The 144,179-nt window shown below is 42.9% G+C and overlaps 2 protein-coding genes and 1 non-coding gene across 4 annotated transcripts; 1 reads left to right on the top strand and 2 right to left on the bottom strand.

Moving 5' to 3' along the window:
- Positions 1–24,483: 24,483 nt before the first annotated feature.
- Positions 24,484–125,090, bottom strand: LOC105684861 (toll-like receptor 6). Of its 2 annotated transcripts, none has more exons than XM_012398548.3 (2): positions 120,643–125,090; positions 24,484–28,668 (listed from the first exon to the last, which is right to left on the bottom strand). In XM_012398548.3, the coding sequence occupies exon 1, from the start codon at positions 124,323–124,325 to the stop codon at positions 120,660–120,662; it is 3,666 nt and encodes a 1,221-aa protein (XP_012253971.2). In that variant the 5' UTR covers positions 124,326–125,090; the 3' UTR covers positions 24,484–28,668; positions 120,643–120,659. The 2 variants fall into 2 exon arrangements, with proteins under 2 accessions (XP_012253971.2, XP_012253970.2); XM_012398547.3 differs by lacking the exon at positions 24,484–28,668 and adding an exon at positions 93,228–93,769.
- A 12,151-nt stretch (positions 125,091–137,241) lies between these two features.
- LOC112695043 lies at positions 137,242–137,392 on the bottom strand. Its single transcript, XR_003150323.2, has one exon. It is a non-coding gene; the product is annotated as a U1 spliceosomal RNA (small nuclear RNA).
- A 2,395-nt stretch (positions 137,393–139,787) lies between these two features.
- On the top strand, positions 139,788–141,619 carry LOC105684758 (cilia- and flagella-associated protein 53-like). Its single transcript, XM_012398381.3, has 2 exons — positions 139,788–140,120; positions 140,225–141,619. The coding sequence occupies exons 1-2, from the start codon at positions 139,832–139,834 to the stop codon at positions 141,595–141,597; spliced, it is 1,662 nt and encodes a 553-aa protein (XP_012253804.3). The 5' UTR covers positions 139,788–139,831; the 3' UTR covers positions 141,598–141,619.
- Positions 141,620–144,179: the final 2,560 nt, after the last annotated feature.

Raw genomic sequence — 144,179 nt, 5'->3', positions numbered from 1 at the left:
GTTCATGATAAAATGTTATTGGACCTCACGTATGTACGCCGTATCACCTATAACGTTCAAACGCGATAGACAACACGTCGCACGTAAGATTTCGTGACGGCAATACATCGAGATGTCGATATTACGTTACGTTCGGCCCATAGCAACGGTGTACCGTAGACTGGAATACTTTATTACAGAGTAAACAATAATATTTATGATTCAATATTTGACGTTGTTTGTCTTTTGAATCAATTCATGGAACCTTCTCGGATGGCAATCATTTCACTCGAATGAAATGCGTGTATTCGGATTTATTGTTCGTCGAAATTGATAAGGAAAACGAAGCATGCTTGGTCATATTCTGAGAAAAATCGAGAAAGGAATGCATAAACGTTACGACTGCAACTAATTCGACATCATCGGGAGAACTTTTTCAAACACATTATAGCCAATGCAATATCAAAACTTGCAAAATCCGCGCGTGGCAGATAGAAAAAGAAATCAGTCAAATTGAAAATCATTCGGTTTGCATAACAGCGGGCATTATCTTATACATGGGGCAGCGTATGGACCACCACGATATCACCGGCTGATTTATGTCTTATAATTAATAACTTCAAAAATTACCTCCTTTTTTTTTTTTTTTTTTTATTTTATATTCAAATGGCAAACGGTTTAATGTAAACAAATTTTGTCGAAAAAGTTATTAAAGCGCAAGGCCAGTCGGACGGTACGATTGCCGCGAAGGGGATACTTAGCAACCAACTTGAGAATACAATGAATATTTCATTAGGTCAAAGTCATACGACCAGGGTGTTATTTTATCTCGAGAAACTTTACGCTTAACAATTTCACCTTTTATGATGCCAATTTAAATTAACAGCTCTCAGCTACGCCCATAAAACATTGCTTTTGAGGCATCCGAGTTTATTTCCTCAGTGAGAAATTCGCAGATGTAACGTTCAATCGTGTTCTCTTGCATTTAATTGAAAAAAAAATAATGTCGTATACTGCACTACTTTCGAGCAAAATCTGAATCTAGTCAAATTTAATAATTTTGGATTATAGGTTCGATCGACGAAATTGAAACTAAATTCACTTCGAAGTCACTCACGATTCCACCAATCTATTCCCGCAACATCTTTCATACACTCACTCATGTAGAGGTGATCGTACTCTTGGATAGGTTATACGACCAACATTGACTTCGCTCGTTCAGATACGAGAACCTTCCATAAATCAACACAATTTGCAAGCGGTAAAGGGGTAAATGCAATCTTCAGTGGTGGCTGCTCGTAAATGTGAATTATACACTCAATACCATCGGATTCGTCGCTATCTGGTACACTACCCCACATATGCGTATAGGTAAAAATAAGAATATCGAACCGATCACGAGCTTCTAAAAGTTCTTTGCGATGGGAAAAATTTATATCATCCCCCAGATTCGATCTACGTAGCTCGCCGATATCCTGTGCACTCAAATTAAGAGTATCAACGACGTTTTTTCTTATCGTAAATACGCAAAACTTGTTCCACTTTTTCCTTTCAATAAAGTTTATGGAATACGAATCCGGTGCCAAAAGCACTAACGAATCGCATAAAAATTCTTCCGACCGAAATTCCTTGAACCTTGAATAAAATATAAAATACCGTTCTTACAGTCCATTCCGAACAGCACGAAAAAGTTCACCAAGTACGAAGAACAGAATCAAAATAACATGAATGAAATCGTGTATTCGTGAAACCTAGAACTGACATTTAAACGGAGCCAAAATTCACCACTTCACTCATTTATATTTTCGTCTTGTGGGCGCCATTTTTCCATAAATTTTCCACGAGATGCCACCCCGCAAGTTTTACTATCGACGATGTCCCTCCGTCCGGTAGTGATACGATGTTCCGGAGCTTTAGTCTTTTTCGCGGGCGCTACCGCACATTGTTGTTCTAAGGATTCAAGGAGCAGATCGTAAAATCGGACGGTGTCAAGCAGTAAGGAGCGCAATCAACCGGTCACCGCCAATCGCCGTAGTAAAAGAAGGACCGTCTTCTTGTTCAGCCCCAACATTGATGGCTTGGTTTTCTTCCACAGGCTCGGTCGATCTCGCATCCGAACTTCGAGAGATCCGGGGCATTGTACTGGGAAAGGCTTCTGCATCGGGCATCAATTTTTTTGCCACACAAGGTTTCGGTTTTTGAGCAACCCCGAAAAATAGATTTAGAGCTGTTTGCCCCGATACCGCCGAGTTCCGAAATTTGAAGAATACGAAAGAAATTTTGTTCGGTGACATTATGATCGAAACACTCACGATTTGATACGAGGAGATTGATTTCTTTGGATTTGATTCCGACTTCATCGAGGCGGTGAGCGAGATAAGGATTTGTAGAAAATTCTCACAGATGAACGGATCGGTAGCTTTAACTTATTGTCGAAATTTCACAGTTGACATTGACAAACTGTTGTAGCAATATCATCTCGTGAGCTAAAATGTATTTAGAAACACGAACGCGGCTCACGTCCCTTCAAAATGACTGCGGATGTAGCATGCATGAATTCTGGAAGTCTACTTCACTCTGCAGCATAGTGAAATACATATTTCATAAAGACAAAAGAAAAGAAAATGGGTAGAAAGAGAAAAACGAAGCAACTAACAATGAGTAAAAAAAGAAAAAACAATATTCTCGCATCAGACGGAGATATCTTTTGCAGCGCCGCTGATTGTTCGCCTCGATTCAAACTCCGCTTCGAAACTTTCACGAATCTGAATGTCGACGTGATAAAAAATATCCGTTCGATCGATTTCGGATACTCCCATCATCTCGCTCAATGGTTGACTGTATGCACAATACCGGCGGTCATTCATAGCCACAATCACATTATCACCCCTCGGAAACCCGGCAGTATAATTAACGCTAAACGTTCACCGAGGATTTTTAATTACCCGTGAATCGATCGTATTCCGAAAGACTAAAGCCCGAGACAATCGCAATATAAGAAGAGGTGCGGGTAGTTCGCCGCAGCCGTTCCGCGATGAACTGCGGGCTTTTATCCCATTGTCGTTAAATGCTTGGAACATTAAGCACGCTTAGCACTTTGCTTACAAGCGGAGCTATTTTTTTTTTATTTCACTTTCATAGTTTCAGCTACCGCGAGACCACGATCTCGCCCAAGTACCTCCAGCATTCGCAGTAACAGCAACAGCAGCCTATATACTTTCTGTACGAACCGAAAGTTCTTTCACCAGGGGGGGCCATGTTTGGGGTTACACGGCGCGCATACGTGAACTTTGAAATGTTAAGAAATTAAAAGTTATCGCCGGCGCCTTTATGGCGCTACACGCTCTCGGAGTATCACGACACCCGTGTGCAGCAGCTACATGGTCGTGGAGACGGTATACGTATACCTACCGTACTTACGTCTTGAAAATGGTATACACACAGATGCCTTGAAACTCCCATCGCCGTACCTTCTTTTTATCCACTCTTATTTTATTTTTTTTCCTTTCCTCCAATGCCTGTTATCGTTTTAACGACACTCACCTCCTTATCTGTCTTACTTTATTACATACATCGCATACAGACCTTTGGACCATCTATAGGATCGTATCTCGCGGAACGCGATGATATGCCGTACGCGGTGCTATACATCCTTAATGCTCGTCGCATCTAAAACTTCTTTATCAAAATTTCCGAGTCCTAAAACTACGAATGCCTTCTGGCATTAGCACATCGAAGCATCAGACATTTAGAGCACGTGGCGCAGCGCAAAAATTGATCAAATCGATTAAGCAACCAATAGAACATCGTCCGAGGGCGAATGAATGATTTTCTCAAATTTGAAACACATTTGTGCGGAAAGTAGGGCTGGCCAATCGATGTCTCAGATAAATTTGACCGCTCGCTCCATTTCGGAAGGTATATGAAAAAGAAAAAGAATCTCTCACGAATTCACAAAGAAGGAATGAATATTTGATCCCGTTAAATGTGACGGTGTATCACTGTGAGGGTATGATGAAAAATTTCAAAGTTGTCGTTTGTGCGCCGGAGGAAAAAAAGTCACCTTACCTTAACCCACTAAAGGTGAGGAAAATTTTTCCCAGCAGAGTATGCGAGCTTACCGAAGTAATATCCTCGAAAAGACAAACACCATCAGCGAGCGAAACTTGAAAAAATGGGACTTGCGCGTCAAGTCGATAAATACTTAAACACCACTTTGAAAGTCTCGCAAGCACCGGGGGTATAATCTCTGAAAATCGCAACTTATCGTTATATCTTCCTTGGGAGTTGAGCTTGCTCTCGTAACCGCGTGTGTGTGTCGGTGCGATACCCACCGAACTTTGGCACTTAATTACGGAACAAAAAAGTTAAATATATATCTACGTATGTATATATATATATATATATATATATATATATATATATATACATCTTTTTTCGATAAAACCGGTAGCGCGGAATTGGTCAATTATTGATAACGCTGCCGTGGCTAAAAGTCAGCTTGCGCAAAGTGTGCGGATAACTTGCGATATGTATAAGTATACCGGGCGTAGAGGTAGAAGGAGAGGAAAGCGAGGGTGAAAAAGGAAGAGGAAGGCACCTACCCACAAGATAAGAGGAGAACAAGTTTGTCCGGTGGAGCGCGATATCTGGACAGACTTGCCGCGTGCGCCGATATATTGCCTCATTGGGACTTCGGCGGTGTAACGTTGGAGATACCCGGAAACCCATGGCCAGCAACCATTTCGACATGGTTTCCACTTCTGGTACCAATTCGCAAATTGCGCCGTCTGTATAAACCCGCGGTTAACTTGTATCGGGTTATTTATGCATTATAGACGCCTCCACGAGCGTGGGACAATGCTATCTGGATGAGATAAAGATTGAAACAATGGTATTAGATATTTCGTGGGTCAAGTGAGATCGACGAATAAAAAGATTTCAGAGTTACTGCGCTCGAGCTGGGCATTATACGGCTATCGTAATTCGAGTTATTTTCGAGAGTTTGCGCCTGCCAATGTCGACGAGTGCAGTCTATGCTTATTTCATTACAAGATGCCGAAATCCATTGTGGTACTTTAAAACGATCAGCCATAGAAGAAGAGGATATGATGCCGGCTACGAGAACATAGTTACATGAAGGGTGCTATATTTTTAGAGAAAACTGTAAAAAGTTTCCGCCTGAAAAGGTTAAAAAAAGCGAAGTGTACGATGACTATACTTATACGTATATAGATGGTTTATTTATTACTAGAGTTTCAGAACTAATTTGCATAACTCCTAGATAAAAGTATCCAAAGACGTTGCTAACGTCATTTTCCGCTGCACCTTGAATCTACTTCCTTTAAAGTGAATCGCTATTTTTCGTCGAGGTGCCATTCGGTAAATTAATAGCATTCTCGTATCCAATGATTATGTCTATATAGTATGGCTACTTTACTAGCTCGGCTCGACGGCACCGTATCTATTCTAAGATCGCTTCATGAGATAAAAGCGATTTTCTCTTTCTTAGAGAAAACCAATAGGCATTTATTGTTACGAAAGTATGGTACAGCGTTAATTGGAAGACACGAGAATGCGAAATAATCGCAGTACAAATGATTACGTGCATCGAGTGAAGGTATGGATCATTCATATTTCACATCGGAGTTGATAGTTTATAAGTACATGCAAGATAGGTGAATTAACATGCGTGTAACATCAGGGAATGACTGCAGATGCGACATGTACATAGTTGGTCACAGATAACGTTGGAAGCTGTTTCGGAGTTCGCTACGCCACGTTTCCCACTACTAGTTTGAAAATACTTTGAGCCACAACGGGAGACGCTAACTTGTTTGGACAGTTGTAATAATTGTACCATGCACGTTGGGGACCACGAATATACGGTTCAGGAGAAATAGAAGCGGAAAATGAATATTGCAGGAAATGGGCCACGACCACGTGAGGCAGGAAATCGGATGGATAAAGAATCGCGTTGGTTTTGGAGCAGTATAATTTTGATGCGGCAGAACTCTCGCGAAGACTGAATGGACCGAGTTTTTCAGATCCGCGAATCGATCAGACTTTCGAGTTTCGTGGGACTGCATTGATTTTTACCATCACGAGTCTAATTTTCCGCCGATTATAAATTGCAACACGAATACTCCTCGCAGGGTGGGTTTAATAACTGGCTAATAGACGAGATAAAAATCATGCAAAATTAGATTTCAACGGGCTGAAAAATTTCAGTCTGTTTAAACGCAGGTATTCATCGCGTCTATCCATCAGCATAATTTCCCTTCTCGCTAAATCATGAGAAACACGAAACTAATGCGGCAAGCAATTAATTGTATATCGCTGATCTGAATTGCAAATGAGCCAAAACCCGTCGGGTGGCTGCTTAAACCACCATCAAGGGTCTAGGCCCATCTGGACCACCGCGGCTTTGGTTCCAGGGAAGACTATGGCCAGGCGACGCATGCATATGCATCTGTGTTTACAGTGCTTACTTTATTTGCCGTTCATACGATACATGCCAGACCAAGCTACACCGCAGCTTCTGGATGGGATGGCAATTTGGTCCCTGAAATACAATCACGAGCGCTACCTTGAATAATATCAAAATATCCGACCAATAATATTTCTCGATATTGATAAATGGAAAACGAAAAAGTTGTTTTCACGCGCGCTGTACAGAATTACTTTTCATTCGTCGCACCAATAACCGGATAAAATTCGGGTACTCTATTTTTTTCCATCACGTTTCCATCTCTGCCAGATAATGTGTATTCGCAACAAAGGTACACCCGCATCAGATGCTTCTGTGGATATACATGATTTCAAATATGGTATGGGTACTTTTTTGGCAACGACGGAGTGAATGCTGGCCTGCATGGGGGCAGGGAAACATCCCCCATAATGTGCTGTTTGCATAGCGAAAGTCACGAGGGGGTGCGCCAAATTTAAGGGGTAATATAGCAAGCGGCACGGGTCTAAAAAATTCGAATATAAATATATTTGAGCAACGTTACCGCTGGAGGTCGTAATTTCACGTGTACCATGGCATACCATAGGTGCGTTTTTACGTTTTGGACAAATACAGAGGCATACTATGAGAATCAAATAAAGCTGGAATGTTCTTCGGGTCGACTCGAGCAAGGTAGGGTCTGCAAAGACCCGAACTTCTCGGAGAATTTGTTCAATCGGGTGGTAATATGACAAATTCCGTAAGAGTATCTCGACAGAGACGACATGTTATTTGTTTGAATTTTTTTTTTTTTTTTTTTTTTTTTTTTGTACGCATGAATTCTTGCTCTGACATTGGAAAATTTTATTTCCAGCCGAATGTTCGTGTCTATTCGTTTTTTGGAGATCGAAACCTGAATATACCTAAAAATTCACGGATTATTAGGGCAAAAGTTTTCATCGGTTTGTAATTACTTTCAATTTGTCCTGTAAATTTCGCAAAACCTCCTTTGTAAAAGATTAAAAAAATTATGAATGTAAAAATTTTATTATAGTAGTAGTACCGGATATTGCGACCAACAGTTGTTAACTTTTTTTACGAGGCAATTTTCCTGTACATTCTTCTTTTCTTTTTCACTGCAAGCTTTCAATTGACAACAGCGCGCCGCAAACCGTACTTACCGCGATCCTTCTTGCAGTAAACACGGATTCATTGAAATGAAATTACCGTAGAAAAGACATTACGCAATTCCCATAAAATCTCTCGGTTACACCGCACACGCTTTATACAACCTCCTCACTTGGCTTGGCCTTCGGTGACAGAGACGTGGCTTTCGTTCGTTGCCAACGGAGGTTGTTGGGCGTACGTACTTACATATAAAGAACCAGTACCTGCTACTAAATTCACTTTTTACGTGACCCAGCGGAAGAAATATAGAATCTCCATGCGCTATGGCGGCACGAAAAATCTCGGATAAATATCAGGAATGAGACAGCGTGGAGCATGTACTACTCGTCGTGAAATCTGCTCCGGGTACTTTTATGGCGGTAAGGATTCCCAAATACGTCACGAGATCTTGGGTCGTTGGTTCTGCGGATCGTTGAATGATTTTTTATCATATGTATTGTGTACGTTAATCTCGTATAAAACGTGCACCTTCCGTCGGTTCTTTAATTGGTGAAGTGATTCCGACGGGAACTAGTAAGGGTGCTTCCAACCCCCGTTATTATCTACACGGTTTGAACATCCAGTATAATAATACGGCAACCCTAGTGGCGTAAACACACGAATTGTTTGTTTTTTTTGTTATTGTATTCGTTTTCTTAGAACCGACGGTTCTCGCAGCGAGATGGAAAGCTCCGCACAGGTTTCTCGCTTTCGAACTCCCTTGGAGAACGATGTACAGCGACTGATATCGTGGATGACTGAATCTCATTCGATCAATCAAATTTGCACACGCAGAGGGTCGTTTAACGTTATCGATAAAGCATCAATTTAAAGTTAACCAGCCCTTTCTAAGTTTGCCACAAGAATTCCATCGCGCATCGTCTTGTGTCAACGACGAGGCAACCTTGGCGCCACCCCGTATTATGAGGACGCGCTTATGCGGGTCGGTTCGCGAAAGCTCGGCGAATATTTGAAATCAGCCGGAAGCCTGCACCGTCCTCTCATCAATCATCACCGTGTTTACATGGCCCATCCTCAGTCATCCTCTGTCACTTTCCATCTACTCTCATCGCTGATTTTTATCCCCTCGAACCTTTCCACACGTGCTCTAAATTTATTTCTCATTCTTTTGCGACGTTTCTTTCCTATTATATCGTACGTAGAGTGCAAGTAGAGTTAATTCGTAGACTGCGATTGAAAACTCTTTACAAAGAGATTGATTACTTACGCTCGTGAAATCACGCGTTTTGAATATCCTGTGAGGCAATTAGAGGAATCTCCGTAATTACTGATGCTGCACCAGACTGAACAGTGAGCGCGTTAACGAGAGCTTTTAGAAAACACCCCGGGGAATTCATTAGACCTCCGGTAAGACTACAGCCGCTTTCAAAAAATTAGGTTAAAGCCGATTAAAACTAGAGTAAAAAAAAAAAAAAAAATCATTCCAGCAACACTCTAGGAATGGCAATCGTTGTGAATGGGATTTAGATAGCGCAGGTATAGTTATACTCACATACATACGTTTCGAAACATTCTGGTGAAATGAAAAACTTTTTGCCATTGATGAAATACCTGTGATTGAATTTTTTTCAAATAAAAAACGGAGAAATATACACCGAAAAACCGGTATGCTTTTTTTCAGTATATTTGCATGATAGTGCGTTCCTCCATGTTTCTCTGGTACAATCACTTGAAATATAATAAATATTAGAGGAAAGAATATTAAACATTAGAGGAGTATACTGTCAGATTTGGAGGAATTTCACCTGAAAGCTAGAGATATACAAGCCTCCTGTTTTAGAGGAAAATATACTAATAATGAGTGTATTATACTGAAGATTAGTATGCCGGTTTTAAAGGCATTACGCTACACCCACGAAGCGCAACTCAAATCTATCCGAGTTCTGTCTGGTTTGATTTGAAAATCACATCGAGCTGAAGATACGTCGAAAGGAATAGAATTGAGCGATAAGATGAGGAACAATCGAAGAAGCAACAGTTGCTCCCGAATGTACATGTCTTCGTTCAAATTCTCGAATATAGTATACGCAGTAATCGTGTTAAATTTTGAGAAAATCCTAGGCGCTGCAGCAGGCGTTGGAACTTCAGCACGTTGGTGTAGGTTGTGCCTATACTTATATATATACTAAAAAAAATATCGCACTGCAATTAACCTGTTAACCTGGCAAAGGTGAAACTTTATAAGTTCCCTTTTTGCAGGGTGTGCCGGTGACTTATTTTTCGTTGACATCGCACGGCGAAGCTACGTAATCATATCGTAACGATATAAAATGGGGCGGGGATGGAAAAGTTGCGACATAAACAACCCATTACATATACGGAGTGCGAGGGGTGTAGGTGGAACACAAAAGATAGCATGGAAAAGTACGATGCATTATCTTAATTAACTGTAATATAACGATAATAATTGCGAGACCCGTGCGAACCATTTATGCCCGCGTAATTCCGTGATTATTGTGCACGGAATTTGAAATAATTATTCCCTGTGATAAGTGCAAGGCGTTGCGCAACTAATGGTCCCACGACCCCCACGACCGGGCTCCGCGGAAATTAATATGGTATTTCTTCTCGTTAGTCGTTCTGTTTGTAGTAGAAAAAAAAAATTAGTGAAACGAAATCGATCGGAGGAAATGAGATAACGACCAGCGAGCGGTTCACTACGTTGGCTTAGTTTTCGATGAATTTAACATGAGGCTCCGACGATTTATCAGCCAGGCCTACAGGTGAAAAGATGAATTAGATGAAAACATAAGAAATTAACCTTCAATCGAGTTTTAGTCGTCTCATTTCCTTGAAAGTTCCAACAAAAGCTCAGTAATTATACATCAAGTATAAAGATAAATTGTGATTTGGGTTCAACTCGGATATAGCCATGGCAAGATTATGTTTGCAGTCTCGAACGACTTTCTAATTAATTAACGTTCATTTTTCGACATCCCAACCAGCTCGTTTATAGGGATTCGAAGTTGTGGTAAAAACTTAAATCTCAGTTCAGATGGTACTAGTGTTCGGAGTTCGTATTCCAAGTTTAGATCTTCATCCAGCTGACTTATACCTGTCTTTCTTTCGGACCTATTTTAACTTCTTCAGATTTCGACAAACTTTTTATCGTTTGGCTAAAAACTGTACAATGTTCGCTTATCGGTCGGTCAATTGATTCTACAGGTCAACATTTTTTTACCGAAATGCTCCGTCACTCTGAAAACGTATTTGCAATTCATGTCACGGCCACCAAATCGGCAAGAAGTGTAATAATCTTTTTTCGAAAGACTGACCAATCTCCTTAAATGCTTTTCCAATAAAATTAAATGAGAAAATCGATCGCATCGGCAAAGAAACTGTGCTTCTGTAAACGCATTTTCAGATTTGGAGCGATCGAGACTAGGAAGTGTTATTTTTGACGAAGGGTCAAAATTGGTTAACAATTAATCTAAGGAACTGAAATTCCACTTATCGTGTTCGGACAGTGAAAAAGGATAACTGCGGATCGTGGGACCACGATCTAGCTTAAGAAGACACCACCGCTAGTATACATTATTCATAAAATAAAGTAATAAGGGCGGTTTATTCGAGTGAGGCTGGAAAAGCTGTATATAGTTTAACGGCGAAAAAAGGCATCGGGAGAGTGGGGTTTCGGATAAAAGGATGGGAGAAGAGCTGAGCATTTGTTCGAGTAATGTATGTAATACTTTCAAAAAAAGCACCATGTGGTGTCTTTCCGAATCGAAGGAGAAAAAAGTCGCTTGTGTTTCATAAAAAAAGATATAAAAAAATGAAACAATAAAGGTGAAGAGAAAAAAAAATAAAATTTGGAATCCGCATAGCTGAATCAAATGGTACGCAATTTTTCTATGAAATTTCCAACGTTACTATTGTACCACGCGAATCAAATGATATGACAGAACTGAACGACTAGTTATGATCCTGCCGTAGAGAATAGCAACTGCAGTTTGTGTCTTTCGTTGATTTTCGGTAGAGAAAGAAAAACTTTTGCAAAACTATTGCAAAACTATTGCACCAGAGGAGAGAAAAGAGTGCAACGAATGTTAGTTCACTCGAAGAAATAGATTTTTATAAAAAACTGATCGAGTGGATGCTCGCTGACAAAACTATCCACAGCTGCGGTGTCAACCGCATGTTTCGTAAAGATCGTCAACCGAAGCATACACATATATAATTTATGTAGCAAAATATCGAGTGCATATCGACGGATTTGAAACTACAGTAGGAAGTCTTGTTGTCGTTCGTTCGTCACAAAATTCCCGGATAGCGGCGGGTGAGTATAATATCATTCGGGCATACATATATTATGATTCGCAAGCTCACAATCTTGGAGGGCGGCGGAACGTAAAGGCGAATGGTGTCTCGGTGGGAACTTAAGCAGGTGAATGTGATGCGGTATGTTGACTGACTGCTTCTCATGTTGCCCCCTCCCTGCGCCGCCCACCCGACGCCCTTCCCGTGCACTGAGCTTCGCCACCCTTTCACATCCCCTTTGCTTCTTAAACCCTCGAGAGCTTCGCTTCGCGAGGGTGTGGCTAATGCACGCCGAAAGGGTTTACCACTCTCAGCTCCTAACCTCGACAACCCCTACCGCATGGCAACACCGGAGCTACCATCTTTTCCATCGTTCTTGCGCTTCGGTATAGAAAGTGCAAAGTGCAATGGATACTCTAGCTGATCGCACGCAGCAAACTCGACAACATCTCGATAGCGCATTTTCAAGGCGTACGTCTACTTCTATCGCTGGAAGCATGATCACTTCCAGGCGACTGATTCGCCACCTCAAATCAATTGAGTTGCAACGATGTCTGAGATTATCGAAAGAGCTGAAGGATACCGCGGAATTTTTTGAAATTATATCGAAACTTATCGTATTTGCTTGGTTTTGGACCTTGGAACACTAATTGGAATGCGATGGAAACTCGGTCAGTTGTCGGAGTACGTACACAGGTGAAAAACGTGCACACAGCACTCAATGTCAAAGGCATGTGATTGTAATTCCGCAACTCTGGTTGCGAACGATGTTAAGCAACTTGAAAAATTAACAAACGTTCACGCGTTTGTTTGGGGAATTTTTTTTTTTTTCTTGTTTCAATCGGTTCAAAGGCTGCGCAGTTTCTGACGGTATCAGAAGTTGAACATAAATGGCGATGGAGGTGAACAAGTTCTATAAATTTTTCGCGCATATGGGTAACAGGTGATAAAAAATAGAAATAAGTACTCGCAACAACTACGGCGTGAAAATTGTGAAACCGACATTGTGTTAATACCGGTAGGAGAGTTTATTGGTTTGACAAAAATCAATACCAAGGTAATAGCCATTTCTCCTTTCTGGAATCCGTTGATCGTTCAATTCCATCATATTGGATCCGTTGAGAACGCTTTAAATGGAAGAAGCAGAGAAATGGAGCGTTGAGTGTTAAGGGCTGTTCACACCAGAGACGGCCTCGAGCCGTGTCAATACGACGAAAATCCAGGTAGTAAAATGCTAATATTATTTCCACTCAAGCTGAACCCCATCTCGCCCTTTCCATCTCTATGATAACCAGCTCGCCAGCTCGGGTATGCCGATAGCGTGTAGCGCAGGTGTCGGAAAATCTAAGCCAGTAGAAATTAGGCTCTGGGAGGGAGGAAGGGGGAGTGATAAGGTGAATGAAAAAGAAAGGATGTACACGGCGAAGCGTGATAAATCGCTAATTTCAATAACAATATTGGAATTCGCTTGAGATAGTTTCCAAGTAACTTCGTACGCGTGCTAATTATAATCTATTCCCACGGTAGGAGTTCAGACGGTATCCGCTTAACTGTACATATAACCATGAACTATCAAGGATTATTGACGGAACGTCTGTTCCTAATCGTACAAAATTTTTATCGCTATAACGTCAGCTGAAGTGTGTCGAAAGATTATTAAAAAAGTGTTCCCATTTTCATTATTATACTCTTTCCCTTCAATTGACTTTGTGCTCAACCGGAAAACTTCACTCTGGAAATTGAGCCGATGATATTGAATATTTCGAAAATGGTTGTAAAGCTGGGTAAAATCATAGAGAAAAAAAAAAACAATAGGTTGAACAGTTGTGAAAGAACAAGGCGTCAAAAAATTCGAAAGACATGCTCCAAGCACGGGGCAATTATTACATCGGTGTACTTACGTACTTTCCACATTATTATTATCTTGGTTGGATTTATTTTTTACGCACCAACCGGCGGTGGTTTTGGAATTTCATATGTTAAAGTTAAAAATATACGCAGTTTGAAAGCATATCTACCACGCCGAGTCTATGGGCTGGAACGTAGAAAAGAGCGGAAAATAATCCTATGAAAAACGGGATCCATACCCATACAACGACGCCGACCATTGACGTAGTTCTATTCAAGCGGTGCTGTCGTTATATCTAGAGTTGCTAGAGTATCGCGTAGTTATTTCAGCTTGGCATAAAATTACGACTGGGGAAAAGAGAGCCGTGTGAGATTCGCGTTATAACATCAGTTCGGATGAGAAGGTAACGGAAGCGCGCGAGGTGGCATTGTATGACCTGGTGGCACCCTAATGACGCACCTTAATGAGATCAGATTCTTTGAGCCAGGTTGAAACTTGGCAGTGAGGCTTTGAACTGTGACATTATCAGTACCTATATACCAGATGCAAGTGAGGCGAAATCGAAAGAGACATTTTCGCGTACTGCTGCTGGGTCGCATGCGTGATTGAAAAAAAAATACAAAAATGGAGACAAAAATAAAAGGTCCGGACATAATAGCCCCAAGTATTTGATTCGGCTGATGTTTTTCGTCACCAAATAAATATTTAAGAAAAAAAGCATGGCGAGGGATCCTGAGTTTAATATTTTAATATGATTTCATCTCGAGTGGTTATGTAATTGTTGTGAGTCAGTGACTCATATCGTAAGACTCTAGAAAGTTCAAGTTCGAATTTAGCTCGAGTGTTGCATCGGAGCTGCGAATTTGAACAGAACTCGAAGGAGCACGGTGAAATAGGCTAATTGGTGGGAAACAAGCGGCATCGCCGAGTTTCGCCTCACATTTAGCAAACTAACTTACTCAGAAAGGAGGGACGCTTGACCAAACCCGAATCACCCCCGTGTACACTCGAAGTCCCTTGCTCTTTGACTCTTAACTGGCACTGTGATCGATAAGACCCCCGATCGTGTCTAACTTGTTATACCTAACGGATCAGTGACGCACCCTTATATAACTATATAACCCAGGATTAAAACTATGAAGATATTTCGAGAACCCTTGAAAGTCGGGGCTTTCACGGTGTCCCCCTGTATGTCGGTTGTTGTAATATCGTGAAATCCTATGGGAATATCACGGGAAATTCTTTGACGTTATTCGCGTTCGGAGGTTGCATAAATACCACGATGACGCAATCGTTTTATCACCAAAGAATCGATACGATTGCGTATCGAACGTATAACAGTTTTCCCCAAATATACTCGGTTCTAACAATAATGAACAACGTTCATCGAATCCCGTATCGACGAGAGTCACGAACTCTTCCTGTGATTTTTTAAAATCGAAAAATTCACTAATCATCGTGACATCGTTATTTTAACGAGAATTTCCACCGAACTCCTTAATGACAAAAAGTGTATATACGGAGCAGTTCGAAGATCTGCTTGACTGCGATATTCGTCGTAGTGCGGGCTGCCCCGTACGGGACTCTACTACTGTGAAATAGATGGCGGACCGTACCGCGCTCTGCACTACTGCGGCGTTCCTCGATCTTAACGCGATGCAAAAACTCTAAGGTTCGGAGGATGTGGAAATATAGAAACGATTCGGGTATCGCGTGTGCGTGTTCTGGAGGACAGACGCCTGAAATGTTCGGCCGCTTCGAGGCACGGTGCACATCGTTACATCAAAGAGAAACTCACTTGTTATTCCGTGTGAAGTTTTTTCGTTTCGAACGACATATATCCATGGTAGAGTGAATCGAGTTACCAACGAATACACTCCTCCTCAGGTCCCCGTATTCTCGTTCGTCCTTGCAGACCCAGGCCACGCGTGGGCGTTGCGCTCCCGAGGCGTCTTTTTAGTTGTCCTTTCTTGACATTTTCATCTTTTTTTTCTTCACTTTACTTTTTTGTTTGCTTTGTTATCCTCACTTTTCTCCTCTTCCTTCTCTCCACCGGGTACGGTGGCTTTGTTCCATACGGAGGAGAAGCAGTCCTCGCACGCCCGATTTTATCATTTAAAAAGGGGACGTCCCCGAGCACAGCTTCCTGAGAATCAGAGAAATTTAATCAAGCCCTGTCTCCTTCGACACTTTTAGTAGCGCCGATTTTGAATGCGAGGAGGACGAGATTAACTTGACGTTGAAAGGAGTGCCAGCTGACACTTTCCAAGTCCAAATAATATCCACCAAGTTATTGGCACGTACCTCCTATACATGTATACGTCTTTCGCTCGCCCCATCTTTATTCACCGTCCTTATGTTTACGTGACTTGTATTATCATTGTCAGCTACCTCGCTATCGTTATTATTATTACCATAATTGTCGGTATTATTATTATTATTATTATTATTATTATTATTATTGTTATTGTGATTATCTTCATTGTCAATATCAGTCCACATCACTCGATGCGAAACAAGCCAACGGACGAAAGCGAAGACCCTTTCGTGCGAGTCGTTCTCTTGTTGAAACTCCATTTGCCGTTGCGTGAGTGAATAAATTGGGAATGAAATGGATTGTTGAATTTACTGTACAAAAAGATTCGATCTCGTTCAATAAACCGCGTAGCTCTTTACACTGCTAGTGTACTCGCACGATAATTAATTTTGCTGCCGAAATCTTTTTCTTATTTATTTTTTCAAGGAACAGAGACGAGTGAGGTTTATCAGAATTCCTCGGAGCGAATTGGTAAAATAGCCAATCAGGCGGTATAAGGTAAGTTCAGACTCGGGAAAGGTCTGACTGGTCAAACCGCTAGGGTATTAATTGATTGATTTCTCCATGCCATGCTCGGCTTCGAGAGAAAAGTTTCATCGTACGGCGAACACCAAACAGTAGCAAAGGCCTAGGAAAAGAAGACGTCTTGAGTGATTCGAATCTTCGAATGGATTACACTGCCCGCCGAACCTGTTTCGATCATTCGTACATTCGACTTTATTCTATTATCGAAACGTATAAAACCGCGTTGCAATAATCGAGAAATTTCAAATCAAATCCACGTGGACGTTGGTTCGAATATCCGATGGTCGAACACATCGCGAATCTCGGGCACAGATGTATTATAAAGGTGCAGGAAGAATTTTTGCTGGTGCTTTTATAAAATTGCCGCGGTGGAAATGCTGACTTAAATGTGATATTGGCGGCGCACGGTGCAATTTGAAAGGTAGGAAGTGCATATGGAAAAGTGCATGGTCTGGGCGATAACTACGCGGCGTGTACTGCCGATATTGTATAAGCGTATCCGCGTGTGCGAACCGTGTAAAGATGCAGTCGCGATGCCTATCGGCGCACTCGTAGTCATGCCGACGTGTTATTGGGGAGACACAGATGTGGGTGAGTAGAGGCACAGCTTGCACAACTCGAATATTATTACCGGTGCACGCTCGATATTCTATGTACATCTATATCCGTATCATCTGTTTAACTTCGAAGCAAAACGACGGGAATTTAGATTCAACGCGAAAATGTGCCGGCGGATTATTATGGTCGTTGCGGGGATAATTTTTCATCAGAGATGTTGAAGTGGTAAGGTTTTCATTTCCAGGGATGAAATAACACCGATACGTGTACGTAATATTGAAAAACAATAAACTCGGTTACCGTAAAGTTTTACGATAGCTAGAGAGCTTTTTTGCGAAAAAATTACCTCGTTCGACTGTAATTACTCGTAACTTTTGTCACTTTAAAATCGTCGTTAAATACGATCATCCATGTGTACGAAAAATATTCGAACGAGCTCGTCATCGTCGGCTATACAAAAATTACACCAGTCTACAAATAAAAAGTGCGAAAATGCAACTGAAATGGCATCGATCGATATCTGTGAGTTTGGTACTACCGTTGCTCGAACGGAGGTTTGCGGTTGCACCTGATTCAACGGAATCTGATTGTGAGTGATTTTGTTTGAACTTGATGCCTTGAGAAAAGGGGCGGCGAAGATTTCTTGATTTCAAAAGTAGGTTAGCGGAACGACGCCGAGATGAAAAGAGACTCTATCCGCGCTCCGAGCACTCAATTCATTTCCAGAAGCCAAATTTCCCGTCACTTGGGCGCTGAGGGGTGACTTAGAAAACGGTCGCGTTCCGAGGATCAATCTACGAGGGAAGGCGTAATGTGCATGATTCACGCATCCGCACGGGGACCCCAATCCGCGCCCCATCCGGCAGAACTGGCAATTCCGAAAAAATCACATCTTCGATTTCTCACCCCGCTCCTAACGGTATTAGACAATTACCGACAACCCATGCCGCGTGAAGAAAATTTCATATTTCTTGGGTATGGTCTAGAGGAGGGGAAAATCCTTCGTGTTATTTCTCAATGCACGAGCTTCCGTGGAAATAATCGATGCGTACTGTTCGTAATTCCGGCGGTGGTGAAATTTAGATATTTTCAGGATCAACTCCATCTGGTCCAATTAGCTCGATCTTGTTAGACTTTGAGCCACCCCCTTCGCACGTGATTCCTCTCAGGTGTCGTCGATTGCCAACGGTTTCGGAACAACATGGATCAGACGTTGATGGGTTTCGTACTCGTTTTCCAAACGTGACCATCATAACGACGATTCCGGACGGGTGATCCGACGTACAAAGGCGACATCATAGTTTGAGCCGAGTAAACACAATCAGGGCTAATTGAATAAGAGACACGCGAGTGAGTCCGCAGACCACGCTCAGCCGGTCTACGACTAGGTGTAACACGCCGTATACGATATACCCACCTACCCTACTCATCCATGACCAAACTCATCACAAACAAACTAGAGAATGGTCTTTCAGCCGTCCGCACCCCCTACTCTGTGATTCCCATAGTTGGCAAGGTCGCTAACTCTTTATCGTTGCTTTGTTTTTTTTTTCGTTCTTTCCGTTTCTATCTCGCGTCAGTTCTGCTTTGATATCGCTCCGGACCCTTGGAGATTTTTACCTCTCAGCTTTCACCTTTGAACACTGGCGTGTTCGTTTGTTTTTTTTTTTTGTACCTCACGCAGCTTCCAATCCTATCCATTCTACTCTCCGTAAGGCTTCATCACAACTCGTAAACTAACCCCAAATAATACTAACAATAACAAGAGAGATGAAGGTATCGGTAATTAAATTTCCGGAGAGAATGAATGTTCAAATCTCAGTTAGTGGATGCTGATCGAGTCTAAATGTTTACGAATCACGGCGGGCCGTTCGACCAGCGAACAAATTAATTATATCTCTTCCAAATGAGATTCCGTTCTTTATTAACTAAACATTTCAGACCTTGGTAGTCTTCTTTCGGCTCCATACCAATTCCTAAAATAATTTTATAGTTTCCACCCTTGATTGTACCAATTGTACCAATATTCAACAAACTCATTGTCTACCTATCTCAAGGACGAAACATACGTTCGCATTCCGATGATGGATCGCGGGACAGTTTGTCCGAAGATAAAACGATTTATAACATTTTCATCAAAATTGACGATATTTCTCCCAGAACAAACATCAGCTGCCGAAGATAACATACTCGTAAAAAAAAATACGATTCGACACAGTCAGCTTTCGCGGGGTTTCAATGTTATTCGTCATTCGGATTCTTACGGTTCACGTTCAACCGTTACATGCGAGAGATAGAGCATTCATTCTGTAACCCCGCGTCAAGGTCAACGGATCTGAGACGATTGTTCTACGGGGATGCTGGGCCAGAAAAATACCTGGTCCAGCATCAATTTGTGGGGTAAATGTACGAATGTCCGGTGGCTAGTCGCAGCCTCGCCGGCAGACATCTCTCTACGTTCGAATACTTCCTGTTTCCGCCTTCAGCTGACCGACCAACCAACTGATGGTTAACGAGCGGGCTGCCCTTCCGAGATTGATGTTTCAAAGAAAGGCCTCATTTGCTGGTAGCTTTCCTTCCGCTGGTGGAGGTTCGCCTGTCCGTAGCTTATCCCGACTTCCTTGCTTCCCAAAAACGTAGTCAATGGGATTCGTTTGCAGTTCACCGTCAATACAAATCTAATCACCATTCCTTCGAATGTACCTCGTGAGATTGATATAAATTCGGAAACTCTGACCTAGCTATATATGTACCTATCTACCGATCACTAGAGGATACGTCTCTTCCTCCGCCCTTTTCGCATCATAGTCGATTCATCGGTTCGTTGGTTGATTTCAAAAAGCGGTGAACGTTCTGTCAAAAATTCCGAATAGCAAAATTGAGAAACTGCCAAAGTATAAAAATCGACGATCCTTGGCTCGTTTAACGTTTCTTCACCACTCTTACGTCGAGGACATATACACTAAACATGGCGCGCGCACACCGTAAATTCAATGAACGTACTATTTCAGTATTATAAGGCGAAGTGAACATTGGAAATAGTAATTAGTGCGTGGCGTGCCCGGATTACCGACCAGGTACGACGATCGAGAATTGCTTCGGAATCGGTTTTCCATCCCTCCCCTTATATTCGACATCCTTCTCCAGGGATTCGGGCGAACCATCGCCGGTACTCGACGGGTTAATTCAATTCCAATTGAATTCAGCTTCACGCGCTATGTACCAAGGTGTCACTTGAACTCAAGAATTACGTATAAAGTTACTGAACTCCCTCGCAGTTCTTCCATTTTTTTCTTTTTTTCTTTTTTTCTTTTTTTTTTTTTTGGCTCGTTTTCTTGCCTCTATTGAGGGTGTGGCGGCAGGGATCAATTCTCGAGGGATTTGCGAGGGGATGGTGTAGGGTACTTCATGGCTAATCAAATCTAAGGCGAATCATTGCGGCTAGACTCGATAGTTTCCAGACAGCGGCTACAACGAACGGAAGTAATAGGGTGATTGTGATGTCGACATGAGCTATAACCGTACGAGCGTAAGTACTAACAACTTTTACCATCGTGCGTGACGTGGTTCGCCGATGTACCGGCTACTTTCCTAAGTTACGACTAATCGATATCGTTGATTTTGACAGGTGAGAGAAAATTTATGCGCCGCACTCTCCTTTTCATGGAGTAAAAGCACTCAACGGATGAACCGAATGCATCGTACCTGCAGGGCGTGGCGCACCCGTGTTGGACATCGAATGATGCGGGGCATGAACATGATAAACTGTTGAAAATAGATTGCGTGTTTTACGCTCTACTGCAGGAGTGAAAGTAAGTCATTTTGTTCAATTACAGTGAACGAGATTGGCGATGGTCCTTCAACCGACCAGATTTGGAAATCGTAGCCCTCATTAGCCAAGAATATGAAAATATGATGATCTTTGAAATATATTATGGTAGCTCCGGAAAAGTTGACGAGGCACATTCCCGTCAGATAATATTTGATGTGGAGACAATAAATACGATGAAACGATTATTCATAAATCTCCCAAAGTTTCAGCGAAGGATGCTTCGAGAAAGACTAAAAGTTCCGTACCTCTGCAACTGTGCCGATGAATATTGATGAAGATCTTATACGAAATCAATTACGTGGGTGCAACTGTAGATAAAGTTTTTTGCGGTATTCCTGCACGCTGAGAAATAGGTTGAAGTCTATCGTCTCGTCTCATTCCCTCTCGAAAGAAGAACTTGATATAATAACGCCTGCCAACTATTTGTCACTTCACTCCAACAAAGCTGGGTGACTTGTTTTCGAGCAAGTACCTCTTTTGTCTTGCCACCACCACCACCACCACCACCACCACCTCTTCCTTTTCTACCTTTCCTCGACAACTTTGGCTCCGTAACCCAGCCCCGCGTTTGCCACAGCCACACTCACCTACCCCGACAATAAAATAGCAACGTCTGCACTAGCCATTTCACAAATTTCATGCGATTACATCGCACTTTTCACTTCTAGGCAAAACTTCTTCACCTAAATCTTGTTGGCTCGTTATTCTTTTATTCCGTCAAATGCAGCGTACCCCGTTCTTTGAGTTATGCGGAAAAATAAAAATTTCCTGTTTCTTGAATATTTTGTGTCTGCACCGATTTCGAATAAATATGTTCGCGTGTGTACACGACGAGAGTGTCGGAACAGTGGCAATCTTTTTTTTCTTCACACCACCCCCACACCGTTTGATTCGCTAGAGACTTCAATTGGAGCGCTTAATTCCGTTTGATCAGTCCCTGAATTATTCAGCATCGAATCAATAATTGAACAGGTTTCCCTCCAAAATCCAAATAATGAAAGGAAGCCGGTAAAGCCGGTATAGAGTCGCGATAAATGACCAGAATACCCATCACTCAAAGCGTCCAGTATTTCTTTTCGACTGGCTCTCTCATTTATTGTTGGACTATGTTGCTTACTCGCGCATAGTGTACTCGTCATATTAATCTGGTGTTAACCAATAATTTCACTCGATTCTGTCCAACGTCAGAGAGGAACTTTGTTCACCGATATTTCGAAAATATCGACAATATGCGTTACGTCGAGTGTCGTATGCTTCTTTTTTCACGAACCTGATCGAATGGCGGATTATGATACTTGACATTGATTCCAAATTGTAAGTTTAGCTGAAAGTCCTCCCTGTTTGTTGAATATATGACTGTCGATCGATTCTTGAAACTGCTGTTTTTCACCGACTTTCGGTAAAATAATGTAATACAATATTCCGAGGGTTTCCCCGTAAAGTGATCTGTCACTTGTGGGAAAAACAAAGGCGGTGAAAACCAGGCAAACTAGAAGAGAGTACGATATCTTCGCGGTTAACTTCATAGTCTATGGAAGAATGAGTGAACCGAAAGGCGATGTATAAGGAGGAGAACATAAGACTAAAAATATGGAAAAATCGAAAATTCGGCCACCGTTTTTCCCGTGGTCTCAATTCTCGAACACAGTAGAAAAAATGGCTAATTTCAAAGGTATCACATTACAGCCGATCCTCGGTTGACGCTCACTTTCATGTTTTTATGGATCAGACGTTCTCGTATCCGAGGCTTTTTACAATCCGCAAGGTTTTTCTGCGTTGCGTATTTACCGAACTTGTATTTTTCGTTGTTCAATTCGATCAACGTCATTTCATAGAGTGAAACGAAATGCACGTGCACGACGTTGTTGGGTCGGACGTAAGCTTCTCACCCGGTGGCGTGGAGCATCAGCCATCGTTATCAGTTATCACGGCTCCCTTAACTAATCGAAAGCTGTCGGAGTGAACGTCAATGCTGCTGACGTGACGTAAGCGAACATCCGGTTCAGATATCTATTTTTGTTTGTGGCTACTCACCCGTTAAACCGATAATACATTCGATACGTGTAACATATATATATACTCCTTCGGGTCGGAAAACTCACCATATAAAGAAGACCGATCGAAAGGACCGGACTTTCGGATATACTCCGGTGTTGGTAACGGGCATGAATAAACAGACACGTAATACCCACATCGATCGCCCGCGACTTTTTCCTCCCTCCCCAACAATTTCAATCGCAAGATCATCCGGTCAAGTCGTTATACCGGCGCATACCGTGTACTCATTGCGGATCAGCTGAATCTTCTCAAATTAAATGCACCAACTCGATGCTCGTCTAAAATTGACGGATCGACTACACGTGATCGGCTTTAAGTTAAGCTGATGATGCTCATTACGATGTACGTACGGGCATGCGTATATCAATAAGTGGGCAGAGCGAACCATATACCTATACGTAACACACAAATCGCCACTCTACGGCTGAGAACGAGATACTTGCGGATGAACCTTGTTATACGGCTTACTGCCGACGCACTGGAACTAACCCTCCCTTGCAAACGAAGGCGCACGTAATGCCCCGCAATTGCAATGGTCATCGGGAGGGCGGACGACGAGGCTATCGACAATCGCTTCAGATACACAATTCATTCGAAAATGTTCTCCAAATTAATGTGCATCTATGTTCAGTACATGTTTCGTCGTCGTAGGCGATGACGAGCAACATGGCGTTGAAAATAGAGTAAAACGTTCTAATCGAGTAACACGAATCTCATAAGGCGTTGAAAAGTTTTTACAGCACATTGTGATTCTCGTTTGTTACACGTAACGATCTGCGAGTAAATATTGCGACGAACAAAAATTTTCTAAATCGAATATCTAGCTGTGATGACCTCATAGAGTAAAAAGTTATCACGGCAACTGAAATCTCGTGGTACACGCGAATAATTTGCTGAATTAGCGCGTTGATACGCTATGAAGAATTTGGATTATGAGGGCAGAGAAAACTGCCTGACCGCAGATGCGGTTCGCGCGCCACTTAATCTATAGACTTTTCGTATCATTCCGCACTTGTCACGTTGCCAAGAAACGCGATGAGACGGTAAATCCATTCTAATCTAAACTCAAATAGTCATCCCACGATACCAGGTTGGGTGCAGTCACACAAAGAAAATGGACGCTGCGGAACTGTGGGTATTCAAATAATGCAAAATACTAATCGTCCACACGTGTATTCGTTAGGAATCAAGTAGTAACTAGAAATTTTTATTATTTGTCATAATGGATCAGTTACATCATTTTACAGTAATCACTAACCAGGCTAAATTCAATACGATTTATGAGTTTCATTATTGATCCAGTTTCGTTTCCTTGTAATTTCGTGCCATGTGCAACGTCTGCAATCGGATGTAGCACCGATATTCATCTTTACGGGTAATATGAATAATCCGTAGTCTATAGTATGAATAAGCACTGTAACAGTTTGGATGAAGGAAAAAGAATTCCATTGAATTTTATTTACTACATTTTCATTTCGTCTCAATTATCTTCTTTCGTTTCTCTTCGCACCATAAATACCTATACACAGATCCATTGAAAAGTATTCAGTCGGTTAATGAGTCCTGATAAACAACGATGATGATGATCTTAGAAGAACGCGCGTTATGTACAGTTTCGATGTTGATAAAAGCCACAAAAATGGTAACAACATTTAAGCGTTTCAGGCAAAGCATGCCATGAAAACGCTGTATATAAGAAATTATGATAAAAAAAAAAAGAAATTCTCACTATATCATTACCGTAATAGTTAATATATATATAATTCGGAAATATTCAGAGCTTCTCTTTTTGGAAATTTTTCAAATATCTGATATTGGATATAATATAATGCATTAATTTCATATAATGTGTATATAAAATTGTTCAGAATAAATTACACAACGACATGACTTTTGATCCAATATATAATATTGTTTCACATAATAATTAATATTTCCATTCCCTTTCATTGATATTATTTATGATATTTTAATGCGATCTAGCGGTAAAATATTCAAAGTAGTGGAGAGATAATAAAAAAATTTTATATCAATAACGCGGCATCATATTTGAATATATTTTATCATATTATATTACGCAGGGTGAGCTAATGTGCCCAGTGAGATGATGATATAGGTGTATAAATTTCGCTCTTATAGTTATCTTCGACGTAAAAAATCGTCGCACATGAATACAACACTCAAAATCGCTTAATATTGATTAAAAGTTTCTTTTTTTAATTCTATCGAATCAACTATTCACATAGAATATGTACCCTGACCGATGCAAGTTTCAAACAAAAATCACCATCCCTGTTATCACGATGTATACTTCATAATCAATATCTACATTATTCACCCTGCGTATTTACTGACGTAATAAGGTGAATAGCGTGACAATCAATATTTACACATACGTATCAATTCCTATCTCATTCAACATTCTCTAATAATTATTATTATTACCTCGCACTGAAAATATAAAAGCTCGATTTTGTTGTTTGTTTATCTATCCATTTTTTTTTTTCTGTTTTCTCACCATGTACTCTTATCATAATTAGGCTATTATATTATACGCATCATAGTCAGCCACGGCTGCAAAAACAGGGAACAGCGCTGTCGTTTCTCATTATCAGCTTCTCGTCAGAATGTATAACGAAAAAAAACGTGCGTGTGTTTAATACGCTATCGTAATAATTTTAAGTGTAAAATTTACGCGAAATAAAAATGACCCTCATTATATATGCTACATTCCATCAACTATCCGTGCACATCATACAATACGCTTCGTATCGCGAATTATCTATATATTTCACAATATTATTATTCTCCGAAGATGCGGCATACAATGGCACAATCGCGTGTCAATTTTCAAATATCAACTCGTACGCGCAAAAGGGAGGTGAATTTCAACGTGGTGCAGCTGTACGTAATAACACTGTTCATTAAAAATTAACGTCGTTGTTCGTCGAGGGAGGAGTGAAAGAAGCGCTAGTTGGTCAAATGAAACGAATGGTCATTTGTCAGCGATAAATAATTAACAGGCACTGAGCATTACGGGTCACTTGTATAAATTTGCATACATTGCGTTCATTTTTATACCTCGATTCCAATTTATTGGAAATATGAAAATAAGAATAATTTCACGATGCGGCGCGATCAACAACTGTTAAATCATTATCGAGTAGCTAGAAAAAAATTCGCAGCTGCATAACGTCAGGTGAATACATATAATGAAATGCCCGCATCATATGAGAAGAAATAAGCAGTGTTCATCTGCCGATGTCCCCGTATATCTGTACAATGTATCATACATATTACATTTTAACAATTCATTTTTCACTCATTGGGTGTATTTTGTCAATGCAAAGAAATGACTAATTCATTTATATTACGTATAATTTGATGAATGTTACAACGTGTCTGCTATGGCTACGATTTATGCTACGATTCACCTCTATTGTAAAAGCTATCAGCCGATCACCTCGCTCGCAAATAGCGAAACTAACATTTTTTACGATCGTTGTACCTATCCGCGAACGTATGAATAATTATACCGAAATCGAACTAATTTTTTTTCTTTTTATTTCGTTATCATACTATTTTATTACTTCATTTAGTTTAATTTTTTTTCACTCCTCTTATTATCATTCGTTTTTTTTATTTCATAATATACGTATTTTCGAGAATTCAACTGACTTCAACGGATTATATATAAAATATTTTATCAAAATATCTCTTCGTGTCGTAACGCTGATATAATTGTATGTAATATGTATATACTAATAGTTAAGGAAATGATAATTTCTACAATTGTACAGGGGAAAAGTAGGAATAAGAATCATTGAGCTTACATTTTCAAGAAAGAATCTGTATAATTTTCTACTAGTCGATGTGGAATCAGTCGACCCTTTTTTACGTATTCGTTTTTTTTCCAAAAATAAAAATTAGAAATTGATCAGCGTGAACTTTCATGCATCTAAATTTCGGTGGGACATAGAGAGAATACATTGAACCAATTTAACAATCAAGATCAACCGTAATTCTGTCAGTAGATTGCAATCGGAATGGGAATCCAGTATTTCTATCTGATAGATGTTTTGTAGACATGATTGGAGCAGTGATCGCGAATATAATTTCAGATTTAGGTTAAATTCAGATAACACCTTTAAATCATGGATAACCAAAAAACGATCAACGTCAGGTATACACATACCGTATTTGCAAAATGTTGTTTCGACTAGCTGTACGAAACTCGCGAGAGCGGGTAAATAGCTCTTTTTGGAACGCTGACCAAAGGATCGAACTATCCTCATAGCGATGGAGCGACCTTTGTGGCGCGACCAAAATTGCTAATCCAATCGACGTTATGGTAATTTTCTGGAAAATAGACTCGCGATCGCTGCCGAAAAATTGGTGTACCTACTTCGCAATAACACCCGATAATTAACGAACGGCGAATGCAAGTCACACAAATCCGGGCAAGACGCACAAAATACACTGAAATTCAACGATTCGGATCTAATTCGTCATAAGACTACTGTCGGCGCGCAAAGTTTAGAGCCCTCAGTTCGGAAGTTTATAACTACGATGAAAAAAATGATAGGGCGGAAAAAAGCTTCAAAAGCTTTGAGTATTCTGCGTCTGATGAATCATTTTAGAATTCCAAGAGAAAGACACTCCGACAGTTATGACCACCGAAGAGTCGAAAAACGTTGTTTTTTCGGAGTTAACCGAAGTCGATTAACTTTGCAGCGTCACTACTTACTAAAAAAGCATTCGAAAAATTCTAAAAAAAATCAGAGATGTTCCTGAAAGATTTTTCAGAAAGGTACCGTTGGAAAATTTCGAAAATATTGTAAAACATGGCACCCAGGTGCACCGAAGTACAGAGAGGCGATCTCGGGAACGGGTTAAGCGGCTACCCAGCCGCTACAGCGTCGCTGCACTCTCACATCTCTCCGCACCGCACGTCGCTACATGTAACAAGCTTCTTTTGTAAAGCTTTTTGTCAAAACTCGAAAATGAGTCATCAGACGCAGAACACTCCAAGCTTTTAAACCATTTTTCTGCTCTATCACTCTTTTCTTCGTAGTTATAAACTTTCAAACTGAGGGCTCTTATAAACTTTATGCGCCGACAGTAGGATCCTTGGTTGTATCCTACGTGTAACAGGAAGCATACTATTTACCCAGTACCTATTCAGCTGTTGTCGTAGTAATAATACAATTCAAGTATAAATGTACATACGTGTATACCTTCGGAGGTAGGTAATATTTACATGTATAGGATATTTAAATTTAAGCGAGAGTTACCGTCTGTTCTCGAAAGAACGGATGATTTACATTTTTCATTCATTCGTTTCTTTGTTTTTTTTTTTTTTTTTTTTTTTCTCTCGATGCGCAAATTCACTTATATTTTCTAATAATCATCGTAATAATTTTACACTGACAACAACGCAATTGCATCGTGTGATTCAAATTTTTTGAATCATTTATGGATGCAAAAAAGTCCGGCACCTTCAGTAGCCACTTTCACAAAATCGCGAGCACGATTGCGATGATTCTTTACGGAGGTCGTCATATTCGTCGGAGGGTATCGCTGGGTGGAGAATATCGTGATTGATCATGTGGTAACTGCAGCTCAACTCCAACCGTTCCAGAGGCCAAAGTTCTCGGCTGAAACATAGAAGTGAACAATCGTTAATCAATTATCGGGAAGTTTGAGGTACGTCGCGTGGTTAAGTATCCAAATGAGACTGGGCTGCATGCTGATAAGCTCGCAATATTTTTATGGATATACCACGTGCACGACGGAAATGAAATTTCACTACATTTTCAAGAATTCCAATATCAGAAAGCTGAGAGTAAACAGGATTCCATGGAAATTACTATCGACGGGCAAGCTTCGCGGGATGTTCGGGACCAAAAGTTATCCCAGCGTCGCACCGGAAGTAATACGCTTAGTATCGGCGGTAAACACTCGCTCCGGGTTATTGCGTTATTCGCATTTATACCCCCGTATACGACAAAAGATCAAGTTGACTCGCCGCACCGTGATTCGGCCCAAAAAACTTGGCCGTTCCTCATGTCGGTAATGAAACTCGCCCGACCGGTACGTACGTCAAAATCCTTAACCGAGCTGACGCGTATCGGTTGAATTGTCCGCGGAAACTAAGGTAAACCCATGCACGGAATTACAAAGACATTCTCCGCTCATTCCCGCGCCATACCTTTGGACGGTCGGTTAGGGCTCGGGGGCAGATAGTACGCCTAACGTAATTACGGGACACCATCCCTCTTCCAACTCCCGTTCGGAGACCCCGACGACTCCCTCATGGATAGTTCCCCTCCCATTCGCATTCACGTCGCGGTTTTTCCTATTCCAATGATAATGTAGTCGATAGCAACCGCGGTAATGTCTCCGCGAGGAATTAAGCCTCCTCGTAGCCGTTTGCCGATTCTTATCTCGCGGTCTCGAAGTCCACGCGGCCCGCGTGAATTTGGAAGAGAGTGAATCTCGCGTGATCGCACTTCTTCAGATTACGCTTGTTTTATTCATTTTTGCTTTGGATGGAGTAGTGGAATGTATCGTAGCGGTTTTTTGAGCGTTATCGAATCCCTAGGTTTCGCTTGATCCTATCGAAGACGACTTTCTTAATACACCCTGGGACTATAGCTGTTCTCCAAAAGGCAGAAAACTCGTGCACGTTACTCGAAGTAATGCGGGATCTTGAAGGTTTATCTCGGGATAGCTTGCCTCCGGGCGATTCGGGCTCGTATCTCTGTGGCTACTTTGGTGCCACTTTGGAGCCTCTTCGATACTTTCACAGTTTATTCTTCTCCCAAGTATTAAAGGTAACGGGATAAAAATACGCGGTATCATAGATATAGTTCAATATATCTATGGCGGTATTATGGGCGGTATCCTCACTCGATCCGCTCATATATATTTTGCCACTTTACTATTCAAAGTCGGTTGCATAACGCGCCACTTGTCTCTCTTTAGAAAATGAGATAATTACCGTTACCATTGTAAAATACCCCTTTTAACTGCGTCGTTCGATTACGCCTTACGTTTGAGAAATACTGCAGCGATGCAGGGGCATTAAACGGGTGATCGATAGGCTTATGAAGAAAGTTTCGGGGTGGTGATTCAGCACGTCATTCCTATTACGCGATAGGTACATATAAATGTATCTGTATACATATAGGTATGGTATATACGGGTACACGGAGTGTGAAATTAATTGTGTCATCTTACGATCGTAGGGAGAATATATGTACCGTTTGATTTCTGTACCGTGAAATCCTGCAATTGATGCGAACGACCGTCGCGCACAACGATGCAAAGGTGATGAGAGGCGGGACAGACACGAGGGTGTGAAAAGAGACCCTACTCAACAAATATTAACGAAATGATTGTGGATTATCACCGAACAGAGACTAGAAAACAAAACGAATAGAAAATTCATGAAGTTGTAATTTATATGTATAACTGCAGTTTGACGCACATATGATTTCGTCGTGAAAAAATTATGCGTCCCATGCAAATTTGGTGTACTTTTTTTTCCCCCCGTTTTTTTTTTTTTTTTGATCTTAAATTCGTTCTCTCCAGAGTTTTGTATTATGAGGAATGTCACATTCGCGGCGGTGACACACAAGCGACGTTCCCATAGTCGGAACGACTGCAAAAGTTTATATGGCATGCAAACCACTTGAACAATTCTTTGCCCAACTTATTCAGTTCCCTTTACAAATTGTAGTTTAGCTGTTCGTGCATAATAACTTTGTACTTTTTTAAATAACATCAAACTCGTATTAAAAGTCCGTTTGAGGACGTGCGGATCGTTATTTCTGATACGCCACGTTGTGTGCAGGTAGCGAAGATGAATATATGTGGTTCGAGTCGTTCAAGTGGAGGGCAACTAGAGGCACCCCTAATATTGATAAAAATCGTGGTGCATGAAATTCCGAAAACGAGATACGATCGGAGGTGGTGGTGTAATATTATGATTGTTACTTGATGGTGTGTAACGCTCGGTTTCTACGGGAGACTGAAGGTTTGGGGATAGCTCTCTATACAGGAGACCCTGTTGAGGGGATGGGGATAGTCGCGTGCTTCCTATATTATTGCTCACCCCATTCTTTTACATTCCACGAAGCAAAAGTACGAGAATTCAACCAATGAAAAGGCAGTCAAAGACATTACCGCGAATCGCTCGGCGAGCTTTCGTTTCACCGGTTTCTTCGGCAAAGTAAATAAACGCTAATTCCGGTCTGGTAATATTATATGACATACATATATACGCGTGCGCGCAGCCTATACAGGTTCGCGACCCAACCCGATGAATATGGATGTCCCCACTGTTAAATATGAATTATTTAGGACTGGCGGATTCGCGAGGTCTAATTCCACCGGGGAGAAGTGCACCGCCTCTATATATATATATATATATATATATATAACTATACCGTACGTACGTACATGTGTCTATTTGTCTACCATGTATTTGTGTTTGTTAAATATTTATTCATCTTCGTACACCACACTTGTGTATTCTGTAATTTTTTTTTTTTTTTTCACCTTCGCTATTACAGCTGGTATACTCCAAGTAACCGTGCCATTATCTCTTTAAGGGACAAACTTTTATCCCGGCCGTCCACGGAAAAAGTCAAGTACTTAAACTGCTTTACAGGTGCTCCATAGATTCCAGCGGGCTATAAGAGGAATATTTTATGTGACGTTCCGGAGCCACGCCAGAATACACTTTGCACACGTATGTGAATGTAAGTGATGTACGTACGTACGTATAGGTAGGTATTCACATACTCGCGTATCCATAGATATACCGCGTATATGCATAGCGTATAATCTGGGGATGTTGCGAGGGGGAGAGAGAGAGGGAGAGAGAGATGGAGTGAGAAGAAAAGAGACGAATCGTTACAGAGGTTATACATGTAGCTACCACGTACACGAGCATCCACATTTCCGTGTCGACCACGAACGGTCTGTGGTCCAAAATGTTCTTCGTAATGTCCGCAGTTATTACACTACGTTGGGTCACGTGCGTTACGTTGGCGAACCTGACTGAGACGATTTATCTATCCAGGCGAATATAACCCGTGTATTTATGTATGTGTTCACCTAGCTACAGCTGGAAGAACACTTTATTGCTCGGTTGGAATTCGCAGTTGAATTTTCAAATACCTTTCGTCACCAATTAGGATTTTAATTTTCCATAAATTTCGCCGGCGTTCCCCTCCCGGCCGGCTGATCCGCGAAATAAATATATAAATCGTAGACGAATAGTTTGGAGTTTGTTTCTCAAATCTCGGAGCGGCTAACTCACTCGATGTATCGATTGGATAGGGCACCCCGCTCTAATTCTATCAATTCATCGGCGCGCAGCCCAGCGGGGTGGGCGTTCTTCTTCCCACCTCTTCGGCGTCCCACAACCCTCCAGCCTTTCGTCCTCGTCCCAAAGTATCTAGTGGTGGAAACAATGCCACCTCACCGGTACCCTCTGCAAATTACTTTGATAGTTCTTGGCGCCCAGCTAATCCACTTTGATTGGGTCCAAAGGCTCACCCTTGTCTTTCTAGGGGTAGCGAATCTTCAACCCGTAACTGACGTCCTTCGCAAACACACCAAATCGGTCTATTGGTGATTTCAATTTCCGCCACACGAAGCGACTATCTTCGTGTATATTGACGGTGTAAAACATGCCACGAATTCGCGGCATGTTTTACACCGGAAGGAAGCTTCGGGGGAAAAAATGGTCAGTGAATAATTCAGAAGATAAAAATTTTCCTCTCATCCATTCAACTTTTTCCAGCTCTTCAATTTTAATTATTCACGACTCGCTTTCGCAGGGACTCTGGATTTGTATAACACATTTGAAAATCTAGGTCAGAGCTCTTATTATCGTCTGTTGCCGTAGTCGGAATGATATGAGATGTTCACCTTTATAAGGACTCTGAAACACCACCTGACCCACAATTTTCTGACCGTGGTCTATTATAAATAGCCGTGGAAGTTAAATTTTGCAAATTACACGTAACAACGATTACAATACATGAGAACGTAGGCTACGATATCTACGGTGTACAACGATATGGTACAGCCGCGTAAACTCGTTGTCAGCGAATTACGTATTATGCCGGTAAAACGCACGATTCATTGGGATATTGTACGGTGTAAACGTGCGATTTATATGTTTAGTTGCACGTATTCCCAATTCTTGATATAATTACACCGGTATACCGTTATGTAAATAACTCGTTCACGTCGTTGATTGAAACGCCCGTTGTAAACCGTACCCGGATCGTAATTTGCTGTCGAATTACCGGAGGAGGTCAACATGAAAGCGGTACTCTACTTTATCGGCTTCTAATCAACCACTTGTGGGACCAATCAGCTTTCGTGATTGCCATTCCGAAACTCAACCCGGAAACCACTATTTTACTTCAATTTCTTTATATTTTTCCCCTTCCAGTTCCACTATTACAAATTCTCAAATTTTTTTTCACCGAGCATCATTTCTCATTTGCAGTCTCTTTCCCCCGATCCCCCTTCCCTCTTTCTTGTTCCCTCGGTATTTATAATATGCGTGTGACACACGGTTTATTTCCAATGTTAGCTACGTACTTGCTCATTACCAAGCAACTGAGGCGCTACGAAGCTGCAACGTTAGGACGAGCGTGGAAACCCTCAAAGAAAATCTCCCTGCACAAGCCCCTGCACGTACTTATTACCTCATACATGACTTGCAAACACTTGGTGTTTGTCGGGAGATTGCAGTTGGCTATACAGCCGTAGACAGCAAAAGCGTTCCTAACATTCTCATTTGAATTGCGCATCGCAAGCACTCCGCTGCAATTCACGTGATTATAGCGATTAATTTGCGATCCAACGATGAAAATTTTCTACCCTTGTAGCTCCCCGTTATTCCAATATAACAGACACAAGCTTCGATGAGGTCATATTCTATTCTACGACTATACAAATCATCCCATTATTTTATCAAGTGGTAAAAATTACCTTGAATAATCTGAAGTGATTTTATCGAACTGGAATCTTGTACGATAATTTGTCTCCAGTTTGTTCAATACGCATATTCCACTGATTCGCAGAGCGATTGAAATCGTGTTGATCACTTCATTTGTTTTTTTCCCAATTTTTTTTCTCGTCGCCATTTGCGAAATGTTCAATTTGGATTGTTGCAACCTCGGTTGGAAACAAACGAGGGATCCTTTGTGACGAAACGATTCTATTAGAGCAGAATACGAGAATGTATCGTGTTCTCCACAACGAGAGCTGCACAGTTATAAGCGTTTAAGTTCGAATGAGAGCAGCCGGGTGTGAAAGGGGTAAAAAGTAGAGTACAAAACGACGAATGTCGAGATCCTCCCCGCACAGCGGAATGGATCCGAGGCGGAGGTAAACGGACGAGAAACGCGAACAGAAGAGGGCGAGGACGGAGGGGGACGAACAGTCTATACCGGACAGGGACAGAGCAAGCGTAATATATGTACGCCTGAGAGAGCTTTGCTTTGGCGGAGGAGGGCGAAAGGAAGACGAGGGGGAACTGCTTCTGGAGGGCAAAACCTTCCTCCGCTCTTCTTCTTTACTTCATTTCGGGGGCACCTTGAAAATACTGGCTGTCTCGGGAAAACCCCATAATCATAAATATTACTCCGTTATAACACACATATACCATTATTATTACACCTCCTGATTCGCGGGGTTCTCTTCCATACCAACCCCAAGGACATTCGCCCCTGCCCGCGGGCTGCTTTTTTTTTTTTATCCTTTTCCTGCCCCACCTGTATGTATAATATTTCACCGGACGTGTTTAACGGCGATGCGTGTTCTAAATTTGGAATAGATCCGAGTCGGAAGCAGGTTAAACGTAATCGCATGATTTCTCGAATCGAACGATAACACGTGATGTGGTTATACCTTCATCCATTCCGATTCAACTAATTTGGTTTGCGGCGATATTATCAACGTCTAGATATTGTGAACGTTAGAATTCGGCCAGAGAATAATAACGACGATGTCGACTGAGCGAAACGGCGACAATATTTTTCAAACTTTGAATTATTTTAGAGAGAGAGAGAGAGAGAGAGAGAGAGAGAGAGGGAGATGCAGGGCTGAAGCTCGTGAAGCGTGAAAGAGATAATTATGACGCGAGACAGTGTTGGTTTGAGGCCACGCTTCCGTTTGTTTAATCCAAAGTTTGAGCTGATATCCGTGCTTTCATTCGCACTATTATCCACGAACAATTAACGCTACATCTGAATATATCCGGAGCAAGTGAAATTCAACGTAGACGCTGATGTTGGAGGGTAAAAATTTTTATTTCATCCGCAGCTAAGACGCTAATCACGTTTCCTCGTTAGCGTATAATGAGACCATACAGAATTACACTGCGTTGATCAGTTTTCGTGGAAACTCCTGATTGCGGTGAAAACATGTTAACGATAAGCTATTATTATGGCTATTGTAATACATAACTGAGCCGCTGACGTCACGGTTGCAAATTCTCCTACAATATTACGTATTACAGTAGTATTCATGCGGTTATAAGTATAACGTGCAGTAGATTTCGGTGCGTTTCAGTCATTTTCTCAGTGCCCATCGCCGGCGAAAATTTCACGAATTGCGCGATTAGACGTAGGGGTGAAGGGCAGCTGTTACGTATCGAAAAGAGTTACGGGGTGCTGCGGCGTCGTCAACTCGAAAAAAGGTCCGCCGACTCTATACGTCTTTTCGATTGGCGTTAAATCACTGCGGAATCGGGTTTAAAGCAGGTGATTTCGAGTCACCGCACCAAGCGCTCTAAATTACCAGAATAAGAAGACATTAGTGGGCGCGGACACGTAGCCAGAGCGAGGATACAGGAAGGGACGAACGAACGAACCAAGAAACTAGCAGGGGCGATCAAACTGACTCGAGACGAAGGCGTACGGTCTAGTACGTGCGATGGGGTAGGATGAAGCTGCCGGATCGTTCGCTCTCGACATATATCCATATAACGCGAGACTCGCCAAAGTCACATGCACATTTTTGATAGAGTGACGCGGTCCGTGTGTGACGTAATTTCGGAATAATTATCGTGCGATAAAAAGGTGGGATAATTTTTCAGATAAAATATGCACAGAGGGAAAACAGGTGAATCGTAAAGTAGAGCTTATGATGTTTTAGGGCGGTTGAGTTGGTGTCGTTGATGTAAAAAGGTTCATAAGTATTGAACGGAGGACAAAAGTGTTGGAAAGTAATTAAATGAGGTACTGAGAAGGAGAAATCAAGGGTAAATGAATGTAAAATAAAATTGTAGACATTGCCTTTCTTCGCCCTTCGAGTGCTGTGATCTTGCGAGAAAATTGGACAAAAAAAAAACCTACACTTCTACTCTAATCAAGAGTAATCTTAATTAAAATCCTTAACTAAGTCTGAAAAAGTACTCAAATTGAAATAATACCGGAGAGTTGATTCTTTTAATCACGAGTTGGAATCCAAGCATTTAAGTCTCAAAGTTTCTATAGTGTTATTTTCTCACGTAATGTTGAACGGAACCAATTCATTGCGTATTTGGGCACCGTGCACCGACTAATGGGTTTGCATTTCCCTCTACAGCGATCGGTTCTCAATCTTTCTTATTTGGATGTTTTTTCATATCTTTATTCAAAGTATGCACGTGGACGTAAAATGCTTTACCTATAGTGCGTATGGAGAGCACGGAATTCCCGGAATGACGTATGATCCGTTAGATCGAGGGGAATCGAAAACTATGTCAAAGTGCAAACTGCAGACGGTAGCGTGTGATTTAGGGTGCTGGAAATAAAAAAGCCTGCCCTACTATCCGGTGAAGCTGGGGGTGCAGGCGTGAGACGCGGGCGCGAAATGGAATTTTTTTTATTGCCTTCCTGTTATCGAAATATCCCTGAATCGACATACCACCGATATGGAATCGGTGCAAGGATCGGTGTTTGCTGATCTGAACAAGTTTTTAGATCGTTTAAAAAGAACACCGCTCCCCGATTATCTTCAACGCTTCGAAAAACTCTCTCCACTCGTGTATAATACAGAATTTGGATGAATTTCACGGAAGAGACATTTGTCGAGAATAAACCGCGAGTCTGAGAAAAACAAAATAAATATCGAAACTTTCCGGTTTTAATAATCAGAGGCATATAAATCTGTAAGCTTCGATCTAAGAAAAAAAAGTCCTGACTCGTCTGGACTCCACAAACAGTTATTCAAGACCTAAAAGCCTACGGTTTTTCCTCAAACTACATAGTTATTACGATTTCCAAACTCGTAGAATGAAGTGAATCAAATGGAAATTAAGACTGTCTCGAAGTTCCGGTTACAGATTCTCAACAAATCAATGAATTCTTTTCCAGAGAAGTATACGTCCCGACAGGGGTCACCGGCTACTTCTTCGTGTATTTTATGAGACGATAAAAAAAGAAAGAAAAAAAAATGTGTATTATATGTATCTCCCGTCAGCAATAACTAATGTTAAACTCGAGACATTTATCTTTCAAAAATTTCGAACATCGTCTATCTATCATAAAGTTTAAATAGAAAGGTGCAGGGTGAAGAATGTAGGTTATTCTAACCAGAGAGAAGGATGGGCATCCAAAAACTCAGCCACTTATCGCATATATATTAATTTTGGCTAGTCTGGATCAAAATCTTTTGCACCTAATCAAGTCTGCGCAACGGGGTATTTCGAAATACCAGTGTGTTTTAATTACTAAACAGAACTCAACCACCTGTGCCGGTCATTTCACAACGATGCATACGTATTACGTACTACGTACGTATAATTATCATCGAGTCAACATTTGGCTTATTTCCGTTAGAGTCGGGTAGATACACGGTGCGACTCTACGGTCAGCTAGGATGGGATTGGCATGCGATAATCCTCTATCCTAGACCAAACACTGCCATACTCATATTGATACGTACATGAGATACATATATGTACGTTGTACGGACATAACATGCACAAGTTCTTCAGCTAACACGCGCGCCACCCCTATAAGTACAGGTTCTCGACACAAGCCGTGAAACGATGTTCCAACCCGACTTGACCGCTAGGAAACTCCAAAGTTTACTATCTCTAACGCCAAAGGGCAGATTCTCTCTAGATTACATTGGACGATGTCGGTGAAATTTCCTAGTAGTAGCTCGCTAAAGGCTTCTCTAGTCAGTGTAGCTAACTTGCGCAAAACTGGGAAGGGCGGGTAACTCAAGCCAAGAGTTGTTTGCTATAATTTTGCACAGACTTGAATTTCCGGGCCTGCCTGTCATTTATGGTAATTGCAGTAATTGTAAACACAACGGTTCGGAATGATTCGCTTTGCTACCTGCCCTGCCGTATGTACGAGCTGCTCGAGATGCTCGAGATGCTCGAGTATTTTTTTCCGGATTTCGTTTCACAGGAATTGTTGGAACTTTTTCTTTCCCCTTAATTTTTTTCAGGATCGAGTTTGCTCATTAGATACCAAAATCGGAAGGTATTACGACTGAACGCGGCTAATTAAACTTCTCCGAACATATCCCGGCAGACCAATCGAATCAATTGATTCCCTATGTGCAGGTAAAATAATAATTTGATCCACACTACACCATATCATCATATTATATCATTGTATCGTTCAATCTGCACAATCGCAGATGATCGGTGATGTCCGCCGGGGGTCGAAGTATCGCGTATTTTCGTCAATCCCAAACCGAATTACCTACTCGAACTATGGGAGACGGTTTAGAGGACAATTGATAATTAAGCAGCTTATTGTTTCCAATGAATTGAAATTACTCGGTCACTTAATATAATGTGCAAATGAGGTTCGTAACGGAATATTCAAAAAAAAAAAATATGAATTTTCAGTGACGCTTATTAAGTAGACCACAATCCTATTCCTCTGATCCGTTTAACTTTTAATCGGTTTTGGTGAAGCTGCCCGTTGATTTTCCATTTTCATTTAAAAATATCCCCCAGATTCACAGGGTGAGCCCCAAATACTGGGTAGGTATAACGAAAAGCAACTCAATTATTCCAATTCTATACATATAAATTCTGAAATTAATTTAGTTGTTGATCCTCCAATCACGCTTGCATACATTACGCGATATCAGGATCAATCGATATAAGTGTCGTTATCAATCTGAAAAATTATCAATTATACTTCGCATGATAATATAATGGAGATTCGTCATCGACAATTTCGGGCTTTTGAGATGAATTTTATAGCCGACTACTGATCGTTTTACACCAGCAACTATCGGCTTTAATCCGAGATTACACGGACGCGAAGGATAGCGTTTGGATTGGCGTCGTCTCTGAATGAAACGTAAGATGAAAATTTTTCCGAAACCGACCGACCTAGAACCTAATTGGACTTCTACTTCTAGATCGAGTCTGAGTCGGGGAAAAGCACGGATAATCATCCGAAGGAGAAGTATAATCGCCGGACCCTCCAGGTTTGGGAGATCGGTTGTTTCGGACACTCGAGTCTGATTCCGAGCGCAGCGTATGATAGGAGAGTAGAAGAATTAGAAGACATAAAAAGCTCGAGCGAAAAACGGAAAGGAAAGAGCGGAATCGGCGCCTTCAAGGGCGGGAGAGAAACGAAACTTGTTTTAACTGATGCGAAGAGAACGCGAGGTAGGGGACGGAGCGGAGAAGAAAGAGAGAAGAGGGGACCGGCAATTAATCTCCCTGGCAAAAACCGCAGTCGGATTATCAGCCCGTAAATCCCCAGATAGAACCTCCGTCGCGGACGTCCAGAGGCACCGAAACAGGAGGCGCCTAGTGCCCCGCGTAAACACGCCATTTGAAATAACAAAACTTCCCAAGATTCCGTTCCGTTCCGGACGTACGTACGTATACCTTATACGTACGGAACAAAAGTAAAGAAAAAAGCTTGAATAGCCTTAAATTTACCAGCGCAACAGTTTCACGATGAAAATCACTCCACGTGCATACCTGCGGGTACATCTTCGCGGTAAAACCGAAATTATAACGTCAAAGGCTAACGTCAGAACCGGAACAGCGTAACCCAAAAAAACCGACAGATGCTGCCAGAAAAACGATGAAAAAAAATATCAAAATTATAATTGTTCAGATGTTGCCTGATGCGAGAAATTTACGTTTGCACACTCTTGTGGCTTGTGTCTGCATGCCGGGAAATCGATTGAAATATATATAATCCGTTTTCGTAATTTGAGGGAAGAGTGGGAAAGGTACAAAATCACGTTCCGCTTGCCACGCACATGATAAGATCTGTTTCTTTATTTTTTCCGCGTGCATTTATGCAAAATAAAGATACCGTGCCATCTCTCTGACTTCCAAAGTTATTCGCGGAGCTGCCAAAGCTCCAGCCAGTGATGGCTATTTACATGCCCCGTTGAGCCTGCTATAACGAAATTGCCCTGGCATAACGCGGTTCTCACTTGTTTAAGTGACGGAAGGAGTTCTCGTGGTATGTTCGTAGCACTAATCACCTCACTTGCATGCATAATTAATATTGCAGGGCGCACAATTTCTGAAATCAGGCGACTGGTGCTCTATCGGATACCGATCGGGATGCAAAAGTTTGCGGGGTTTTCAATGATCTCCAAATTCCTAGGAATTTCAAATTCAAGGAAGTCGGATCGGCAGCAGTTTCCAAATTGTGAGATGTGAGTAACAGTCCGAACGGTAACAACATTGAATGCTGTTTGCCTAAGTAGGCGTTACCCGAAATACAATATTCATTCTATTTTCAACCCAATTCCACTCAAACTATCGCGATTATCATCAGTTGAGTTCACCTTAGAGGATATGCCTTACAGCGGCATAATAACCCGAAATTGGAGAATTTTGGTTGTGCCTTTTCAGTTCTTATTGCCCTCGATGAAGTCGCAACGGCAAGGTTTGGCAACCAAATTTACATGCGGCTTCTTCTTCTGTTTTATCGATTTGATCGATTGTATTACTATACGAGAATCTATGAATCCCTAGGACATCTAGTAAATAAAGCGACCGACAAATTTATGACAAAATCGAGACGTCATCCGCATGCCGGATTTTACTTTGCCGTGAAATTTATTGTCGCTCCGCATATATCGTTCCGAACTCATATCAAGAACCGGAAATACCTTCAACGGAGCCACCGAGGACAATTTACATATCGGATTTATAGGATGGGAGCAAACGGCTATGCCGATAACGAAATTTGTTACGCTTCAAAAACTTTACTCCGAAAGTAGGAAAAGTCAACGGGATCGAGAGGAAAATAAAGTTTATAGCTACACCAGAAAAACGCGCAGACTTTAATTACCGAAGCTCCCGTAAAAGTATTGGGTCCTGTTGGGAGTTTTTGTACCTCGGAGAATAACTGTACCGAAGTAAAGACGGTCTACTGAGTTTCCAACTGTCCAACAGGTCGATATCAATAGTCTTCTTCTAGTATGCTACGGATAGTCACCGTCGCATTTTATTTCTAGAAAAAGCATTCATCTCGTTGTTTATTTCGTCTGTTCCCTTTTTTCCGGATTTTCCTTTTTTCTTTATCGTCGCTCTTACTTTGTTAATGTTTTTTCTTTATCCGAGTTTTTTGCTCTCATTCAGACTAACGATTGGCAGCTTGGTCGGAGAATCTGGATGAAAGTAGCGCCCGTATAGATGATCCAGGATCCGTCTATGAATCAGAGGGGGTATCGCCGCGCGCCACCCGCTCGCCGTAACGTATTTATGGAGTGAGCCCGAAGGAAATATTAGGCTGAGAGCAGCTGACATCAAGGAAATGAGTTTATCGTCAAAGACGCGGTTCCCTACTCTTCTCGTTACATCGCGACGACGACGACTTTTCATAATCTTTATCATTCGTTCCAAACTATTCCCACCGTGCGACGCACCGCGGCGGGAAACGTACACCTATAACTATTATCTCACATCGATTCGTTTATTTTTCATTTTTTATACCAGCGCTTCGGTAGATCGAAGTCCCGATGAATCGCTTCGCCGTCCACGCTGCGAGCGTGCAGTAATTTGGCCTTGGAAAAGCAAAGAAACGAACTCGAGAATACTGCCAAAGAACGCTCCGTAGTCGATTCGATTGTTTGAGACCAACGACGTTCAACAAATCTGAAGAAATAACAAAAGAGTTTTATTGAACATAATGGGGATGAGGATTATTAGCGGAAATCGTAAAATCCATTAGGAAAGCTCTTTAGGTCCTAAATAAAATGGAAATAGACCGGTTTCGTAATCCCTGCATATACAGTCCTCGATCCAAAGATAGCTTTGAAGCCTAGGCTTCGTATGTGTGGATAGAAGGTCTTCTGGCGCGGAGCTATCTCCGCGGGTGTGTAAACCCCCCCGTATACGTATATTTGGGTACACGGATAGACGGCGAGAAGATGGAGAGGCGAAGGGGTAGTTCAAGTGCCACGCCCTCGCTAGGCTGTTCGGCTGAATGACTGGATCGTTGGGAGACTGGATCGTTTGATCGGTGGATCTCTCGATCAGAGAGTCACTGCTCGTAATAGTTTTACCCCCGGCCTCCCCCGGCCTCCCCCGCGCTGCCCCGAAAACCCCCTTCAAACTCCCAATACTATAACTTACCTCCTTCAGGATTCCATTGCTTACAATGGGCAGACATTCTGCTTGCGTGGCATTCGCACATCGACCGCGACTCAATTGTCCCGCGATTCTCGGTAACGTGAAAACGCTCCCCCTAAGTTTTCTCCGGATAACCATGATGCGGCTACAATCGGTCACGGAATGGTTTTCGTCCGTGTCCCGAAATATATCCAGAGATTCGCTGCCGCGCGAACAAGTCACGAGGAAACATATACCAAACATATCAGACGGGCGACAAAAGACGGATTCACTTCTATTTTCCGTTTCCGTCGACACAGTTCTATTTCTCGCGCGACGAATCCAACCCACAAAACTACCCGCGGACTCCTCGAATATTTTCAGACACATACACCAATGTGCGAAGAGTCGAGCGGTGAAACTCACGTCGCGAATCAGCTGTGATCCTTCGAAAGGTAGCGACAGCAAAGAAAATTAATAGCTTCGAGAAGAATGGTGAGGTGAATGAAGCCAACCAATCGAATCGTGAGGAAACAAGTTAGGCTGCCGCTTTTCGTGAAAAAATTTATTCAATGAGCGCAATTAGGGAGGCAAATAAAATATAAAGGGCCAATGTTACAATGAGTATTCTGCTCCTATGGGAACGTATAAAATCTCGTTACCTGTACGCCCTAACTGAAGCGATAAATTGCGATATTGTGATAACACCTGATTCATAAGTTATATTACTCACGTTTGATAAACGGTATTTCCTCACAACTCCGTAATATACGTACAGACGTACGTAACACCGTTACAAATGTGTACGCAGTTGATGTTTACCGTATTTGCAAACGGATTGTAGTCTAGGGTATACATATATATACACGTTAACTACGCGAAGAGCAAATAGGTTTTAGGAGGTAATTTACCATAAAATGACGCTTTCGTACCGCGTGTACACCTAAAACCCTGCCATGCGACACCCAACCGCGTCTGTGTATTGCGGTAGTCCTTGTAAAGGACATTTGTGGATTTTAATCGCTACACCCCTTGAACCTACAAATATACAAAAAAAAAAAAAAAAAATATATAAACCCCCTAACACGTCAGCTTTTGATATATTAATATTAACCCGACGAAAGTTTTGAATGGAAAAACACATCTATTGTTCGGAATCGAAGCTTGAGCTTTTATGACTCATTTGTACGATGTCATGCACCCTCTGGCGGAGTTTTTTTTTTGCATGCATGCATGCATGCATGCATGTATTATTATACGTAGAGCGACGGTATGCACAGTTCGGTGAACGCTGGAAAATCTCTATGCAATTGGCGTTTTCTCAAGAGATTTCCAACTACTATGGGGATCGTGAGCTGCGCGAGGTGAAAAGCTTCCGAAAAGCTTCAGGATTTCTGCGCAGCAACCCGTATAAATAAATTATTCATCGAAGAAAGAATTTCCGTACGAAAAAAAAAATTTTCTCTCCGCTCTGCACATCCGGGTTTCGATTTACTTTGTCCGGTCATTCAACAGTTCAGCAATTGTTGGCGATGCAATTTTTACGCTTCGTATAAGATTAGATTCGTACGCTAATTTCTATAATAATTTGATTCAGTTGAGACGTACGTACATCGGAGGATCCTTTTAGAAGGTTTGCTCAATGTGTTCAACCAGATTAGGTCCGTGTTACCGTAACACAGTTGTCCTTGAATTACTACGCCCTATAGATAGAATTGGGATCTTCGTAGCTTCCGAGGAACATTTCTCCTTGCGTAAACCTTCTCCGAACCGTCGCGGTACTTCAGGGGAATCTATCGAGACCAACCACTGTAACGCATCGCTAGATAAGATATTGGTTAATTAACCGAAAGGGCACTAATCCCGCGTGTACATTAGTTGGGTACAAATTACCACTTAGCCTTGAACTACAGAAGCGAATTCAATGTTACAGTTCCGCACATTCGCAATCGCCGCCATATTATCTACGACGATATTCATGTACACGTTTCACTGAACATATATATGTTATGTATACGCATACAGAATCCGTGTATTTCCGTATAGTACACATCGACCTGAAATCTGCTCCCTGAACAAAAGCTCGTTCCTGGAACAGGGAGAATGGTCCCCATGAGTTAAATACGACAGATCTTTTTCGTTGGACGCGAACACGCAGTATAGACTTTCGACCTATTTCGAATACCGAGAAAACTATGTATACATATAAAGGAAAAACTCATTTCCCTGGACTAAGATGTCTGTATAGTATGTAATATCTTCGCCGGTGAGTTCGGTTGAAAGCTTCAGATATTTCGTGGACAGCTTTATAATATGTACACGTGAAAGTTCTGAATTGAATGGCCGATATAGAGAGAAAAAAAAAAAAAAAAAATGACGAGAAGAAATAAAATAATCATTGCGAAAGAGTCGTGTTTTCTAGGATACTTAGATCCTAACTCGACTAAAGTTTACTTCGACGAGAGAAACTCAGGAAACTTGAGGGTTTGACCAACGGCTAGACATGTCGTACGAGGGCGTCGTCCCGTAATTGCAGACCAAAAAAGAGAAGTAAAACGGGAAAGAAACTAGGGAGTTCGCCCTGTATACTTGTACTTACTCACTGTCCTTCGTTAGCGCAGTTGGTGATCTATGGTAACTCAAGGACAATTCCGGACTTCGATGATAACGATGTAAAGAAGCTTATCTCGATGAGGTATGGAACGAAATTGAAGGAAGACAATCAATAAAATTGAATCATCGGGTTAAAATCTTCAAAGACCTTGTAGCTAGTATTATTATTAGTCTGGGCATTGCTTGGGAGCCGGTGCATCGCCGTAAAAAAACGAAACACGGTACGATATGATTTGAAACATAATTGGCTGATTGTGAGAGCTGTGTACCGGGATTCCTAGAATAGGGAACGTGGCCAGATTTTCCGCGAAGAGCGAACTCGGAAAAATCATATTTTTTGCCCTTTGGCGTCGGCAAAAAGTGAAAGAAGCTCGATAAACTGTAAATCGACATCAACTTCGACATTGCTTGGACTGACGATAAATAAATTCTAAAATATCTTCTGTCACGTTGCGGAAAAAGTGAATTTGAATCAAGCTCAATCATGACGTACGGTTTTCCATCGTCTTTTTCATTTTTTTAAAGAACAAACAATAGGTTTTCATGGTTAGCAGTACAAATGGTATAATGTATGCACAACGTATACATATAGGGTCAGTCGCCGAAAGATGCTACGTAAAATTACAATTCAAAACTATGCAAGAACTCGGGTAATATTAACCCATACCAGCCCGTGTGTTGACGTAGTTGAAATGCGGCAGGTTCTTTCTTCCGAGAGTCTGAGAAACGGACTTTTTTCTGCCCGTTCGTCCAAGCGTTCGTCTGGGACACCCGGCGTCAATGTTCGAATGACGAGAATCATTTTTTTTTGGCGACTTTTTTTGTTCCCAAGAATACCGATCGATAGATGCAGTTTGCAGGCTAAAAATAAGCGAGTATTTGTGTAATCGACGACACACCCTCCCTACGTTATAGAAGTATACAGATTGATCGATTATATCTGTAATTGCGCCACAGGTATATCTAAGGATAATTCGACTCGAAGGCGAAAAACTTCAAGTTCCTGGCTTTGAGCACCCTCAATTTGCTCGTGAATGCCGGAAGACCAGGAGCGAGAGGCGGTACAAAAATTTCGGGGAGATGATGATTGATCCATTCGCCAATATCCGGTTCTCTACCACCAGGGCAAATGTTCCGAGCTTTTAGCCTTATGGATGTCCGCCTGTAATTTCGGATCTAGAGTTTCAGGTTTAAAACAAAGCACTCCTTAGCCTCCAGCTTACTTTTCATCTACCCTGTCTTTCGCAGGTACAGCAATAACGGAAGAGTTATTGCAAGTAAGCTTGAAGATCAAAAAGGGGGCATGTAGTCAAAGTTTAGCTGACTTTAATGGGTGGAAAGCGCTCTCGCTTAAAGTCCTGCAACACGTTTCTCTAATATCAAATTAAATACACCAACTTGAAGCACGCTTCTGTTCATTCCGTGCAGCGTGACGTCTTTACCTTTCACATTTTCATTATTACAACGACATAGTGTACCTGGGTAAACTGAAAATAATGGAAAAGACAACATAACAATTGAAGCCTCTGAACCGTCGGACGATTGTCTCGGACGCGTGAAGAAGATGTGTATAAGTTTGAGAAACGAAGAGCTAGCTGCTATTGAAGGTGTTTTAAAACAATTTTTCACCAATTGTAAAGTACTTACATTGTACGAGACAAACATTTTTAGTATCATTAGAATTTAATGCCCGCCGCGTAGATTAGGAATCCATCTGCGGAGCGGTGAAGAAGTTCAGCTATGTGAATGGCTCCTCGGATAGTCGCCCGGTGTTGCCGCAGGCACGTCGGTGGTTCCCCTGCACTCCTTCCTCTAATTATCAAACTTAGCCACAAACCCTCCTGGGTCGCATTTAACCTACATTTAAATTATATCTCCCAAGTCGTGATCAACTTCCTGATGAATAATCTATCCCCTTCCAACTCACATCTCTGCCAGTCCAACCTTACTCTACCTCACCTCACCTCGTTTCACCTTACCACCGACCACTTCTCGGCCTTCGCAAGGTTGCCTCGTCTCCATCGACTCTCTCTCCCTCACTTTACTCTTATCCGTTATTCTCTCTCTCGCATCTCAACTCTTACCGTCTTACGGCTTAAAGTTTCGATTACGTTTTCCATGCTGAATAAATCCACATTCTCCGAAAGCGATCTAATTAGAATAAAACTTTGCTTAGTGCATATTGGCGGGTGCCAAGTAACGAATGCAAAGCGTTGCCGAGGCCCTAACTTAATTAGGAGGTCGGAGAAATTAAAAGACAATGTCTCGTACCCAACCATCTCGCAATTATTCCGACTCGGACAAAGTGTCTCTGCACCATTTGCTTCGGCAGCGTTGCTCGAAAAACTACTCCGAACGTTCGCGCAACCTGCGATTACAGGGGGTAAGGAATTACGCCGAACGAAAAGAAACCTCTTCATCCCTCTTAAAATTTTCAAAAACTCCGATTAATACCCAGGATTGTATCGACTCCCACCCCCCTCCAGAGCTCAGGAGTAAAAGTATTTTTATGTTACTTAAGAGCTGCTAAAAATTCCATACGAGAATATTTATCGTGCGAATACCACGGAGGAATATTGATGCTCGGAGAAATAAGTGCACCGCTCGATTTCTCGGGTACAAATCGGCTGAAAAAAATTCGACATTTTCAACTCTTGGCTTAATACGATTGAGTCGAGCGCGACCGTATAACGCAATTCATACGGAGAAACATGTGGTAACGATTTATTTATCCGAATGTATCATACGTGTTCTAATCCAACATTAATTGAGTGAGTTCCAGCGTGAGAATAGAGGAGAAACAGGGGGTGGTTCTGATCTGGGAAGCAATATCATAATAGTCTTGTACGATAAATTATATGACGGCGGCTTTTGGGATGTTGAAGGAAGATGGGGCGCAAGGGGTTGTAGTGAATCGATTGCGGCGGAGGCGCAGGTAGGGGTTTTCGATAGCACTTATATCTCCATTGTGTAGGAAAGTGGTCCAACAAAGGGAATTATATGTAAGGACCCAACGAAGACAATGTGCCTTTACGGAAGTAAGATGCCTGAAGGCTTTAAGGAGTAAAATGTTGCGCAATAATGCCTGAGGAGATTAGGCTAATATCACCGCGTACACTGTGTACCGATTAGTACAGTCGGTTCCCTTTATTCGAGTGGGGTGAGAGCGGGATGAGGAAATGCGGGGAAGACTTTTCCGCCCGCCTTCGTGTACCGGGTAAAAGAGCTTCTCGAATCCATGATTTATTAAAGGGGAGACGTACAATACGCAGCCAAATTAAAAACACTTCAATGAACCGAGTTTAACGTTTAAGCGAAGCGAGAGACAGGGCTTATCAAGAGTCGCCCCATTGTTCTTTTCGAAGAGAAATCATGATGAAATGAGCTTGCAAAATATAGAGAATAATAAATACCTATCTAGAGAAACTTAACTCCGAAAACACTCGCTTTTCTTTACTCTTTCGAGCCGTCGACTCGCAATTAGACAGATGATAAACTTTTCACGGTCATAAATCAACCGTAAATCTTATCCGCGGAAAGCCCAACGAGACGCTTCCGTCAAATAGAAGTCGATCGTTTCAAAAGGATATAAATATAAACGACAATGCGTGGACGTGAGAGATTGTCGAAGCTCCAATCGTCGCGCGTCCGTTTTTCGATCGGATGTGTTTCGCGCGGGAGGGGGATCGTTGCAAGCGTGAGGATTCGGCTCAAGCTGATCCAATTCATTCGCGGGACGGAGTTTTCCACCCAAGTCCACATTTTTCGCACAATATTACGGGAGTCGGAGCCAAGGAAGTACGCGAAAGCGAGGGTGGGCAACGGTCTAGGGCATTGAACCGTTGGTCGCTTGGGAATTAAAGCCCCACATTGCGTGAATAACACACGGCTCACGGGTCTTAGAGGCTGCAGCGACGAACCGCCCAAACGGATGCCGAACGGCGGGTGAACGGTCGCCCGGGTGTTGCCGGTACGGCATTGACGGGTACCCCCGACGACTCCGGGAAAAGCGTATCCCGATGACCCCTCCAAGACTACCTATATACTTTCGCGAATAATCCCATCACGGCCACTCGCGATTATTTCTTTGCCGTTGCCACCGGCTCCTATTATTCTCCTTAAGTCCTCCTTCTTTCCTCAAGCTCTTCCCTTCCCTTGTATCCCTCGCTGTAAAAGTATACATTTCTTCGGAACTATCCCACTTTGAACTTTGAGTGGCTAGGATAAGGGGACACCCTTGTCGGGTGGGGAACTTATATACCACATGTACGTACGGAATTGGAAATGTAAATGACATTTCGAGCCCGGAAAAGCAAATAATATATGAAGGGAATATATACTCGGCTGACGTCGAAAATTCGCTCCCGTTTTTTCGACAAGCCACCGAAACGCTGCGGATCACTTCCACACTCATACATGGAGGTCGGCTTTTTGCACCGCGGTGTGCGTGTGTTAGTTCGCAGTACTTCTGATGTGTCCGTAAGATGAGAGAAAAGCTCGAACCCGATTGGAGGGAACAAGCAAACAATCGAAGCGGTTCGTAAATATAGATTCACAAGATACACGATTCTCTGAATAGATTTAGCTCACACACCGCGACAACCCCACGAACCTCGGTAGACTTTTTACAAAGATCAACTTTATACCCGCCTCCGTAACTGACTGAAACTATCGCTCAACTTTTATCACTGAAACGGTCCATCGGCGATACACGTATACCAATGCCGATCATCTTCACTCAAGAGTTATAAAGGGCAATAGATGTTTGCGTATTTACCCTTCTCGTCAATCATCCTTAATTCATCGAACAATTTCAATCAAACTGAAAGCAAGAAGTAATGTACATTGCGCAATCCTAGATTCAAGGGAAATTGTTTTTCCGGCAGCTAAAAAAGTCCGAACAACATCTCATATTTCCAAAGTTCCAATTTGTAAAAATACAGGAACCCTACCTGCTATAATTCCTCACTACTTTGTGATTGGATTCCGTATGAATTTCCATTGAAATCCGAGGCGACACCGAGGGTGGAGCGTATCTCGATTGAAGTGAACGTAACGACAATTGTAACGACAGCTAGTTGTTCCGGGGCTAACTTATTGTTAGTCCCGAGTAATCGCAAGAGAAAAGCGTTGTTACTAGACGTGATCGTCGGAGAGGAAAAAATGTTGATACTGGAGGTCGGTGTCGAAGAGTCGGTGGGGTGGGGATCGGTTGGTTTTCTACAAGAGCGAAGAGATGCCGTAGGTACGTGTCCAGCCTATGATCGAACTCGAGCACGATCCTTTTTCCCTGCCTTCCCGCTCAATCAATGAATTGGAAACGTACATGCCTTGTGTGTGAATGCGATACGGATACCCCTGCTGGAACCTCGTTCAACCCCCTTTGACGAAGAGTGGTGGTTATCTTGTACGAGTCTAGCTTACAGCTCCGGCAATTCGTTGCGCTGCGATCAGGATCCTGGTACCGACATTTTTTATCCCCGTCCTTGCACAGGTTTTATTAGCGGGCCAGACCGAGCCAGGGGAAGCGGTATTGATTGGATTATTGGTGAGCACCCATCGCCGATTCGCCGAATTTAACCTCGGGCAATTTTCAACGACCTCATTAGAATTAACGTCATGAACGTGAACGTGAACGCGAATGCGCCTCCTTTGCGGTATCCCCGATTCCGCCTCCGGAACTTTCTAATACATGCGAATCCTATAATGAAATGCCTTCAAAACTTCTTTTCCACTACGCCCAAATCGCACTTATCCAATACTTGAACTTTTCGCATTTCGACATCCCACCCGTCAAATTTCCAAATAGACTATTCCCAGAAATCCGATTGTTCGAATAATCCGATTTCAAAACCTCCAGCCACACGATGATTTTCACGCTTCCCCGAACTACTTTCGCAAATTAGAAATTGCCACCGTAACCGACGAGTCCGATCGATTTGTCGTCACCTGGATGGAAATGGTCACGACAAAAAAGGTTACGGGGGATGTACGATAACGACCTCGCCAACCTCATCGTTCGCGTATATCCGATTGGGAGGGGTATGCCCTCCTTTAGGATTGCATTTTGAAAATCACCTCTTGATCATTACAGTCATGCCCCGGCCTTACGTCTATGAAATCTTGTTCTACCAAGGACTCTTACCGCCCCCACAGTTTCTTTAATAAATCGGTTTCCTCCAAGCCAGCATTATTCAGATTGACCGAGGATAAATCCGATATGCGTGAACCGAATACATAAAGCCTTGAAGCTTTCGAATACGCGATGGAAAAATATCCTTCGGTCTGTAACGCGCAAATGCTCAGGAGACACGAAAACGATATTCATTCGTACATTTGTGCACACGTGGGCACATACGTCCCTCCGGTTTTGTCCTATTTGGCTGTCAAGTCTCACAGCCAGACCGTCTGCTGCAAAAGCGCAACATTGTGGCTTGAACGTTAACTGCTCGGAGTGAACGGCGTGTTCGCGGATGAAAATAATAATGAAATAATAAGACACCGTGTAGAATCTGCTTTATTTGGTATTCGCATACGAACGATATTTCATCTGGAAACGTACGAGCCTTTATGAAACGGCGAGAACAATGCATAACGATAATGTTTTCGGTTGTATCTTGTTTCCTGCAGAAAAACCCGCGTCCCGTCGAGAAAGGACGTTTTAAAAGAGCATAAAAAAGCTTACCGACAATGAAACGCGAATGTGGGACGAGGTAACTTGTGCAATTTCAACTTTCAACAATACATTAAAGCTCAACCTGTTTATGGTAATCGGGGTAATGACCCGCGTGAAATATTTATTTCTTTCGAATTTATAGCGAAATTGTAAACCCCCTTCCGAAAGTCCGCCGTTATTCCACGGGTTATACAACCATTTTCTGTAGATGATATTACCAACTTTTCTCGTTGAATTTCGGAATTGGACAGACAACGTTTGTTCCGATACCGATGTCTGGCGATTCGAGCCAAGGTATTCGAGTCAGCGAATCGGAGGGCGGACGCGTACACAGCTGTAAGGTATGACGGAGAAAATTGTCTCGAAATCGGTATTCGGTACGCAGACCAGAAGCCAGGCTAACGTGGACAGGCGAACGCCCCCTGGCCATATTACCGCGGGCGGTATCCGTCGAAAACAATGCTCTTTCGTCTTCTCATCATCCCTCCGGCGGCGTTCGTTTTGACCAATCATCTTCGGGGGCTTTGAGAATCTTCTTTCGGATCGCAACTTACGTACACAATTCCGAGTTCAAATAGGAACGCGAGCGTATACCTATCATGTTTTCAAACCATGTACGATTGGACTGGTCAAAAGGTTATCGAATGAAACTCTATTTTTTTCCTCGTACGGGAGCAACGTCTCGCTTTCTCTCCAAACCGGTACAACATTTGCTATTTCCATTTATCTTCCGCGATAGTCGTGCGAGCGAAGGCCTTCCAACGTCAGTATTTTGGGATATGAGACCGCAAAAAATATGGCAGTGGCGCAGGTTACTTCCTCGGGGTAATATTTCACCGGACACATTCCGATATCCGACTGGGCTTCGTACCATCCTGGGCTTCCTGTGTTATTACATCGTGTACGTACGCCCGTGATATACCCGTAAGGAGTTATTCGTTTCAGCGGAGTCGATCGAGCCCTTATCCGAGTAAATCCGCGAATTCATATGCCGCGGAGAAGACGCGTGTAGATTATGAAGCGGAGGATTCCGGTAACCTGTATATTTGGGTATGGCGAGGGGTGAATTTTCGAGTAAACTCAGGTGGCACACAACCGCTGAATTTTATAGGCGGTACGTTCCGATTCGAGATAACCCGTTGATTTACTCAACATTTACTCAACGTCGGCGACGACGTGTTACGCAAACTGTGCGTTTCGAGGGCGAAGATTGGATTTTCGATTCACTGTTTAATTCTTTATGAGTAACCCCCGAGGATTGGAAGCATCGTCTACAATACTGTAGGTTTATATTATAAACAAACAATTGCCGAAGAAGATTACCAGCTGGAAAATGAGTTACTTTCGTAAGAAGATTACGTTGAAAGCGAAAGTGGAAATCTCGAGACTTTGAAGAAAAACAGCACTGTCTCGTCGTTGTCATTGTCCCCCTTATCTTCCTTTCGATATGTCAGATTCCCTTATCGTACACCGATGAAAGTCTCGGGGTTTATGTACTTTTCTCCAATATATACCAGCAAACATTGACCCATTCGAAACTCCGATTTATCCGAAGAGAACAGTCTATAGTATCCATTTTCCGTCGCACTGACACGTACGCTGCGAACACCAGAAAAACACAAGAGCAATATTTATAGAAAAGATTTCACGATCCTGTACTGCACTCTTGAATAAATGATAGGGTAGCTGCACCATCGCGAGTCGCATAAGCCCCCAGGATTTCAGCTGACATCTTTGAAACCTGACGTTGAATTCAAATCTTTTGCCGCTGAATCCGATCGAGAATTTGTCCCAAAAATAAAGGAAAAAGTAACGGAAAAAAATAGCAATGTTGTATGAGTACTTTTTCCGTTGGTCACAGCCGTATCGCAGCTGACCGTTTTCGGGCTAATTATTTTTATGCGTTTCAAAACTTGATAAATTCCGTGATCTTTTTCGTCATATGAATCTGCCGAATGATTGAATATGGGAATCCTACCGTAAATATACGGGAGGGTCAATGTGACGTATAAAATTGATTTAGTGTGGACGATATCTATTATCGAATGCACGTCATCAAACCCAAAATTTATTTCTACCCATTGAACTAGAAAAAAAGTTTCCACGCTGTAGTGTGTTCAAAGCATTTCATCAATCATTCCACGTAGTTTTCAATCGTGGGCACCATTTTCCCGGAATTTGAAAAACGAATTGCTTTGTCCGGCCAGTATTGTTATACTCATGATTGAATATTGACAAAACTTCACGAAGACGAATTCAGGATGATGTTTTCAATTTTATTTTTATCCGGTTCACATCGAACGTCATGATTATAAAATTGTTACTCTCTCTAATGGGATCGAATGAAGATTAATTCAGTGTCTCGCCACTTGCGAGGTTCGTGTGTGAACCGATCGTCGAACGTGTGGAGACATGCCGAGGCTACAATAACTTTTCAAATGGTCATCGACTTGGAATAACGAATGACGGACGTGTTACATAGTAGACTTAACTTGAATGAGAAAAAGCAGTCGATAGAATACGAAGCCCGCGATCCCATATTCTTGGCAAGTCTATATTCACTGTTTGAGGCAAGTCATACGTGTCGTAATACCCCAGATAGTTCATGCAAGGGCCCAAGTTGCGACCACATTCAGCCATCGACGATGACCTCAGCAAATGTTTTATAAAGTTGTATCAGTCTGCGCGAGGTTGCGATAACAAAGATGTGTTTTTTCTGGTATTCGTATTTAGTTTTACATCTTGAACGATCGATTCCTCTACGTAGTAAACAGGGTAAAATTCCTTTGTATTTAATTTAAGGCAGGCATACTCGAGTGAGAGTTAAGGGAGTTCTTTACTCGAACGAATTCGCCAACTTTAAAAATTCGCAAAATTACAAGCAAAAACTTCTGCTGATATTATATCAGACGAAGGTACGAGCTCAACGAAGTCTGAACTTAGTTTTGATTACACAACTGTGACGTTCCCACGGTAGAGATGGCTCGTATAAATTGTGAAAAAAGCTAAACCATAGACGGAGCTATCCGAGAATGTGTGGTTGATTTTTGAACGCTGAGATTTCAGAGATGCTGAAATTAATTTGAGCCAAGAGGAGAGAAACAACAGGTAAATTAGTTGAACTAAATATACCGCGAACAGGGAGATACGAAAGAAAAAAACAAGCGGTTCATTATCATGAGACTAAGTAGATCGTTCGGCTGAAATCATTTGTTGTAAATTAGATCGACGAGTCGAAAAAAAAATGGTTTTCATCGTTCGCTAATATCTTAATAATTTTTTCTCGTCGATCCGACGTTAAAGTAAATCCGGACTAGGTAAGTCCACGTAATTACTTCGGGGAGACGATTCGAGTTTCTTTTTTTTTTTTCAACAGAATTCCCCCTCTGCAGCATCTAAAACTGTGCTTTCTTTATTACCGGAAGATGGTGACTTTGTTCGAAGATAAGGCAGGAGGTATAATATGGTACGGGTGAATTGCTACAGGGAATTGCTACCAGGACCAGAGAACAGCTTTAAATATGAATCCAAGAATCGCAACCGGGCGGCGTTTCTTCGGGATTTTGTTATAGCCTCGGTTATGTGGGAGAGCCGGGAAATCCCCAGGAGAACGAATTGATCGTCTGAACGACGACCGGAGCACCACCACGCCGTTCGCGAATCATAGCCAATACCTCTTTTATTTTAGACCCATTATTGCCCCTGACAAAGAAAGTTGCGGAACGCTACGTCATCTCGACCTCATGCATCTCCCGGTTCCGAAGTCGAAGTTACGCACTTTGCTACTTCACCCCAACCACCGTTTCAAGTTCTGCGCTAATAAATTTCGTCGTCGCGGGGTCGAACCGACGTTACGGGCGCGGCGAGCGGATTGTCATCTCCCACCGACCCGTGAGACCTTAACGCTCGGAAGGGTGAGGCTGGGCGAGGAGAAAGATGGATTTTAGAACGGGTCTTTGATCTGTGGGGATCGACGGACGCTAGAAAGTCCGGGGAATGGGGCCGAAAGTTGACCGGGATAGGCAACTTCTGGCAACGGTAAAAGCTCTCGCGCTTCGACGCAAAGACGATTATCGTCTATTGTTTTCGGGGCGTGAAGTATAATCCTTTAACTCGGTGATATATATTTACAAAAAGGGGCAAGGTTGGGAAGGTTTATGAGTCATAAAAAGAGGAAAGAGAGCCCCGGGAGGAGAAGGAAAGGGGGAATTGAAAAGCCAAGCAGCAGCTGGGAGGACGGCCAGGAACGTTAACAATAAGAAGAGAAGGTATATGAGTGGCCGACAGCGCGAACATAACGAATAACTCGAAAAGTCTGAAAATGTTCTTACAAAACATCGCTACTTGACTGATTATCTACTTTTGACTGTATCCCCTACTCCACCTCATCCCACGACTGTCGCGATCCAGCCCTTTTCAACCACAACGAAGCGCGATTCGTGCATTGTTCCTCACACGGAGGATCATCCCAAACTCACGGCGGCCTCTTTCGCAAAAAAAAAATCATGACTCTCATTACCATGATGAAATGACTGAGTTTTCTATGAATCGGAGACACCGATATTCACGGATATATTTATGCCGACCCGTTAGCATTCCGAATAGTTGGCGCTTAGGAATTATTCTGAGCCCTTTAAAAAGTTTTTCACGATCGCAAAGGATGAGGGAAAAGTTTGGCTTTGGTATTAATATTACAAAGTAAGCGACACTTTTGCAGGCAGTTAACGCGGCGCTCCGTCGCCTACGGGAAAAAGTGGTGTCCTTGTAACATACCTACGGACCGCCAAATGTAAAGCAGGTGGACGAGCGACGCGCAACCTTTACGACCTACAAGACCCCGCTAATTTGTTAGCACCCTGCCAAGAATTTAATTCATATTTTAATTTTGAGGACTTGCTAAGTAAGTTGCTGCAGAGTTGGAATTAACCGTTGCTATAAATTTCAAAAACCCCGCATTCCCACACCCCGCTGACGGACATAAGCTGCTGGCCCTTCCAACCCCCGATAATTAAAGTTAACGACCTTTTCGGCATTTATTCTCGTGGCGCGCTAACCGAATCGGTATTGTGGCTCGCGTGTTCCGCTACGCATATTCGGAACAGAAAATTCAACCTATTCGGAGGCTGCGAAAAACGACCCACCGTCGCATCCTACACCTCGGCCCCGTCATAATGCAAAGTCGTTGCGATGTAGCCTGAAACTGTAATGGGAATATCGTCGCTCGCAACATGGATTTCAGGATCTCCGCACCCCTACGCTAGATGCCGACGTCAGCGTGCGAACCACGACACAGTTCTGGCATCCAACGTATCACGTCCAACCGTGGACCTCCGCCACCGCGTCCATACCGCGCGACGCACCACCGTCCCTCGCCGCGAGCAAATGAACGAGCACACCGAGTTGCAATGTGCCCTCGCATGATATGCTGCTTCGTGTTTTGTTTCGACGCTGAGCGTCGGTTAATCACGCGCCCTCATCCCCGCTAGGTAGGCGAGCGGAGGTATCGCTCGCATCGCGCACGTGTTGCGACCCTCGGGTGGGGTTCGGGGATGGCACCGAGGGGGAGGTCGATGCCGCGGCTATTGCGCGGGGTGTCGCGGGGGTGTCGTCCGATCCGCGACACTATGTCGTTATTTATTGACTCTTTTATTTACGGCCGTAGTGTGTGGCCGGTCACTGATTCATTGACAGATTCGGTGTTTATATGCGCGCAATATAAAGTTTTGCCGGCGCGGCGGGTCCTGCGCCATCGGGTGGCATTAGCGGCTCGGACACCGGCAACGCGCCACCGTAGAGGGATCTCCGGGGTTGGAACGTACGTTGTGATTTTCCGCACGTTATGGCCTCGATATTTTATCCTCGTTCCTGACGATCACTGTTCCGGATGAGCGATTTCCTTTCTGCCGGGTTGCTCGGCGCGCGGCAAAGGGTGACGATGTTTTGGGTTAACAACGATTGAACGAATCACTTTTTTCCTTTCCCCGATATTCCGTATGTATATATACCGTATGTATACCGTATATATACATCTGGTTTCGCTCGGTTTATTCTTTGAATCGAATCTTCGCTACCATTTCGCCGAAAGTCAACGATCCACGCCGTTCAATTCGTATGCGTGTAGAGTGATCGGAATCGAAATCGTCAATGAAATTTGACCAGCGAATTTACGCGCACCGATTTAATTGGACCGATGCGAAATACATACCCATAATAGGTAGGATGGAGAAGTTAGTTGATTTAAAGAAGACCGGCATGCGGCATACCCATGGAACGAACCGCGGAGCGAATGAAACGTGGAGTAAGTACGATCGGGAAGTTTATTTGTGGTAATTGACTTGCCAGCGCCGGTAAAATAATTTCTTGAAAACACGTGCGAATACAATTCGGTAACTCACTGACAGTTTTCTGGGATACTGGTTGGTACTTCAGGAAATGCGGCTGTACGCGAAACTTGCGCCACCGCTTGGTTTATTCGATTTTGTACTCGTATCCTGACGCCGCAGTGGGGCGTTTCTCTGTATATGGATAATATATATATATATATATATATATATATATATATATATATATATACATACATATTTTACACATACAATATATGCTCGCATAGGTGGGTGAGTATATCTATGTTCGGTAGGCGCCGGGACCAAAGCATTCCTATTTACATTATTGCCATGTTTCCATAGATTTACGACACACCAGTTTCCACCATCGAGAGCGGCGGTATATCGATTGTCTCTAAAGAAAACAGGAGGAATAGGTATCCAGGAGGAGAACGAAGAAAAGTGGAAGAACAAAAAAACGTTATAAATATGAAATCGGAAATAGGAAAGCGGAGGTAAGATATCCTTGGTATAATTTCGAGTGAAATCTACATGAAATTTTTTCATCGCCGATCAAATATCATTCCCTCTTTTTCTTTGGATTTTTTCACTCCTCGAATCGTTCAACTATGTACCTACCTAGCAATGTTCCTGCATATCGCTGGTATATCTGATATATTCTACAAGTTGAATCGCAAAAACGCACGCACAAAGTTCTTCGCCCTCGCGGGTTTCCTGGCGAAGTGGCAAAAATAGCGGAAGAGCTTCGGGACAGGGCGCGCGAAGCAGAGGAGATCGAGGAAACGAGGAAACGAGGAAACGAGGAAACGAGGGGCAGGCGGCTGAGTTATAAGTTATACCGTGACCATAAATCTAGGCACTTTTAAATGTCTTGTATTTCGGGGGAGAAGGAAATTCAAACTTGGTCGGGATTATTTTAGCTACAGTTCCTGCACGATTCGGTGGGCAATTGTTACTTCATTAGCCGCGCACGATGGGATAGCTTTTTATAATCCGCGCAAATTCTTTTTACGGCTAGAAGTACCGAAAAGTTTAATGCACGCGATTTATATCTGGGAGATTCATTGATTTCGCGAAAGCTAGAAAATATCGGGAGTTACTCGTATAGTTATACCTATAAATCATGTGTATACGTGTGATTTTCATGAACTTTACGAACATCCTGTTACCTTTGGTAATCGACTGATACTTGAAATATCTCATCGATTATCATCACCTTGATTAATTAGATGGGATGCCATTTAAGCGAGTCGGGTGGATTGGCCAATTTCACAGAATTATAATAGACCAATGGATAACTTCCGCGCGCCTGAGTAAAATTCCTGTGAAAGCTTACATTATATTTATACACTTATACCCATGGATACGTGCCACCCTAGCGTTAAGTCATCTGAGAACAAACGGCGTTGATAGACTCGGCACGAGGTGCCAAGATGCAACGATGGCTCATAATTGGTAGATATTCATCCATGCCGTGCCAGCTCGATGCTCTCGGTGGTAAAAGAAATAAAAAGTCGTTCAAGCTCGTTCCAGTCTCATACTCTGCAGACCGGAATTCAGCGAGTATCGCGTTCAGTTTTTCCAAAAGCTCATGGAAAACTCGATAATTAGATCAAATCTCTACTCATAAGACCAACTTTTTCCTAATCTCATTTTTACCCTCGTGCAACGTAATTTTTCGGGTATCACGTCTCAAGGGTGGGTGTGAGGTATCGCGCTAGCTGGTTGCAGCATTTTCGGAAGTCGGAGAAGGCGACGGTTGTTCCGGTAGCTCTTCTTCTGTACAGGGATTTCTAACCATTAATAAGTCTGTGAACGACCTCACCTAATTTCTACCTTCAACTTCCGACTCAGCCCCTTAGTTCGAGAAACTTTTGTCTTTCGCGGGAACAAAAGTTTTTTCAAAAGTCGAGCTCACCCCCGTACGTTCATGGATTACGATAGTTTCTGTGAAGACAGATTTTGATTTTCACGCGAGAAAAAAAGATAGGAAATGAAAGGTGTTAACTTCCGCATCAACTTCCTTATACTCCGAGTGTTACATCCCGCGAATTCGCCTCGCTACCTCGTTGCAACGATCGATCGTCGATTCGGAATATACCAAAGGGCGGACTGATCACATTTCAAAAGTTGCCTCAATCAGAAGTGCTCCTCGATACACTGATAATTCGCATTTTCAACGAAATGTACTTATGAATTCATCGAATTTTCTCCATTCAATAACAGTTTTCGAACTGTACCCAAAGCTAACTTCAACTCAACCGTAACTATATGATCAGAGCTAAGTATTTACTATTAAAGTTCGTCGGGTCTATTATTTTCGCTGGGGTGTTACTTTGACAGGAAAATATTCGAGGACCGTTAGAGAACTATATTTTACAGTGATTTCATTAGTCAATTGTACTATAAATTTTTTTCGGTGGATTTGAACGGTGCAATGGATGATCGCCGCGATGGTCGTTGCTCTGAAACAGCTTGGTCACATATCAATGACGGTTGCAGACCGTTGACAATCGTCGGGTGGACGGTGACAGCTTATGGGTAATAACAAGGTTCGCATGCATGGAACGAACATCTAGATGTATGTAGATAGATACGGGAGGGTTTAACCGCCACTTCCGAATCACGGATAATTACGATATCGGTGTACCATTCAACAACTGTGAGCAATAGTAGCAGCTACAAAGCGGTATCATAAGCATCGTACGCCTGTGCGTTATCAACTGTTCAAGTATAACCTGAGACAACATTGACTAACTCTCTTACCGAACTTGACCACAATCACTTAAACCAACCGTACAGAGTAATTGCTGAGTAGCGAGCGGTAGCAAAGTTGTCTCAAATATTCCACGCTCGGGTATACCATAGGTATCTCCGGTATAGTTATCTCTGGGATGCCGGCGATATGCACCAACACCAACGACCAGCGACAGCTGGGCTACAAAACTTTTCGGAACTAATCTCCGAGATGGTAGCGGCTAGATTATATTCCTCCCCGCAGACGCTCACACTTATTCCCTGTTTTTTTCTCTCTCTTTTTATTCTCAAACTGGATGTGGCGTTGACATATTGCTGTTATGATCGACTGTAGGAAATCGCTGTAGTCTTTCTTTTTTTATTTTTGCCTCTTTTCGTCCCCTTGTCAATTTGCCGATACCGGAGTAACAAATTTTCCGCCTGGCGGCCAGAAGAGACGCTACACTAAGTTTTCTCCCGAAAATAGTTTCCTCGGTGTTGTGACATTTTTTTTGTCCTCCTTCTCTCTTCCTCGAAGTACCCTCAAATTACCACTAGTGAGTCTCGTTGATACTCCGCGGATACCGTACACGTTGGTATCGTATGCGATCCCGGATTAATTACAGTGGTGGTTTTCAGGAGGGTTTCAATTTTCGCATAATCTATTTGGGTTTGGTCGTGGCTTATGCCGCCACCACTCTCGACTCACATTTGATCACATTAAAATTACGCCGTAAATAAATCGGGAAGTCAGGTAGCAGTGACATTTTAAACCTTTCCAACGAACGTCCGATATCCGCCTCCCGGCAATCGGAATATCATCGATTGCAACTTTGCTTATCGTTTGGTCCTTGACAATTAGGGTGCCCACGGTGAGGGTAAGTGCATTCGTTTGCCCCTTACGACACTAATTGTTACGTTATTTTTGATGAGAATTTTTTTGTCCACCCTGTCGTGATGTAGTTTGTTGAGAATGTAAAGTACGAAGAAATACTCTTTAGACCAGGTTCAGATCCGGTTGGATCCTCGCGTTCGCAGTCCTTTATTTGAAGTATTTGAAAACAGCAGCTCGAGGAAGAAAGTGTTGCATGAAGGCGGAGCCGGCCACGTCGACAAACGAGACAACTCAACGACGTACTTCTTTCATCGCTGTTGTTCCACTTAGTTTTTCAGCAAAGAACCGTAGCTATTCAACAAAACTAGACGTACGATTTCGCCTCTCGACTTTCGGGAAGATGTACGAAACAGACCGGCAAATATAAGCTGAGAAAAGATTTGGAGAAATTTACAATAGACATTTTCCAATTACCGAAAGAATTGCTCTGACAATGAGTTATGTGACAGGTCATCTTATTCTTAAATCTTAGCTTTTCTTTGTGTGATATTCCTACGATGATTTTGCCCTTGAACGAGGTTGAATCATAGAGAGTAAGCAACGTTTGATTGAAGAAGTGTAAATACCGTTCATTCGTTTAAATGGATAAGCTTTGAATTTTCGATCCATTGCTTTTTACGTCCCATATTGAAAACCATTCGGAAAGTACTTTAATTTAATTACTCACTCCCGCAAGGAGCATGAACCGCGGTACGGGGCGTGGGCGGTACAAAATCCTTGAGCAAAGCAAGCTACTCAGCCGGGGCCCACTTAGCATAAACCGCTCCTACAATTTGCACTCCCACCCCTCCTTGGTTTTCCCCTTTCACCGTTCTCCTTGGTCTAACCCAGTTCCTCTTTCGTTCCACCTCCTCCTCCTCTTCTAGCCCTTACTCTTCCTTCCCTACCCACCCCGTAGTTCCTATCAGCCCGTGGAACCCTCCGCAACCCTCAACCCGGGCGGTGCTTCGGTCCCACGATCTCTGAACCAGCGAGACTCCTCAACCCCCTAATTCGAAGCAACTCTTAGCCTTGTTTTGTTTTCTCTTACCTCGACTACAGTATACTTGTTAAGACTATCCAAGACTTAGCCTAGTTCTGAGTCGAGTTTCACCTTGAGCACCTGAGCTTTTCCGTGTTAGCCGTATAAAGTGAATCTTGATTTTATTAATATAAAAGCTTGCAAATTATCATTCGAGAACGGAATGACTTTTCGCATGATCTCGGAGTCCGGTGAAATTAGAATTAGAATTTATAACCCTGAGTCACTGATTTTCATTTGGCGGTGAGTCGGCTAATGCAGCCATTCGGGAGGGCGCGATTCAATTTTTCCCTCACTTTGTAATTTGAAATATCCTATCGGCCAGCTCCGCGGGGAGTAGATAATCCTTCGCGGAGTTAACGTTTATATATATTTACCCAGTCCCAATGCCAATCAGGTGCGCTCTCTCCGGCTGCATTGTGCCCCTCCCCAAATGAGATATCGATATATAGTTACATACATGTATTTAGGAACTTTGTGCAGGTGCACGGGCACTCTACCCACCATAAGCCGCGTCTAGATGAATGGTCGCTTTTCTATATATCTACTCTATTCAACGGAACCACAGAGAAAATCGGATGAGCCGAATATACAAAATATAGGTGAAATATATTCTCCTGTACCATTTAATTCCCAAATGGCTGATGATTCACTCTCACCATTCGACTCGTACGAGCTTTCAAAGGGTCGCTACCGACCCACTAACAGTAAGTATATAATCTCGACGCGTCATAGAAACTTAACATTCGCAGGCCCCTCGACACCTTTGCCAGTCCGCAACCAAAAGCCGCTGCAAAATAGACGTATGACATATTTCACGTTGAAATGTTCATGAATTGAATTTCACTCGCTTGAATTATGAATGGTGAGTCTAATTCGAGATGAGAAAAATCTGCCATCTTTTATAAATACACAGTCGCATGACCACCGGATGAGTAAGTATAACACGTAGGTATATATACAATGTGAGTATAAATTGAGAGGTAGCGAGAGAGATTTTGACATTGTGAAAAGATTAAAGAATGAGGAATGCAGGTGGATAGCGTGACTGGATTATTCATTTGAATTCAACGCGTGCGAGGATTGTGATGAAAAAGCTTATTTTTCCATTTTTGTCGGAGTTGTACGGGTATTTGCAGGTAAGGTACGCCGATACGGAAAATCCGGCGTAGTACCCGAGCTATCTTGTTTCCTGGATCAAACGCAAATGATGGTAGAGCCGGTTGCGTTGTGTATCCGCGGGAAAGATACTCGAGTAAATTGCACGCAGGTACTGTGATATTTTCTTTGATAAAAATGTGGGACGCGCGAAAAGTGAATAAACAAAGAAAGAGAGCGAAATAACAACGAAAAATAAAGAGGAGAAAAAAAAAAGACACGACGTCTCCTCATTTAAAACACGTACACCTGACGCGAGGAGAAAATGAAGGAAAAAATCTTTTTCTCCTATTCGAATTCGCATGATCGCGGAGCAATTTCTTCGAATCGATTTTCCCGTCGTGGATCGCTCCCCGAGAACGAAGGTGGAACGTATAAATTAATTTACGTCTAATTAAGCGCAATAATTCCAACGCCCGGATGATCGTCAATTATCTTTGAAAATTTTCTCAAAGCGAAACTCCGAGAAATTTCATCGGCGTTGTTAGCCCACGCATTTTGCGTTGCTCGTCCAAACCAGAAGGATGGCTCGTTATCGTACTAGTACTGCTTCGTCGACACGTGATTAACGCGACTACGCACCGCCTCTCCATCCCGACGTAATAAATAACCGAAGGCAAAACGATAACTTCCGTCATATAACCGCCATTTCCTCGAACAACTCCGCGGTATAGGTATAACGTCGTTCGAGAGCTGATTGTGAGAGCTCGCGAGTACGAGAGGTGCTCCGAGCCGATACTTCTCTCACCGTTCAAGATATTCCATTCATTTTGAATATCCACCCAAGCTGAAAACCATGCAGTTATTGCCGCTGCACACCGCGCGCCAAACCGCTCTACCCCGCCAACATGCACTTGGAGCGGTGTGTTTTAATTGCCTTCGGCTAATATCTTGACGCCTGATGATAATACGAAGACTGTAGGGCTGCAAGGGGGAAAAGATGGCTTGAGTACCTTTGTTCCTTTGTTCGTACGGGAAATTCCTAACGAACATAGCCCGGCAAAGAAATAGCGCGGGCGAAGATGCGACGGGAGAAGATCTGTATATCTGTACAGCAAGAATAACGCGGTGTATTTCTCGTTGCAAGTGAGAATATACATGTACGTACGTATATGTATACATATATGCATATCAGAGCTTGGGAGAATAGTTTCACGGTTATGAAAAAAGCTACGAAATTATAAAAGATATAAGCTCTGATGAATATTCTGAATATATATTCTATTAATCTACACGTTATTCATGAGCTTGTTGAATTGCCGCGCCACATCAGCGGATGTAAAAAGTTCAACTTCGTATGTATTTACCGGAGAGTAGATACACGCGCGTGTTACATACCGTATAACGTATGAAAATATCAAATATGGATGTAGACTTTCATTCGCATTTCTCTGACGAGAAAAAAAAAAAACATAAATAAAATAAATCCGAACAATGGACGGAATATCAGACGTCTTATCATAGCTGCACACGTTATAATATTCTAATGGATGAGGTGATGAAAGTGGATTGAATATCGGTATGGAGGATATCTAGATCCAAAGATAGTCGAGTAATTACGAGTCACGAATTCCATTAATCGAATTGATTTCACGCGATATAAAAGCGCAACTGTTATACGTAACCCATTTTCCACAACTTTGACATCTCAATTCTAGCGTGGCGTGTAATTGATTAATTTTACAGAAACCGTCATCACCGTCTTATTCGGTATATCGATTGAAAAATTACGCAGCAATTTGAATTGCAAAACTGAAATTGCGAATTGATGAAATGTATTTCGACTGAAAACATAAAAAAAAACGTTACACTTTGAGCGTTACATTTTTTTGGAATCGCAAACTAAACAGACAATCTTCATTAAAAAGAAAAATCATATAATCAAAATAAGGTCTCCATCGGTGATGAGATCCACTGTATTAGCCGGTGTTGAAATAGTCCCATCTCAGAGCTTGGAGATTTGATAGGGATTATGTAAACAGTTTCGGTATTTGGAAATTGTTGACCCGGGTATGATGAGGGTCCGAAGAAGTCAGCGCAGGTCTCGTAGCTGACGTATAGGTATATAATAAGCAGAAGGGAACGTATATAACCCTCGCTCCGGTGGCTTGTGAATTGGCAGATTTTCGAATCAGTTATTAAGGTTGATTTGCAATTATCGTTGAGGTCCCGGTGACAGCTATAATTAACAATGTATCCAGCCAGTATAACATTCTCACGGTGGAAAAATGTCTTTCGTCTATTTCAAGAATCACGGAGCTATTCTATCTCCTCTAATTTCAAGGGGTCTTTGAAACCATCCGTACCGTTCTTTGAGTAAATAAAGTCCGGGTAAAAGATGTGGTTGCAAAGCGGCAGAGACAACGGGTGAACGACGGTCGCTCTTTAGTAGCCAAAGAAGGGTTCCCCAAGGTTGGCCGTCTTAGACGTTTCTGGGGGGGGGGGGGGGGTTGGATCGGGCCGAAGGGGAAAGTCGTAGGGGACAGGGTAGTCGGTCGGGTGGTGGCTGATTCATGGCTCGGGGGCAGCAAGGCAGCAGACCGGATAAAGTTATTTCGGTGGACCGCATGGGTAAATTCTGTTACGAGTTTCGATTCAAGAACATTACAATACACCTAGAAAACGCGAAAAACCGAATGAATAATACCGCGAAATTCGGGGCCACCGGTAGCGAGTTTTTCGCTATTTTACGAACGGAGCAAACTCGGGTTTGCGCGGTCACCGATTCTATACAATTGAATGTCGTCCTGTAACTGCGCTAAACTTATACATATAGCTGCGCGGTAGAGATGTGCGAGTTTTCAACCGTTTCTGTTAAACTGGATTAATCAAAGCTTCGGCATTAGTGACGGGATCGAAGATTTTTATCAACCTGCTTGTGTTCGGTATCGAATTGAACTCCGTTCAAACGACAGACGCAGGAGTTTGCCGAACGGGGGTCTTCGATCGAGATAAGCTTATATGGGCGAATATTATCTCTGCAGGAATATGAGGAGCTCGAAGATCTTTGCGCTCGAAAAACTTCTCTACCTTCGATTTCTCGTTGTCATTCCGTGTGTCGATTGTCGGTGTAATCGAAAAGGAACCGATGATATCCTGGCCTTTATCGTGGCCAATTACATATTTTATTGTTATGTAAAGTTCTTGAAAAATACTCTATTCAAATCGTACACCCTGACAAAAGCCTCCTGAAACCGTTTACAACCTTTAACATGCTTTATTTCTGCTTTATATATGCTAACTTCTCACCTTATAAAAATTTAGTGACGCATTAAAATATATTATTTAGATTTTATTCCGTTGCAAATCCTTTAACTGCGCCACCGAGGGCTCTATTAGAATAATGGAGTTAATAAAGCCCCAACACATATAAAGATTACACTTTCACCTGTTAGAGTATGTCATTCAACTGAATACATAACACCGTACACATATAAAATGGATATCTTATGAATATGATCTCGTGCGACGGGCGTGTTCTGACCCGTGCAACAGCCCTCTACTCCCGTCAAACGTTTCCACCGTCGCTATTTCTGCGTTACGACGGTGATGATTGTTACGTGTATTAATTGATTGCTGAGAATCGCATCGACATACGACAGATGTCCGGTTGAAAGTGCTGTCGAGAGGTTTTCGTAAATTGGATTGTTATAACTTTTGATCCGCACTCTGTGTCAAGAAATCGTAAGTAATGCGTGTACATCGGAGGATACAACTCCTATCGACTCACCAATTTTCGATGGTAAAAAATATTTCATGAATAAATTCAAGCGAAAACGATTCACCCAGACATCGAACAATTGAATTATGCACGTAATCGTGTGACGAACGAACCACCGTTGCGGGAACGCACAGTGGGTGTCTCAGAATCGAGTGAATTTCAGATGAAAAGTCTCAAAACAAGATAACCCTCAACGTATACTTGTATACATCCATATATGTAACCGTGCAGACGCGCGGCAGTTATTTTAACGGGGCTTATCCCAGCTGTACCCCTTGGTCACGAAATACATTGCTTCATCGGAAACGTCGAGAATGCGTGCGATAAATTGCTGCGCGAAGGTGCCGGGTCAAAGGCAATTCTGCGCCGCTGAACCGTGACGACATTCTCTGAGAATACTGAGCCTAAAATTGAAACTGTTTCACGAAATCGCTGATCCCATTTGGCGCTACCACTGGCCACTTACCCGCCTGCCAGCGACGCGACGCCCCGTCCCTACGGTTCGCTGCCCTCCGCCCGCACCTCTAAATACGTAGACCTCGCTTGCATATAATCACGCGCGGATCGTAACTGAATTTAGGGGAAATTTTTCCGTCGTGTCGGGAAGTTGAACCTCCGCGGATTCGCCGGGGTGCGTAGTCTCGCTGCGGCGTAACGCGGGTAACGTCTCCCGCGGAGTCGGTCGTCAACGCGCTAATTAATCACGCAAAGCTTTCGCGTTACTTCTAATTCGTGCATCGCCTAACTCCCCATTTTCATATCTGGCACATAACTCGCGAAAGTCGCCAGTAAATCAGCGAGTCGTGGTACAAGCTATTATGTATAAGAATACTTCTCCGCGGGTGGCTCGGGCGGCTTGCGTTGAGCTGATAAGGAGGATTAGGTGGCAGAGGGTCGCGGTGTTTCCCCTCGAACCTCCGACGACCTCCCACTCCCGCTCCAACCTCCGACCCCCCCAACGGGCCCGCGACGGACCCAAGGAATCACCTCCGCGAGGTGATATAACCGTAGGACGTGCCGCCACAAAACGTGGCGGGGTGAGAAAGGGGGACAGTTATAAATGTGGGCTCAGATGAAGAAGTCGGGAGTAATGACAGAGAGAACGCTGCCTAGAGGCGCCCTTACAAACTGCTAGAGCTTAAGTAAGACTCTGTGTCTGGACCCCATTTTCTGCCCAGCATTACCTACCGCGAAAATTCTCCCTCTTTACTCTCCCTCTCTCCCTCTCTCTCCCCCTCTCTCTCTCTCTCTCTCTCCCGCTTTCACGGCGTCGATCCCGTTCCACCTTTCCTTCCTCGTTCCCTCCTTGTACTCGGTTCGTTCGTCCATTTTCGCGATATATTGGCCGCCCAGGCGTATATCAACGTAGCCACAATTCCATGGGGTTTTAGCTATCGTCGTTCGTCGCTAACTTAGTTCGTCACGTTCCTCCAACCCCTCAGCTCGTTATTCAGTTTCGTACGAGCGAGGGGTTCCCTCTCGCTTTTCTCACTCTCCGATAATCCTATATTTTAGTCACCCCTAATATCGCGAAAGTTACACGTCTCGCATCGGATATCGTCGCGATTGAGTCGGCCGAGGTTCGGAAGAATTGAATTTCCATTTATAAAAATAACAAAAACAATAACACCTCCGTCCACACCGTTATTGGCCCTTTCCAGATTTTGTACGTGAACTTTCGCGAGGAACCGCAGTGAGAAGGGATACTTCGGTAAAATTTAGCATTCTCGCGCTCTCCTTATTTTCAAAAAGTGTCGACGTACTCCAATCCCACGGTGAGTGAAAGGAAAATATGAAGAGAAAAGAAAAAAATAAAACAACTGGGAAACTTTTGAACGCAAGGGCAACACGGAAAGCGGGGGCACACGGGAGGAAGGAAGATGATTTGTTTAAATCTGCCTCTCATATTTCTCCTTCCCCGTGTCTCGCGTCCTTTCCCACTCCGATCTTCTTTCTTTCTTTCGCACCTCATCTCCTTATAAGCTTCAACGTCGTTCCAACCTAACTTATTATATCTCATATTTTTAAAATATATGTATATATGTATGTACATATATACATCGCCTCTGCACTCTTGACGGAGCTGGTGAGCCTCCCATTTCGCCAAAGTTATTTTTTCATCCCTCCCCTCCTTCTCCCAGCTATGGCTGCAGCCCATGTAGACAAGTTCCAGTCGTTAATATGCGGGAAGAGTTTGCACTCTTAAACGAGTTTTCGTTTAAGTTGCGTTATTAAGATTAATCGAAAATTCTTGATTATCATCGTCTAACGCTGACTTTTCTGTTCAGTAGTCGCAATCCGTCAATATCTCAACCTGCGGCAACAGCACTCTCGCCATCCGATTCCCCGACTGGAAACGCGCGCGATTGTCGCTCTCCGACCGGAGAACAATATAAATCGGCTATGGATATCTTTGAATCAGAGTGATTGAATTTGTTGTTTTCAATTGGAAAGCCATTCACTCGTTAAAATCATCTCATCGTCGGCTTACGAATCCCAGCGTACGATAAGCGGGACTGCAGTTCACCGAGATTTTATTCCGCAATTTGATTCGCAAAAAGTTACGTCAAGGTGAATGGCTTTTATTGGGATTGAATGATCGAATGGATATATTCGTGTAAGTAACTCTTGAACAGATACATCAGTTTATCTCTGGATGTAATCCGTTTAATGGTTGGTTGCACGGACAATGGGAATCTAGACTTTGAATGCTTCCGTTGGAAGAACCTTCGTAAAGCTTGATCATCTCGATCTTCTACCTTGTTGTTCGATCACTTGAATCGTTGCGTTGTGATACGAGAACACTGCGGTGCAACTATTTATCTACCCGCTCTCCAAACAGAAATAAAACCTTATTAACGATTGGTTGCAGCTGAGTCGATGTACCTAGAAACTATGAAATGGAAAAGATACAACGATACTGCGACTATTGCACTCCACATTGGATGCCCCGTTGTTCCAATTTTGTCCAACAATTACTCCACGCTTCACTGGCGATCGCTGATGATAAATAAAACATCAGCGGTCAACTGGGTGGTACTACAGGGTGATTCCGTCCAATTAATATCTGATCCCGAACCTACGTGAATTTAAGCTTACAACAACTCATCGCAAAATGCGGAATAGAGCCGCAAAAGGGAAGGTATGAAAAAAGATTAAAAAATCCCCGAAGACAGCCGTAGCGACGAACGAGGGTGAACGTAGCTCTGCGGGGTCCACGGGAGCAGAACATCGATCTGGGTAGGTGGTGGAAAGGCGAGTTACGTGACGTCACGACGCTACCACGAGACCGGCTGTCGACGAACTCCGACTCTCCCGATCATTTTGGTCTCCCTCAAGACAAGAACTGAAACATCTGATGGTAACGCAAAATTTACGGAGCTTGAGAAACTGAACCCGGGGCAAAGGATATAAAATGTTGTGATCCGTGTTCTCGATTCGTTTTCAACTCTAAAAGTGTCTGACTAGATTCTTTCCTCGTAGGAAATTCAACGTATAAGAAACGTAGTTGGACACTTCTACGTCACCCCCCGCCCCCGCCCCCGCACAACGCGCGTCGTATCTATTCGATATGAGTGAGATCGCAGTTGATGCGGAATTATGAAATAGGATTGCAGAGTACGATTTTATCAAAAGTAATAATTGTACGTAAACAGTGATGGAATTGTGCAGCCATGAAGAATCTGACTACCGTGTAATTCTGATGAGGATTATAGAGCATTAGTTCAAACTATTAGAGATGTACGATGCACGCTTTGAATAAACAATTGACACAAAGCATGTTCTGCTGATTCCTCGAATGTAAGCAAAATTTCTGTATATGATCTTATTTTTCATAGAATTATGGCAATATGTACGGTTAAAACCACATTTTTGAATGAGATTATCCAAATGGTAATAATTTAATTCGCTGAAATGTTTTGCAAAGAATTCTTTTTTTCTAGTAAATAGTAAATTTCTAGTTTTCAAAACTACTTGAAATCTGTCAAAGTTCCGACTATAATAGCTAGTTCGGGCCAGAGTAACAGACAGAAGGCGATTTTTAGAAAAATTTGTAGTAGAACAAATTACGAGTTTGGAATACCTTTTTCTGCTCTACTTCTAATCGGTAGAAAATTCCCTGAAACAAACCATGAGGTAACGACAATACCCCGCGATGTCAGAATTTCAATATCGCAAAATTTGGAGTCTGAATATGTGGAAGGAAGTCCAAGTTCTTATAAAGAAAAAAACTTGACGCGATCCCTATAGTTTTTTAAGAAATCACCAGAACCGAGAGCACATCGAGACATTCAGGGGAAGGACTGACAACCAGAGACAGAGACATGGATAAAAAAGAATTTCGAACACGCAGGTATCGTGACCCATTTTGTGCGTGGGCGCGTTATCCCTCGTCAAGGTCGTAACTCTGTTCAACACAGAGACATGATCTCTGAATAATTTCCGTCCGTATCCTACACCGGGATTTCGTGAAGAGCGTACCAATCACTCGTACAAAGGTTGAATAATAAGGGGGCGAGAAGCGTTATTTTCGTACCGCGAATGCATTTCAGTGATACAATCACCCGACTCGACGGGAACGGCTGTTTCTAATTCGGAGGTATCTGCTTCCTGTCAGTTACGCTGCACAGTCTTTGCTGCCACGAGCCACAAAGAGAATATATATCTCGGTTGTAATCACACTCGCAGAAATTCTCCATTCTCGGCGTGTATCCGGTAAGAGAGGTCTCTTTGTTCCTTATCGTAAAACCAGTTACTAATGTGGTGCGAAGTTAATTTCATCTAATCTCGAGGAAACTTTGGGACCGGAGCTCTGAAAGCGCAAATCGAGTATAAGGATCCCCAGTTCTTAGTCGTTGCGTTACCCAACCTCCACGTTTCTTCATCAGCCCTAACCCACCTCCCCCTGGCCCTCTCCCTCCTTTCCCTATTTTGGTCCCCTCGAATTTCCTCCAAAAACCATTCTCCGACGTACCGTACGGCTGTGGGCATAGTAAACAATCGACTCTCGGTTGGCGGTCGACTTCCCCGACGTATGTAACAACAAGAACCGAACTGCCCGCCGCCAACTTGCTGATATCGTCACAGTCACCCTCCTCGATATCTATATTCTTTGCGAAATCCGTAATTGCTGAGATTCTCTACTCATCTCGCGCTTCGTCCGTCCACCCGATGTTTCCACGCATCACTCAAAATTGACTTTTCAATTGTTATCATTTTCCGCATCGGTACAATTTCGCAGGCAAATTTACAATGGCATAACCATTGTCATTGTCGTTTTTATCACCTTTTTCGCGTGTCACAGCGAACACCGCGATGAAAACCACCGCGTTGCGGGGTAATCAGTTCGCCGTGTTGTGTGACTTCGCGCGAAGCGGTGGCGCGATGCGTCTTTTTTTTTTTCTCCTCATCTCGGAAAGAAGATAATAAACGAGAGAATTGAAAATGAGCAGGATCGTATAATTTTATCTTCTCATACCGTATTCCTCGGAGCTGTCGCACATTTTGTTATTATTTAAGATAGAAATGACCAGAGAGCCGTAAAAAACTAGAATCACCGGAGGAATGGCCCGACAAAGGTACGAACCATAATTCGTTGTCTTTTCAGAAGCTTTCTACTCCGAAGAAAATTCGCGCTTTTCAATCTCCTGGCTTAAGCTGCAGGCAGCGGAACAGTCAAAGACATCCTGCATGACCGGCCATTGTTCGTTCCGAGATTTAGGACCTCCTCGCTCCCGTTCTTACTAATTTACACGCAATCCGGAGCACCGAACCGCCCCGGCTGTTTGGCCTCTGGGAAATGTTGAATCGGAACAGGTTGCCCCGGTAGGATCCAGAATGACGTATAGATCGAACACCCGGTTCTATCGTTACGTACGTACGCGTCGGTCGGTGCAAGAACGGAGGATGCTGCGCCATGAGCCGTAAGCTGTGTTCCGTGTGCCGAGAAGATTTAGTGAGAGATCTATGGTCCGCGGGCCACCGTACCTAGCTGCTGACACAAGGCAGCTGTAGTGACCGGAATCAAAATTGATATCTGCAGCGCAGATATAGTTCCTTCACCTTGATCCTAAGACTCTGATGAATGAATAGAATGCTATTTGATCGTGATTTATGCTCTCTCACGACGCATCGATATCTCTATAAATTTATAACTCTCGTCCGGTCCGTTGTTTCCAGGAACTACCATCGCCATCGTATAACCATATTTTCGAGAACTCTGGAATACGTTTCATCCGCCTCGGAGAATCGTCGTTGTAATCTAGATTTCCAAACCGAATTCGATTTCGTCACGGGTTCGTTGAATCGTGCGCGCGTCCCTGCGATATTTTCAGTTTTCAAAAGTGATGTCCAATCCTCTCGAACTTTCGTGGGGGGTATGTAATTCACTCCCGGCATAGCTTGAAACGTGAAACCGATCTCGAGAAACCCTGCAATCACGTCCCAGGTAACCGCGCGTAGTTTCTCATTGTCAGTAGAATTTGATCGGAGGGGATAACTTGCGGTTACAAGTTTCGCCTAAACTGCCTAATACACCGCGTCGGGGCACGGTTTTCCGAAGCAAAAACGATAGCGCGTCCACAGTGTACACCGTTTTCATTATAACTCCTGAAAACTTTGGGATAGTAGTGAAAATACATCTATAATTTTCTCATCGACTCGACGTCATTACTGGAAACCGAAGGGATGCGGAGAATGTTTCGCGAATCGTGAGGATTGCTCGTAAAAATTGAATTGTCTCGAAGCGGTGGCGCGATGCCAAATTTCTAATAAAACAATGCGTCTTAATTTACATCGACTGCAGCAGAGTTTTCTCTTCAACTATCAGCCACCTTTCACTTCACGATTTCGACGACGTTCGCGTACATCCGCGTATGCCGAATAAGTCCTGGGATTCGCCATAGAAGTTGAAACTAGCGGTCTACCATCGTCGTGCGCCGTACGCCGATGGAATTCTCCGATACTTTTGCACCAGAGAACATCGCTTCTTTCGAGTTTCGCACAACGGAGTAGATCTCCCTTTACGGGTCGAGTATCCATTGACTCGAGGGAATAGATTCGTTAACTCCAGTTTCCACGTAAATTTGACGAGCTCGTACGCTCCGCTCGCATCGCCTTTTAAAACGTATAATACTTCGTGTACTCTTGGATAGAACGAAAGCTTTTGATGTATCCATTATACTCGCATTAGCACAACTGCAGGGTAGCGCGCGAAATTTCATGCAGAATTCAATCCAGTTTCATTTCTCTTCAATAATTTAGCGCATGAAATGCATCGAGGCGGCTGCAATATTGCCTCCGGCCGTGAAACAAAGGCATTGCGATGGATTCTAATATAAGGTGCGAGGGCGACACTAGATGAGAAACGAAAGACGTCGACGGACGGCAGAAGGAGATATGCTTTCGCCCGGTGCTATACGGCAATGAGGAGCGCTTCTGCGATCTCCTTATTGCTTTAGTGCTACCCCGAGGAACCCGATGAACTCTAAAACCCCCCCCCCCCCCCCAACCCCGATCCCGATCAAGCCAACAGTCGAACCCATAATATATTTACCTATCACCGCCTTTTTCCCCAGATTGATTCGACTAGACGTCCGTCGATTTTGACGACTGCATTATTCACGTTGTACGCACGGTGAATATATTTCATTGTCCAATGGCAGCCCCTCTCCGTCTTCGAGTGTCTCTCAAAAACGCCCCGCGGCATTTGTAACGTAGCAAAAAAGTCAAAGTGGAATACTTTATGGTTGTTCCGTTTTTTTCTCTTTTCTGTTTTTCACGTTTATAAAGATGCCGTACGAGCACACTGAAATCTCCACGTAAAAAGATAGAGAATAAAAAAGATTCAAGTTTTGAAAAGCCGACTTCGAGGTCTCGTATCTGCAAACAAAAAGAAAAAAAAAAAAAAAAGAAAAGAAAAGAAAAGAAAAGACGTAACAGAAACGGAGAGTTTGTTGGCATTTGCAAGGCCTCCTCACTACAGTCTTTGCATTACGCGCCGTTTCCAGAGAAGTTGAAACAGAAAGATTTTTCTCTACATTTTTATTTATTTTATTTTATTTTTTTGGTTTTACTGAGGCTTTCTACATCACGTTCTCGACTTTGTACATTTAGGAAGACGCGTCGCTGCAGTTTGTGCCTTATTTCATTCGTAGTAACGAGTACGTATTCTACGACAGTTGAGAATAAACTAAGCTATTCTTCCTCTTCGGGTTTCAGCATTTTGAAAACAGCATGCAAAAGGTTGAGAATATTTTTAGGAAATTTTATTCATACTTGTACACGTCACACACTATAACTGCGATGGTGGGTTGCGAACCAACTCAAAGATTTAAAAAGTCTCTGAATCTTTAAGAGTTAATAAAAAAAAAATCCAAATATCACGGTGATTTCGCGGAGATGAGAATTTCGACCAGATTCGCTTCGGTATACAACGAGGCTTCAAACCGTACAATTGCAGAATGCAAACTCGCAGCAGCAACTGTTGTAATTAAATTGAGTACAATTTGGTCTACAACCTCCGTTCTACTCCTCGTTCAATTACGTACAGAATCTTGTCGTTACAATAATTGCGAGGCCAACAATTTGGGCGACAAGAAAATCAAGTACGTAATACAATCGTGAAACAGCTGAGAGCGTTCAACGAAATGAATGGTTGCCTCGAATATTACGTAATTATGGGCGATGTGACGTTTTCTGAAACAAGATGTACACCTACCTCTACACGGTGTACCCGGTGCAGGTCAGCTTCGAGTATCAATTACATTAGCGAATGTTATACTTGAGTCGTGTGTAGTCGATGTTCCGCGAAGGCGACATCGAAACGGAAGAGAATTCAAACGGTCGACGTACCTAACTGAGGTGCGTTTTGATCGCAATTCTTCGACCGATATCGGGTGATGTGGGAATTTGTGAAAACGCGCGTTAAGACTCAGGAGAATTTGACGACCCGGTGCCAGGGGATGATAATAAATATTAGGTGAATATCTGAAGATTCGAGGTTGGAAATAATTAGAAAAGTTTGATTGCAATCGAAGCACCGACTCGAAAGTTATGAGTTGCGGGGTAAAAAAATCTCATAAAGTGAAATAGCAGAGTAATTAAAGGGCGCGTGATACTCGACCAAAGTTCATTAGGATACTCATAAAAAGTAACGATCGTGAAAAAATGTTATGTCCTATCGTTGTTGTTGTCACATTCCGTTCTCTGTATTTTATAAGTGGACATTCGTCAGGGGTCGGATACAGCCGACAATTCATTCACGTGAGTTCATCGAATGAATATGCAAAGTTATCGGAGATCGACTGTCGAATATAAAAAACCACTGCAAATGTGGATTTCGTAAGAATGATAGAAGAATGAATGGAATACAGCGGAGCAAGGATCGGCGAGGGGCTAAGGGGGTGGGGGTTATTCGAACCTATAGAGTGTTCGCGAAACTTCTAATAGCCTAGATGTATTGAACATATCTATGCTAATAGGTAATTCTCCATAGTGCAACCGATGGAACTGCGCGGATCGGTATGAGCATAGATATATTCAATATGTGTATGGTATGAGTATATAATATGTAGAGGATGCTAATTCAAAGTAGAAATGGGCCAAGCTCCTCAGATAATAGTAGGATTGCTGACTCGCGAGCGATTCTTCTTTGATACCGATTTTATAACAACAAGCTCCCTTTCCTTCTGAAAGGACTTTATGATATCAACTAGCTAGGTTACCGACTATTATAGCTCACGAGAATGGTGCCCCATTCATTCGAATATCTCCATCTCCGGGATGCTCGGGGCATTTTCTCAACCGATTAAAATCAATGTCTCATCGAATACCGAAGCAAAAAGCAGCGGCAGTTGCCGGGGATTTCACCAGCTATCTGCGTGCGCGAATGATTTGTATGCGGCGAAAATCCTCGTTGAAAAAACAGAGGCGGTTGCGGTTCGTGAATCGGTTGGATTTAGTTTTCACTCCGGTTACCACTCGGCCAGCCACGAGACCGGGATAGAAATGTATTTATTTCTCTGTCCGTCCACTTCATCGATGACCAACACACGCTCGACGATTGTACCGGAAATTAAAGGGGCAACGAAATCAGCGACCTACGGACCTTATACGCGGCAGCTGGCGGTCGGAGATCGGCAACTATTTCCGTGGCATTTGAACACCCTATTAATCTAACACCCGGACAATATCGCGGTCTTCTCAGAGACCTGAGTAATTTCCGTGTAATGGTGTATTTTTATCTCGATCCACTCAGCGAGTCTGTCGTGTACTGTACATGCTCCGCGTGCTTTTTCTAGCTTCGAGAGACTCGTACGATTTTTCAAGTAGATCTCAGGGGTGAAAATCTCACATCAGCCAAAATCACGCAGCATCGCGGTCAAGACGATTTCTAATCATCAGCTGTACCTCGTTTAGCGCGGAATGAGATCTCCCGGTATCCGAAACACGCGTCCTTGGTCTCGGGGATGTCGGTCGGGGGTGTAGAATGAAAAAATTTGAATCGCAACGCGAGACGATATTGTTTGCGAGATAAACAGCGGAGAAAAAAGAATCCACGCGCGATATCACACCCCCTGTGTTAATCGAATCGAACGAAATTTAATAAAATCGAGCGTTGATTCAATTATTTTTAATGTCATAATTTAAGCTCCGTCGGGCCACAGCGTCACGTCACTCGCTCCCTATCGCCATAATAGCTTTTCAATCCGAGGGCTTCATTTAAAACATGTTAATTCTTTCCCCGGCATCGTGTCTGGTCGCATGGTGTGGCTCGACTTGGTTTGGCTTGGCGCACCCAAGCGTAATGAGAGGTGTCACTCACAGCCGGTCCCTCAGCTCTCCGCTCTCCCGGTTTCCTCTCCCTTTATTTATTCCCGCCCTATTTCTCCTCATTCCTCATACAGGGATGCACCGGAGGGTCGTATCGCTGCCTCTTTTTCCCCCCGCTTACACCAGCCGTCTACCTATACTGCGGGCACTTGTACACTTCCGTGTACGAATGAACGATGCACGATTACTTGTTTCTCGAGAGGTTCATCCCCTCGGCAGTAACGTTGCATTTCAAATGCCAAATCTACTTTGGCGCAGTGCCAAAGAGAGGCTTTATTTTTATGAATTTTGAATTTGGCACACCCTGCTAGACCACCGTTCTAGACGGCAACGGGAAATAATCAGGCGAGTGACACTGTATAGTACTTGTACTGACGCGAATGTCGTACACCGAATTGAATGTGGACGCCGACCCGCGGGTCACAGCCGTAGTCATACTTCCAAGTAATCGAACTCTGAAGTCGTTGATACAATTACTCTCTATCACCTGCATATATTACATAAAATCAACCATTAACTGTATATTCTGATGGGGTCTCAGAAATCCACGTGTACACGTGTTTTTACATCGAAGAAAAACGAGGCCACATCAAATATACTGTAATTTTAGAAAGCGGGTCCGAAGGATTTTTTTTTTTTTTTGTTTTCATTCCAAAACGCAGTCGTTGTAAAATAATCAACGATATCGCGTGTCAACGACATACGTAATAACAAAAAATTTATCACGCTCAACCGTCACTTGTAATACGGAAGTGGCAGGTGTTGCCGAACGTCACGGGGGGGACGGGCTGCAGATGCGGAAGAGAGTCTGATGAGATGACGATAGTTAACGTCGCACGTGGTTTTGGGTTTTAACTCGTCAGTCGTCGCGGTAGGTTCGGGCGATATTTGGACAGTTTGTGTGTCTGCTCCATCATACGTAGAGATATCCTTCCGCAGCATCTTGCAATATAAGTGCATCGCATGACCGCGCTTCAACCGTTCCATTTTCATGTACCTATAATGTACATATCTCTGAAATACAATCCTTCAGACTTTGATACGTCAAATTACTTTAAGTTTCGAAGGATGCGAAGTGGCTTCAGCGTTTGTCCCAGTTTTGTCCTGGATGCATACATGTATGTACAGGCAATACATAAATATATATACCTATGTCTCTCCGCGGAACTTATCCTATCCATGAAGAATTTTCTCGCTGCACCGCCGTCACATCTCGGACGCAGCGGATAAAGCGGCAAACTTTTATGTCGCGCAATCAGAATTTTAACGCCAAGCTTACACGAGATATGTATTACCGGGAGTAGAAAATAATCTGTCTGGTGAGAGGTGCAATTTTATCGTAAAAATATTTCGAGGCACAGCTGAAGAACGCCGCGGATGTATTCCTTCCATATTCTGAAATTGTCTGTTTTTTACATGAAGAGAAAAACATGAGAAGCGAAATTTGGGAAAACTAGACGACCGTTGTAGTCCTCTTTCGCATGCGGTCTATGCCGTGTGACGGTTCCGTTATCGCTATTCCTTTAATATTTTCACGAGCAGCTCGCTCCGTTTTGCGGTTTCGGTTCAAAGGAACCGCTACTTTGAATCCGGAGGTACTATACACGTATATTCGTGTTTCGGCGCACCGAAAGGGTAGCCCAAAGTAGCTGGTCCCCTGCCGCCGCGTTCTAGTTAAACAAAACGTGACCGCTGAGCTGTAAGTCCATGTGGTGTAGGCTGCGGCACGGAATCCACGGCCGTTTGACGGTCGGGTCTCCCCCTGCAGCCTGCAGAGTCACGTGGCCCAAGGATTGCGGGGAGGATTAGAGCGTATAAAAAATCATATCATCGTGGCTCGGGCTGCCGAGTTTGCCATTTTCCACACGCGGGACGCGGAGGGGTACCGGGGCCAACCGCCATCCACCTCTCGCTTTCTACGTGTGGGAAACTCTCGGATACGCCCTTAACTCAACGTGTCCACATGTCCCTCAGCCAGCGAGGCGCGCTCGGCACACGTACTTCGGCGTGTCGACGTAAACGTCTCTCGACGACTCGAGAACTCTGGGAAACTGAGCCACCGTAACCCACCCATCTACACGGTACGTACATACGTATCAGACGGGTCTCGCAGCAGCTATACTCGGCTTTTCCGATCTGATCGAATCGCATATTTATTGTTCCAGAAATAATCCAAGCTTTCGGATGAACCGAGGTATACAATACCGGTTTATAACTCCATTTGCATCAACGTTTCAGATGAACCAAAGTAATGAAGCCGCGTTGCCAGCGGATACAGTTCGAACGTTGTCTGTCGAGGTATACGTACGTACGTCATCCTCTTCACCGTGATCCCGGTGTACTATTTTCAGGAGATGTTTACACTCCTGAGAAATTTATCGTATGGTCCTTATTTTCAGCTGTCTTCGTTTCTTCTTTTCTCTTGTTACTTCTCGATATCGCCAAGTCGATCGTAAAAATTGCCACGTCAATATATGCCGTGAACTGAATTTCCTTTTTAAAATGGGACGAAAACGCTCATGTGAGTATACCCCCGTACACAACCACCGCAGGTGGGCCTAACACCGGAATATTCTGTCCACCTCTCGCGCGTGTTGAAATTTCCGAGATTTATCGCGGATCGTCAAGTTCAAAGGCGCTACCAGCACCGAGATTTTCAACGCTTGGAGTAAATATTCGCGAATGTATAGCGCCGTTGCCCGCAGAAATTTCTTGAATGTAAAATTCAGTAAAAGTTAATTGAAACGAATAAACAAAAATTGTAATGAAACGAAAGAAAGTACCCTGAGTTATTCAATTTCTATTTGGTTTGGTGTATGAAACCGTTATTACTGTGTATCGTTATACTTTCCACCCTCATACCCGCGCTATGTATTTTTGGTGAAACCTTAATGTGATTTAACCCAACATTTAAGGCGCACGCTAGACTTATAACGAAGTAATTCTAGGCTCGCTTTCATTTCCAGTGTAAAATTGCGCGGCTAGTGCGTTATTTAAAGTGAAACGGCTGCATAAATCAGGGTTGAAAAGCCAATGGATTTCAATTCTGGATACGCGGAGCGTGCGAATGTTTAATATGCCGCGGTAATAGGCTTCGGTGGATAGGGTGAGGTCGTTGGGCGGTTTAAAGGGCGTTTGGAAGGCGTACGCCAAAAGGGAAAAGGCACCCTTAAAGCCATAAGTCACTGCCGGTTCCATAGTTGCTCCCGATTATATTGCGCCTCGTGTGAAATGGACAAGTTTCACCTAACGCGGTTTACTTCTACCTTCCGAAAAAGCTTTTGACCAGCATCCCAAAACCATGAGATCCTATCGCTCGTACGGCGTGTTACCGAAAGAATGGGACTGCCTGTCTGGGGTAGCAGCTATACGTTCCGCTGCAAGAGAAAAGAGACTCCATTCCGAGAAAGCACTAAATTTGATTAGCTGGGCGGCGCGGGTTATAGCAGCGGCTGCAGCGGAACGAACCAAAGAAAGGCAGAGTCTCTGAATCCGGCGATCTACGAATTTCCGAGCTGAGGAAACTGCGGGTACATTATTGATTCTGAAAAACGAGGAGAGCCGTTCTTCGCGGTTAAGTTCTTCGCTGTGGTAAGGAGAAGAAATCTCAAATCTCTCTGTTTTATCATCGAATTCCTCGACGAACGAGATCACGCGATATTCGAATGTCCGTTCGTACGATTCGATGGATGAAAAAAACTGGAGGAATGATAAACCGAAGCAACTCTACTCGGTCATTTTTAATTTCAGGTTTGATTACCAACTGCGGGATGGGGGCTGAGCTCCGGTAGTCGGATGCGGGAGAGGAGGGTGGTGAATAATTACTCTAAAGCCGGGAAAGCGCGAGCGAGGAAGTTACCATCAATAATATTTTACGTGTCGTGAATCCCGGTGGTATCTACATAGGTATACAAGCGAGCAAACAGAGGTAATCGGTGCGATAAAAGATAGTGGATAGCGTGAACGGGCGAGAGAAGGAAGATACATTGACCGATAAGCCGCGCTCAGAGCTTGCTTGTCAAACTAATCTGTTTGGTGAAAATAACCAACGACGGGATACGCGGTAGAGACGTTTGATTGCCCCTCATGAAATATACAACACTTCTCCACCGCTTTAAACAGAAATCAAATAATTTTCAATAAATCGCCTACGCAAAATTAATAGTTGGCATGGTAAAAAATATTTTCAAATTTCGTAACCACGTTTCCGTACACGGTAATTGGATTGCAATTTTCACGTGTGTTTGAATAATATGTTCGATAAACGATTGGTTTGCCGGTCGACAGTTGCGGCCAAAGGGGGTTGAAATTTGCTCGTCGGACCAGGTCCGGAGGTTCCTACGTTCGGTCGAGGCACGGCTTTGGATTCTCGTCCACGCGACTTGAGTCAATGTTTGGCGTCGCTAATGATTTATTTCATAGGGGTTGCTTGTATGACTAAGTTATTACCGACGGTGGTGCCCTAAATGTGTACCGTTCATAAGCTCGTGCCCACCCCGTGGCGCGCTGAACCCTACACCCCGAAAATGAGTCGAAACTCACGCCGAAGCATTGATTTACGTTCAATCACTTCCTCGACGGACAAATCCGCGGTATCTACACCATTGCATCGCCCGCGTTAAGGACAATTCGTATCGAAACTCAAACTGGACGCGTTAGCTTGTTCGCTCTGCGACTTATCGCGTCAAAAGTATATTGTATACCTTTTTCGCAAAACTGGTTCAACCGGAATTCCGAATATTTACAGGACAAACTGAACTTCCTGGTCAATTAAAACGTGAAATTGTGATCCTTTTCTATTGACATTGGAACGAAAGGGCGAGGGATGAATTTTATGCGGGCGGCAAGTCTTGTTTTACCGAGCGGATATTTACGATATCTCATCGAAATCGTAAGATTGCACGGTCACCGTCCGTTTCTCGCGGAAATTTTCGTAACGTCCCTTTGCGACCGTCGGTGAGCGGAGTCCCCGGAGTATCAAAGCCCTGAGTTACTTGAGATTCGTGTCTCAATATGCCGAAGTTTATTCATCCGATTCCGTGATAACGAGCGATCGATTCGTTTCTCCGCTAAAGCGTTGAATCTCCTCGGTGAAACTAATCACCATGTTCCGCATCCGTCTTACGGTGAAACAGTATATTACACGCTACTCCCCGAACTCGGATGCAAGTGTACCAGCGTAACCCAAGGCGCAATCGCCCGGTTACGCCTGTGCAACGCAACTCGCCGAATAATATTGATCAAATACATATTCCGTACGTAGTGTTTTGGCTGTCTGAAATTGGAAAGATAATATCGAACATGTGCAAATTATGCAACGGTACCGCGAAAGAATTTCGCGATATCGATACTGTGATGGAAATTCTAGCGCGAATTTCCTCAACGGAAGAAAATCAAGAAGAAAATTCTCGTCTGCTAAACCGATTCAATAATTGCGGGGGATCTCTGTGTCTCCGCGGAAAGTAGATCAGAGTAATTCGCGAACAAGATAATCGTTGCGTTCTATTTTACGAGGAGCGATTCCCGTCTCCGGTACGAAAATATGAAAGAAAAGGCGAACGACGGTGGACGAAGTAGTAATCTGGCGAGCGCGACCGCGTAGTAGGGGGAACACGAATACTTCCTAGACAACGTGCGGCGACGAAAGTAGCCGGGGAGGAGACCATCGAGTGCGGAATGTGAGTCACTGTATATATACGAGTATACGGTGGACACTCGAATGTATGACTTTGATTAAATCGTCACCACCGTCCGGCGAGGCGAACAAACGACTGCAGCCGATAATATCGGTGAAGGGATGTTGCGCCGGTTGACCTTTTATGCAAATGGCACTTCGCGAGCGAACCGCCGAACTTGTACTCATTGCCGCCCTCCGATACATAACGAATGAATATTTGACTAATGCCTTTCGATTTATCTTCCTACCAGCCACCCAGCTTATCATCAAGTTTTATTATCTTCAACCCCAGCGGCCGTATGGTATACATATATAGATATTTTACGCGTCTGCGTATTAATTTGGTTCATAATTAGTTTCCAAGTGAAATCTGTGGTTGGAGCCAAGATTCAACCGCGTCTACGCGAATGAATAAAATTCAAAACAATATCGTAACTCGTCTCCGATCCGGCTGGAGAAATTTGATTAAATTTTGATCCCCTCTCTGAACCAGATACATAGATGCATACGACGTTGAACGGATCAAGTATCTGGTCATAAGTTGTAATAAAAGGAAGTGCACAGATATTGAAAAAGGAGGGTCTTACGCCCTAGAAAGTTGATATCGTTATTCTGCTAAAGAACATCGTCTATGAAAACGATTGTAGACATCTGATGTCTTTATCGGAATATTCGATGAGAAATGCGGAGCTGACCCACCGCAACGTAAAAACATTTATGGTATATCTTGGGTCAGGGAGTGAAGTAGACGCATTATCATTACCCTCTAGTTTTCGTTGCCTCCAGCTTTTTTGTCGTCACCTCCGCCTCGGGGAGTTTATTCCTTTTTTATTTTTCATCTTTTATTACTCACGACGATACTCTTACGTCCAAAGTCCGAGCTTCGAATAGATAACTTTGTTGTAATTTACGTAAATAAAAACACGTTACATACCCACCCGTGTATTCGTACATACCTCGACGATACGACCGGCCTACATGTGCGTTATAATCATGAAATGATACACGCCCGTTTGGAAAGCTCGTATTTAATACGTGCGGCTCTGAGTCTCTGCAAGGCGCTCTCTGAAATCCGTACCCACGGGGTTCAAGTGCCCACTTAAACGGTTAATCGAGGCTACACAAGTTTACGTGACGCGTTACAAGTACATACGTATTACCTACCAACTGATGAATAATTCTTGAATTAAACGGTGGAAGCAACCCGCTTCCAAACGAAAGCTAATTAGCCGATACATTAATTAATTCATAAATTACACGTGTGTACGTAAAGATGCTAGAAAATGCCAGAAGCGGGTGCCTCGCGTGTACGGTGCTGGAATTATATCACATTTCATCACGAAATTGGCAGCAGTCGCACATACAATTATAACACCGACAGACATAATCACCCAATCACGATCAGGTTTATCGTGAGATGCGGTGTTTATCGGTGATGATAATGATGATAATAATAATGATACTAATAATGATAATTACCGCTCGCGCTGACGTGCTTTTACTATTTGTTAATTTGTACCTATATCGGGATATTCCAGCATCGAATCAATTATCGAAAATTAATTACGTCGTATATTACGGATGGTTTCAACGAATATAACCTTCGGAAGGCGGAACATGTATGTCATGTATACAAGTTCACGACGTTAGACAGAGCGCACCTGGCCATGAGATAGATGCTCGTGGTCTTAGCGAACGTGTCGGCAGGTTTATAACTGGTAAGGGTTGTCTATACGCGTGTATATTACGTGGACCGAAGTGTCTCTCGATTTCGCTCCGTCATGTAGCTTTGTCGCTTTGTGCTCGCTCGCGGTGGAGACAGAAATAGAGTAACAAGAGAGAGCGGCGGGAACGAGGACGCCGCGCAGCTAGTCGAAGGAGGAACGGGACCAATCTAACAAATTACCCATCCGTTCGCCCCTCTTCCACTGCTCCGGGCTCCAGTCTATTCACCGAAAGTTCCTCGTATTTTTTCACGTACATCCCTATAACCGAGTTCTGTGTTCGTCTATTTTCCCTGGTTCCCGTATCCGACCTCCACCAGAAACGCCACGCCACGCCACGTGATGTTCGTTTGAGTAACGGAAAACGCTAGGAATCGTTGCGTTCGCGTCCTTCCAGCTCCGTTTAACCACACTTGGCACCGAGGCGGTAGGAACTAATGCTTTCAAAATGGAATTATAGAGTCGAAAGCGACGGAGGTATTTTATCCCGAGAATTTCACCTGCTCTGACATTCCCATTTCTATCGTTTCGTCTCACTGTATATTCCGGTGGGAGTTTATCATACTTCCGTTACAAATCAATCAATCGCAAATCGTCTCGCTGTGAAATCTGTGGATTTTCGGATTACGAAGAATCGTCGCGAATTCGTATCGCACGCAACGTCCGTCGACATTTCTATCGCACGTATTTCATATACGTTGCGCTGTTTGTTGCATCTCGAATATGCGAGCTGTAAACAGTTTACTCTTCCGCGGAGGGATATCTTTGTCGGTACGAACCATTTTTATCGTTGAAAAACAGAATGACAAATCTTGCGGAGTTACGGCTCTGGAAAACGAGCAGCAATCTCACCGATACCACATTTAACGAGTTTATACGTACGTACGTACGGTGTACGGACTATCTCCTCGGATAGCTACTTTCACGGTCTTAATTTTTATCACTAGCGATACAGCGAAGTTACGGTTCTGAAATTAGCAACACCGTCGTCACGTGTCTACGCGCACGTATCACACAATGCTTAAATTTTTAATAACAGATAAGCCGCTTTATTGACCGATAAGAAGATCGAAAATAATATTTGTATCCGTGCACATCTATACGTCACGAAGAACGCCGATTGATTTTTTTTTGAATTATAATTGAGCTTTATTCACATCGTGAGTAATTGTAGTTATTTAAAACGCGTGACGTGTACCGCGATGTCGCGGACGTTGTATTCGAGGGCCATTCTCCCGTTATACCGTGACAATCAATTCTACGCAATGACTTCCCACGTCGTCAAATGAAACGACGATCTCCTACGAACGATCTACCACCATCGGTTCGGTTCGCACAGATCGGCGTATGCGCGAATAGATTTATGTTCGACGTCCGGTAAGTTGTTCTCAAGTAAGTGACGTATTTATGTTATAGGCACGTGAAATATTACTTGAGCGGGAGCACCGAATTTCATCCGACTCGGGATTCGCGTATTTTGAAAGGAGGACTATTTTGAGTGAAACTCGAAAAAAGCGTTACACGATAAAAAATGGCCTCAAAAATTGAGTTCTGCATGGTGGAGGCCCCCGTACAGATACCGTTGCAAACATCCGTGTGTTTCCCGAGATAAACCATGGGGGAAAATTATGAGAGGGATGTGTAATATTTCTCACATATTCATATGTACTGCGTACATAAAGTACGTACGTGACTAATTTGTATACCGCAGCTAGTCCGAAAGAATCCGCCAATTTTTAAACGTAAATATTCCTCATCGTTATCGCTCGATGTCGTTCGTTTAAATGGTATCAACTTTTAAAAGCATCTGTTTTCCGGCACTGGAGAGGGTAGAAATTTTTTCAATTTTGAAAAATGAGAGCCAGCTTCATTCGTCCAGTTTTTGTATATCGATCACCCTGTCTCGAAACATTTTTTTCCTCTTCTTTTTCCATTTTATTTTTTCTTCCGTCCACGTCGGCTATTTTTACCCCACGTTTTTACGCTCCATTCTTTTCTGTCGGATCATTGGCTGTGCTCCATTTTCAACCTGTACTGTACTGGACGATGATAACCGTTAAGAACTTCCGGATTTTCGAATACATTCATACGTATAACTGATACGCTACCCCCTCGAATTTGTGTCCAACGAACGGGTAAAGGTACGATTACGATTCGTATAAATTAAGGATTCAAATCCCGTGGAGGACGGCGGTTTATCTCTATCATGTCATCACCGTGGTATACATGTACGTATACCTATGTATATTGTACATATGTACTACACGCACACATATTATAACGGAAAGGGGGCAGGGGCAGTGAAAGGTGTTAAAAATTCAGGGACGTAGTTGCACTGACGATGCAAAGTAAATAGGGAAAAAAACGAGGGCAAAGAAGGGTGAACAAAAAAATTCGAAATGTAAAACATTCACGATGGCATATGTATGTATGTACGTGTGTACATTGTTACACGGGTAATGGAAGCGAACCGAAATGTTTTCGGGCTTCACGCTCGATGTATATTTCTTGAGCATAAAATTAACACACGCATATATTCCTGCGGGTCCAGCGTGCAATATGACTAAAATATGACCTCAGTTTTTTTGTGATCTTTTCTCGCAGCTAATCAGATGAAGCCCTTTGACTCTGCGATAGTTGTTCGAAGCAAAAAAGTATAGTTAACAAAAAAGAGAGGAAAAAATTTAACCGCTGGCTTGTACTTATGTGTGTACAGTTGATGGATCTATTACGTCCCGGGATACCGGGCGAAAAAAGACTGACGCGCCAGTCAAACTGGATGACCCCCTCCCCCAACAGCTGTGTCGCGCGGCCGATATATCGGTAGAAAATCTTAACTTCGATAGTTCGTCAACGATTCAGCTACGGTGACTTTGCCTAAACACAGGAAGTTGGTGTACGAGGCGTTACGACGAGGGGACACGTTAGCAGGAGATTGAGCGCGAGGCAAAATTACGAACCCTCATTGAGGACGTTTACGGGCAGGGGTGAAGTCAGTTAACGTAGCACGTCAACCTCACCTGTTGGTGAACAGTCATTCACGTCTGTATCCGCGTATATCCGTCAATCCTCACGTCCGTACACATGTAGGTGTTACCTTGAGAGTGATTTTCGTTTTATCGTTGTTTAAAAGGTAAAATGCGACATAATCGTATATTCGTGTATATATGTATTCACGTGCACCTATCCCACGGTAATAACACGTGTGCGTTACACATGAATTCGATTTACCCGTCGGGGGTGAAAAACTAAAACTGGGCGGGCGTATCTTCGTCCAGGACGAGTCGCGAGGGGGCGCAGAAATGTTTATACCGCGGAACGACGAGGGTTTGAAGCCGCGGTAAAAAATTGTTTTCGTCACTTACGTATGTGTAAATGTATACGTATACCCATACGAAGAGGAATGTACCAGAAATGATGTGGGGGAGGAGAAGAGAGGAGAAGCAACGGGAGCATGGGAAATTAGGGCAGAATGTTTTTCTCTCATTAATCGGTTTTAATTAAAGCTTGGTGCGACCAACACCAATTACAAGGTTTTCCGAGTAGCTGACATTTTCGAAATACTATGATTTTCCCTCTAACCTCCCTCATTTCATTGATTTCCTGCATAATATATGTGCGAACATTTCGGTTGAGTCTATTTTTCAATGAACGAAAGAGTTATGGTTGCCTCGAGGATCTGCCAACGCTGCGTGCGAATCAAGGGTGGCTCTTGTTCCCTCCGTTTTCGCTCGAAATATATTTTCTCACCTTGAACACAGACCGTGAAATCGAATCATTCGGCACAAAGAATGACGACATCTGAATTTCTGACCTCGAATGTATGTACATACGTACAGGTCCATTTTGTCGGGAGCTGGACCAGCCAGTTATACCATCGATCACACACGAGTCCAATACGTATTCGACTGTTGTGTTTGTAAAATACAAATGATCGATTTTCGATATTTTGATTAAACAGGTGCACCATGCGGTTAATATATCGTTGCAATACCCGTAGCGGCGCACGTTATTGCGGATGAGTAATTTTTAATTAAATTCTACACGTGTGAAATACTCGTTACAGGCTACTATACCTACGTAAATGCGTATAATATGTTACGAAAAGCATAACGGCCCAAACTGGGTAGGGGTAGGTACCAGCTGGTGATAATCGAATCGCCATATATTCAAACATAACTTCTGCGCTGCTAATACTGTCCTTTTGGGATAAACCCCATCGCGTTTATGTTCATCTTTACCTTTATCCATACCATTTCTCTTATCGAACATCACTGTAAAACTCGTGCTGTGATTTTTTTTTTCTTTTTTTTTTTTTTTCTTTCAACAACATTTATTTCATCTCAAGTTTTTTTTATGACGAAAACCAATACCGAACGAACAAACACGTTCTCCTGAATTAGTCATAACATGTGTACGAGTTATGAAAAATTGCCTCTTCGCTATCCCTCTCTAAATTAACCTCGCGGGGCGAGTCTGTGGTGCTTCGCAAAATGCCACCGCGAATGGAGCCCGGGCTCGCGATCCAAGTATATTATACCTTAGATTACACCCATAGCGCTACCACACTGGGACCCGGGGAATTGTGAGCGTGGAACGGGAACAAAAGCAGAACGAAAAGTAAAAATCGAATTTTGATTTGACAGAGGTATGGCATTTGCATTAGCCACCCGCCGTAAAGCTCTGGAAGGTTTTAATTTTGTTCAAACTTTAATCGACCTATCGCATAAATCCAATCCCGAGAAAAGTTAAGGTACGCGATCCGACTATCGCTGTTACACCAACACATTTACGCCGTGTTACTCGATAGCTGGTGCGACCGGAGTCCCGCGATGGTGAAAACGTAGTTCGCTTTTGTGCACAATCCGAATTGGGTCCCCTGAATTTTGCCCCGCGGCCGCTGACCTTGCTGCGACCTTACGAGCCGTCGGTCGCAAAACTAACTTTGCCGCGCTTTCTTTCACGTACGAATGTGACGCCGCAGTACCACCTGAGCATGCTTACACCTAGTCGTCGCGCAAACGGAGGTGAAGTTGCGTCGCGTGCGCTAATTTTATACGTTACATATAGCGAATTACGTTTACAGTTCGATTTGCCCCAAGCTATGGCTCACGTCATGTAGCTAAAGCACACGTTCGCAAATGCGTGCGTACGACGTTACACGTGCGCAACTTGCGTGTATTCTGCCCGCTGTACGTGGCTACGGCGATGATCGAACGAGTCGGCAGCTACTCGAGTATGAGCTTCGAAATAATACATTCAAAATAAGCATCGGCCGTTGAAGTGGACGTAGGAGCAGCAGCAACGGCTAGCTGCATGTGTTACATAATTAATGAACTCCACACACGGGCCGTGGGTTCTACCGGGCATCGAGCAAACCGCGCGCATTCGAATGGACCACCTAGTACTCGAGTTGCCTGTCTGATTACGTAGAGAACCGCACAGACGGGTGAGCCTTTCGTGTATCGTTCCTCGATATAACGTCGGCCCTTTGATTCGGATACGCTACCGAAATAGACTCGTAAAATTGAGGGATATCGTTGAAAAATTCAACTCTGAAAATCCGTCTAGTGTTCGACAGAGTCTAGGCAAATTCTGTGAGCCCGATCTTCTTCCATTTCCTGGTTCTCTATCACTGGCCTAACGTGGGTATGTACTACTCGAGTTGCATCGCACAATCGGCACGAAATGGCGTTGTATCCACTTAAAGTACGACTCAAATCTATTAGGTGATAAATTTTTGTGCTAAGCTAGATGAGCCGACGTAACGTTCATATTTTCATTAAACTGAACCTGGTTCTCCGATCCTCGAAGTTTTTTACCTCAGCCTTTATACCTTCTTTTCCCTCATTTGTCTTCATTTTTTTCCCACTCTCCTGCGAGATATCCGCCGACCTCTGCTCCGCTCGCGCTCGTCTGTATCCAAACCTTGGGATGCTCGCGAACAAATGTAGAACCTGCTGGCTATGGAGAGGAAACTATCGCAAAAAAATATGAAATCTCTACGAACCTATGTCACGTGATATATCTTTTCGTTTCGAGCGAGCATTTACGTTCAAATTCAACACCCCCGGCACCCGCAAATTCTTCCTTCATCTTTAGAATCGGGAAAGAAATTGGAGGCGGACAAAAACGATTTTTTACTGCTTCAACGGGAGGGAGCTAGACGCCTTCAAATTTCAGTGTCTGCGATAAATTGGAAGCGTTTGAAAACAGTCGAAGGCGACACTTTCGGTGGATAAAGTCGCAAGTTCTTTCATGCCGTTAAATAATAGCTCGCGGAGCGGGAGCGGAAGTCCTGAGGATAATTGCAGTCTGGTGCCAAACAGTGAGCACTGCATTGTCCATTGGCCGTGAAGTGCTTATGAACAATTAGAAGTGTGCGCAAGTCGTTCGGTTAGTCAAAGTTGGCGAATAATAAACTTTGCGCACCGCGATTCCCGTGGGCTTGTGAGAAGAGGACAACCTGTTGGCGAACATGTATCAAACGGCAGGACACGTCAAGGACACTCGGGAGTCGGTTGGTACGTAAATCAGCTGAAGTATACTCGAGCGACCGTGGGAGGAGGGCGAAAGAGGGTGAGCGGAGGCGCGAGATCTTCGTTCCTCTTCGCACTGCAACCCGGTCCATTAAGTCATCTTCAAGTAGCGCCCGCGCGCCTGCTTACTCGATCACCTTGCTCGTGCTCCTTCCCTTTTTCCCGTCAGCTCTTTCGCAATTTTTCTTCTCGTTCCCCCCCTCGAATAATACAACGGTAAACTCAAGACACTCTTTACTTGATTCTGTACGCCATTTACACAGCCGGATTATTTTTTGCTCAACTTGTCGCACCCTCTACTGAAAATCGATAAACATCGCTTATTGGCTGCTGTTCCGTTTTAGCGGTTTTCAAAAGAGGGAAAAATTTCGCGAGGCTTCGCTACCGGATAGTTCACGAACAGGTTTTGATTTTTTACTTTTCGTGTAAATAATTAGAATTCAGGGTGTTGGCGTTTGAGTGAGCGTATCTTGGATCGAATCGAACGTATCTCGCGTGGATAATGTTTCCAGTCGAGAATAAATGAGGCACGGTCTTCATCAATTACAACGTGAAACATAATCTCTGCTCCCCGCACTTTGATTTCATCGGTTTTTCCTATGTCCATCCTGATCCATTCATATGAAACGTTCGTGATATTTTATCAAAAAGTTTTGGGTTACGACATCATCAAATGAAATAACAACTGAGCAGATCGTAAAATAAATTTTTTTTTTCCTTATATTTCATAAATTTGTTTTACAACAATCATCGTGAATAAGCGGGAATAGCGCAGTTTAACGAATCAAATACAAACTGACTTTCAATAATTTTTTTCTCTTCATATCATAAATGATGTCAGGGTGAAGGACTATATCAATATTCACATTTCATATTCTATCCTATTACGCAGCACTCGCACAGTGAAAATATATAATTTTTCTATTTTATCAATTATTTTATACAGTTTAGGTAACAATTCAAATTCAATTGCGAAACAGTTAAAATCAATTCCGTTATTACATGAGCCATAAAAGCTTTTCTATGATATTTCAATAATGCGTAATTTATATATAGCTATAATTAATAATATATACAAAATATAGTACATTATGCTTCCAGTCAATGAGTATGTATACTTATATACAGAATATATTTCACAATACAAACCAGGAGAACAGTAATAATAATCAGTCGAGCATTTGGGGGTGTGTGTTGCCTAGATAATCCTATACCAGTCGGGATCGAAATCGAAATCTGGAAGAAAAGAAATAAATAGGGGTGGTTAAATCAAAATTATAAAATAAACGCTGGAGTATAAGTGAGTCAAGGTTGATTGAAAAAATTCAGGAGGAATAAATGATGACGTTGCTTTTGAGAGGAGATAAGCCGGCTCGCTGTGGACCCGACAATAATAACAATAACAATACATATAATGATAAGGATAACGGTAATAACAATAATAATAATAATGGTAATATTCCAGTCACTGAAAAGGGCTGCAAAACGTGATACGCACTAACGAACACCGGTGGTAATTTGAAAAACGAGAATATATTCCGAATATGACGTATTTGGAACGTATGTACGTCAATTTTCTGACGTATTTAGATCAAACGATCGGAAAATTCATCTCGCCAATATTTTCGAGAACCATCCCGTACAGAGGTTTAATTATCCCGATACGTGGCTGGTGTGTGAAAAATTTAAAAAATAAAATGGCGAATGCGAATGTACGCTCACGTATAGCTACTTCGTGTTTATACGACTATAGTTTGCGAAGTGCAAATAATTTGTAACAAAACAGTAAAGGGAGCTCCGGCAACAAGTTTGCGAAGCGAATGATCGTTGAGACGTTATATTTTCCCCACTTTGTCGGCGTCTTTCATTTGACTACCAGGACTTCAGCGGTTCCCCTTTAATCGGGAAAATGTGAATTACGGTGGGCTCCATAAATCACGGTAAATCAATCAATTATTAAAGATTCACAAGTCTCACCGCGGTATTGGTTTTCTCGGTTTTTTCTTATTTGTTCCTTTTTTTTTTTTTTTTTTTTTCTACCTGAGACATCAAACTTGAATACGATAACGACTTTCGGGGGTACTTCTGACACGGTCTCGCAAACTTTTCTTTCTGCAAGGGAGCTTATAGCTGTAATCCCAAGAACACCGATTATTTGTCAGCGCTCGAAATCTTAACGTCGGTCATCATCGCTTCAAAGGTACAATAAACGCGCATATGGCACTTCGATCCGCCCGATGCGTTTCTATGATGCAAATTACTTGCATTACCCATGCGATGACCTTAAATGGTTTTTTGTCGTCGATTGATTTTTTTATTTCGCTGGTGCTCTATCAAAGGGTACCAACACGAGGGGGACAGGGTAAATATTTTGAGCCGCTGTTCGAATAAACTGAGCTCAATGGCTGGTGACGTGTACGTGTGTATCTGTAAATACTTTGTTGTTCGCGCGGGCCGCCACCGAATTTGCAGCGAGTGCGCTATAGATATGTTGGCCAAGCAATGGTACAATACCTATATGTATGTAGGTTAAACCGGTAAAGGACTCGGGGACAGCGGCATACCTGAAGAGGACAGGATTTTTTTTGCTCCTGGGGACAACAATGTGCTCTTATACGCAGGACCTCACTTCACCGAGACCGCTCGTTTCTAGTTTCATTTGTTCGTCGTCACATCTGCAGCGTTGATCGGGCACTTCCTTTCTCCGCCAGTACAATAATGCAATAATCAAACCTTCGGATCTGGACACATATCCGATATAGGTATGTATAAGGTACGCAGATCCGTCCGCCCCGTATACCAGACTCTGCATGCGCGTGTCCCTTTTGCGAAGAATTGAAAGAAAGCAGCGCGACGACAACGAGGGCAGTAAAGAAGGGAAAAAGAAAAAACGAATGAAAAAGAAAAAACAAGTGAATAAAAAACTAAAAAAAACTAAAAAAAAAAAAACTTATAATGTCCCCAACCACAGAATACGTTGCCATTAATTTTCATCTCTCTTCGAACTTGCTGCTCCAGATTACTATGGTCCAGGGGTACTGCACCGCCGTGACCATTGTCAGATAAATAGTCCCGGATGCCTCGGTCTACTTATATTCGCTTCACAATGCTAGACATTATAATTCTACGTAATCCATTCAATTCATTTAACGGAGGACTATAATTTTCCTCACGATTCGATTCCAGTTCTTTTCAATTCCGAAAACGATCGAACCTTCGACTCTCCCCTACACAGATATGCTACGTGATGTCCAACAACCATCCATCGTACGCATGCGTTTGACCGAACGACAAAAATTAAGAGATCGTCTCTGTTGTTGCGTCCGTTGAAATGATCAACACGGATCGCTGCTGCTGTGTTTTTTCATTCAGATTTCAGAATTTTTTCGATTGTATCCGATTCCTTCGGTACGAGCGAAGGGTACAATTTATTGCCTGTGATAGCGTAATGCGGACCTATTTTCATTACTTTCATCCGGAGCTTCGTCAATTAACGGTTATAACAACTATGAAATTCGTAGTCGAACGGAGCTCTTCGATTTATTTTAAATTACACGGATGTTCCGTCAAGTTATCCATTAGCTACCGCGAGACTCCGAGTACATAAGTACGGAAGGTTAATATATATATATATATGTAATGATGTATGTACAATAATCATTGTATAAGATTTAGCCGATCTCTGACATTAAATACATAGCAGCTGTTCAAGCGCCAAATTGAAGTCGGATTCTGGACCCGAACTCCTCGGTTCTCTCGCCAAGTTTTGTGGCCGGACTTCTGAACCCTCGTTTAGCTAGGCGGTGTCCCTTCACTAATTTTAATAGCCGACTTCCGCGACTGACTCTAGGTCGCAGCGTCTCTCAACCTCGATCGCGAACGAGGGATTCGTTGGCGACTCGCTGAATTTCACAGGGTTCAAAATCACGGGGGGCAGGTGGAAACATAGTTTACGGCTATTCACAAATGCAAGTTGGGTGGTCGGAAACAAACTCGGTGTAACAAAATCGCCATTGAACGAGTCAATTTACGTCAGTGCAGCTGTACACGTGGGAATAATCGGGGGCTCCGGTTATGTGGTCATGTGTGTGGCTCGAATTAAAGGACAGAGGCGGCAGAAATAGAGACATTAGCCCGACGGACCGATATGGTCTTTCCGCACGTACGAGCGGAACGATAAACGCTAACAGCGTGAATGGCTGAGCACGGCTCACGTAGCTACCCAAAACCAAAGTCACGCAAACGGTTACGTCCCTTTGTCATTAGGACCGACCGGGGCGTGCATATGTCATGTGGACACGCGCGGCACCGCGCACGCCCGCCAAAGTAAAATGTTATACGGAGGCAAGGTACATACGTCGGTCGCATACGCGCGTCTACATACATCACATCACATACTCTATCTGATCCGGCGGTGTCCGTACGATGCGTCGGTCGAAAACCCTGTATACTTCGTTCAGGGACCGCGGAGAATCCGGATTCTGGATTTTAGAGGCCGGACGAAACTACGTACAGCACCAAAGTTAGTCCGGCAAAGCCACCGCTCCGTGTATACCCATTCAATTTCCAGGCATTCACCGGGGGCTGCAAAAACGGGCTACCGTGTCAGGAGGATATTGAATGGCCTTCTGGCGAACGACTGACCGAACTGACAAAGAAAACTATGAGAAATCACCCGGTCAAATTACTCGCTAGTACCTCGGTCGGGACCTCGGTTCATAGTAGGTAATCTCTTCCGTTATAACCGACTTCGGAATTGATTGAAAATTTTGAATAATTCTCGAAAACACGTCGAACCGAAACTTTCAACTCCCGAGCAGTGTCATTTTCTCGGATGCTTGGAAAAGTGGAGTCTAGAAAATATTGGATGGCGTATTTACTGGAATTTTTTTCTCTTTGGGAACCATCTTTCGGTGGACCAAGAATTAACTTAATTCCTTCAACGGTCGCTCCTGCGATTTCATACCGTAGCGAGAAAGTTTCACGGGTCCTCTCTGCGAGTATTTCTCTCTTAATGCGTCCGAGAAAACGGAAATAGTAGAAATAGTTTTTCGCGAAACGTTCAACTGCACGAAAGGGTAGTATGGTCTGTCAATTTGAGCGCGGACGTTTTCACGACCACACCCATGGGTCACGGGCTAAGAACCGGGCGCGCAGAAATTTTCAGGTCCCTTCCGGTATTTTGTCATTTGTACCCTCCAATTTGCCATTCTCCGCAGCGGTTACACTTTTCAAATTACAGTGCGACCCTGGCCTACCGTGCGATTCCATGTACCGGACCCTCCGCCCCCTCTCCTCCCGACAGTTCCGAACCACGCATAACAATAAGATAACTCGCCCTTTCCTGCGTCGGGGCCGACACCGATATAAACAAGAATTTTTCCTCCGGGCTCATCGCTGGATCTTTTCATTAATTTTTGACATATTTGCGACTACGACAACCATCGTTTTCACCGAGTCGCATTTCCGTCCGACGGTGTGTCGCCAAATTGCAAATTCTTTTCACGTTGTTCCTCTGTAACGAAAAATCGTCGTTTGTAACGAGATACTACGGCAATAACGCTAGAGCGAACCGTTAACACGAGTAGTCGTCTGGTTCATCGAGCATGAAAGTATTTTTCCCGAAAATTCCAGTGACTTGCGGGAGCTTGAAAAGGAAGCAAGAAAATCCGTCGTATCGAGTGACAAAATCTTAGGCGTTCAACACCTGCTGCTCGGGTGCTCGTCTCATGCACGCCCGACCGTGCAGTGCCGCGACCGTAACGGGTCTGCTTGTGAAAATATATCGCAGGGACGCCGACGGTGCCGGGAAATCTGATATTTTTGGCACATGTCCTTAATTACGAAGCCGGAATAGCGTGGGAGCCGCAAGAACTCGGCGTCAACCGATCACGTGCTTCGTTATCTCGTGCCCGCTTACGTGTTACTGCGAAATTTGTGACCGTGAACAGAAAAAAAACTTGAACTCTTGCGAAGATCGCCACAATTTTTCGTTGCTCGACTTTTGATAGGCGAAGCGCTTCCCTTGCTTCGGTAGTTCCCGCGGAGCATGGTCTTCTCGGTCACAGATATCCGAGCATCCCTCGTTCGGCTTTTATTCATTCCCGGTACGAGGACCGTATGTGTGAAAATATCCGTGGAATGGCGTGGTCCGATTCGCGTGCGTGTAAAGGTAAAAAGGAAAGAGGGAGGAATTCAATTTGCGGTTTTTATTGAAAATTGTTACCGGAAATAATAATTGCAAGCGGTGACAGTGACGGAGACCCTATACAGAAGTAATTGTTCGCGGTTACGTCGTTTAAACGTACAATGAGCGCGGGCTGGTTGGTCGACGTTGCTACCTATAGGTATACACCGTTCCTCGTACATCACCTGCACCGCTATTACCGTTCGTAACGTGTGCGTTTAAAGCCTCGCTAATACACGTGCAGGTCACGTGAGAATCTCCGTCGCGCAGGGGGGGGGGGGTGGCTGATGTTGCCGGGTTCGTTGGTGCCGCCGTTGTTGCGTCGCGGACGTATCCGGCCCGCCTTGAAATGCAGATTACCACCGACGGTTTATGAGAGCTAATAACCAGGGAATTGCGTTAGAATCTACGGGACGATCTTGCCAATATTTCACACCGATTCTACCGTTGTGTCAGCGGTCAACGGAGATAACGGTGGATAGGGTGAGAATCGACCTGTACAATGCCCTATTTACACCGTCGGTACGATCGCTCGGACCTACGCGACCGTACCTGGTGTTTAAAGTCAGTTGGTCAGTCGGAAATTTTCAAAGTAAATCGATTCAATAAGTCGAAATACGTCAATGCCACAAAATACGCTTGGAGAATAAATTCTTCGTGGGGCGTTTTTTTTTTTTGATACCCACTTCGTACCGGTATACCATCATCGGAATTTCGTAGATTTTCATTCGGTTCGCCGAGGCAGGGTGGACTTGGGAGCTGCTTTTGGAGAAATAACGCGGTTTCGGTCAACCCGGATTAATCTTAAGCCACTACCGCTAGTAGGTGTGCACCGTGCTCAGCGGCGATTACGCGTGCTTTGAGCGGCTCGTAATTGTCGAGGGTTTACCGCTTTGCATAAGAAGGTATGGAAGATGGGCCTACGAAGGATGATGCGGTGTCTTCGGGTAGCATCCCTTCTCCCCGATTTGCTGGAATTTTCGTTTTCTTATCTTAATTTCTTTTTTTGCCGCTTACCGCTTTAGTTTCGCTTTGCTTTTATTATTTCCATGCCGTTCTCGGATGAAATAAATTCGGCATTTTCGAGCTGAAAAAAGTGACCGAGTGTATTTTATCTCTCAGTTTAGGCTGGGCGTAGACGCGAGGAAAAGGGGGAACCCGTGGGGAACGGGATTCCCGTACGAGCGCTTAGGATAACATATTCGACGCGTGGACCGGGAATTCGAGAATGAGTAGGGAACAAGGAAATACTCTGCAAGCGGAACATCGGGGGAGTCTCTTTTCCGCGATATATAGGTCATATTCTTCTCTTATCTCTCGATAATTTACTTCCCATATCTGTCCCATAACTCCACCGCCCTCTATTCCACCCCGTCCCATCCCACTCCCAAAACTCCATATACCTTCGTCTTCTGTCCCCGCCCCAATACGTCATAAACAAACCCTCCGATCTTGCTCCAAAATGTATATAGAGTCCATGTAGAAATCGAAATTTTTCCCTTTCCTATATCATACGCACGCTGCAGCCGCTGTCGATTTCAACTACTTCAGAATCTTGAACGGAAGTTTGACTGAAAATTACTATTTCGCTTTTCATGAACCGTGAACTTTTATTTAGGCCGTGTCGTTTAAACGACGATTGGAAATAGTTCCCTATTCTAAGGACCTAGATCTAATGACTCTGGAAATGAAATTGATCAGTCGATCCAACTCATTCATACTTGACTCGGAATCTCAGCGCTCGAACGACTCCTCGTAAAAATATTTCGGACTCGAGTTGCCAAGCGGGTATTTAATACGTAAAGATTCGTCTGCCAACTCGGCGTCTGCAGTCGCCGTACGGTTGAATCGGACCTTGACTACGACGGGACGACGACGGTTCGGTAGTTTGCTGATTTTTAGGGGTTTTATGATATCTTACAAGCCATAAAACCACGACGTAAACTCTAATGGTGAACGGGCTCGGCGGACGCCAAGGGCGGCGAATCTCCTTGTTTTTATTGACGCCGCGGCACAACATGCGACTTTCCGAAGATCGTCTATATAAGCTGCCCTGGGGGGCGCAACTTCCCACCACACAGAGGTGACTCCGATACGGCTCTGCGGTCTGAGACTGCGTGGTTTTCTCTAGGTATACAACCACACCCCTCAAGACGCGTGGAATATATACAACGGCGTCGAATTTTTATAGCGCTCTATTTATAGTTCAGGTCAAGTTTGCGCTGACGACGCGCGACGTCGAATCCCCCCGCGGATAGCGAAGACTAAACGACCGCACAAAACCAGGAGCTCTGCTCCCTTAACCTACCGACATACCGCGATAGAAGCGATGCGTAACCAATACCGTACACCCCTCTCGTGTCCTACGTATGCACGTATACGCGGCACGCGGGATACCATAGCCATCCATCACCCGGATCGCCGCATTCTCATATCACGACCCCGTCCTAAACTTGTTACGGGGAGAAGGCTGTGCGCGTAGAATTCGAACTGTGATCGGTTATTCCGGGAGAATAGCTAACCGAGAGAAAAAGTACACCGATGCGTTGGTATAGGGTGGGTGTACGGGGTGTCCCGTTTTGAACGAAGGGTTTGATCATATCGAGAAGGATTCGTCGCAGCAAGAAATGTAGTTCCGATCAAAGTTTCAGGATTTCTGTCGCAACTCCCGAGTCCATGAACAGTTGGGATCTGTTTTTTATTCCCGTTCGATTCGTTGTCGAAACAGCTATGATTTATACGCAAAAAACCGAAAAGAATCGACTTCCATTTCAAAGAACAAAAAACCATCGTTCAAATTTTCTTCAATGTGACAGGTGTGGCACGTGGTTTAGAATTAATTTCACGACTCGGCGACCTTCCGGGAGCCAAAAATTTTCAACCGAACCATCTTTGGTGAGACACATTTTTCAGATAATCGAAGCCTCGAATTGAAACGGAACACCGTGTACATATCCGTAGAAAAAGTCAGCTTATAATACCGGATGTATAAAAAGGGGAGGCAAAAAAATAGTGTAAATAAAATAGGAGCAATAAATTGTCGCGGATAAGGTGATCGTCTGTGAATATAGAAACGTTGCGAAGAGCGTACAATACGCGCGGAGAACCAGATCCCAGCCGCGTATCATCATTTTTTTCACATCAAAAGACCGGTGCACGCGCATTCACTCTACGTGGATATACGTGTATATTCAACGTTTCCACCTGTGTCCCATGTAATCTTCATTGACACGTTAACCTTTGACGTTACATATTACATGGCGTTGGCAATTCCACGGTTGCATATTTCCAGACGGACGGATGATAAATATATGGACTTCTGTGACAGGTGCCGCGACTACGTGTACACGCTTATACGTATGTACGTATCACCCGTCTGCTGTACGTGAAAACGTCGACACGGTTGTGTTGGAAATGCATCGAAGATGCGAATTCATCGTTCCCACGTCGTTAACATGTCCGTATGTCTTTCATTTTCAGATAAAATTTCGTTCCACCCCTATACTATAGCGAATTTCTACCTCACTTTGGTAACGACGTAACGTCGTTATTATTTCATTCGATTTTGGTTTTTTTACGAATGAAAAACGATTACATGACTTGATTAAAAAATACGTGTCAATGAGCAATAATTCTCAGTTTAAAGCAATAAAATTCTCCGATAAAATTTACGTTTCATACCGCCCGAAGAATCGACCGACAAATTAATTAAATTCTCATAACAGACGGGTTCAAAATATCTCGCGAAAGATTTATAATTATAATTGCACTTTATCTCCGTCTCCGTCTCACTCTCTCTCTTTCTCTCTCTCTTTCTCCGCAATGATCCATTTTATACATGTAAAATGAGAAGCAAGAAAGAACTAGGTGATATTAAGAGCGTAAATCCAACCCCGTTCCACTATCCGCGCGTTGGATGACGAGGCAAGGAAAAATTACCGACCTTCGGTTTCAATTAAAATTTGGGTACATCGAAGAGAAAGAAAACGTTGCCGCCCTATCGGAGATATCACATCACACCTACGTATGTTCTATAAGTTAAACACGATTTTATATACCTATAACGTCTCTCGAAACAAATTGCTCGCTGGTTGGCGACGAGCTTCGTCTATATGTATAGGTATATGTCCGCAGCGAGGAATACTCCAGCCATATGGTCGGCTGCCCCCAATTACTAGACGTAATTGTGTCCAACTGTCTGCAGATGGATTCCACGCGGACGTTTCGCGGTGTCAGTTCGTTCTGACTCGACCACCGACACGATGCGACGCGACGCGTTTCCGAGTCACGGTGCGAGCTGTGCATGAAAACGAGAGAAAAAAAAAAAAGGAGAAAAAAAAAAAAAAAAACCAGTAGGTAGTTATTCTGGCGCTGCGGAATGTCGCTCGCAATTCTACGGGAGGAAAAAAGATGGCAAAAAAAAAGTTAAAAGCAGAATTTTTATTACATATTTTTCTCTTCCTCACACTTTTTGCATTATATATATTTTACCTGACCGTATGCGTCTACCCTATTATTATAACCCCGCAAGTTTCGGTATATATGTGCATATTTATATTTGTGCTCCTCTATAATCACTGGTACGGTCTTTCGTAATAATTTATTCAGGGAATCGCCGTGTACGTATCATTGATTGTGGACCCCGATAAACATATACGGGGTTTCGTTATCTGCGTTAGGTATCCGTTACAATTACGAAATAATACGCGCATATTGTACGTACGTACATATATAGACCCGCATATAGGTACGTATGTACATGTAACCTCCATGGAATTTGGTATTCAAATTTAATTAATATGTAATACCTACACGCGTTTCTATGGATGTTCTAATAATAACAATTGAAATTAAAATAGCAATTAGAAAGTACGTGTGACATTTGAGGGTAAAAGTTGTGACTATCCGCGATAAGTCGATCCCATATACCTGCGCGATTTAACCATCTAATCATGGCTTGTGTATACAGGTGATAGAAAATATGGAGAGAAGTTTTCGGATGTGGTATTTCTATATGGAAATTTCTAGCGGAGAAAGTAGTAGGCCGGAGATAAAGGTAACACTTCGTAAAAATCAATAAATGGTCGGAGGGGGTGCGAGCGCAAAGAGGCGCTTGCAGAGGAGGTGAGAGGGGGTTGTACGTTTGATTTAGGTGGCAGGCTGCGTACGGGCCGTATTTCCCCATAATGCGGATTTTACGGGAAGCTGACTGCACATCTGTAACTGGCGCCGACCCACCAAACGCTCTACGTCGCCCACATGTTCCGCCATATACCCGACCTGCACATGAATCCTCGCCGTCCCGGGGAATCTCCTGTACGACGTTACGCTGTGTCACATTGTTTACGTCGCTCTTTTTTTGTTACATTTTTTTATTTTAATATACGCTTCATTGGGACGTCCATTATGCACGAAAACAAATAGAAGATTCTATGGCGCCGGATTTTTTTTTAATATTTAATTTGGAACTCCCGTAAATTGAGTGGCCCGCCTGCACAAGAGCATCAAATATATGACACGATCGAGCTCTGCACATGCGATTCGCGAGTCCTTGAGTTTGACATTTAATTTAGGGAGAGGTAATGGTAATGGTGGTACGTACAGCATTGTAATCGGTGTGAATAGCTCGATTCACTCAACGCTCGGATCGATAAAGTCCCTCGATAGTTTCGAAGAAAAATTCATCGTCGGGAAAAATAATTATATACGAGGCGTTTTAGTTTTTTTTACATATTTCCGTTGTAATTAGTTCAATAAAAACGATTATCCAATCCCTGAATCGATTTACCTTCGAAAAAGCCCGCTCCTCGTAGGTCCGGGTAAATTAATCTCGTTGCACGGTTCGAAGTGGGTAAAATAAAAATTTATCCGCCCCGATTTCAACGGTCCACTCGCCACCGTAGTCCTGCGCCCGAACTGCTCCGAACTGCAGCTGTACGAAAAAATTCCAAATCTCTGGTCAGTCCCCGAATATTTTGTTTGATATATGGATTTTTTTTTTTTTTTCAATTTTTTCATCCGAGACTCCGATTGAATGTTTTCACCTGCAGGATTACAACTATAACTGACGTTACCGTAATAATTATGCACGCTGAATTTCATTCACGCGGCGCTGCGTTCATGCCAACTACGAAATATGAACGGAGCTGTTTCCCCACCTCTTCTCAACACTTGAGTATGTTTCCCACTGCACTAATGACGCTCGCTTTCGGCCCGAGGAACGTGCCAGAAACTATATTTTTTTCTCAATTTCAACTGAATGCCGACAAAACCTGCTGGGAGTCATTTTTGTCCCCAAAGTATCGTCGTCGTTATAACCGTTGACATTGTCATCATTTCATTTCATTACATTCATAATTAGCGATGAAATTGTTTGCAAAAATTACCGCAAACCCCGTTTCATTTAGAATTACAGCGAACCCAGACAATATCATGTAATGGATGCCATACAGATGATACGTGTGCAGAACACAAGTGCAAACTTGTGTGGAATCGTTGGAAAATTATGGACGATCATCCGGTATAACACATTTCGCGAGTACCCAATACCTAACCCATCCAATTTTCCCCACAATTCCTGATCACCTCTATCATTGGTAACGTGTGTTATACGGATACACCCGCATCGCAATCCGCCTGCGTCGAACGAACGATTTCTCCATGATATCGTTGCGCGATTGTAATTCCGCAGTTGCGTTTAGTTTTTCACGATACGAGGCACAGCTCATACGGTGCGTGTTCAAAAAGTAGAAACGAAGAAAATATTTTTCAAACGTAATCAAAGAGTGGGTGAGATACGCAGAGGAAGGCGGCGTGTCTCCGAATTCGTGATCGAGGAGTGGTTGAGTTTTTCCCGCGGTGTAAAAAGTCACGGTATAGCCTACAGCCGAGCTCTGCCGTAGAACACCGAGTTGCCAGTGCCCCTCGTTACTTCGTCGAGATAATCTCGACACGCTGCTCCATAAATCGCCATTATCTGAATAAACGGTCCTATTACTTCAGGTAGCGATAAGCACCCAGCAGGGACTCTGTCGAGCGATGCGTCATATTTCATTGGCCCATACGTTACGCGTTACTGCAGCAGCTACATGTAGGCATTTCTACACCCCGATACACCACCCGTTCCTCCCTCCCCCCTCCCCCCCCCCCAGTCCCCCGCACCGCCGTTCGGTAGCGTATTTACGTAGGAGACGGAAACTCGATGCATCTCCGCTCGTCCGTAACGTCAGGACTTGTTACCGAGATGAGAATCGAATTACTTGATTTAGGGAAGAAAAAAGAGAATTTCGTACCCGCGTGCATGCGGCGCAGCCGATGCGGTATAGAGTGGCAACTGTCGACTGCAACTTCGACAATTATTAGAAATTGTCTCGAAACGAGTAAAAGTTTTAAAACAGAGTTACCCCTAACGGCAGATAAAACCTTTTACCACGGAAGAACACCTACGAGCACACGGCAAAGCAACGAGAGCGTTATGAACAAACTTTTATTTCTCTTCGGGCACGCGTGTCTCATATTAACGTTGTCCCGCTCCCCCACGTCCTCTCTCCCTGTCTCTCTTTGCCTATCTTCTCTCTCTTCTCTCTCTCTCTCTTCTCCACACTATCCCCGTTTACTTCTATCTCGGCTCCTCCGACATCGTATAACCGCGCGCGCGATACCCGCTCGTACAATTTCTTCTTTCATTTTATTCTTTTGTTCATCTCTTCTTCTCTCCTCTTCTTTTTCTCTTTTATTGTACCCGGTGGTTATATAACGGTATAAAATATTCCGTTCCTCTATTAGGAAATGTCACCCTGTGGTCGCAATTTACATCGCAAGGCAGAGCCCTGGAAGTTCATTTCTCCATCGACATTCACCGCGTGTATATAGCCGCCGTTATACAGAACGTGATACGAACGCTATTCCTACCAATATGTACCTCTCCATTCGATTATCGTATCTACACGGCAATTACAGCTATTTATCTTATTTTTATTCATTCGATCTCCCGCTTATCTTTGCATCGGATTGCTCAGACCGGGCGAAATTTTCAAATTGCCGCCACCGTATGGGTTCTAAAAATTAGAGAAGATAATCCAAACTTCAGAGGAATGTGAAAAATCGCCATGATGAGAAAAACGAAAGGACCGAGAGAAGGTTATAAGCTAGGGTCGCTCATACCTCCGGTAAGTCCAGGAAGAGTTGAGAGTCAAAGTGGTGAAAATATTTATGGAAATATAAGGCAGTTAAATTTTTTTAAAGCGAGAAGAGTAACGAATATATCTTAGACTGAACAGAGACAGGGCTCGGTTCATCGGTGGTCACCATCTGTCGTTGCATTTATATGTCTGTAGCCCCCCCCCCCCCCCCCCCCCCCGCCGGTCAAAGTTCACCGCAGGGGTGCCAGCAGCGACCAGCCTTCGATAAAAACGCCAGCGATCCTTCTGGCTTTCCTCTATATATTTATAATCGGAACTACACACTTCATACGTTATGACCGTTGCAGGTCCGCTTTCTATTCGACAATAGAACTGTAACTAGGGAACGATTAATTTCAATGAATAAAGTATGTAACCAAAGACCGCTTTGTGAGTTCTTTTCCACTGGCAGCCTTCCATTATCTCATTGGCGGCAATAAAATGGTTCTTCTATAAAGACCGCCAAATGGTAGGTTCTAGTGTGGCTCGTACTACAGCCACTACCGAAGTCACGTGATCATTGAAAGTTGTATCCAGTTAGTCAAATGACACCTACGGTGTTGCGTTCTTATTGTAAAATCTGATGAAAATATCGAATCAAGCGGATTGAGTTAGACGCAATAAAAGATGGTTCGAAAAAAGGAAATCGGATGCAAAAGCCAGGCAGATTAGATCTTAAGCTCGATCTTAAAACTTTAGCTCTTGGTGGCTCGAGTGTACCGGTATACATATATATTTTCAAATATCAAATTCGGTGTATTTTTGGATTCCGTTGGTCGCGCCGAAACTTCGACTAACAAGAATTTTTCAACTTGAATCCTTCAAAGTTACACGGCTCCGCGGATTTGGCTTGCGAGTAAAAACAATTTAAACTTCTGTTCAAAGTCCGCGGTATGAAATGATCCCAACTCCGCGAATGTCAAATATCACTAATGGAATCTCTGTACAGAGTCCTCGGAAGATAATAATCGGACGATAATTTGTCATCCGGATGATCGTCCTCGGCTCTGACGTCAAATAATTAGTGGGATGATGGTAATGGAAAACAAAGAAAAAGAAACTAGTCCTTGGTTACATGCTCTAATATAGAATTATACGGTAATTATATATTCCGAATCCCAATTGATACCGATCACTCAATTAGTACAGAAATCAATACACCGTTTTTGTTACCGGATTGAATACGCACTCCCGGATAAATGAGGCTCCATAATCGGGATTCATTTTATCAGTCACTCTAATGAACTAACTAACTCAGGCGCGCACGTGTACACGTGTAGGTACCTATATATATGTAATGTACCGACTCTATATATGCTATTGTATTTTATTTTAAGTAAAACAATATTTGTTGTCTGCGTCCCCGAATTACCAAACCTTAGACCCTCAACTTAATCTTAACCAGACCCTATTCTTTGTTCACACTCCCGGCACCTACTACTAAGAGGGACCCTCATAAAATCATATATCTTTTATTACCTATTTCCTATCCATCTGCATTGCAGCTATAACGGTCAGCGTCATACTGACAAACTTTCCATTCCCAAAATCGGTATTCCCCCTAATTTTCCTATTGGCTAACCCTTAAAACTCAAGGTTCCTCCCACAATCTCTTCTCCTTAAAATTCATCCCTCAAAAGCAGAATAAGTTCAGCTCCCGACCAGTACACTACAAAAATCTTCCAGAAAAGGACTCCAACATTCTAAAATTTTAATAAAAAAGATTTGTTTCACTGAACCAACAGTTTTGTGTTGACCTCATCCCAAATCACCCCGATTTGACGGTAGTGAGCCATTACAAAAAATTGGTGTCAGAAGTAAAGATCCTGAAAATCCATAGTTCGCGAAAATAATTCAGCAATTTGAATTATTTACCTTTATCGTAACCATTGGATTCTATCAAATGAAAAATCGTGCAACCAATAGGTACGCAGTCACCTATTGCCGATAAATCATTAGCCAAGTACGCAGAACTCAATCAAGTGATTAGTTTTATCTACTGCTGCTTGAGACCGGACTCACAGAGGACAAACTGAATGAACCAGTGAAATCAAATCATACTAAATCTTACAAAATCTACAAAATCTACAAAATCTACAAAATCATACTAAATCTTACAAAATCTACAAAACCTACAAAATCTACAAAATCACACAAAATCATACAAAATCAAAGAACTCTACAAATTCTACGAAATCATACAAAATCAAAGGACTACAAATTCTACGAAATATACAAAATCAAAGAATAATACAAATAATCAAAAATCGTCTCGATCTCTGAAATCCGCTGAATCATCAAAATCGACTCAATCTCCGAAATCGTCCAAGTCATCAAATCGAGCTAATCTTCAAGAATCTACAAGATCTTCAAACATCTAAATCAACGCCTCAATACAACGATCAACCAACAACGCTGCAGAGGAACACCAATGCTAACCATAACTCTCGTCTACCTACTGTAAGTCATTGTGCAACTATAATCCTAAATCTATACTAGAAAGAAAAAAAAAACAATCAAAATGCCTACCGACACGATACAGTCTACTACTATTAAAATAGAATTAGCTGAAAAAATGCTAACAGTCTTCGACGGAAATAAATCCAAATTATATGAATTTTGCGACAATTGTGACAAATCCATGTCTTTAATAGCTGAAAATGTCAAACCTATATTATTTGCGATAATCGAAACAAAAATCACGGGAAACGCACGAGCTCTAATTCGAAATCGATCATTTGCTGATTGGGAGTCTCTCAAATCATATCTCCTAGACGCATATTCAGAAAAACGATCACATGGTCAATGGCAATTAGAATTATCCTCTTGTAAACAAAACCACAATGAAGACGTAATCTCTTACTCTCAAAAAATTGAAAACTGTCTTATCAAATTGACAAATAGCCTAGACAGTTCTCTTTCACACGTAGAACGAGCTGCATGTGTAAAATTGCTTCAAAATCAAGCTCTTAATGTCTTTATAGTCGGACTGAAAAGAGAATTATCAATAATTGTAAAATCACAAAGACCCCTCAACCTAGAAGACGCTGTACAATACGCAATTGCAGAGGAAAATGAAGAAAAATCAAGACGCGAAATCGCTAAATTCCAACATTTGAATCTCAAAGATACAAGGCATTGTTCGAACTGCAATAAAGCTGGACATACGACCATCAACTGCTACTACAGAAACTCACATACAAACATTCCTCGAACATCCAACTCGCAAATAAAACAAGAACCTCACATTAGAAATTTCAATTCAAATGACCCAAGATCATCAGGAAGAGTAAATACGATTCGCAACCAATCAAACTACGTTACTAAATCTTGCGCCTATTGTAAAAATTTAGGTCACACAATTGACGAATGCCGAAAACGAGCCTATAATAACAATAAACGACAACACGATCAACGAAACATGAATGACAGAAATACGAATCGACAGAATTATCAAAATCCTCCTAATCATTCCTCTCATACACAAAGATCCCATCTAAATCCAAGCTCTTCTAATGACACGAATGCTTTAAACTCCAATCGGGCCCCGGTGACTGCCACACCGAGGAGGATCCACAGCGTAGAGGCAGACGAAACCCAATAATTCAAGGTGTAACGACGTACGTTCCCTTAAATTTTGAAGAATCTAAGGAAAAATCCATCGATCTACTCTTAGACACAGGTGCCGATATCTCAATCATTAAAATCTCAAATCTAAAAGGCGATACTCCATGCTACGAAGATGTTAAGCTAAATATCAGAGGTCTAACCCCTGAACCTTTCAAGACAGTCGGATACTGTTATCTAAATATAAAAATTGGTCGACAAACATATAAATCCATTTTCCACGTAGTAAGAAACGATTTTCCAATTCAATTTTCCGGAATCTTAGGAAACGATACTCTCAAAGATCTTCAACTTCATATCGATTACGAGAATAATTTATTACATTTTCCCACCGTATCTATCCCGATGCAATATATAGAGAAATCCCTAAATCAAAATACAAACTTTAGAGAAGAAACACCGACTACCAACGAACAGTTCAATTTGGAAACAAACTCACAAACTTACACGTCAAATGTAGAAAACACGAACGACACTTCCGATTCAATTAAAATACCATCTCGATCCGAAATGATCATACCAATTCGAATAACGAACTCCGAACTAACGGAAGGTATAATCTCGAACCAGGAATTAAAAAAGGGTATTTTCCTATGTCAGAGCATTGTAAAAGTAAATTCGAAATCAGAAGCGCTAACCTCCATAATAAATACAACGAACTCCGAAGTATCAATAACGAAGCCCCAAATCCGTATGGAAACCATGGAACAAGATGTCATAAGAATATTGAATCTCGAAACGAACGAATACGTTACGACAGGTACAAAACAGATTGATTACAGACCCGAACGATTGCAAAAACTACACGAAAATCTAAGAATTGGGCATCTTAATACAGAAGAACGCGAATCACTATTGGAAATATGTAGAGAATACAATCACGTATTTCATTTAGAAGGCGATAAATTAAGTTGTACAGACACAGTCACCCATAGCGTAACCACGAGTACCGATACACCCATCGCAGTAAAAACCTACAGATATCCCGAGATTCATAAAGAGGAAGTTAACAATCAAATCGATAAAATGCTCAAAGACGATGTTATTCAACCATCTATATCACCGTGGAATTCACCACTCTGGGTAGTCCCCAAAAAACGCGATGCATCAGGTAAAACTAAATGGCGAGTAGTGATTGACTATAGGAAATTAAACGACATCACAGTCGGAGATGCTTACCCGTTACCTAATATTGCTGATATTCTAGACCAGTTAGGAAACTCCAAATACTTCACAACGTTAGATCTTGCTTCGGGCTTTCACCAAATCAAAATGGACCCGAAAGACGCAGAAAAGACAGCATTCTCAACTCCAATAGGTCACTATCAATTTAATCGTATGCCGTTTGGATTAAAAAACGCTCCTGCTACATTTCAGAGACTAATGAACTCAGTTTTAGCCGGAATACAAGGAATCAGATGTCTCGTATATCTAGATGATATAGTAATTTACGCAGATTCTTTAACAACCCACTCTAAAAAACTACGCGAAATATTCCAACGATTATCAGAACATAATCTCAAAGTACAACCGGACAAGTGCGAATTCTTGCGACGCGAAGTTATGTACTTAGGTCACCTTATATCAGAAGATGGTGTCAAACCAGACCCAGCAAAAATCGAAGCTGTAAAGAATTTTCCGATCCCAAAATCACCAAAAGACATAAAGTCATTCTTAGGTCTTGCTAGCTATTACAGAAGATTTATTAAAGACTTTAGTAAAATCTCGAAGCCCTTAACTTCACTTTTAAAAAAGGACACACCCTTTATTTGGACAAGCGATCAACAAGAAACATTCGAAAAATTAAAATCAAATCTAACCAATGAGCCAATCTTACAATATCCCGACTTTACGAAAGAATTCGTTCTCACCACCGATGCGAGTAACTTTGCTATTGGTGCGGTACTATCTCAGAAACGCGACTCACATGATTTACCCATTGCTTATGCCAGTCGAACTCTAAATTCGGCGGAATCAAACTATTCGACAATAGAACGCGAACTCTTAGCCATTGTATGGGCAGCCAAACATTTTCGATCGTACCTTTATGGACGCAAATTCTTAATCCTTACAGATCATCGACCTTTAACTTGGTTATTCAACTTAAAAGAACCAGGATCCAGACTAGTACGATGGAGATTAAAATTAGAAGAATACGAGTACAGAATCGAATACAAGCCAGGAAGAATCAATTCAAATGCCGACGCTCTTAGCCGAATAGAAGTACCTAACACAGATCAACAAGTCATCTCAATAAACGCAATCGACTCAAACACCCCAAAGTCATACTCAGACTTTCTTGAAAAACTACGAAATTCCGTTATCATATACGATAAAATCGAAGAGTACAAAGAATCTATTTTTGCTACAACGAATCATTACGCAGTATTTGTATCAAAAGATCTCGAAATGAACGATCCAGTATCAACCGAGTTCAAAACCCGTTTTGACCATTTAGAAACTCTTAAACTACAAAACCCTCAAAGACACGACGTTATAACAGTGAAAAACGAAAACCATTTCATATTTTATCTCATATATAAGGAAAACCATTGGGACAAAAGCACATACGAAGACATATTCACAGTGTTGCATACTTTGAAAGAAATATTAATAAAGAGGAAAATCTCCTCGATCAGTCTACCACGAATAGGAACAGGATTCGATCGACTGAATTGGGAAAAAATCAGATCAATGCTACGCTACATCTTTAAAGAATCAGACATCCACGTAAAAATATGTTTCGATACTATTACCGAACCAAACCCAGAACAGATCGAGCAAATTCTTACCGAATATCACTGTGCACCCACAGCAGGTCACTCAGGATTTCACAGAACTCACAAAAGAATAAAACGGAACTATAAATGGAGAACAATGAAGCAAGACATAGCCAAATTTATTAAAACTTGCGAATCATGTCAAGCTAACAAACTAGTGCGTAAAAAGAATCACAAACCTATGCAAATCACTTCTACATCCTCAAAACCTTTCGAACGAATATTTCTAGATATCGTAGGACCCTTAACCCTAACAGAAGACGGAAACCGATACGTTTTAACTCTACAAGACGACTTGACTAAATTTTCACAAGCTTATGCAATTCCAAATCACGATGCCAAAACGATAGCGAAAAAACTGACAGAAGACTTTATATGCAAATTCGGAATACCAAAGTCAATGCTCACAGACCAAGGCAAGGATTTTACTTCAATCTTATTGAAAGACGTTGCAAAACTATTCAAAATTAAACAAGTCCAAACAACTGCATATCACCCTCAGACAAATGGTGCTTTAGAGAGAAGCCATGCGACTCTTGCCGACTATCTTAAACACTACATAAAACCTGAACAAACAGACTGGGACAAATGGTTACCTTTCGCCATGCTTTCATATAATACGACGAATCACACGACGACTAAATTCACACCTTATGAACTAATTTTTGGACAGGAGGCAGAACTTCCAACTTCAATAACAAAAGAACCAGAATTTAAATATACATACGACAACTATATCGACGACCTCAGCCTAAAGTTACAAAAATCACACCAAATCGCTAAAGAGAACATTTTAAAATCTAAAATTAAAAACAAAGAAAATTATGACAAACGAACAAAAAATATTGACTACAAGGTCGGAGACAAAGTTTATCTACTCACAGAACAATTTACAAAATCAAAGAAACTAACCCCTAATTACACGGGACCATACTCTATTATCAAAGTAAATTCACCAGTTAACGTCACCATTTTAATAAAAAAGAAACCAGTCGTAGTACATACAAATCGACTGAAAATAGCTCATGTAAATCAATAGTATTAACAAAAACGGTCTTCAACCCTGTTACAGGTTCGCTACCGCGAGCAGTGGGGAAGATTACAAAATAACTAACAGTGAAAACTCACCTGGAATATATTATGATTTGGTCCAAGACCTCCAATTTTACGACAACTCATGGAAACTAGTTACATACCTCGACCTTACTCATATAGACGACAAACTTCACCTTATAGATACCAATTTCCAAAAGACCAAATTCTACTGCAACGAAAATTCTGTATATCGCGAGCTCATGTTATGTAACACTTCAATGCAAATTCTCAATGAATTAATTCCTGAGATGAGAAGAAAAGAAATCAATCTGAAGGACTTAATCGGTCACAATCGAGTCAAGAGAGGCTGGATAAACGCTTTTGGTTCTGTTATCAAAGCCATAACTGGTAATCTTGATAACGACGATGCAGAATACTATAACGACGCGATCGACAATATGAAAACTAACGAACAAGAACTAACTCATCTGATCAAATCACAAGTACAAGTTGTACAAACGACGATCACAAACTTTAACGAAACCATAACGAATTTACACAAAAATGAGGAAATCTTTAACAAGAACATGAAGGCAATTGAAGCTTACACGAAATTATTCGAAACTAGAGTATATAACTTAGAAATCCGAGAACACATAAAGCAACACTTAACATTTTTAACACTCATGTGCAATGAACTTAATGACGAACTCTCCACTTTGACGAATGCGATATTATTTGCTAAACAACACGCGCTACATCCTAAAATCATATCACCTACCCAATACATCGACGAACTTCAAAAAACGATTAAATTCTTACCTGCAGGGTTACATTACCCCTACAGACTTGACTATGCATTTGCACACGAACTCCTGAATCTTGTGAAGTTACAAGTTTTTTATATGAAAAATAAACTCATCTACGTAATTGATACCCCTTTAGTACCAGAAACGACATTCCATCTTTATTCCTTAATTCCACTACCAATTTTACAAAGTAACCACACATATCTTTTTATTCAACCATCCGCTAAATATCTGGCGATGTCAACCACCAAAATCCAATATTCAACACTAGACGACTTGTCAAACTGTAAAACTACTTCTGAGAAAACATTCATATGTAAATTAACTAGACCAATTTTCACTAGTCATGTGAAAACTACTTGTGAAACTGAACTGTTATTTTCTAATTCTCGTATCCCGAAATCATGTGACACTCGAGCAATTAAAATATCGAACGAAATCTGGCATAAATTATTAAACAAAAATCAATGGGTCTTCGTATTACCAAAAAGGAGCGATGTGACGATCACGTGCGCAAAAAATACTCAACCACGAGATATTATAATCTCAGGCACAGGAGTACTCGAGTTGAACACCCGCTGTAAAGCATATACACCATCAGCCATCCTAATTGCCGAAGGATCATATGAGAGTAATTTTTCCTCCATCATTCCGAAATTCAATATTTCCGACGACGACTGTTGCGTTAAACATAAGACTAATATAAGTAATTTACCGGTTTTTGAACAAATGTCCATTGCTAATGTAAATTTAGATAATCTAGAAATAGCTAGCCATAAGTTAAGCACAATATCTGTGATGGCAGATGAAATTTTAAAAGCTAAAGAAATACATAAGAAAACTTCTATTTTTACTTATATCGGATACGCAGTATGTATTTTTATTGCCATCTATGTATTAATCCTAATTATTAAATGTTGTATGCGAAGATATTTAGGTTTACCAAGATCACACGATCATGGAAAAAATAGCTGTTGCTCTAAGATAGTTAACTGTCTAACATTCAATATTAGAGATAACCACGAAACCCATGACCGAGATTCGATCCCTAAAGAACGTACCGAATTACAGACTCACGTACGCAGACGAAGCACAACTCCTAGACTAGTAATAGATGCTGTAACCGAAGAAACCTCAGAATCAGACGAAGAAGAAACTGTATTCACCTCAGTACATTCCCAACCATCTCGTAGAGCTAGTAGCATCCTTAAAGATAAGTATTGATACGTAACCCTTATCTTTAATCTAAGAGGGGAGGTGTAATGTACCGACTCTATATATGCTATTGTATTTTATTTTAAGTAAAACAATATTTGTTGTCTGCGTCCCCGAATTACCAAACCTTAGACCCTCAACTTAATCTTAACCAGACCCTATTCTTTGTTCACACTCCCGGCACCTACTACTAAGAGGGACCCTCATAAAATCATATATCTTTTATTACCTATTTCCTATCCATCTGCATTGCAGCTATAACGGTCAGCGTCATACTGACAAACTTTCCATTCCCAAAATCGGTATTCCCCCTAATTTTCCTATTGGCTAACCCTTAAAACTCAAGGTTCCTCCCACAATCTCTTCTCCTTAAAATTCATCCCTCAAAAGCAGAATAAGTTCAGCTCCCGACCAGTACACTACAAAAATCTTCCAGAAAAGGACTCCAACATTCTAAAATTTTAATAAAAAAGATTTGTTTCACTGAACCAACAGTTTTGTGTTGACCTCATCCCAAATCACCCCGATTTGACGGTAGTGAGCCATTACATATATTCTGTGTCCGAATAGAGCGCGCGGATAATTTGAAGGGAAAAAAGAGAAAATGGTATGTAGGTGTATGTGTGTATGTAACTTGCCGAGGTTCCCGCAGAAGCAAATTTATTGCGAAATATTCATAAAATAATACAGAGGCGCCAGAGATGCGGGGCTCGAAAGGACCGGAGGAGAGGCTATACAGAGGTTGAGAGGAGGAGCAATGAGAAAGCTGGGGTAATGGTGTTACAGTTGCTACGATAAATTTCAAAGTTAATTTTTGCAGGGTTCACCAGAAACGAGATTTCTCCGAGGGGTAATGGCTTTATTTGACTTCGACACAACGTGCGAGTTTCAGTTGGACCCGGCGACCCAACTACATTCAACGCCGGCGAAGTATATAATACCTTATAACCGACGAATCTCTGTTACGCCATCGCTTTGAAAATCAGAAAAATATCTCGCGGTGAACGAGGTATTGGAATCCAATTAATAATAATAATCACTTACGTATAAGCCGGTTGAAATTGTCGTAACATTCGAGATATGATTTACCACAAGCGCAGGTGAAAATATTTGCGAAGGAAAATCGCTTTCGAAACGATTGTCAATCTATAGTGAACGTTCGAACGCGACCTAAAATAACGTTGTCATCGGTAGCGTGGCTCCAATGTTTTTCAGCGAATCAATCGCCTGTGAGCTCAATGGCGCTAGCAGCATTCCTTTTTTTCTTCTTCGATAATAATTTCAACCGCCTTCGTTTCGCCGCTCTTCGCACCCCTCCTAATTCCACATTGAGGAAATATTTTTACCAGCTGAAGAGAAATTATCTAAAAACGAGTCCGATACGTTTCAGTTTTTGTTCTTCTTTGTTTATCATGATAATCACGAGCAATAATATTATAATTAGTTTGCTCCCAACTACCCCCTTCATCCACCCCTAAGAGTGTGCCAAACTACGTCGACAAACATACGTACAGTACGACAATGAGTCAGGCGTGCAACACTTTAGCAGTCCTTGGCAATAAAGAGAGTTGCGAATACTTTGAGAGTTATGTAAGTATTTATTAGTCGGAATGTCGTAAGAGTACGTTTGCCAATTTATGCCGCGTTCTATATTTGCCCTCCGTAAAATGAACCCTTCTTTATCAATTACACTTTGCTGTTATAGACATACCCTATAATACTCTCCGTGGAAGCCCTTTGTCCGATCAGTCTGGGCAGTATAGTTTACACCGTTGTGTGTTGGCGTTGCAATTTAGGTCGTCTCGCGGCGGCTGGAAGTACGTTATGGCCGTAAGTAATGACAGTGCAATTTTCCCCTGAGCTTATCCAACGGAATCCGGGAAAAATCCACCCCGATCCACCGCGGCGAATGCATTTGTTTTTGGCAAAAAAAAAAACGCAATAAAGAGGGCAGTACACTCCGTCGGTCTAGCAGCTTATTTACCTAAACGCGCGTATATACATGTATACGTACATGTATTTGCATGTATAAGAAGTATTTTGCTTCTTGCCCACGTAATCTTCACCCTCTTTATCCATCTCTCTGAATCTCTCATTTGCTTAACCGCCTCCGCGCGGCCGACCTTTCTGCGGAGTTCTTTCAACAATTTTTTACTCTTGTATTTTTATTCATTCAGTTTCTATTTTTTTTTTTCTTTTTTCTTTTTTCAGCATGCTCATCAAGTTTTTACTGCAGCTGCATCAACCGCAGACGAGCCCACACGCGAGTCAACTGTGGGATACATTGAAGGCGATTATCTGAAAAGATCAGGCAGATTTTCTTGGAGCAGCTCAGCTATGGTGGCTTAATCCGGATTCACGAGTATCTTGGAACACGCTTCGAAACGAAAAGCGTTATTGCGAGAAATCTCACCTTGTGACGGGTTGAACTTTATGCCCGAGTAATACGTTGAAAAAAGGAGCTGCTCTACAGATATCGACCCGTACCTACCCGAATAATTTGCAGGATCGTACAACGACGAGAGAAGAACAAAGCAAAAGAGAATTTCATTCGGTACTACGTACGGATGAGACGCGATGACTGAGATTTATCCAAACGCGTTTATTCACAATTGACGTTCCATCACATGTGTTGGACAACGTTATGAATCGATAGAAGACCGATCGTCGCGACAACATGCGAACGACCGCAAGCTGTGATTTGTGCATCGTTTTTCAAGGTCAACAACACGCCCGTCAAGCGCGCAGTCAATCAATAAAATCATCGTCAGCTGCATAAAGTAATTTCTCGACGCCTCTCCGCCACAAAGAGACAGTGGCGGGGCTCTGAAGCCGTCAGGCACGAACGCGATGTAGCGCGAAAGTGAAGGGAGGAAAAAGAGAAATAAAAAGGAGGGGAAAAAAAAAAGATGAAATAAAATAAGGGTGACAAAAAAAAAAAAAAAAAAAAAAGAAACACGAATGGCGCACTCCCTCCCATCACTTCGTCACTTTTTCGAGGAAGAGGTGAAAATATTCTCCGGAAATGGTTTATTATTCAGCCAACTTCTTAGCTGGATCTAGAGGTGGAACCATCAACGTGCGCCCTGTCCTGGAGGAGACAGTTAGTAGAATTTCCAGTTTTACATCCCTGTCTTTCCCTCAACTTCGTTGGTTCTCTCCTACCTTTCTCACCCCACATTCACTCACGATCTCACATTTTCTCGTCTCCTACCTTGTCGGGCGACCGCGCAGCGCCTTGAGACCCCTCAAATTTGCATGCTACGTTTTTCCTCGTGAAATTAGTTGAGTCAGGCGTTGGTTGAAACGCTTGGTAGCCGAGGCACGCGGCTTTTTCATTTTGGAGGTATAAACACTCGACGGGGCACCGTCTCTCTGTCAAAGAGTCTTTAAATAGCAGCGTCGTATATTTTCTCAAAACTCGATACTCGGGATCATACGGATCCGAGTTCAGCACAGGATCGGGGGGTGGGGGCGGGGGTGGGGGGGGGGGATGGTTAGTTGAACAGTGATAGTCTTTGAGACCACGATCACGGTCGGGTAAATAGAGCTGTTAGCTCATGTGTATATATATGGATGAAAACGATGGTTGCTAAGGTCGTAGGACCCCCGATAAATTGCCTTATTTAACCACGTGATCCTTTGTAACTGTGGAACCCTTGTAAGCCCGCGAAATCCAGCTTAAGTTATCATCCAACAAATTTTGCAGAAAAGAGAAGAAAAAACGAATATTTGGATTCGTTGCAGCAATACGCATACGTCTCGCAGACGCTCTGCAGAGCGCATATAGGACATCAAAGGTCGAGTTCAAGTTTCGTCAGAATAACCACCGCGACTGTGCGATAATATTCTTCAAGTCGTTAATATTTTATGGGCCAAGCGGGTGCAGTCAGCCGTTTTTGCCAAGATTTATCGTAATTATACAACTGCTATTCGCTGGGGTTCTATTCGCTAGATGATTGTAAGTTACGCATATTCAGCGGATGAAAGTTTAATGTAGTTTAACGCTTATACGACTCATTGTCAGACTTGAATAGGTAGACAAAAATTTCAACATGAATTCCAGATAGCAGAAGAACAATGTCGGCCAAGTAACCATTTCAGATAACTCGATCTTCTTTTCTCATCATATTTTTATGACCTTCGTTGAACTCGGCATTGACCTTCTCATCTCTACGGCATAATCGTTTATCGTTTTCATTCGACACTTACTCTCACACGGATGATTAAAAAATGGAAGGATAAATTGTGTTTGGATTTAATCTGTACAACTCACCTGCATTGTAACATCCGCTACGCCCACAGGTGATGCGGAGGCGGAGGTAGTGGAGGTGGAGGTAGCCCTCTGTCCAGTGTTACCAGTGATGCGGGTGGATCCGGCATAGCGAATCTGAGTTTTTGCCAGAATAATTTATCCCCCCATGCAATCACTGTGTGCGAAGCGATTCGCTTGCGTAAATCCGAGTCGAGATCCTGCGGACTTACGCCACCGACCATTAAGAATATAACCGAACGGCCTTTATCCCTGAGGATGCTCCTCAGGGCTGCTTTAAACTCGAATCTCGACCACTCTCCGTGAATGAAGTTTCTCGATATTACGAGGACGGTCCGTCGTGAGGAATCAGCCGCTTCATTGACGGCGTCGGCGACGTTGGAACCGGAACTGAGATCACGGTAGTGGAGACACAGTCGATAGGACATCTCGAGACCCGGAGCGAGAGATCTTGACACGAACGCCTCGTCCTTGGCCGAATAGGAGATGTAGGCATCGAAGGGTCTGTCGCTTTCTTCGAATGCCGCGGTTTTGTAGCACGCCCTTAATCCGCACCTGCCAGCAGCCCATGTTCTGAGGGTCTGCCTGTGTCTCAAAGCTCCGCATAGAAGTCCAATCAGTGCAAAGAACAGAGCCGCTGTAGCCAGCAACAGAGGAAGGTAGCCTTCGAGAGGGCGTGTCTCGATGGCAGGAGTAGCACCGGACAACGCAGCGCAATTTATCACTGAAGTGTTTCCGTGAACGTCGAGGGGAGACCCCAAGGCACAGGAGACTCTAGCTATATCGGTGATCTTGGCCTTATGTACGGTTATCCATTCCTTGAAGCGACCTAAATACCCGCACTCGCAGCTCCAGGGATTGTTCACGAGACCGATATCCACCAGGTAAGGATTTTGAGCCAACTGCCATACCGCGAAAGTCGTCAATCTATTGTTCTCCAGTCGCAGGACCTCCAGTTCTCTCAGCGGTAGAAAAGTCCCATTGTCTATATGAACCAGTAAGTTATTTTGCAAATAGAGTTCCTTCAGACCTACCAAAGCGGCCAACTCCGATCCCCTCAGAGTTATTATTTTGTTGTTTTCAAGGTGAAGAACAATCAATCTCTTCAGACCACTGAATGTATGATTGTGAATAGCTACGATGTTGCTGTTATTTGCATAAAGTATTTGCAGGTTCTTTCGTCCAATAAAAGCGTGTGATGTCAATTCTCCGAACTCGTTTCCATCCAGATAGACTTCCGTTGCATCCATGGGGAGTCTTCCCGGTAGGTTTGTGTACCCTGACCTCGAACAGTCCACCACATTCGCCGACCACGACTGATCGTGGTAGCAGGTACAATTTGTCGGACATGTCATTTCGCAGTCGCAGGCGTCGAAGTCGCAGCAGTGGCAAAGAGCGAAACAGTGCGTTTTATAAGTGCAGAGGAATTGCGAAGGGGATGCTTGCAGGAGGGGCGCGAATGACTTTCGTCTATCGTAGGGGAGGCGGCAATAAACCGATGCCAAATCCATAACTCGAGGATGCTGACGCATAGTTAACGCGTTTATCCTTTGCAGCCACTCCATGGTGCAGTCGCATTGAAACGGATTTCCGCCAACGTAAAACTCCGGCAAAGGTCTGTCGGCTGGTACAGGGGCAAGCTGCAACGCTGATAGTTCCATACTAACGATTTGGTTTGCGTACAAGTCAACCCTGGTGAGGTTCACCTTGGCTACGAATGTGTGCGGTTCGATGCTGTGTATCAGGTTGTCATTTAGAAATAGTAGTTCAATGGATTCGGGCAAAGAATTTGCGGGAACTTTGGTGATTCGATTGAAGGATGCATCCAGAGTTTGGAGGCGAAGTTCCGGCGGAGCTATACCGAGATCGGAAATTTCATTTTTGTGCAAATCCAACCACTGTAATCCCCTTGGAAGCAAGTTGTAATCGAAGTATTCTATCACGTTGTCGGATACGTTCAGCCAAAGTAAACCGGGAGCGTTAAGGAATATTCCGCTGATATCTTGGATAAAGTTGGCGTCGAGACGCACAGCCTGAAGCGCCGGACTCCCCGAGAAGGCACCATTCTCCACCCTTTCGATCTTATTCCTCGCGAGATTCAATATTTGCAAGCCTGGCATCTCCGCGAGAGCTGCTCTCGTAACATTCGCTATTTCGTTTCCAATTAATCTCAAGCCGTACAAACTAGACATACCCTTGAAGCCTGGATCCACCAAACTTTTTATCTGATTTTCACCGAGATCTATTGTTCGAAGCATTCGCATGTCCTTGAGAGCTGCTGGGATGCTGTCCAAATTATTACCAGATAAATTCAGATCTTGCAGACTCGAACAGTTTCGAAAAGCGTCTGGATGTATTCCCTCGAGCTGATTAGAATCGAGAGCTAGGAGAGAAAGCGCAAATAGTCCGTTCAAAGAGTAGGCGTCCAGGTAAGCAAGACGATTGTTTTTCAGCACAAGAGTATGCAGGTTGCTCATTGGTGAAAAGGTATCGGGAGGAATCACTTCCAGTTCATTGTTTTGCAAGTTCAGAATTTGAACGGTGTATAGATCTTTGAAAAGTGCTGGTTCAAGTGTTGCAATTTTGTTCCTAGATAAATCAAGTAGAACCAATCTGATCAGCCCCGAAAAGGTTGTGGAACTGAACCAAGTACTGGTCAATGAATTCCTAGACAAATATAAGGCGATCAGTTGCTTCAAGTCAGCAAACAGCCCAGGCGCCAGAACACTCAGTGAATTATTTTGCAAGTGGATTTCCGTGATGGTGTTCGCCGTATCTCTGAACAACTCAGCGGGTAGTGCGACTACCCTGTTTTCGGACAGATCAAATATCTCAAGGCTACGAAGACCAAACAGTGCCTTGTCGTCGACCATATTGATCTCGTTTCTCGACAAACGCAATTCTTTCAACCGCCTAAGCGTGGAAAATCCTTTGGAAGGAAGTACAACAAGATGGTTGGAGGAGACGTCGAGGATTTGAATGTCCAAGGAACAAGAGCTCGAACTTGTAGGCGGTTCTTCCGAATCCGCGAGCAAGGATTGCGGCTGGGGTTCGCTAATTTCTCGAAAATTGAGCTCCGTGACGTCTTGTAATCTGTTGCCGGACACATTCAAATATACCAACGCAGGCAGAGGGCAAAATAGACGATCTGGCAAAGACCATATGTTGTTAGAGGACAGATCCAATTTTTCCATCTGAGGCGTAACCGCGAATGAATCCGGAAACAATTCCAAACTGAAAGGAGGATAATCGGTGTTTCGTGTCCTGATGGTAAGGGTGCGCAAATTTTTCAACCCGTTAAGAGTGCCCGCGGGCCAATTGGCAAATTTACATCCATCCAGGTGAAGTTCTCGTAGCTTGTGAAGGTGGGCGAAGCTACCCTCGCTGAGTGAACTTTTTGCTGAAATGGAAGAGTCGCACTCTATCTTCAACGCGGTCGTGTGCTCACTAGGTATTAAGCTAAAGTTCGTCGTGTCGAACTCACTGTTGATCGACCTAAGCGAACAAGTCAGCGACACTTCATCGTCGGAATTATGTGAATGCCAAGCGCAATCCTCCGGTGCGGCGTACCTCAGGGGTTCGGCGGTAGCATCGCCGGCAAATAACGCGAAACACACAGCTGTATTGTAGCTAAGTAATATCCTAATCACCCAGAAGAGCATCATTTTTATCACAAACTCCTGCATCTCGTTTGGGAATTGCGTCAATCGATGTTCGATCTATTCTCAGTTACGCGAACCATTATAATTGTTATTTTTTTCTTCTTATCTAAACTGCCCTGAATCGCACTCTTTACGTATCGGATATATAATCGTGCCGGGGAAAGTTCACTGCCCTGAAACGAGTTCGAAGTGTCGATTCGGAGCGATCTAATGCGTGAACGACATAAGCCTCAGCGGCGAACGCCATGAGGGATCGGTTCACCAGGAAATAGAAGTAACGATCCGTTCCTCGCTACACCCAACATTTTCGACTCGTCGAGCTGATATACCAGCGCGAATGTTTTCCAGAGATAGCCGAAATCCTAACGAGGACTCGTGAGTGCTTGAAAACTTTTCTTCAACTGGGACGACCCAAAGTTGACGGCGTTAATTCCTCAGCTATCTCAAGTCAGGTGCGTTCGAGTCTTTTGGGAATAGGTCTAGAATAGCTGCGTCAAAGGTCGAGCCTTTTTACCGATGAACGTTAATTATAGTTCATTTAATATCGAGTCAAGTCTGGGTAAATGTTACATTAATATGAATTTATCCCGTACGGGATCCCGAGTTAAACACCAACGGTCGTAGGAACCCCTAAACAATATATAATCTAGTTCCATGAGGGTCTCTGCGAGGCTGAGCTCGGACAACGCGACCGTTCATCCCAACGCGCGGCAGGAGACTGCTGGCTGTTTCAAGTCTCCCGTACGACCGGATCGACGGTGCCGCCAGAACTACCAGAACCACCAGAACTCGCTTCTGAACCCCGCTTTGTAGGACTGCCAACGCATACAGCATCACTACGCCTGTAGGGGTGGTCCATAGAGGGTTGCCAGTCCCGAACGCTTCCGAGAACGAACGGCCACCCCCGAACCGGAATGAAAACGCGTGGTAGAAAATCCAATATAGCCAAGAAAAAGAAGGAGCAAAAGGAAGAGAAAAAGGAAAAGAAGAAAAAGAAAAAGAAAAAGAAAAAGATTACACGAAGATAGAAGTGTGTATATGGTGTGGTCTAGCATACAGTGCAGAGTATGTATAACGGGCTATACGATTTTATGTATGTATGACGTTATATGTGTGTATGTACGTTGTATATGTATGTATCCACATCCGGGTTTTCGCCGCTTACAACACGAGCTCATATTTTCATTTGCAAGCGCTGCTGGCTTTCGTTCCTCGGTTCGGTATTATGTACCGGGGCCCTTCCACCACCTGTGTTCAAGGGTAGTTTCTTTCGTGCTTTATGACCGAATCAAAGTTTTGAGCGGAAATTCAATATTGACGAAATGAGGCACCCTCTGTTTTTTTCTCTCCATCGTACGCGCGGTATAAATACCCGGAATGCTACCGCGTACTTTCGACACCCCAGTTTTCACTTCTCTACAAAAATGTCATCGAGTCGGATGAAAATTGTCCCGTCTGTAGCGTGTAACAAAATTCATTATTATCGCCGTCGCGTTGTAGCATAGCGGGTACAACAAAAACCTTGTAGCCTACACCGTCTCGGAAGGAAGAAGACCTAGGGCATGAATAGGGTATTTTTGGCCCCGTCTCACTTTCCCACTTTCCCTCTGTTTCCTCACTACGTGGCTCAATGAAAAACTTCCCTCCCTTCATTTGTCCTTGTTAAGCGTGATGTATATCCGTACAAGGTAAGGCTTTGCGCGAGTGGGTAAAGTTTGCAGTGAGGTGTCACACCGCGTCGGTGGAAGGCTCGTTAAGCGACACTGGTTTAGTTATGTGGAAGAATGTGGACGAGTTTCATTCAAAACAAGATGATGACACACCGCATAAAACATTCCCACGATGCATCGTTGATTAAAAATATATTCATACATGGTTTTGTAGATTCCTCTATGAGAAAAAAAGCAGCGAATGAAACTCCATTCATGCATTGTCGGATTCGAGGTGAGAAGAAAATGAAAAAAAAAAATAAATAAACAGATCCATACCCATCGGTGCTGGAATTATACATATAGATTCATGTTAATTAACGTAACACAATTGCACTGGAAATGGGGTCGTTGTGATCGCTACAAATAATTGTGGGCATTCCACGATGTGGCTCACAGATTTCGAGGGGGTACAAGAAAAGAAAGCTGTGATGTCGGTTCGAAGGGCTGAAAAGGTGCGAGAAAGATAATCACCGTGAATCCGATTGAATTTGTATCCAACTGTGCCAGGCTCTGGCGCGGGGCAAAGTCGCATTACGGACTGGACCCCGTATACAAGTTCAGATCAAGCAGACCAAGGCCCTCCTATGGCGCAGCTGTGCTTCCTGTCATTGTGTCATTTATGTACGCCTCCACTTGTTGTTTATTTCCTGTGATTGCTTCGTCCCAGTATAACCACATCGACCTCTCAGAATAAACATCGTTAACTCGATCCTGACCTTGAACGTCGCCTAGGGGGTGTGTCTTGTTTTTATTTTCTATCAATGATCAAGAGTTTTTATTCGAAATGAGTTATGTATCTTTATGAGCCTGATGAGCTAGTGAAAACGAACGGCTTGGCCCACTCTTTTATTTGTTCTAACGCTTCGAACGGTAAAGTTGCGCAGATGCGAAAAGGCGACCACTCTTTTATTTTCCTAGGGGTGAAGTAACGTAATCCATATTTTTCCGCGAAAGTTGAGAAACTTTGTACGAAATGGTGGTACCCCCAACTTTCGTGAAATGGCATTTGGTCCGTTACGGGAGTTAATTACTATATTTTAACGAACATTAAAAGAAAGTCATTCGGTTGTACTAGAAAATATTCCGCAAACACACAAAGAACCCGAGGAAATTCTCTGCACTCGATATGAATACAAATTTGATCGACTTTGTAACAGATGTGTAAATTATTGGCACTGACTTTTTCATACAAACCAAATCGTTAGACTTATTGAAATAGTAATTTTTCAAATATACATTGGGTACCTGCAAAGAGTAAAAGAACGCTACCAGCACATATACATACCTATGCTACCAGGTTTTTTAAAAATATTTCTCCACGTGAGAATCGTTGGAATTTTTTTCCTTCTAGCAAGAAGCCTTTCTGAAACGTTTGAATTACTTTTTTTTTCATTATTTTAGTTCCTTTTATTCATTTTATTTATTTATTTTGTTTTTTTTTTTTTCTTTACACCCTCGAGGAGTTGATTATATACCAAGAGACGCCCATGTTTCTGCTTTTCCTTTTCTTTGCGAGAAATAACGAGGTTGCGTCGAGAGATCCTCGTCTGCCAGTTACACAGTTTTCGGGTCTTAATTAGGATGCGACAACCGTGGAAAATCCGACGTCAGTCGACATGTAGTGTCCCTTCGCTAGTACGGCTGCAAAAGGGAGCGTCAGAACTTGGTGTAAAAATTCACCGAATATGATTTTCCCCTCATCGACCTCCCTCTCGGCTGAGTTGCATAAGACCGGTCTGGTTGTAGGTGTATAACTTTTGGAAACTTTCTATCCCGCAGAGCGACGTTGGCTAGTCCCAGCTGCTGAACGAATTACATTCCACCGCATGATTGGCAATTGGCCGGAAATTACTTTACACGGAACTTTTGAAGATCTTCTCCGCAGTTCGATTCCCGCTCGGAACTCAATCGACGCGTCAACCAACCGATTATTAACCGCACAATTTTCATGCCCTCTTTCCATATTCTTCTTTTTCCATCGCCTCTCTCTCTCTATCATTCGTATAATGACTCGACGGTAAATTTAGCTCCTTTCAAACGAGATTTTCGTTCTGTCAATAATGAACTCTGCTTGATCGTTAGTTATGAGTTGGCCTCGGTTCGAGCGACGTACAAAAGCATGTTGTTAGCGACGAAATTAGTGGCTAGGTCCAGCTATTATTTGCCTGAATGACAGACTGTCCGATTGCCTCGTTCGTTTGAAATGTCCGAAATACCAAACGATATCCATTGAATAAGTTTTATTCGATTTTTTGTTTGCATTCCGTATAGACGATAAAACAGCTCTATGTATTTACTTATACTTGTATACGATTAAGCGGGCGGATGGATGCTCCACATTCGATTCCGTTGTTGCCTCTTCTATTTCATCCCTAGCCGGTACGGCGCTCTAATTTAAGAAATATTTTGGCGCTTGGCCAAATTAGCATCACGATCTAATTATTCAACTAATCACCCAACCGCCTCAGCTAGGATTTCATAATGCCTAATGTACCAAACTTAATTGCGCATTATTATTCAATTTTATTTTCGTCCTTTTCGGGTACGAACTTTTTTTACATGTGAAATATTCTGGAATAGAGATACGATTTTACAGTGATATTAGCGTAGTATCATATTCTCTTTATCAAATTTACTACTGAAATATTTCAGTTTCATCAACTCCGCCGAGCAAATTTTCCTCCTACATGGATATCGTACGTTGGCTAATTTGTAGCCTGGTTATTTTCCGCTAATTGAGAGAAGAGGGTAAAAAAGAGAAAGATACAAAACAGAAAATAATATAAAAGAATAACAGACACCGTACTTTAACCCATCACCGAAATTCAGCCTGTTTTATCTCGTCCGTGTTTATTATATTGGAGTCATGAATTGGCGGATATACTTCGCATAACTAATTATGAGCGATCAAACTCCGAAATAGGTAAATTATGGTTGACTTCAGGCTTTTTAGGGAAAAACTTCATTTGTAAAGCTCGTGGTTTGTTAATATTTGCGTAGCTGATTATACCCGTGATTTTACCATCAATTAGAAATGGACTTTTCGAACGATGAGATCGATAAGGTTTTTTCAGTACTTCAATTCTCGTTTCTACCGTGAATAATTGTTTTCGTTAATCGAATGCAACTTAGACGTGGAAAAGAAGAAAGAAAAAACATCAAACCGAAGCAAGAACGGCGATAGGTACCAAGATAAAAAGCCTGCTCAATGTCTCGCAAATTAGGTTAAAGCTCTTTGGGCAGAAAAACTTTGGTTAAAACCTAATTTTCTTAACTCGATTTTCTTTCAGTTTGCCTCGCGCGGGCGGTGTCGTCGTCACCTTGCAACATTAATTTGCGTCCTCGGTGGACTTGCAAGCTCGGACTATAACTCTCGAACACGCGTGTCCGGAATAAGAATTTCAACGAGTAAAATTTATTTCATCTTCTGATTTCTACCGCAGCGTACTGTGAATATTAATTAATCAAATAAAACATAATAATCATTTTGCAATAGAGTAACCGGTGCCACGCAGCGTCCTCGAACACACGTAGAGCATCTTTACCCCCCCCCCCCCCCCTCCCCCCCTGTTTCGCATGACCCGGAGCTGGACTTGAACCGTAGCCATCGTTAAGAAGAAATGATGGGTCAAGCAAACATACCTGGAGTGCTGATCGTCCGGGAACCCGAAGAGCTTCACAAACATGCCCAAGCTTCGCCGTGTCACGGGCTGTCGTCCTTCCGTATCCTATAGCTCTTTTCTTCATCACCTTTTCTTTCATTTTTTTTTTTTGTTCTCTTCCCCCGTGCGTGAAGCAATCCCAAAACGTGTTTCTGCTTCAAGTATACTTACATGGTCGGTCATAATTTAGTTTTGACTACGTTTCAATATTCGAGATGTTAGAATTCTATTTTTGGATCGTAGAATTACAGAACGAGAAAAACCTATCGTCTCAACCCTCGACTCGAGTACTTTTTTTTCCCTCGTTTATAATTTTCATTATCTTTCGTCGGAATTCATTTTATCGTCGAGAACAAAAAGCCGGGATACGATCGCGCGCGTTGTATCAGACTGAAATTTCTCGGAATGACTCTGGGGCTCGCTTATATATATTTCTTGGGAAAGATTAATTTCCTCGAGAGTTCAGCCGCCGGTCTACCGCCCGCTTTATCTATAACTCGACTCGGGAATAATCGCGGAACCATTCCGCCGACGTTTCATAGCCATAAAGACGAATCCTCTGGCCACAACTGAGCGCATCTAATCTCGTAATCCTGAGCGCAGATGTGTCAACGCGTCGGTTTCGTCTAGCTCGGAATTCAAGTCTCATGTGTAACACGTACGCGTATGCGTGCATAGGTGTACACGTTCAGCGTGCATCGGCTACACATTAAAACGTGACGTACACGCATGCGAGGCACCAACCGCGTCGTACCGCAGGTCGGCCGAACGTTGAACGATGGGTTTGCGTATTGAAATTCAGAAACTATATCTAATCGCTGAAATTATTCTAGGTCGGTCCTTTTCAACAATCCAAGACTCCCATGAAATTCGGCACCCGTGGGAACGCTGAATTCCACCGGAAATCAGCGTAACGAAATCGGGACAAACGTTTCCCTGGTACGATGCATCATATAGTTTCGGGAGTAATTCCGAGAGGTGAATTGACGAGTTCCGCGTGCTGCAATAATTCTACATTGAATAAAATTTCCACCTATGTATTCGGTGTTTCTATGTATTCTCCCACACACCGAACTATCGTGATAAAGTATGCTCGCAAAATTGCACGTGCAAATCGAACGACCAAACGATTTAGTCCTCTCCACTGCAATCGGACGGTCGCAATAAGCTACAAACGTATAGGTGTGATATTGAATCCGACAAACTCCGTGCGTTCATGAATCATGTGAATGAAAATCAGCGTTATTTTTGTTAAATCAAACCAGCCGTTTTCATTTTATTTTTTGTCAGCTGCATTAGGAATTCCTAGATATAAATTCATTCGCATCGAAAATTCTTATCAGACCGACAGCCAGCCGGTTTCAAAACGAGCTACTTCAATTTTAAGACAAGCGAAAAAAAACACATCTCACAGGCCCTGGGCTCGATCTTCCGGTTATTTCACAGCTTCAGTTTATCTCTGACCTGCCTTGGGTTCTAGACGACGTTTAACCCATTCCGGACGCGAGATTTCCATTCTGCGGCTGACCGAAGATATTAGTCTAACCGCAGGGCACCCGGTGCGTGCTTGATCATCGTCTAAATCTTTCGAATCCCTGGTTCTCAATCAAGGACGTCCTCGTCAAGGTATTCGTTCTAAAGAAATAGGTCGAAATATTATCGTTGGAGAAGAAATTCGATTTCGGTGGATGCGGTACGCTAGTCGGTATTGTCCTCCGGCGAGGCATAAAAGCCGGCTCGGAAATGTGGCGTTAGAATTTTTCCGAAGAATTTTCAAGGGTAGTGAAAAATGACAAATTCAGTAAGCTCTTGATCTAGTTCGGTCCAGATTTATTAACGGTTGAAGGAAGGTGTGAAAGAAGTGAAATTCTGAATCGTTGCGACCTAAATCTTCCGGGTGCGCGCCTTCAGAATTGCCGATTGCCGATAGTAACTTCGTATATCCTCTCTTGAAGGCTTTTCCGTTGTTTCCGAACACTCCTGCAGCACATCCAAGACCTTCACAATAAGAATTATCACTGTCTCGAGAGAGGATTCAGTTTTACTTCGTCTCTGCACCATGCTCAACGCTCTACTTGCCTCGACTTCTGCCTTTTCTTTTCTGAGCCGAAAAAATAAAGGGAGAAAAAAAAGAAATATGTCAAACTAGACTCTTACACCGTACGATCGATATGGAACAGCAAACTTTTCGTTACTGTGGGTCGGAAAAGCACCGTTTGTGCGTATCGCCGTTCACACCTTCCATACGAATTCCCCCGATACCGCAGGAATGGAAAAAAAAAATGATCTAAAATGAGAGTGAAATTTGAAAACAATTTTTCACAGCAGTTGGCGGAAGCTCTGAGAATTACCGTAATTTCATTTTTCAAAATCACACGTCTGCGATTTTGATGTAAATATTTAATTGGCAACCGCAGCGGAGAAACGAATCGAGAGATGGATCGAGTACCGGGAACTCGACGATACCCCGGAAATCACGTACGTGTGGATCCGAAGTCATCATCTCCGAAATCGGGCGTACAACGGTGTAAAGATTTTGCAGTATAATGAGACACAATCCGATTCCAGTTTGTCGGTTCCGGTTGAAGAATTTTCGCTGCCTCGAGACGCGGAATTCACGTGAAGACCCGTAACGTTCCTCGAGGTTTTCGAGCTTTCCTAATCCACTCGGTTGTATCCACCCTACCCCGCAGGTCTGTATATCCATTGGCCGGCTTATGATACCCCATTTGCAAGACTTTTTTTCCTCGAAGAAAGAACGGTAGCGCCATCCGCCTATCTGACTACCTCCCATTCAAGAACCCTGGGTATGAGGTATACACACTCGGTGCGATAAGGTACGCCACTACGTGAAGTCTGAATGAAATATTTTTCTGATAAGAAGCACCGGGACTTTATTAACCCGCCCCGATATAAATGACCGTGTTGCGGATTTATTAATGGGGGACGTGCTTCGCTTCGTAAGCTTCCACGGATGTGGGCCTCGACTTACTTAGCCCTCGGTTCGTGCGTCCCTCCCCGAGTATACGACGACGAAAGGGTGAGGAACTTCTGGGCCAAGATACGTTCACCTCGAGTGAGATTGAGCGTCAGTTATTTGACGAATAAATATATTGATCACGTTCAGAATATTACTTTACCACGGAAGTATTTAACTTCGATAACTAATGAGATTCGCAATAACCCACTCTATTTACGGTCCCGTCGTTTCACCCTTCGGTTGTAATTTTTACAAATATCCGTAATCGAGCAGTTTCCCCTCGCGCAGCTCCAAAAATATGCGAGACATGACGACGGACGCTCTTTTAATTAACCGCATGGCGAATACTTTTGTCGTCATGTCTCGTCGTCACGATTCCAAGTTGGAATTTTCCCCAATTTCCTTTACTATTTTTGTTCCTCTCTACGTACATCGCCAGAAGATATTGTCGAATGACCAAACGACAAAGTAGATTCTGTCCGATTAGTTTTTTCAATTGTGAAGCACGATTTATGTAACAATCGAAGAACCTGCAACTTCGCCCGGAAATTATTGCAGCGGACAAGATACTCGTTCTGAACACCTTGATTACCACTTGCTGGAACACATAGTTTTCGTCGAGGTTTTCGTATTCAGTCAACTAGGGGAAAAAGTCTCGAAAATTGTATGAAAATTGAGGCGAGAAATCCGTAGTGTTGCAGAGAATAAAATGAACTTGCAAAATGTTTCGTAGTAATTCCAGCCGGTACGATGCGTAAATTGTCCTCAGAACCGGGTAATTCGGTTAATTTGCGATTTACGGAGAACGTGTATTTATAAATCGTGTTACTTAGGATATAAATTTTATCTCGGTGTATAATGAGGCAATGATTTTTTTTTCTCCATTTTAATTTCTCTCCTCTCGAGAGGTACATTGGAATAACTTTTCAAGCACTTTTTTTCCGGAACATTTATGGGCATAATAGCGACGAGAAGTGGAATTCTAAAGGCTACCATTTTATGCGTTAATTTGTTGGATTTTACGCTTGATTGTAAAATTCAACATTTCTGTATAAATATTTCAAAGGTATTTCTAACGGCCCAATTACCAACAGACAATCAGACCTCGCTACTTTGTATGGGCTCATACTATACAATGTCAACGAAGTTTTGGGAAAGCTGTTGACGCAAAATTACCAGCCTTCTGTAAAAGGGGGTTGTGCTGGCTTCGCGAAAACAAATTGCTTTTCGTATTTTCGCGAACGAATGATCCGACGCGTTGGTGTCGGAAATACGCAAATAGATAATCTTCAGCGACGAACAGAGTCGGCGAAATAAGCGATTAAAAGCGAACGAGTTTGAAGAGACATCCGACATTATCAACGTTAATCATTGTTCGATGCCTATTGAGTTCTACGCGGCAAGCGAACGTTTTCAGAATTTGTGATTTGGAAACTCCGTTCTCTCGGTTCGGCGCCCCGTTCACCAACCACCAATATCTGCGACCTGAAAACCACAAGAAGCAACTATTGGATAACTATTAACCTCAATTTTAGCTCCAAATCTAATGACGTCGTTCGCACACCGATCTCCCGTACCGTTACGCGATAGGAATATGCCAGACGTCAGTTCCTAAACAATCGAATAATACGGGCCTCCAGGTCCATTCCGCATAAACGACTCGGATCACACGATATTACTGTGGCTAATTAATCCGAGGTATTTTATTCGAACATTCATATTTTATTCGCTATTGCTTCTCGGTGAACGATAAGGGGCGGTCAAGGGATATATCTATCTAGTCACTGGGCGGCTGTTACAATATACTGGTAAAGTGAGGGGATTAAGAAGATACAATTTCTGATAGAGCGAGGTAGTCGAAGAAATTCGAGAAGATAATTCGTTTTACAAGCAAAAATTTTCGTCGCGGAACTTTTGCACCCCCCCACCTTATTAGACAGTGAAAATGCACGTATAGCTGGAGAACGACTGAAATTAGTCAAACCCAGCTGCGAGCATCCGCGGGACGGAGAAAGAACTTTCGAAATGCTATCACACACACCGTCACTCATCTGTTACACACCCCTATATCGCCGTACCCTTCAACTTCTATAACTGCGGGGGTTAATTGGAAAATGTTACAGACAACCGTGACGGTTGGCGGACTGTGACAGACACTTATTGCCATTCACGGAATTAGATCTATATAAACTAGTTCTTTTTCTCTCTTGGTTTTTTTTTTTTTTCTATTTTTTTCCATTTTTCGTTTCTCTTCATCTTTTTTTTTCAGAACGTAGGGATAGCAGTCAACGATGAAATTGCCTGTGCGAAAGAAGGTGTCTGAATCAATCCTGTAAAATGGTTCATCACTCTACTGAAGTAATAAAAGCGAACGATTTTGAAGAAAATAAAATAATTTTTTCATTATTTTATTTCCAACTTCCCTTTTTATCATCCGCAGTCAATTGCTTGGTTGCCAGGTGCTCGGAATTGCATAAATTTATCACCGCGACTGATTAATTAGACCAAGAATCTTTTATCTAGTCGAACCGTATTTCATATCCAAATTGCAACGGTGGATATAATATTCTACTTAATAAATATTCGCGCTGGAGCGACTCATCGATTCGCATATCTACCTTTGAAATCGACTCGAGTCGGCGAGAAACCATGCATTTTGCAGTTCTTTTGATCTTCGTTCTTCGTTACGAAATACAGTCGAGAATTTTCAGGGCGATCGACATTTGCAAAGGTCAAGTTGCATCGACATTCGCTATGTACCGCTGTACCGAGTGTGCAGTCTATTACGCACCCATGAAAGTATATGACTTGGTTCGGGCATGTTATATGCACAACAGCGTATGTACAATGTGTATAGCCCAGGAATGCTCGAGTAGCCGAGAACATCGTACAGAAGTGATGCTAGTCGACGGTACAACTAACACCTAACAGCAGAGTTCGTACCGTTGTCTGCATGCCTTTGTGGAGGATCTCGTGGGCCTCGTTATCATCTTGATGAGCAAACTGCTGGCGCAAGACTCCAGGAAATCCCCGGTCTACATCCACAAGACTAAACCGAATGCCCTCTTGTAACGAACTACATCCCGCCGACATTCCGTAGGGTGTAGACGTACAATACTAACGTTACGCTCCGCTCGTACTGCGTATATAGCTTATACGTTGATGCGCCACAGCCTCTTGCATTTGGTCGACGCCGACGTCTTGTGATGTACATATTCTGCAATTGCAGAGTAATAAGCTCCACGTATCTACATATGCTGGAATGTTTAACTCGGCGCGATGTTGTTCCTCACCGGAAAACAACGACGTACGGACTCTCCTAGGAAGTAAAGGGGAAATTCTACCACCGCACGACTCACGGAGCTGCGTCTGCTTCGCACTCTCGAACTCTGCGCTGCAGTTACACTAACGGAGAGTCATGACGTGGCTTCGATTATTCAAAAAGTGGCAGCGCACCAGCCTCGGAATAATATTTCTGAACTACGCGTGTTCTACGAATTTCTTTCTTTCCTTCTTTTTCTTCCACGTAACATTCAGCGACGGCGCAAGATGTCGAGTTACCGCTACTTTTACTTTCGAACTGCTCTTATTGTTAGCGGGGAAATTATTGCGTGACGGAAAGTATGGGGTGTTCTCAATTGTAAATAACGGATACACGTCTCCTTACAGGTTTAAACAATTTCACGCTTCTGTATGTCAAAGGCACACAGCGGTGATAGAGTCGTTCCTCGAAGCGGAAATGATAAATGTCTTCCAAGCTAAAAGGGGAGGAACGTGCCAAATATACGTTGCGGAGATAAAAGTCAAAAAAAAAAAAAAAAGAGAGGAGAAAAGAGGAGGAAGAAAACGTACTTTATATATGTACCCTAGTATATACGCTAGGGTATACTTTTCGTGTGAACTAAGCCATCTCCCCATTAATTAAGAAATTCTCAAGTCAGAAGTATAGCGGGAGATTCACCGCGTGGCCGGTTTGCGAAAATGAAGGCTTTCCTGAATAATGTATAATTCCTTTTGCAGTTGCACCGCCTCATGAAACGACGATAATAATTGGACGGCTTCGTAAAAAGGTTATTAGTGTTGGCGCTTAAAAATTTTTCAATTATTATATCAACGTCCGGTGTGATTTCGTTAATCCGGAAAATCCTTGGTCGAGTTCTTTAATCTTGATGTAATAATTATGAAGCATAGCATTCGTAGTTTCTATTTAGTTTTCCGAATAAAAATGTTCATAGGAATACTATACCTATATTGTAATTGGAAGAAAGTTTCTCGGCGTGGGAGTTCTCGGAAATATTATTTTATAGTAAGTGTAATTTACCGTAAATTTTAATACCGTGAGAAACGAAGCGATGATAGTTGAAATTAATATCCAGAATAAATTGTAGAACGAATGGAAGGAAAACTGGGCTTTATTAAAATTCGACGAATTTAGAAAAACTCCTCTGCGTTTAAGAACGCTTTTAGACGAATTAGACCATATCAAGTCGTTACAACCTCATCCTCGTTTGATGAAGTTTACTCGAATATCCCGCAGTCGGCCCGCTCCGACCTTTCGATAAATTATTTCAATTTTAATTTACGGCGCGGGGACTGCGCGACCGCAAGAGCCCCGCACTACCAAAAATTGAACGCACAAATACTCGCATTAGGAGTATTTACAGGGTTCAGCAATTTTGCGTCACTCCTGGGGGAACCACCGTGATGATCATGGTATCCCCTACGTCAGGTTAGTATGAGTAATCACGGAGTTTTTTGTTATGATAATTTTATACTCGAACGATTTCGCTTGTGGGAAACAAACGTCGCTCTACAATTTTCGATCGGCGCGGTGAAATTATCTGCAAAACTTTTCAAACTATTGTATCAGCGCGTTCTTTGAATATTTTCAAAACTAACTCAGCGTTTTTATGCGCAGATCGATTTTTTTACTTCAAAGCAAATGGCACGTACGCCGCACCTGCAACATACAGCGGTCGTTGGGTGTTTTGAAAAACGAAGCACATACTATGGGATTGCAAATAATAATATCACAGCAGATCCTCTGATTCGATGCAACGGCACCGTAATAGAAACCGTGTAACGTATCCAGCGTTTCGTCGCACTCTTTATTTCTATGCACATTTATCAACGATTGATGTAGATGGATACATCATCCATTTTTCTCAGATAATGTGCACGAATTTTTGAATAACGTATTGAAGTACGCAAAATATCAGTGCGGTGCATTATTGACAACTTTCAAAATATTCAAACTATTCATATAATTGAGTGAACTAAAATGAATGTATCAATTATATCCAGATGACACTCATACGGCAAGGGGGTTAAACGAAGCTAAAACCGTACAATGAGCCGTGGTTAGGGGACCATGTCGGTGGTAGATTTCGAATCTGCATAATCCAGATTTATTTCGGCTTAATAGAAATATGATGAAAATAAAAAAACGGTATAGAGAAAAATTTAACCATAAATCAAGAAGCCAGAAGGATTTTTTGCCCGGAAAGTCAGGGATTTGATAATTATCATTACAAATAAGCTACCCACCCAGGAAAATTCGATTGGATGGTTTCAATTTTATTCTTAAAATTGGAGGTGTATTATAAATTAGGTCTGAATTCAATGATTTGCACATTTTTTCGATCAGTTGTAAAAGGTTGGGGGAATCGACGGTCATGTTGAAGAGGCTACCTGCAGAAGAACGTTCTTCATGAATTGCCAATTTTTTGTTTGCATTCGGAGAAATTTGTGATTATTAATGACATTACATTCTTCGACATAATCAAATATTCCGGATATACAGATCCATGCAGATAGGTATACGTTAAGTTAGAATTTTTTTTTCAAGCATTCATTTGGCATACATAATTTTCATGACATTTTCATTAAAGTGAGGACTCGAGAGCAGACTGAAATATTCCTGAACCAAGCTATGCCAGTTGTATTCCTGCTCCCTGCAATTCCTTCCGACGCAACACCGCAACGCTTTTGCCTGCGAAAGTTCCTGAACCCAAATGCGGCTGACTGGATGGCAATGAAATTCGCCTGGGAGCATCTGAACTCTAGATGCATTTGTCATGTAATCCTTTCCGTTGGAGAAAAATTCGGGTGAAAATCCCCGAGATATACAACCGTTTGCATTTCATGCTAAAAAAAAACAACTGAAAAGTGGAGAAAAAAAGAGGATACAGGCTTTATAAACATAAAAATCATTCCATGGAGAAATTTTTCGCGATGTGTATGCTAGTAGTGTACAGGTTTAATTATCGAAGTCGGGTTTTTTTAAAAAAGGCAAGCACTCTGTTGGCAACAGCTTTCGCGGGGACAATTCGAGGAAATAAAAGGTATAATAGGATTCGCCCTCTCACGTTTCCGCACTTTTAATCCGCTTAATACAAGATATTTTGAGGAAAGTTTAAACTTTAATCGCTGCTAACTGGTGTTCATTTCTTGGTGCCCGAGCTCCGTGGTGATTTATTATTGTAATTCCGACAACAAAAGAAAAGCTCTCCCTGTACACGTTTAATATTTGTACCCTTAAAGCAGATCGCCCGGTGCTCTGTATTCCAGCGTGACTATCTTTGACCGAAAATGTTGAACCGGAAAGTGATTTCAGTCGGATTCAAACCATCTATGGGCCTCCGGCGTGATCATAGAAAACCATTAGGATTAAAGTTGGTGTTTATAACCCGTGCAAAGTTTACACCGTCTAGACTACAGCCCACCGCACGGTTTATGGCTCATTGAATTTTTATTTTCATCATTTTCTTCGATTTCTTTTTTCCTCTTTCGTTTTCTCTCGCTATCTCCGCGTCGAGTTTTAATCCATAAATTTCAACACCGTCTTTTTTCTTCCGTATGTCGTTATTTTCCGATGCTGGAAAATTAAAATTCCACTCGTTCATGCCTATAATTCGCACGATATTAATTGAGTTCCATGAAAAATCTCCGAATTACTTGCAGAACTTAAGAGACACTGTTCGAAGTGAAGGGGTAATCGGTAATTCAGTGACAGGTACTGTTACCTTGACGACGAAAAAACAAGCAATCATCGACCTCGAATCGAGGGTGCCTACCACGCACTCTTGGCATCAGTTGTGGCCATGTGCGACGTCACTTCGAGAAAATTGTAACCTTCTCATCGTTTGCATTACAAGGGTGCGAAAAATCGTCAAAATGAACTTTGGTGAATTTCCACTACCGGATTGTGCGCCACTTAAATCACGCCACAATCCGATCGATTATCCGGGAACCGCGAACATATCCTGCGCTCACAGGATGAGGGAGCCGAAATCCAACTGTCGCTACATGAAACAGTTCTACGACTTGCGGAAATCGACAGAAATTGACCCGAACGACGAACTGGAGGCAAGAGAACTCGCGAGTCTCAACCGGCAATACGAGTTCGAGAAACGCACCGAAAAACGTGTCTTCAAAGAAAATATTCGACGCCGGGTTGAACAAGGTACGATACAATTGATCCTTATTCTCTTAATTATTTGTATGAATTCAGGAAACCTTGATACCTCTTACAAATTGTGAAATTGTGGCGATCTTCGTCTGATTCAGAAATGACAGCGTACGAGGAGAAGATTAATATTCGCAGAGAAAAACTGCGCGCTATGATATTAACGGAAGAGGTTGAATTGACGAAAGAGGTCGTGGACCAGGCCCAGCGCGGCGGTGATTCGAGGATGAATGAAATGAGGGTGAGGGCTGAGGATCTTCGTAGGCAACGCGCGGAGGAGCACAGGGCGACCGTTGCGGCAAAACGTATGCAGCAGTACCTTGCTTGTTGCGCGGAAGCACGGGAGCAAAAAACCCAGAAGCTCGCGAGAGATGTGAAGTGCTGTAACCTGATACAAATTGCGGAGAATGAGGCGAAGCGTAGGGCTGAGAGGGAGCTAGATGCTCTTTGGCACTGCCTGATGTTGAAAGAAGTGGAGGCAAAAAAAGCGAGAGAAGTAGAGGAGGCGAAACGACGAGAACTCGTTAAAAAAGAGGTACGAGGTACGCTGAATAATCAGATAGCCGGACTTCGTGTCCTAGAGGCGGAGGAACGTCAGTTGAAAGTCGAACAGCAAGAAGCTCTGCGGCTTTTGTGGGAAAATATCATAAAGGAAGAGAAGCGTAATTTAGAGAGAGAGAACCGTGACCGTGAAAATCTTAAGAGGGACTTGGAGGATCAATTGATGAAGAGACAGAAGATTTTGGCGGAACGAGCTGCGGAAGAAAGTGCCATGGACAAGATGTTCAAACAACTCGGCGAGGCTGAATTAGATAAAGAGAAGAATGCGAAATCGTCAACCGCGAAGCGACTCCGTCGGGAGATGTTCGCTTATCTCAGTAACTTGGAAGCAATAAGAGAGGAGGAAGCGCGAAGGAACGCCGAGGTAGACGCAATTATAGAGGAGTCGAAGAAGAACGTGGAAACGAGGCGCGCCCTTGCGATTCGAAAGTTTAAAGAAGCGCGTGAGCGAAGTTTGCGCGAGGTCATGGCTGGGCGTCAGGTGCAGATAGAAGCGAAACGAGCCGCCGTGGAAAGGGATAAACGAGAGGCCGAGGAGGAAGCACTGGCGCTGCAAAAAGAACTCGACCTTGAAGCGAAGCTCGCCGAGCTCGCGGAGAGCGAGCGGAAAGAAAGAGCCAAGAAGTACGGGGAGGAATTGAAAGCGCAGCGGGACCACGTCGAGGCCCGACGACGTGGCGAAAAAGAAGAAGATCAACGGATGTATGAAAATGGCCTCGCCAGGGAGGAGGAATACCAGAGGCAGACGAAGATACTTCTCGAAGCATCGGAGCACATCACCCCGCACCCTTTCAAGTCATTGCTAAAGGAATGCGCGGCGCGACATGCCGCTGAACAGAAGGGCCAGTGCTATTGCCCACCTGCACTACCACCGCCGCCGCCGCCGCCTCCGCCACGCGCTGAAATACCTTAGCTTTGAATAATTTTTAATTAAAATCACGCGAATCCAGATTACGTCCATTCACGCGACGGCTGAAGCGAAAAGTGTAGTAATAAAAATTAGACATGCAAAGGTCTTTTACATTTATAGCATAAAAAACAATATGAGGGTACAATTATTGAATTATTCAGGCGACCGAATCTTTCGGAAAATAATACGAAAAGCTCCGAATAGTCGAAAGACCAGTCTGTGAGTACGGTTTTAACTAGGGTAGCCATCCGCGGTCCTAAAATTTAGAGACTGGAAGCTGCAACCTCAAACCCAGAACGAGCGAGCCGCGATGCCACTACTTCTTCGGGCGGCAAGCGCCTCGGTAGGATTACCCCTGATTTATTACTTCAATTGCTTCGTCCAAACTTCGTTTTATTAGACTCGCTTGCCGGGCCATGCTTTCCGGGTGATTCTTGATTCTATCTCTTATACCACGCCCAGCCCATGTGCTCTTCTCAATATCAAGGCTGACTGCCGGTGGATGTTACCGGACCATCTTACGGCCCCCGTACGTCCGCGTCGTAGGTAATTGAATTTTGAAACCATATCGAGTATTGGTCGAGCGAGATGAAATTCAAGGCTCGAGGTTCGTCGTAAAACATGACACTGCAACATCCATCTCCTAAAATCAATCCTTTTCCATTCTTCTCTGTTTCTATAAACGGCGACAGGCCAGCTTCCGACCTATCCCAGAAATCGATTGATATTTTATGTTTTGCAGTTTTCGCTCGAGACATAACGGAAGATTTATATTTTGGTTTATCGTTCAAAAGAAGCCATTTTACTTCCGCGTTTTGCTTTTTTCTTCCCAAGGGTGTACGGAAAATTTCTATCCGGGTTCAACCCGGACGATCCGGAAACGATCTCGATACAGCACGCACCTTGTCTGTATATCAGATGGCATCTTTGAAATTTTCCAAATTACCTGGTAATAAAACATTCCATTCTCCAATGAAACGTTAGATTCGTAAATCTTCCCAAACAAAACCCGAGCACCTGCAGTTACGACGAGTCTATCCCGCAGTCCAACGGTTTCCAGCTACAGAGAATTACAGGGACGAATCACTCCCAAGGACTTTAACACGGTGTAGAAAAACCCGTAATAAAGAAACCAAGTATTTGAATTTTCTTTGAATTTATCAGCAGTGTATCACCGCCAGCGGACAGTTTAATCTTATGAAAGCGTGTGCCGTGTGGGAAGGCAAGGTGCGGTAGAGTCGTTCCTTACTCCTGTCCTTGTCTCTATCTATATTCCCTTTCTTATCCCATACCACGTTTGACTGGCATTCGCGGGATGGGAAATGCCGCTGCCGCTGCTTGTAGCAGGACCTGTTCTGTGTCGTCGGGTACGTTACCGCCATTTTTCGTTTCCCGAGTCCAACTTATGTTTTTTGTCGAATTTACATGAGAAACGCGATCCTGACGACGATTGAAGTTGATCGGTAATCGTCCCCTTTCGATAAATAATTCCGTAACAATGTTGAATAATTTAAGGGCTACTTTGTGCGGATGTACATCCCGGTTTCTGTGGGCATTACGTTTCGCATTACGTAATTAGGCATTCTCTTTCTATCTGATCGAATTCTGGGAAGTATATCCATCTTGTGTACCTACGTTTCGAGTTATATACGTTGTACAGTTCGAGGGTAGACGTGTAGAGAAAATTGTTTGGGATTCGCGGTGGTGCGTTAGGCAGCTGGGATTAACGTCTTCTGTTTCGGTACCTATATGGGTGAACCTTATTGATCTCGAAGAAAATTTCGATAGAAACCACCGCAGGGTGCTTCGTTTAGCGAAACAGAAAACGAAGCGGGGAGGCCGGAGAGAGATAAAAAACACGAAGGGAGAGTTCTCTTTAAGACCAAGTTTAAAATAAGCCAACCTTCTTTCGGCAGGACGTGCTTTATCAGTGACCGTAATAACCATCAACTTTTATTTGCAACAGCCTCACCCGAGGCCAGCTGAATCGGCGCAACGTCCCCTTCTCTTCCCCTCGGCATTCAGCCGCCAAGTTCTCCCCGAGCCTTTACATCCTTTACCCCGCTGCCCCCTCCCTCGCCGCTGCTGCGCTCTGGGCGATTGGATGTATATTCTGGGAAAATTGCCGAGGAACCATAATTGCGTGGAAAAGGTCCGCGTCAAAGGGAGCCCAAAGTCGTCGGGACCGCTTCCAAAAATCATGAAATTCAAGTTTTTATTCAAGGGAAGATATAATGAGCTGGTAATGAAAAGTGGCCGGGAACAGCCACGTTGATTGCTCCGGACTCCTTACTTGATCCCTTTTCTCCCTTTTATAATCATTCTATCTTCTCAACGCTAAATATCGGTTCAAATAATTCTGCCAAAATGGCTCGTAATTCACAGAGAATATTTCGACGGTGCAGGTTATCGCTTTCGATTCGTTATTATATTTCCACGCCAATTTTAGTCCATTTTTTGCCGAATTTGGAAGCTCAAAAAATGTTCTGATACACGTATAATTCATTAAAAATTAACAAAACCGATGACGCGCTTGGAAATGGGTCTTTTTTACATCAAAATTTAAGCGAACCTCGTTAATCGTC

Source organism: Athalia rosae, chromosome 1, assembly GCF_917208135.1.
Source record: "Athalia rosae chromosome 1, iyAthRosa1.1, whole genome shotgun sequence".
Classification (NCBI taxonomy): domain Eukaryota; kingdom Metazoa; phylum Arthropoda; class Insecta; order Hymenoptera; family Athaliidae; genus Athalia; species Athalia rosae.
The sequence above is the reverse complement of the archived record's forward strand: the minus strand, read 5'-3'. Positions and strand labels throughout refer to the sequence as shown.

Coding starts and splice junctions, on each gene's coding strand:
- LOC105684758 (XM_012398381.3), top strand. CDS start 139,832: ATGAACTTTGGTGAATTTCCACTACCGGATTGTGCGCCACTTAAATCA. Junction 140,121..140,224: donor TCGACGCCGGGTTGAACAAG/GTACGATACAAT, acceptor CGTCTGATTCAG/AAATGACAGCGTACGAGGAG.
- LOC105684861 (XM_012398548.3), bottom strand. CDS start 124,325: ATGCAGGAGTTTGTGATAAAAATGATGCTCTTCTGGGTGATTAGGATA.